Raw genomic sequence first — 118,683 nt, 5'->3', positions numbered from 1 at the left:
TCAAAATTACTCGCGGAAAGTTCACCAAGTGCTCAGCGTGATCAGTGAATTAAGAATGCACGTTATTTAGTCTGGGATCTTAGGCTACTGAATCCGTTTACGGCAGCGTGGAGCTCTGCCAGTACCAATCGCTTTCACAAATTATTTTTTTTCTTTTCTTGACAGAATGATACTTTTTCTCTCTTCTTTGGGCCTGTTTTTTTCTTCTTTTTTTTCCTTTTTTTTACCAGAATTTCTTCCGCTTTTGATTTTTCCAGGAGCAACGATTTTTCCACAAGCAAAGAGCTTCCACGTGTGAATTTTACGAAGCGCGCGATGCAAACAAAACATGTGAACAACTTTTGAAAAGAGCCCCAAGATGAGCGGTTGTCGCGAAAATTCCCCCAGCAGAAAACCTCCTTTAAAAAAAATCGCGATTTTTTTAAATACAAGTCTATGTGCGGCTGGCTGATACGTTTAAAGATATCAACTACATGCCTATTGGACAACAATTTCACCGTAAGATAAAGATGTTCCTCTAACGTTAACATGTTTATTCATTTTATTACAAATTATTTGTTCGCAGTAATTTTAATAATACTTTGTGGTTAAAAAAAAATTTAATAGAAAAGTCAATAAAGTCGCCAGAGAGTAAAGACGATATTATCTGCAAATTTCACAACTACATGCTGTCTCACAGACAGTAAACGATGCATTTAGACCGGTTTGGAATCGTAGGTTGGTTTTTCACTTTCTTCGGTCTGTTGGGAAACAGCTGGGTTATTTTCATCATCGCGAGAAGAAGAAGGTTACAGACAACAACAAAGTGGTTCATCGGTGGCCGATCTGGGTGGTACTTGCGTGAATCTTCCGCGGTATCCATGATCTGCGATGTGTTTGTGAATACATGCAACAAACGCGTTCGTCTAATATCCGCTGACTTCTTCATAGAAGCTTCTATCATTTTCTTGACTGCTATGATTGCTGAACGCTATATCACTATCGTTCATTCGTTCAAATATGTCCGTTTCCTGACGTCCTCCAGGACAGTCGTTATTATTGGAGCTGTTGGACAATTCCATTTCTTTTCGCCATTTGCCAAACTATCATCCATCTTGGCAGCAGCGAGCATTTCGTCGCAGACTTGTATAAATTCGGTGTAATTTATAAAATGCTCTTCGTATTGTTATCAATAATATTTCTTTTCGTAGCGCATCATCATATTCTATTAATTGCTTGCAAACTCTCTCGCGAGATGAAATCACTTTTAAAACAGGTCAGATTTAACGTAGGAGCAAATTCAGTGAGAATAATGGAAGTTAGAAACGTTGGATTAAAAACTTCCACAGTGAAGTTGGTAACTAAACTTGTTATCATATTCATTTCATGTTACGGACTAGGAATCCACAACATAATCTGCGTCTACTTTAATCTTTGTGTTCCGTCTAAACATGAAATACTGGCATTTCGTTTGTTAAATTTGGCCAATTCTACGCTAAATCCTCTTGTGCACGCGTTCCTTAAAGATGATATCAAGAGAGATTCAAAACCTTTGCTCTGCCGTAGGAGGAAACTAAAACTAGGTCCCTTCCAAAGTCATCCAGAGTAACCACCAGTGTGAAGAATGCTATCTAACAATGAAGACCACAAAATGGGTAATGAACGAAACACGGCTAATGAAGTTAATCAAAGTGATTTAATTCTAACCCCAATTGTAGTAAGAAAATAAGTCAGGAAGTAAAACGCTAGGCTACGGAAGGATTTCAAAAGTATGCTTTGTCTTAAATTCACTGGGATGCACGCTGATCAAAGATGTAGAGGGGGAATCAAGAGGCTTGCTCATTTTACAGGAAAATGCATTCAAAATTACAGTATCCCAGGTCACAAGACGCAAGAAGACAACTGCAAAAAGACCAGCACTTTAGTTCAGAGAAAATAAGAGCTGGTCAGGGTGGTGAGATTTCTGTATGACTTACGACGGCATTTCAAGTTTCTTTGCCGTTTCGCATCACCGTAATCTGATCCATTACCCCACTGTACATGCAGATTCTGCAGTGCCAGGAAAGGTAGATCGTTACTGAAGTTACTGATTTTCCTCAATAAAATTTGGTGGACAAGTCTCTCTGTCTTAAGCACGCTCTCTGCCTACTTCATGACACATGAAGTCAATTTTATTTTGGAAAAGCTCTAAAGTTTCAAAGCTATTGTAATAACGAGATTGAGGTTTCCACTGAACCTAGCCAGCAGATTAGGCCGCATTCATCAAGCTAATTGCGTAGTTGCTCGCCGCGTTTCTGATTGTACGTGACTGTTTAACTTTTCCCTGAATAAAAATCATTATTAAACATTTTTGAGTTTTGGTTTCTGCACGATGTGAAAGCAACTCCCCTCTGCCAACAGCTAAACACATTTGATGGGTCTGAAACATTTTTCGTAAGCTGACATAAATTGACCATTCAGCGTTTGGGACTCTTAAGTGAAGGGAACGCTTCTCGATAGAAAATAAAAGCTCATTTTTCCTACTTCTGATATCAGCTCGCGAGAGCAGATGCCTTTTCAGCTTTTGGGTCTAAAATAACAAGCTAAAAGTTGACTAAGTGCTCAAGGTGATGGATGAATTAAGAATGGGCATTCCTTAGTCTCAGATCTTACGCTACTGCATCCGTTTATGTTTAACACCTAATAATATACATGGAAAAATTACTCAGTTCTGATTGGCTAAGATAAATGCAGTTTTCAGGTAATTCAATGCAGAAGAATCCAACGCCGAAATTAAAAACAAACATGGTTAAACCTCGGAAACGACGATTCCATTTCATCAAAAGTGATTCGGACACAGACTGAACAATTCCTTGAATTTTTTTGCACTTTAAAGATGCGAAGATATCATTGCATATTATTGTTTTGATCGTACGCGGTTGTTTTGACCGAACGCACGGTTTGAATAAATTATTTATTGCACTTGATGCGCGCGCTTTACTCATGTTTAATTATGATAGACCATCTCGTATTTTTCCATGTATATTATTAACAGGTAATCACATGATTTTTCTCGTGCAATTTGGAATAAACATGCACTTGTTAATTTTTTCAAAGACCACAAATTGCACTCGCCCTACGGGCTCGTGCAATTTTGTTAGTCTTTGAAAAAATTTACTCGTGCTTATTTATTCCAAATTGCACTCGAAATCATGTGATTACCTATACAAATATAACAATACAAGAAGCTGTCTTCCTCTGCAATCTTGTAATCAAAAAAACTTTTTCTAGCCCTATATGTCCATTAAATGTAGAGAACGTTTTAATTAGGCAAAGAGAAAGTTGTCTAATTTCACTTACTCTCTAGCTACGTAACTGACATTTCTACTGTTGTCACTCAGCAGAGTGGTAAATCATTTAGTTTTCAACACAGGCTACGAATTAAGTTTAATCAACTAACACTTTGATTCGCCCCATATTCCTTGTCACCAAAGCAATTTTTTTATTTTCACAGTACAGCACGATATTATGCAAACCTTGACCTAAGGCAATGGATCGTCCTCAGACAATCCATCAACTGAAGAAAGTAGCAGATGGATTCTTGTTCCAATGTATCGATCTAATTTTGAACAACAAAGTGTTGGTAAAATGACTCCAGAACTAATTCCACGCTATGCTCTGTCTGAAATTTGCGTTTCTGCGCGCTTACTGAAGACGTAAAAGGGGATTCAAAAGTCTCCCTTTACCGACTATACCGCAAAACCCATTCAAAGCTAAAGTCTCCCTGGTCACAAGACGTTTGAAGACCAGCAATGATGGTTAGAAAAAAAAGAAATAATACTTAACCAATGATCCGAGGCCTTGAAATATAGAGTTATACATTAATAGTTTAATTTATACAGTTTTTTAAGAGGAATTAAAGTAGTAATGCACAATTCTTTCGGTTGAGGTAGTAAGTCTTCCATTTCAGTCCATTCATTGCAGGTGTGTCGATTATGATAATAAAATAAGTCTTACTGATTGGCTAGGGGTTGGAAAATTGCAAATGGATCAAAAATTATAGCGAACTTTAATTGCACAGTAAACGATATTTGAAATATGTTTATTCTTGATGGAGGCAAGACACACTACGCGGATCTACCACGTCAAGAGCACATAAAAAAGGAAACATATCCACCATGCAACACCCAGTGAGGACAGATTTATTTACCACTATTTCTTACATGGCTTTTAATAACCATGTTTTTACTACGTCCTACTTTTTTGAAGAAAACGCTTTTTACATTTAGGCTTATTCAAGATCAGCCTTCGAGCAGGCTTTCGAGTTACGTCACGACCAGCTCGTGTCTCATAGTTTCGCAGCCGCTTCTGCCGCAGCCATCGCAGTGAAGCGCCTATCGAGGAGTGTTCGCAGGCTTGAGAGTAATGAAGCAAAAACCTTAGCCGGTGCAGTAATCCATCTCACAATTGTAACTCATTCATTGGGTATAACAAAGGTTATTCTACATTGTCGTGAATTAAGCTTATGTAATTACCCTCTAGGTGGTTGACTCAAGTCTCACGAGCGAACAATAACATATACTTTCCGAAAAAGAAGTTGGGCGGCTGTCACCCTTCTGGTTTGCGCTTTGTTGCAACCTCTCAGCCTAAATTACACTTAACAGAGGGTGTGTTGCGTTGTATCAATGATACTGCCATTGCACGAAGAAGGTACATTTAGTGAGGCTGAGAAGTTGCAACACCTGGATCGCTTTGCTGATTAATATATTTGAATATAAGGCAATGGTATGGAACGGGTATGCTCTATTAGTTTGCAAGCTCATAATTGTCCATGTTGACAAAAATGTCCATAAATGCCAAAATTGTGCAAAAATAAAATAAAACTTAGTAAGAATAAGTGACGTTACCCATCATCGTTAGTAGGCACGCCATCAGGAGCTTTTAGCAAATGAAGAAAGACTTTTGAAATTTGTTGTCCAATTACCATTAACTGATATCTTTAAGCTCTTTAGGCAGCCGTGTGCAGAGTTGTATCAAAGAGGTCTCCTCCGACTCGCATCTGAAGACTCGTTCTACTGACTGATATCAGCTTTCTTCAACGCTCTAAGTCGACAACAAATTTACGTTATCAGAGAAGATTCAGTGAGACAACCAGCAAAAAATGGATTTTATCCTGGTAGTTATTCTGTTTTTCATCTTCTTAAGTTTGGTGGGAAACAGCTGGGTTATTTTCATCATCGCAAGAAAGAGAAGATTACAGACAACAGCCAACTGGTTCATTCTTTCCTTGGCGGCGGCTGATCTGGGTGTTACTTGTGTACTTGCGCCCTACACGATCTGCGACGTGATTTTGGATACGTGTAAGGAAGAAGTTGTTGAGATTTTCGCCTTTTTCTTCGTGAACGTCTCCGCCATCGGGTTGATCGCCACGGTCGCAGAACGCTATGTTGCAATCGTGCATTCGCTGAAATACGTCCGCATCTTCAGGACCACCAGAAGAACATTTATTATTATTGGGACCTGTTGGGGATTTCCATTTCTATTCACCGTTTTGAGACGCGCCATGAATCTTGCCGACGGCAGACATTCGGTTGTTAAAACCCGTATAGTCGAAGTTATTCACATTTTTCTTTTTTTAGTGGTACCAACAGTGCTTCTCTTGACAGCACATTTTCATATCCTACTAATTGCTCGCAAACTTTCTCTGCAAATGAGAACTCTCATGAAACAAGTTAGATTTAACATAACCGCAAACTCTTTGAAAACAAAGGAAATTAGAAACGTGGGACTAAAAGCATCCACAGTGAGGTTGGTTTCTGTACTAGTTGCTATTTTTACCACTTGTTATGGAATAGGTTTTTACGTCTTGCTCTGCTACACCTTCAACATCTGTTCTGTGTCTGAACCGATACAAGTGATTAGTAGGTTGCTTCTATTGGCCAATTCTACGTTGAATCCTCTTGTGTACGCGTTCCTCAAAGAAGATATCAAGAGAGAAACAAAAGCTTTTCTTCGCCGCAAGAGGCACGTAAAAATACGTCCCTTCCAGGTTCATCCAGAGTGACAAGTTAGAAGAAGACTTCCATTCAGCAATTCTGACACAACAAAGTATGAAATGATGCAAAATGGTCCGTGAACATTGTAAATACATTTGAATTTAGTACGAGTTGTAGTGCTGTCGATTCGATGTGAATGTTTTTATAGTATTTTAACAAGTCGGTAGTTAGTTTCACCACTCAATCTGTCACCTCAAAATTATCTTTTGCTGCCAAAGACAGGCTAGGCCCTGCTTAGTTCAGTGATGTTTGGGCCATAACTGTCTTGTTTTCCCATCGTTTAGATTAGTCCTAATTCTGTGTGCATGAGTTCATGGATCTTCTATTGCCACCACTGTCGGCAAAAAAACCTAAAGAAGGCTGAAATTGTGTTAATGTAAACTGAACACGTGTAGATGAATAAATATTCAGGATTGATGCTTACGAAACTGATGCACACAGCTAAAAAAACAATTTTCTCTACTACCAATTTCTAGCTATCATCTTTTAGGGAACAGATATGGAAATGCAGGAACTGTTCAACTTCGAGGGTAGACTGACAAAATGAAGAGAAACGAACGAACGAAGAAAGAAAAAAAATACTATTTCAGTCCTCAGGAGCAACGCAATATTTATCATAAGGGCGCCTTGACCAAGTCATTAGCTTCATAAGGGAACAAAACAGTAAGACAAATATACATGCTTTCCCTTTGTGGAGAGCCGCTATTATTAACTTCTCGCAGGAGCGAAGTGAATGTTTCCAATATGCTTAGGGACAGAGACACTGCAAGGGTGCATTTTTTAAGCTACGTGTCGCATGATTGTGCGTTCTTTTACCAAGCAGTTGTTTTACTCTCTATTGAATGAAAAAAAATTGTCAAAAATCTCTGAAATTTGGTTCTCGTACAATATAAAAACCAATCTTTCTGCCAACAGCTGCGTACATTTGAAGGGTCAAAAAAACATGTTTCCATAAGCTGTCGTGAATTTTCCATCGAATGTTTGGAACGCCTTTAGAAAGCAAGTATAAACCTCTTTTTTCGCCGTTGCATATTTATATAAGCTTTCAAGAGCAGATGCCTTTTCAGCTTTTGACTTAAAAATAACAAGATCAACATGATCAGAAAATTAAGAGTGCTTATTCCTTGGCCGGGATCGTAAGCTGCTGTAACCGTCTTTGTCTTCGTCTGGCACCCTCTATAACAATCCAAGAGGCAGTCCTCTCATGCATTTTTATGAACGAACAGCCTGTTTCAAGCCTCATATGCCCGGAAATGTAAGAGATGTTTCAATTAAGTAAAGTGAAACTTGTCTCATAACTTGCACAATAAACAAAATATCACTCCGAGGCCAACACTCTGGCGACTCGAGTGACATTTATACTGCTACCACTTAAGAGAATGTTGGATGATTTTGGTATTTCAGGTATGTCACTATTGCAGTTTGATCAATTTATCTACTCTTCTTCCTTATATATTTTTCCATAGCATTTAAAAGGAAAGCAAAAGCTCTCCTTCACCGACTATACGGCAAAACCCATTCAAAACTAACGTCTTCCGGGTCATAAGACGTTTGAATACCAGCAATAATGGTTTGGAAAAAAAGGAATAATACTCACCCAACGATCCGAGGTCTTGAAAATTAAGCTTTAGTGCAGCGTAAATAAGGAAGTGTCATTTCAAGGTTATCGCACGAAAACGATTAATTGTTTCCAAGGTAGCCAAAAGATAAATACCCATGGAGAGCGCATTCATCGAGCCTAGAGCCGCTTAGCTGTGTCTCTCCATTCTAATTGTTTATAGAGATCTTCACTGAATAAAAATCATCTTAAAAGATTACTAGGGTTTGTTTTCTGTCAGTTTTGAAAGCTACCTTTCTGTCAATAGCTGCGTACATTTGATGGGTAGATAAAACATGCTTTTACTGTCTGTCATAAATTTCCCAAAAGTGTTTGGAATTTTCAATTGAAGGAACGCTTCTCGACAACTGATAAAAAGCTCAACTTTTCGCCGGTGCATATTCATATAAGCTTGCGGGAACAGTTTCTACGTTTCAAAATTACGCGTGGAAAGTTTAGAAACTGCTCAAAGTGATTGGTAAATTAAAAATGGCAATATGCTAGTTTAGGGGTTTAGGCTGCTTCATCCGTCTATGTTCAGCACCACCTATATCAATTCAAGAAACTATCCTCTGTGATCGAACGAGCTATTGCCATCTTAAATGCTCCAAAATGCAAGAGATATCCAATAAAAGCTTTCATTATAGACTGCGAATAAAAGTTGATCTAGTAATCCACATGTCGTCTCTGCATATACCTTGACACCACAGGAGTGTCTGCTTTTCAATGAAGAGAATGATTATACAAACTTTCAACCATAAGGCAGGAGATCACCTTAAGGCAATGCATCAAAAAAACGTAACCTGTGGATTGGTGTTCTGAAAACAATATTCTAATTTTTAATGGGCTAAGAATAAGCACAACGAACGTGAACAAATGATTTGAGAAAAAGCTAATTCAAATGCCACTAGTAGAGGAACATGTTTATTTTATCGTGGGTGTCACGGAGAAAATAAGGAAAAGTCCATGAAATGTCAGGAGGTTTCCACATAAGTAAACGGACAACTCTTTTCGTTTTAACTTTTAATGAACTTTTAAGTAAGTCTTGAATTATTATCTTGGACATACTTGAATATTTTAGTTTTGCAATGTAAAATTATACATTAGTAGTTTAATTTACACAGTTTTTTAGAGAAATTAAAGTGGTGATGCACAATTCTTTTAGTTGAGGTAGGAAGTCTTTGTTCCATTTCAGTCCATTCATAGCAGGTGTGTCGATAATGATAATAAAATAAGTCTTACTGATTAGCTAAGGGTTGGCAAATTGCAAATGGGTTAAAAATTATGGCGAACTTTAATTGTACAGTAAAGGATATTTGAAATATGTTTATTCTTGATGGAGGCAAGACACACTACGCAGATCTACCACGTCAAGTACACATAAAAAAGAAAACATATACACAATGCAACATCCAGTGAGAACAGAGTTATTTACCCCTATTTCTTATATGGCTCTTCATAACCATGTTTTCACTACGTCTTAGATTTTTGGAGAAAACACTTTTTACATTTAGGCTTATCCATGAGAAGCAAAAGAGCAGGCTTTGAAGTTACGTCACGACCAGCTCGTGTCCCGTGGCTTCGCCGCTTCTGCCGCAGCCCTCCTAATGAAGCGCCTGACGAGGAATGTTCGCAGGCTTGAGAGTCATGAAGCAAAGATCCCAGCCGGTGCAGTGATCCATCTCACAAGTGTAACTCATTCATTTGGAATAACAAAGGTTATTCTGCATTGTCGTGAATTAAGTATATGTAATTATCCCATAGGTGGTTGACTCAAGTCTCACAAGCGAACAATATCATATATTTTCCAAAAAGGTTGAGCGGCTGTCACCCTTCTGGTTTGCCCTTTGTTGCAACTTCTAAGCCTAAATTACGCTTAATAGAAGATGTGTGGCGTTACATCAATGATGCCGCCATTGCGCGAAGAAAGTGTATCTAGCGAGGCTAAGAAAAAATATGTGAGAAAGTATCACTGACACAAGTCACTATGTTTGGTGATCATCAATAGGTTATTAGCTGTCGAAATCAAACGTTACTCTTGATCGCTCTGCTGACAAAAAGGTCCATAAATGCCAAAATTGTGCAAAAATAAAATAAAACTTAGTAAAAATGAGTGACGTTACCTATCATCGTTAGTAGGAACGTTATCAGGAGTTATTAGCTAATGAAGAAAGACTTCTTTTGATTGAAATTTGTTGTCCAATTACCATTAACTGATATCTTTAAGCTCTTTAGGCAGCCGCACCTGGAGTTGTATCAAAGAGGTCTCCTCCGACTCGCATCTGAAAACTCGTTCTACTGACTGATATCTGCTTTCTTCAACGTTCCAAGTCGACAACAAACTTACGTTATCAGAGAAGATTCAGTGAGACAACTAGTAAAAGATGGATTTTATCCTGGTAGTTATTCTGTTTTTCATCTTCTTAAGATTGGTGGGAAACAGCTGGGTTATTTTCATCATCGCAAGAAGGAGAAGATTACAGACAACATCCAACTGGTTCATTCTTTCCTTGGCGGCGGCTGATCTGGGTGTTACTTGTGTACTTGCGCCCTACACGATCTGCGACGTGATTTTGGATACGTGCAAGGAAGAATTCGAAGTTGTTAAGATTTTCGCCTTATTCTTCGTGAACGTCTCCGCCATCGGGTTAATCGCCACGGTTGCAGAACGCTATGTTGCAATCGTGCATTCGCTGAAATACGTCCGCGTCTTCACGATCACCAGAAGAACATTTATTATTATTGGTACCTGTTGGGGATTTCCATTTCTATTCACTGTTTTGAGACGCGCCATGCATCTTGCCGACGGCAGACATTCGGTTAAAAGCCGTATAGTCGAAGTTATTTACATTTTTCTTTTTGTAGTGGTACCGACAGTGCTTCTCTTGACAGCACATTTTCATATCCTACTAATTGCTCGCAAACTTTCTCTGCAAATGAGAACTCTCATGAAACAAGTTAGATTTAACATGACCGCAAACTCTTTGAAAACAAAGGAAATTAAAAACGTGGGACTAAAAGCATCCACAGTGAGGTTGGTTTCTGTACTAGTTGCTATTTTTACCGCTTGTTATGGAATACGTTTTTACTTCCTGTTCTGCAAGACCTTCAAAATTTGTTCTGTGTCTGAACCTATAAGAGTGATGAATAAGTTGCTTCTATTGGCCAATTCGACGTTGAATCCTCTTATGTACGCGTTCCTCAAAGAAGATATCAAGAGAGAAACAAACGCTTTTCTTCGCCGCAAGAGGCATTTAAAAACACGTCCCTTCCAGGTTCATCCAGAGTGACAAGTTAGGAGAAGATTTCCTTTCAGCAATGCTGACACAACAAAGTATGACATGATGCAGAATGGCCTGTGAACATTGTAAATACATTTGGATTAAGTTCTACTTGTAGTGCTGTCGATTCATGGAAATAAAGCGAAAGGCTATTGAGCGATGTGAATGTTTTAATAGAATTTCAATAGGAAGGTAGTTAATTTCACCCCTCAATAAAACGTGTTTCCAAAAGCTGTCAAGAATTTTCCACCGTGTTTTTGGAACGCCTCTAGTGAGCAAATAAAAACCTCTTTTTTCGTCGTTGCATATTTATATTAGCGTGTGAGAGCAGATACCTTCTCAGTTTTTTACTTCAAAATAACACGCCGAAAGTTTACTAAGTGTTCAAAGTGATCCGAAAACTAAGAATGCTTATTCCCTGATCTGAGATCGTAAGTACTGAGCTGTATCCGTCTTCGTTTTCGTCTGGCACCCTCTATAACAATCCAAGAGGCAGTCTTCTCGTGCATTTTTATGAACGAACATTTTGTTTTAAGCATTATGTACCCGGAGAAGTAGGATATATACATACTTTCGCTCTTCAGCCAACACTCCGATGACTCGAGTGACATTTACACTGTTGCCATTCAGCAGAATATTGGATGAATTTGGTATTTCATATATGTTAATATTGCAGTTTAATCAATTAATCCACTCTTCTTCCTTCCATGTTATCCCGTCTTTATAGCAATTTTCTTCTTTTCAAGGCACAAAGTGATTTTATAAAAATATTGATATATGGCACAGAAAGAAAGTGGGAAAACTCTCCCATATCACAAGACATTTGAAGATCTATCGTGAGGTTAATAACTGTACTTGTTATCATATTCATTTTATGTTGCGGACTAGTAATCAATAACATAATCTGCGTCTCCTTAAATCTTCGTGTTCCTTCTAAACATGAAATACTGGCATTCCGTTTGTTAAATTTGGCCAATTCTACGCTAAATCCTCTTGTGTACGCGTTCCTTAAAGATGATATCAAGAGAGAATCAAAAGCTTTGCTTTGCCACAAGAGGAAACTAAAACTACGTCCCTTCCAAGTTCATCCAGAGTGACAAACTGCGTGAAGAATTCCATCTAACAATGAAGACCATAAAATAGGTAATGAACGAAACACGACCAATGAAGTTTGTCAAATTGGTTTAATTCTAACCCTAATTATGGTATAAAAAATAATTCAGGAAAAAAAACGTTAGGCTACGGAAGGATTTCAATTCAAACAATTCAAGAAGCTATCTTCTTCAGCAATCTTGTGAGCAAAGAGCCTTTTTCTAGCGCTATATGCCCATTAAATGTAGAGAATATTTTAATTAGGCTAAGAGAAAGTTGTCCTATTTCTCTTACTCTCTAGCGACGTAACTGATATTTCTGCTGTTGTCACTAAGCAGAGTGGTAAATCATTTATTTTCAGTATAGGCTACGAATTCAGTTCGATCGACTTGTACACTTTTCTTCCCTTCATATTCCTTGTCACCGAAGAAATTTTTTCTTTTCATAGTACAGCATGATATTATGCAAACCTTGACCTAAGGCAGAGGATGGCCTCTGGCAATTCATCAACTGAAGAAAAGTAGCAAATGGATTCTTATTCCGGAAATATTAATTTAATTTTGAAATATTAGGTGACAACTATAAATATACGAAAATAATGCATGTTAACTGCAGTTTAAGAAATGAATCGGAAAGTGATCTTCGCGGTAATGAACACTACTTAAGCGGTAGTGAAAATAAGGCCTGAAAAAAATCCAGACAAGTCATAGTGGCACTATGTTTGGTGATTGGCTGTCGAAATCAAACGTTACTCTTCATCGCTTTGCTGATTAATGTATTTGAATAAAAGGCAATGGCGTAAAACGGGTATGCTCTATTAGTGTGCAAGCTTTTTGTTGTCCATGTTGACAAAAAGGTACATAAATGCCAAAACTGTGAGGAGAAAAAACTTAAAAAATGAATGACGTTACCTATTATTTTCAATTGGAGCGTTGTCAGAAACTTCTTTTGATTGAAATTTGTTGTCCAGTTGCCATTAACTGATATCTTTAAGCTCTTTAAGCAGCCGCATGCAGAGTTGTATCAAAGAGGTCTCCTCCGACTCGCACCTGAAAACTCGTTCTACCACCTGATATCTGCTTTCTTCAACGCTACAAGTCGACAACTAATTTACCGTATCAGAGCAGATTCAGTGAGACAAACAGTAAAGGATGAATTTTATCTGGTTGGTTTTTCTGTTTTTCACCTTCTTAAGTTTGGTTGGAAACAGCTGGGTTATTTTCATCATCGCAAAAAGGAGAAGATTACGGACAACAGCCAACTGGTTCATTCTTTCCTTGGCGGCGGCTGATCTGGGTGTTACTTGTGCATTTTCGCCCTGCATGATCTGCGAAGTGATTTTGGATACGTGCAAGGAAAGAATACGCGTTTTCGCCTTTTCCTTCGTGAACGTCTCCGCCACGGGGTTGATCGCTATGGTTGCGGAACGCTATGTAGCAATCGTGCATTCGCTGAAATACGTCCGTGTCTTCACGACCGTCAGAAGAACATTTCTTATTATTGGGGCATGTTGGGGATCTCCATTTCTATTTACCGTTTTGAAACACGCCTTGCGTCTTGCCGAACGCAGACATTCGGTTGTAAAAACTCATATATTCGATATTATTTACATTTTGCTTTTTGTAGTGTTACCAACAGTGCTTCTCTTGACAGCACATTTTCATATCCTATTAATTGCTCGCAAACTATCTCTGCAAATGAGAGCTCTCATGAAACAAGTTAGATTTAAAATAACTGCAAACTCTTTGAAAATAAAGGAAATTAGAAACGTGGGACTAAAAGCATCCACAGTGAGGTTGGTTTCTGTACTTGTTACAATTTTTACTGCTTGTTGTGGAATACGATTATACGTCTTGCTTTGCCGCACCTTCAAAATTTGTTTTGTGTCCAAACATACACTAGTGATATATAGTTTGCTTCTATTGGTCAATTCTACGATGAATCCTCTTGTGTACGCGCTCCTCAAAGAAGATATCAAGAGAGAATCAAAAGCTTTTCTTTGCCGTAAGAGGCGCGTAAAAATACGTCCCTTCCAGGTTCATCCAGAGTGACAGGTTAGGACTGAGAAGATTTCCTTTTAGCAATGCTGATGCGACAAAGCATGAAATGATGTGAAATGGCCCGTAAACATTGTGACTACATTTGAATGTAATACTAGTTGTAGTTCTGTCTATTCATCGAAATAAAGCGAAAGGCTAGTGAGCGATTTCAGTGTTTTAATAGTATTTCAACAGGTCACCCCTCAATTTGTCACCTTCTCAATTCATCTTTTTGTGCCGAAGACAAGTTAGGTCCCGTTTGGTTCAGTGTACATAAGTTCATGGATCCTCTGTTGCCACCACTGTCAGCAGAAAAACCTAATAAAGAATGTTGCGATTGTGTCAATATGAGCTGAACAAGTGCAGATGAATAAATCTTCAGGATTGATATTTACAAAAACTGATGCAAACAGCTTACAAAAATAGTTTTTTTCTATACTGCAAATTTCTAGCTATTATCTTTTAGGGGACAGATAGGGAAAGGAACCGTGCCTATTCAGGAACTGTAGCTTTTCTAAAGTAGACTGACAAAGTGAAGAGAAACGAACGAACGAAGAAAGAAAAAAATACTATTTCAGTCCTCTGGAGCTACGCAACATTTATTATAAGGGCGCCTTGATCAAGTCATTAGCTTCATAAGGGAACAAAACAGTAAGACAAATATACATGCTTTCCCTTTGTGGTGAGCCGCTACTATTAAGTTCTCGCAGGGCGAAGTGAATGTTTCCAAGATGCTTAGGGACAGGGACACTTCAAAGGTGCATCTGTTAAGCTATGTGTCGCATGATTGTGCGTTCTTTTACCATGCAGTTGTTTTACTCTCTGTTTAATGAGAAATAATTGTCAAAAATCTCAAATTTGGTTCCCGTACGATATAAAAACCAACTTTTCTGCCAAACGCTGCATACATTTGAAGGGTCAATAAAACATGTTTCCAAAAGCTGTCATGAATTTTTCCATCGAGTGTATGGAATGCCTCTAGAGAGCAAATAAAAACCTCTTTTTTCGCCGTTGCATATTTATATTAGCTTGCGAGAGCAGATGCCCTTTTAGCTTTTGACTTCAAAATAACACGCGAAAAGTTAACTAAGTGCTCGAAGTGATCAGAAAATTAAGAATGCTTATTCCTTGGTCCGGGATTGTAAGGTTCTGTATCTGTCTTCATCTTCGTCTAGCACCCGCTATAACAATCTAAATGGTAGTCCTTTCAAGCATTCTTATGAACGAACAGCCTGTTTCAAGCATTATATGCCCGGAAATGTAAGAGATATTTCAATGAAGTAAAGCGAAACTTGTCTCATGACTTGCACAATAAACAAAATATCGCTCCTCAGCCAACACTCTGGCGACTCGAGTGACATTTATACTGTTCAGTGCCATTTAGCAGAATGTTGGATGATTTTGGTATTTCATATATGTTATTATTGCAGTTTAATCATTTGATCCACTTTTTTTTCTTCCATATTATTCCTTGTCTTTACAGCAATTTTCTTATTTTCAAGGCACAAAGTGATTTTATAAAAACTTTGATATATGGTAGAGGAAGAAATTGGGGAAGCTCTCCCGGTCACGAGACATTTGAAGATTCACTGTGAGGTTGGTAACTATACTTGCTGTCATATTTATTTCATGTTGCGGACTAGCAATCCATAACATGATCTGCGTCTCCCTAAATCTTCGTTTTCCTTCTTAATATGAAATATTGGCATTTCGTTTGTTTAATTTGGCCAATTCTACGCTAAATCCTCTTGTGTACGCGTTCCTTAAAGATGATATCAAGAGAGAATCAAAAGCTTTGCTTTGCCGCAAGAGGAAGCTAAAACTACGTCCCTTCCAAGTACATCCAGAGTAACAAACAGCGTGAAGAATTCCAGCTAATAATGAAGACCACAAAATAGGTATTGAACGAAACACGACCGATTAAGTTTGTCAAAGTGGTTTAATTCTAACTTCAATTATAGTACGAAAAATAAGTCAGAAAAAAAAACGCAAGGCTACGGAAGGATTCAATTCAAGCAATTTAAGAGAGTGTCTCTGTAAGAGCGGTCCGGTCGATTTTGCTTGAGACACGGATTTCGCTCGTTTCTCGTGTGTTGTAAGACATTCATGTACCTATACTAAAACCACAATCAGTTTGATCGGATCTCTTTATTTTTCAGAGTTTTACGGAAATTAAATTTCACTCGAGCGAAGGCTTGTCGTGACACATTTCAAGACTTTAATTTCATACAACTTTGGAGGACAATTTACAAAAAACTACGGAACTCAGAAAAAAACAAATACCACAGCCATGTATATTAACTCTATCTTATCTATCGAGGCGACTTTCGTAAACATCACGTGTCAATCAAGGAAACAGGAAGACTTGAATGACACCTTATCGGTTCGCCTAAATCAAACACGCCAAAACCGATCAAATTCAAGGTTAATTTTTGAAAAAGTGAGGCGTTCTTTACTGATCCAACTAACATAGCTAGGAAGTAGGTGCCATAGAAAAGATAACTACAGAAAAAAACTTTGCGGCCCGACCTTTACGAGAACTTTATAACTCCGTGAACTTACCTAATTTTCGGCAATCTTCAAGTTTGGCCGCCATTTTGAGGGACTTGTCAACATGAAGCGTAACCGATATAAATCAAGCAGGTAAATCTAAAACCGTCAGAAATATATAAGAAAGCAATTCAAATGAACTTTACTTTCAATTCAAGCGGCAAAATTTGAAATTGTTTGTTAAACTTACCATCCCCATGCGACCATTTATTCCAACAATACAAACACTACAACTTTCTGAATTCCCCTCGTCGATTCCACCGCAAGAAATAACCTGTGCCACCCAAGCTTCGACTCGAATGTGAAGTACGAATCAAATAACATAACTGCTTCATCTTTACGGCAATATCACGCTGGTATTTTGATTTTCCGATCGACAAGAACGGTGATCAAGAATCGATCGGTTTGTTTACCTCGTAAACGTGACCGCTGGCCAGCTGCTGAGTGAAAACAGTACGGTTCAGTGGCGAGGGGCGGGGTGAGGGGTGGATGCGGGCAGATTATCAGAAGGTTTTTGGGAACATTCTATAAACATTAGGATTCTCAGTCTTAATGCGAAGGCATACTTCGTGTTGCAGACAACTTTTGTTTTACTTAGTATTCTTTTTTATTTCAAATACATTTCGTTCCAAATAGGACTAGCATCAGTTCATAGATTTAAAAACAAATCTTTACCACGTAAATAAATGTGTCTAGATAATCGAGATAACCATTGAACCTCTTGTATCGCACCGGAAATAACGTGTCTTGTTTTTGCCCAACTCTGAGAGCGTGGAGCGGCGAAGAGGCGAGATACGAGTCTCGCGTCTCGCGGATTCACCATGCTCACAGGATACGCGTGACCTCACTATCTTTAAGAAAAATAAGAGACTACTCGAAGTCTGTATTCCGTTCAACCATTTCATAAGAGTGACGCGAGTCTTTCAATTGAGTGAGAAAGTCATAAACCCATTCTTTACCTCACGAGCGTAACCACTGACCACTCACGAATTACAGTAGGCTTCTCCTTTGACGCGGGAATTGAAATCGTATCGAATATACAAAGTTATAATGAGTTCCTTTAGATCTCCCGAACTTGTATCGCGTTGGAAACAATTACAAGTACAGGAAGAAGTCGTTCACAAGCGAGACGTTCATTATGTCTCAGGACTGCTTTTTGAATAGCAAAGATGGAAAAAACTTTGGTTCATCGTGTGGCTTAAGTGGTTTGGTACGACTGTCTGAATACAATGACGAAGTAAAACATCATTTGATAAGCTGCCACCTGTCTAAAGAGGTTTTTAAGTGAAAATGAGCTAATCTTGGCAAGGATTGGCCTATTTCACCTCGCTCAGGAGGATAAACAAAAAAATGTGGATTTGCTATAGGCATCGCTACACTCTGGGGAAGTTTTGGAGAAGTGCAAAGGTAACACGTCAGTATCCTGATCATGATTGTGTCAGGAAGCGTATCCAAGGCAGAGATGTAATTACCTTGCATATGTCTCAGGACGTTCAAAAGCTGTTTGGAGTTAATATTCCAGTTGAATCAGGTGGTCTTCAGTAACATTTTCTGTTATCTATTTTTGTCACGTGACATATCTGCTCGAAAAGAGAAGAAATTCTTTATTAGATGAAGGGTACTTAAGTACACATCACGTTGAAAAAAAATAGATCTATGTGTAAGTGCTTTTCATCACAGATGGAAATATTTACAAAGTTGCTCGGTTGATAATCAATAATGTTTTTGTAGAAGATCAAATCACCTGACAACGCAATCTGCTTACTCATGCGTACGGTTCACAATTATTTCCGTCAGTTTTCCTCAGTTTGTATGATTCTCATTAACCGATATGATTAAATTTGCAGACTAAAACACCCCTTATTTGATTAAGAATAATAAAAGTAAACAGTGCATGTCGGTTTTTAATTCTTGATGGATGCTACTGGGCTTTACTTTAACTGAGAAATTTGCAATCGCTTACCTCAGTTAACTGTGTCCCATGCCGTAAGAAGCACAAGAAAAAAGTTGATGATAGTGAGTCTTGGCTGAGACAAGAAGAATCAGAGAAGAATCTACGGTTCCCAGAAACGCCACTTTTAAACACGAGACAACTAAGGTAAATTGAATGAATTATTATTTGTTTTATTTAAAACTATCGTTCAGATTACAAGATACGCGAAAAACTCTCCCCACCGATTTTTTCCTACATTCTGTTAATAAAAAGTTTCAATAATTATAAAGGCTTTCTTGTTGATCGTCTTAATAGTAACAGTTTCCAGGATCCAAGGGGAGCAAAAGAGAGAACAATTTTCTGTGTAGCTAGGTAAGGCGACATGCCGGCTTTATACTTCTTCCGGCGTGATAACGATAATGAAGACAACAATGGGCAAAAAGCACCGTCCGCTAATGATGACGATTATCATAGTTATTAACAAATCTCAGTTATAGTCCTGAAAAAAATCTCAAGGGGTCCTTTGAACCATCCTCTTAATCTCGCCAGAAGTCAAAGTTGCCTAAACTCATTCTAAGGTTCGTGCGATTTTACGACGAATTTTCAATTCCGGTGTGTTGCACGCGCGACTTTTGATAGAAAAAACCTGCACGCGCCATAACTTAAAAGAACGTGTCAGCGGAATGAATCAAATCTCTATCACTTTGCATACATTCTTGGAAACAGAAAAAATTACTTAGAGCAAACATTCTAAGTATAGTGTTCCTTCCGTGCAATGGGGCATAAATAAAAGGTTCTGTTGGAAAAGACATTTTATTTTATACCACTGATGACAAGCAAAAAGGTTATATGGGTACCCGGTTAAAAATATATTGATAACGCTATTAATTAATACCAGTTCTAATTTAAAGGAGAAAGTTATGAGAATAAAATAAAAATTGTCTTTACCTCGAAGCATGCCTTCACTGTTTAGACTGATAGTCCTAAAGCTTTTTGAGCATGCATTCGAATATCTTATGACGATAAGCCCGCCAACCACCCCACCCCGCGCTATGCTGTTTTCACTTAGCGGCTGGTCAGCGGTCACGTTTACGAGGTAAACAAACCGATCGATTCCTGATCACCATTCTTGACGATCGGAAAATCAAAATACCAGCGTGATATTGCCGCGAAGATGAAGTAGTTATGTTACTTGATTCGTACTTCATATTCGAGTCGAAGCTTGGGTGGCACAGGTTATTTCTTGCGGTGGAATCGACGAGGGGAATTCGAACACTAGTTGTAGTGTTTGAATTGTTGAAAGAAATGGTCGCATGAGGATTGTAAGTTTAACGAACAATTTCAAATTTTGCCGCTTGAATTGAAAGTAAAGTTCATTTGAATTGCTTTCTTATATATTTCTGACGGTTTTAGATTTACCTGCTTGATTTATATCGGTTACGCTTCATGTTGACAAGTCCCTCAAAATGGCGGCCAAACTTGGAGATTGCCGAAAATTAGGTAAGTTCACGGAGTTATAAAGTTCTCGTAAAGGTCGGGCCGCAAAGTTTTTTTCTGTAGTTATCTTTTCTATGGCACCTACTTCCTAGCTATGTTAGTTGGATCAGTAAAGAACGCCTCACTTTTTCAAAAATTAACCTTGAATTTGATCGGTTTTGGCGTGTTTGATTTAGGCGAACCGATAAGGTGTCATTCAAGTCTTCCTGTTTCCTTGATTGACACGTGATGTTTACGAAAGTCGCCTCGATAGATAAGATAGAGTTAATATACATGGCTGTGGTATTTGTTTTTTGCTGAGTTCCGTAGTTTTTTGTAAATTGTCCTCCAAAGTTGTATGAAATTAAAGTCTTGAAAAGTGTCACGACAAGCCTTCGCTCGAGTGAAATTTAATTTCCGTAAAACTCTGAAAAATAAAGAGATCCGATCAAACTGATTGTGGTTTTAGTATAGGTACATGAATGTCTTACAACACACGAGAAACGAGCGAAATCCGTGTCTCAAGCAAAATCGACCGGACCGCTCTTACAGAGACACTCTCTTAAACACGGAGCGAACCTATAAATTGAGGCTGAGCGGCTCAGCCCGTCAATCACAAATTGGAATACTCTGCTTTGATTGGCTTATTCACCCAGGCGTGTCGTACTCCCGCGAAATTCGCACGAAGTAATTTTTCAGGCGACCGCACAAGGGAAGGTCTTTTCGCTTGTTTGCTTCTCGGCTTTGTGGAAAGGTAAGCGAAAACAACAAGAATGGCATCTACAGAAGAAGAATTTAGACAGGTATCGTACTTCATATACATGCATTTTAACACCTTTTTTGTTGTTTCACTTGTGAAAGCATATCGATTGTTTTGGAGTTTGTTACTCAACGTAAATGCCATCTTTTAGGTTGTACTTCTAATGCCAGTGAGTGAAATGGAATCTCTGCGTTCTTTTGTGGCCTTCAGCGGCGGGGAGGTTGTCTCTGAAACCAAAGCCAGCCGAAGGAAAAGAGCAAAAATAACACGAGATAGCAATGTCCGTGAAGAGGAAGATGCTGGTAAATTTATAAATGTAGCTTGATTTACATGTCGCGTAATTTCAGCCGAGCTTGACAGATTTTGTTCAGATTTTGACAGATTTTTTCTTCATTTGCTTAAAAAGAAATGTAATTCTTTATAGCTGCCCACGTTCAAACTACAATCAATCGTGAAAATTATTCTTTATAGATGCCCACGTTCAAACTACAATCAATCGTGAAAATTATCAATGAATGTGTATTTGCATTGTTTCAGTGCATGTTTATAGCGAAATTTGCTTGAATAAAGCTTGAATTGTATTCAACACAACTCGAACACAGGGTAAATATTTGTAGTTCGCTTTCTGTTAGTGTATATAAGCTTCCATTAGTGTAGAGGTGCATTTTATCACGAGCAAAGATTTTTAGTATTCCGCTGGACTATAAAAAGTAGCTTGAGGTTTAATTCAGAAATCCATTTATACTGTTTGTAATAACAATTAATTGCCTCGATCAGTTCATTTACAATGTACCGGTATACTAGCACACACTATGCTTCACATCTGATCTTTCATGTACCGCATGCACATCAAAAGGAAAAAATTCGGTTATTTCTGCCCACAAAAATGTGGAATGCGCTTCCAAAGTTGAAAAATTAATTTCCCAATGTAATAAATAATAAGCTATGTAGAAAAGCTGAATAAATTATGTTGTACATATATTGTAGTCTTCTTTTCTCGTTTGGTTTGTGCCAAAAAAAAACATAGTTGTAAGTTACTGGCTGGAAGTATTGTATTCTTCCTCAGACAGGGAAATCCCACATTACATTTGTCTCCTCTTCGATTACTGACTGCATACTATCAGAGTCCACAAAGTGTGCAGTTTCTAAACCATTTGCCTCGGTTTTGGCATTATGTACAAGCCAGTTGTCTACTAAAATTTCCATAAAACGAGCGTTTGCTGCAGGTACGAGTTTGTTATCCAAATGCAGCTCTTTTTTGATGGATGCAATTTTCATCTTCAGCGACTCCAGGCGGCCTTCTTCTTCTTTGTTTAACTCTATTTTGAAGTCGTACCTGACCTTTTTAGCCTTTAAAGACTCTTTCTTTTCTTTGTAGTACTCAGAATTTCGGATTTTTTTGTTCTGAATAGAACAGTTTGGAGGTGCATTTGCACTATGGCGGCCTAGCATGGTCGCAAAACGTATACATACGAACACATAACTTCTGTTTGTTTTGTTGTTTTACTTTCCCGCCGCCAAAACTCAAAGTACAAGCCTCACTATCGCACAGAACCTACAGGCATGCTCAAGTTATAGAAATAGATTATCTGTATGATTGCAGGCCCATTTTCTCAACGGAGGACATGAGTTCATCGATCTTGAGCGCCCGCGAAATTTGAATTTTCTCCGAACGGGAAGGAAGTTTTCGCTCTTTTCTTGAGTTTTTTGTCTAAGAACGACATTTAAGACACTCTTGAAAAGGTAAGCAAATGGTGGGGGTTGTAAATAAATAATTTAATGTATCGTTTCTTGAAAGCAGACAACAAGAGATTTAGCAGAAGATTTATAACGATAGTGACCGTTGCAGAAGGGAGTTACTACATCACGGGCGACGAGCGGGGATAGAAAAAACGACCCAAATACGAGTGGTCAGCGGTGAAACAACTTTCATACTTCATATATAGACAGATCATTTGTAGTATCAGGAAACAATCGTGTTGTAAAGCCGAAGTGTAAACAGTTTACTTCGCTAAATAAAATGTTAAGCAATTCAAAAGTGTTGATTGTACATATATCTTTTACTGCTTTAATAAACAATGAAGGCATCGGTGGCATCCGAAAGGTACCAAGAAGAATTAAATGTACGTTTTGTAGTTGCAGAAAACAATCATGTTGTAAAGCCGAAATGTTACTAAGTTACACTTCGCTACTTAAAAAGTTGAGCAATTTTCCTCAAGCTTTAACTGGAACAATACTTCTTATGCTCTATTGACCAACGGAGGCATCGGGAAAGGCATTGCTGACACCGGGAAAGGCATCAAGAAGAATGATATTCACGTTATGTAACTTGCTGTGTGACGAAAAAAACGTATCTTGACTTGTTCAAAGCATTTATCACAGTTGGCTTCCTTTTCACTTGAATTTTGTATCCACAGCTTAAGATGAGAAATTTAAAATTTCTATCAGCTGACGTTCTTTTACTGCATACTATATCTATTCAATCGCCCCCAATTCACGTGGAAAAAAGGCAAGTAGGAAAACACTGATTTTGGAGAAACAGCCATGTTAAGGCTAATGTATTTACCATTCCTTAAATATTTACAATCAAGACCACTCGTTTAGGAGACCGAGATCAAAAGATCCACACGTGCAAATAATGCTGTTTTCCGTTCGAAATGTTTTTCTTCCTATTCAATTGAACAACTGACTTAGCGTTTAAGCCGAGAAAAAAATCACAATTATTGAAAAGTCATAGCATAGTTAGTAGTAACTACTAACTATGGTTAAGACAGGCCTACACAGACTCCCCTGTGTGGTTTTACGTTTGCGACGCAAAAGCCTTTAATTAAAGCTTCGCTCTGACGATGATGGGTAACCACGTGCTTCAAGTCGTGTTTTGAAGTTACACATGGCCTCCTGGAAATTTCTTTCCGAGGAGTTTGTTCTTTGAAGTCTGATAGCTTCTCCTTTAATAAAGCCTTTCTTAACACTTGGCGGGTGGCAAGATGAATAGTGTGTATATTGAAAGGTCTCGGTCGGTTTGTAGACTGATTTTTCAGAGATGACACTGTTGTACTTTTCAACATGTTTATTATCACTCTGAAAGCGTGTACATATAAGATCTTTCAGCTCTGAAAAAAAAAGCCTAATTGAAAAAACGTTATCTGAGGTCTCGTTTGCCGAAAGGCAGTCGACACTTAAAAAACAAACCAAAAAAACTACAGGCAAAATATTGCCTTTTGTGACAGCATACCACCCAGGGGTTAAAAAATTTAAAACAAATACTGATGGAAGAATGGAACCTCATCCAAAATCAGCCACTGCTGAAAACAATTTACAAAACGCCTCCGATTATATCATACAAAAGAGGTAAATCGCCCAAAGACATACTCGTTAGAGCGAAGCTTTAATTAAAGGCTTTTGCGTCGCAAACGTAAAACAATTTACAAAACGCCTCCGATTATATCATACAAAAGAGGTAAATCGCTCAAAGACATACTCGTTAGAGCGAAGCTTTAATTAAAGGCTTTTGCGTCGCAAACGTAAAACCACACAGGGGAGTCTGTGTAGGCCTGTCTATGACCTTTTCAATAAACATTTCGGCTTTACAACATGATTGTCTCTGGAAAAACAAATTATATGTCTCTATATGAAGTATAAAAGCTGTTTCACCGCTGACCGCTCATATTTGGGTCGTTTTTTCTATCCCCGCTCGTCGCCCGTGATGTAGTAACTCCCGTTGCAGAAAGCCGCCATTATCGGTGCGAAGGAAGCCAACAAAGTGCAAACCGCTGACCTTTTATAGGATCGCTCCGTGTTTAAGAAGCTATCTTCTTCTGCAATCTTGTGATCAAAAAGCCTTTTTCTAGCGCTATATGCCCATTAAATGTAAGGGGTATTTTAATAAGGCAAAGTGAAAGTTGTCTAATTTCTCTTACTCCCGATGACGGGCGACGTAACTGACATTTCTACTGTTGTCACTCAGCAGAGTAATAAATCATTTAGTTTGCAATATGGGCTGCGAATGCGAATTCGATCAACTAGTACACTTTTCTTCCCTTCATATTCCTTGTCACCTAAGATGTTTTTGGTTTCACCGTAAGGCCTGATATTATGCAGACTTTGACCTAAGGCCGTGGATCGTCCTTGGGCAATCCATCAACTAAAGAAAAGTAGCGGATGGATTCTTGTTCCAGCAATATTAATTTAATTTTGAAATACTAAGTGACGACAGTAAATATATGAAAATCATATATGATCTTCGCAGTAATGAACACTACATAAGCGGTAGTGAAAATAAAGCCTGGAAAAAATCCAGGCCCGTGCGGGATTTGAATCCCATGACATGTGCGGTACCGGTACAATGCTCTACCAACTGAGCTCACAGTTGGGAGTTGCTCATTACGTTGGTTCGTAATAAACCCGTGAAGTGACGACTGTAAATAAATGTGAACTGCGGTTTAACAAATAAATTTGAAAGCAATCTTCGCAGCAATTTTCAGGACCTATTTTTACTATAGCTTAAGTAGTGTTCATTACTGCAAAGAACTACAAAACGTTGGTAAAATGACTTCAAATAAATAATTCACGAGAAATTTAATACATGAATAAAAAGCTACTCAACGCTTTCGTGCACGCCTATTAAAGACGTAAAAGGGAATCAAAAGCTTCCCTTTACCAACTATACCACAAAACCAATTCAAAACTAACGTCTCCCAGGTCACAAGATGTGTGAAGATCAAAGGAGTGAGAAAAAAAAGGAATAATACTCAACAAACGATTCGAGGCCTTGAAAAATAAACTCAAGTGCAGGGCAAATGAGGAAGCGTCTCTTTAAAGTTATCGTACGAACAAGATTGATTGTTTCCAAGGTAGCCAACGGATGAAGACTGGTGGAGAGTGCATTCATCAAACCTTAAGTCGCTTAGCTGTGTATTTCCATTCTTATTGTTCATTGAGTTTTTTCATTGAATTAAAAATCATTTAAAAAAATTACAAAGGTTTGTTTTCTGTAAGTTTTGAAAGCTTCCTTTCTGTCAATAGCTGCATACATTTGATGGGTAAAGACATCATGCTTTCATTAGCTGTCATAAATTTCTCAAAAAGTGATTAGAATTTTCAATGAAAGAGAAAGCTTCTCGAAAACTGATGAAAAGCTCAATTTTTCGCCGGTACATATTCATATAAGCTTGCACAACAGTTTCTGTATTTCAAAATTGCTCGTGGAAGTTTAGTAAATGCTCAAAGTGATCGGTAAATTAAAAATGGCAGTTTGCTGGTCTGGGATTTAGGCTGCTGCATCCGTCTATGTTTAGCACCACCTATAACAATTCAAGAAACTATCCTCTGTGATCGAACTCGAGCTGTTGCCATGTTAAATGATCCAAGATGCTAGGGACATACAATAAAAGCTTGCAATATAGACTGCGAATGAAAGTTGATCTATTAATCTACCTGTCGTCTGTGCATATGCTTTGTCACCATAGGACTGTCTGCTTTTCAACGTACAGAATGATTATACAAACTTTCAACCATAAGGCATGAGATCACCTTTAGGCAATCCATCAACAAAAAGTAACCTGTGGATCAGTGTTCCGAAAACAATATTCTGATTTTTAATAAGCTAAGAATAAGCATAACGAACTTGGGCAAATAATTTGAGAGAAAGCTATTTCAAATGCCCCTGGTAGAGTACATATTTATTTTATCGTGGGTGTCATGGAGAAAACAAGGAAAAGTCCATCAAATGTCAGCAGGTTTCCATATCAGTGAACGGCCACTTTATTTTCGATGAGCAATTTTCTGATTTTTATTAACACTCCTTCCTTTCGTTTTAACTTTTAATGAACTTTTAAGTAAATACGTCTTGATTTATTATCTTAGATATAAATGAATATTTAGTTTTGCAATGTAAAACTATACATTAATAGTTAAATTTAACAGTTTTTTAGAGGAATTAGAGTGGTTGTGCACAATTCTTTTAGTTGAGGTAGGAAGCCTTTGTTCCATTTCAGTTTATTCATAGCACCGGGGTGTGTCGATAATGTAATTTAAAAAGTCTTACTGATTGGCTATGGGTTGGCAAATTGTAAATGGGTTCAAAATTATAGCGAACTTTCATTGCACGGTAAACGATATTTGAAATATGTTTATTCTTGATGGAGGCAAGACACACCACGCAGATCTACCACGCCAAGTGCGCATAAAAAGGGAAAACATATACACCATGCAACACCCAATGAGGACAGATTTATTTCCGCCTATTTCTTACGTGGTTTTTCATAACCATGTTTTTACTACGTCCTACTTTTTTGACGAAAACGCTTTTTACATCTAGGCTCATCAATGAGTAGCCCACGAGCTGGCTTTGATGCTACGCTACGACCAGCTCGTGTCTCATGGCTTCGCCGCTTCTGCCGCAGCCCTCGCAATGAAGCGCTTATCGAGGAATGTTCGTAGGCTTGAAAGTAATGAAGCAAAGATCCCAGCTGGTGCAGTGATCCATCTCACAAGTGTACCTCATTCATTGGGTATAATAAAGGTTATTCTGCATTGCCATGAGTTAAGCTTACGTAATTACCCCATAGGTGGTTAAGTTAAGTCGTACGACCGAACCCAAACAAATATTTTCCAAAAATAAAACCCTTCTGGTTTGCGCTTTGTTGCAACTTCTCAGTCTAAATTACGCTTACCAGAAGATTTGTTGCGTTGTATCAATGATGCTGCCATTTTACTAAGAAGGTATATCCAACGAGGCTGAGAAAAAATGTGTCACAAGTCACTATGTTTGGTGATGATGAACAGGTAATTGACTGTGGAAATCAAACGTTACTCTTGATCACTTTGCTGATTAATATATTTGAATAAAAGACAATGCCATGAAACGGGTATGCTCAATTAGTTCGCAAGCTTTTAGTTATCAATGTCGACAGACATGTTCATAAATGCTAAAACGTCACCTATTATTATTAGTAGGAACGCTATCAGAGAGGTCTAAGCTAATGAAGAAAGACTTCTTTTGTTTGAAATTTGTTGTCCAATTACCATTAACTGATATCTCTAAGCTCTTTAGGCAGTTGCATGCGGAGTTGAATTAAAAAGATCTCCCACTCGCATACTGTTCCATATCTCCTTTCATCAACGCTTCAAGTCGACGACAAATTTACGCGGTTATCAGATCAGATTCAGTAACACATCAAGAAAGGATGGATTTTATTCGGGTGGTTTTTTGGTTTTTCATCTTCTTAAGTTTGGTTGGAAACTGTTGGGTTATTTTCGTCATCACAAGAAGAAGACAATTACGGACAACAGCCAACTGGTTCATTCTTTCCTTGGCGGCGGCTGATCTGGGTGTTACTTGTGTATATTTCTCGACCTACGTGATTTGCGAAGTGATTTTGGATACGTGCAATGAAAAAGTTGCTGGGATATTCACCTTTTTCTTCGCGAACGTCTCCGCCATCGGGTTGATCGCCATGGTTGCGGAACGCTATGTTGCAATTGTGCATTCGCTGAAATACGTCCGTGTTTTCACGACCGCCAGAAGAACATTTATTATAATAGGGGCCTGTTGGGGATTTCCATTTCTATTCACCGTTTTGAGACGCGCCATGTATCTTGCCGACGGCAGACATTCGGTTGTTAAAACCCGTATAGTCGATGTTATTTACATTTTGCTTTTTGTATTGTCACCAACAGTGCTTCTCTTGACAGCACATTTTCATATCCTATTAATTGCTCGCAAACTCTCTCTGCAAATGAGAGCTCTCATGAAACAAGTTAGATTTAACATAACTGCAAACTCTTTAAAAATAAAGGAAATTAGAAACGTGGGAATAAAAGCATCCACAGTGAGGTTGGTTTCTGTACTAGTTGCTATTTTTACCACTTGTTATGGAATAGGTTTTTACGTCGTGATCTGCAACACCTTGGAAACTTGTCACGTGTCCGAATATATACGAGTGATAAATAGATTGCTTCTATTAGCCAATTCTACGTTGAATCCTCTAGTGTACGCGTTCCTCAAAGAAGATATCAAGAGAGAATCAAAAGCTTTTCTTTGCTTCAAGAGGCACTTAAAAAAACTTCCCTTTTAGATTCATCAAGAGTGACAAGTTCGGAGAATTCCTTTCAGCAATGCTGACACGACAAAGTATGAAATCTGATCATGCAAAATGGCCCGCGAACATTGTGAATACATTTGAATTTAGAACTAGGTGTGGTCCTGTTGATTCATGGAAATAAAGCGAAAGATTATTGAGCGATTTGAATGTTTTTATAGAATTTTAACAGGTCGGTAGTTAATATCACCCCTCAATCTGTCACCTTCTCAATTTATCTTTTTGTGCCAAAGAAAGGTTAGGCCCTGTTTGGTTCAGTGATGTTTAGGCCATAACTGTTTTTTTTCCCATCGTATAGAATAGTCCTAATTCAGTGTCCATGAGTTCATGGATCTTCTGTTACCACCACTGTCAGCAGAAAAACCTAGTTAATATAAGCTGAACACGTGCAAATGAATAGATCCTCAGTATTGATACTTACGAAAACTAATGCATACCGCTTACAAAAATAACTTTCTTCTCTACAGCCAATTTTTAGCTATCATCTTTTAGGGGACAGATATGGAAACGCAAAATCGAAGGTAGACTGACAAAATGAAGAGAAACGAACGAAAGAAGAAAGGGAAAAAAATGCTATTTCCGTCCCCAGGAACTACGCAGTATTTATCATTGGGGCGCCTTGAAAAAGTCATTAGCTTCATAGGGGAACAAAACAGTAAGACAACTATACATGCTTTCCCTTTGTGGAGAGCCACTATTATTAATTATAAGTCCTCGCAGGAGCGAAGTGAATGTTTCCAACATGCTAAGGGACACAGACACTTCAAAGGTGCATTTGTTACGCTACGTGTCGCATGATTGTGCGTTCTTTTACCAAGCAGTTGTTTTACTCTTTGTTGAATAAAAAATAACTGTCAAAAATCCCTGAAATTTGGTTCCCGAACAATATAAAAACCAACCTTTCTGCCAGCAGCTGCAAACATTTGAAGGGTCAATAAAACATGTTTCCATAAGCTGTCATAAATTTTTCCATTGAGTGTTTGGAACGCCTTTAGAATGCAAATATAAACCTCTTTTTTCGCCGTTGCATATTTATATTCGCTTTTGACTTCAAAATGACACGCCAAAAGTTTAAGTGCTCAAAGTGATCAGAAAATTAAGAATGCTTATTCCATGGTCCGGGATCATAAGCCGCTGCTGTATCCGTCTTTGTCTTCGTTGAGCATCCGTTACAACAATCCAAGAGGCAGTCCTCTCATGCATTTTTATGAACGAACAGCCTGTTTCAAGCCTTATATGTCCGGGAATGTAAGAGATATTTTAATTAAGTAAAGTGTGACTTGCACAATAAACAAAATATCGCTCCTCCGCCAACACTCTGGCGACTCGAGTGACATTTATACTGTTACCACTCAGCAGAATGTTCGATGATTTTGGTATTTCATATATGTTACTATTGCAGATTGATCAATTGATTCACTTTTCTTCCTTCCATATTATTCCTTGTCTTCACAGCAATTTTCTTCTTTTCAAGGCGCATCTTGATTTTCTAGAAACTTAGATATGAGACAGAGGAAAGCCTGAACTTCTGATAAACATGTCGTGGGAAAAATTGGGAAAAGTAAAGAGCTTATTTTCCCCATTGCTTATATCAGCTTGCGAGAGCAGATGCCCTTTCGGCTTTTAGGTCCAAACTAACAAGCGGAAAGTTGACTAAGTACTCAAAGTGATGGGTGAATTAAGAAAGGCCCTTTCCTAGTCTGGGATCTTAGGTTAGCTAATGCATCCATTTATGTTTAACAACAGATATAACAACACAAGAAGCTGTCTTCTTCTGCAGTCTTGCGATCAAAAAGCCCTTATCTAGCCTTACGTGCCCATTAAATGTAGGGGATATTTTAATTAGGCGAAGTGAAAGTTGTCTAATTTGTCTTACTCTCTGGCAACGTAACTGACATTTCTATTGTTGTCACTCAGAAGAGTGATAAATTAATCACTTAGTTTTCAATATAGCCTGAGAATTCAGTTTAATCAACTAACACTCTGCTTCGCTCCCTCGAGGCCTTGAAAAATAAGCTTAACTGCTGGGCAAATAAGGAAGTCATTTCAAAGCTATCGTACGAACGAGATTGATTGTTTCCAAGGTAGCTCACGGATGAAGACCCATGGAGAGCGCATTCATCAAGCCTAGAGTCGCTTAGCTGTGTCTTCCCATTCTAACTGTTTATTGAGTTCTTCATTGAATAAAAATCATCTTTAAAAAATTATTATGGTTTGTTTTCTGTCAGTTGTGAAAGCTACTTTTCTGTCAATAGCTGCATACATTTAATGGGTAAATAAAACATGCTTTCATTAGCTCTCAAAAAGTGATTGGAATTTTGAATTGAAGAGAACGCTTCTCGACAACTGATTAAAAGCTCAATTTTTTGCCGGTGCATATTCTTATAAGCTTGCGAGAACAATTTCTGTGTTCAAAATTGCTGGTGGAAAGTTTAGTAAGTGCTCAAAGTGATGGTGAATTAAAATGGCAATTTGGTAATCTGTGATTTAGGTTCAAGAAACTATCCTCTGTGATCGAACGGACTGTTGTCATGTTAAATACTCCAAAAATTGTTATTTTTAATGGGCTAAGAATAAGCATAACGAACGTGAACAAATAATTCCAAAGAAAGTTAATTCAAATGTCACTGGTAGAGGAATAAGCATGTTTATTTTATCGTGGGTGTCATGGAGAAAACAAGGAAAAGTCTATCAAATGTCAGCAGGTTTCCAAAATAGTGAACGGACAACTTATCTTCGATTAATAATTTTCTGATTTTTATTAGCACCCCTCTTTTCGTTTTAACTTTTAATGAACTTTTAAGAAAGTAAGTCTTGAGTTATTATCTTAGACATATATGAATATTTAGTTTTGCAGTGTAAAATTATACATTAATAGTTTAATTAATACAGTTTTTTAGAGGAATTAAAGTGGTGATGCATAATTCTTTTAGCTGATGTTGGAAGTCTTGGTTCCATTTCAGTTCATTCATAGCATGTGTTTCGATTATGATTATAAAAATATGTGAGAAGGTATCACCGACACAAGACACTGTTTGGTGATGATCAATAAGTTATTGGCTGTCGACATCAAACGTTACTCTCGATCGCTTTGCTGACTGAATAAAAGGCAATGACATGGAACGGGTATGCTCTATTAGTTTGCAAGCTCGTAATTGTCCATGTTGACAAAAAGGTCCATAAATGCCAAAACTGTGCAAAAAAAATTACACTTAATAAAAATAAGTGACGTTACCTATTGTTGTTAGTAGGAACGCTATCAGAGAGTTATTAGCTGATGAAGAAGGACTTCTTTTGATTGAAATTTGTTGTCCAATTACCATCAACTGATATCTTTGAGCTCTTTAAGCAGCCGCATGCAGAGTTGTATCAAAGAGGTCTTCTCCGACTCGGATCTGAAAACTCGTTCTACTACCTGATATCTGCTTTCTTCAACGCTACAAGTCGACAGCAAATTTACCTTACAGGAGCAGATTCAGTGAGACAATCCGTAAAGGATGGATTTTATCCTGGTGGCTTTTCTGTTTTTCACCTTCTTAAGTTTGGTTGGTAACAGCTGGGTTATTTTCATCATCGCAAGAAGGAGAAGATTACGGACAACAGCCAACTGGTTCATTCTTTCCTTGGCGGCGGCTGATCTGGGTGTTACTTGTGCATTTTCGCCCTACATGATCTGCGAAGTGATTTTGGATACGTGCAAGGAAGGAATAGGCGTGATTTTCGCCTTTTCCTTCGTGAACGTCTCCGCCATGGGGTTGATCGCCATGCTTGCGGAACGCTATGTTGCCATCGTGCATTCGCTGAAATACGTCCGTGTCTTCACTACCACCAGACGAACATTCTTTATTATTGGGGCCTGTTGGGGATTTCCATTTCTATTCCCCGTTTTGCAACTCGCCATGTATCTTGCCGGCGGGGTAAGACATTCGGTTTTAAATTTCCCTTTATTAGGAGTTATTTACATTTTTCTTTTTGTAGTGTTACCAACAGTACTTCTCTTGACAGCTCATTTTCATATCCTCTTAATTGGTCGCAAACTTTCTCTGCAAACGAGAGCTCTCATGAAACAAGTTAGATTCAACATGACCGCAAACTCTTTAAAAATAAAAGAAATTAGAAACGTGGGACTAAAAGCATCCACAGTGCGGTTGATTACTGTACTTGTTGCTATTTTTACCGCTTGTAATGGAGTAAATTTTCACATCCTGATCTGCCACGCTCTCAAAATTTGTCATGTGTCCCAACATACACTAGTGATAAATAGGTTGCTTCTATTAGCCAATTCTACGTTGAATCCTCTTATGTACGCGTTCCTCAAAGAAGATATCAAGAGAGAATCAAAAGCTTTTCTTTGCCGCAAGAGGCACTGAAAAATACGTCCCTTCCAGGTTCTCCAGAGTGACAAGTTAGGAGAAGATTTCCATTCAGCAATGCTAACACGACAAAGTATGAAGCGATGCAAAATGGCCCGTGAACATTGCAAATACATTTGGATTTAGTACTAGTTATAGTGCTGTCGATTCATGGAATTAAAAGCGAAAGGCTATTGAGCGATTTGAATGTTTTTATACTATTTCAACAGTTCGGTAGTTAATTTCACCCCTCAATAAAACATGTTTCCATAAGCTGTCAAAAATTTTCTATCGAATTTTTGGAACGCCTCTAGAGAGCAAATAAAAACCTCTTTTTTCGCCGTTGCATATTTACATTAGCCTAAAAGAGCAGATGCATTTTTCAGCTTTTAATTTCCAAATAACACGCGGAAAGTTCACAAAGTGTTCAAAGTGATCGGAAAATTAAGAATGCTTATTCCCTGGTCTGGAATCGTAAGCTGCTCTCAGGAGTCCGTCTTTGTCTTTGTCTAGCGCCCGCTATAACAATCCAAGAAATAGTCCCCTCGTACATTTTTATGAACGAACAGCCAGTTTCAAGCCTTACATGCCCGGAAGTGTAAGAGATATTTCAATTAAGAAAAGTGAAAGCTGTCTCATAACTTGCACAATAAACAAAATATCGCTCCTCAACCAACACTCTAGCGACTCGCATGACATTTATACTGTTACCACTTGGTAGAACGTTCGATGATTTTGGTATTTTATATATGTTACTATAGTTGCAGTTTGATCAGTTGGTCCACTTTTCTTCTTCCCATATTATTCCTTGTCTTCAAAGCAATTGCAGTGCATTCATCCATTGTAAAGGTATACTTCATTACTTGGAGATAACAAGAGTAATTCTGCGTCCTCATGATTTTAAGCGTGCGACTACTTCTCCTGACCCTTCTAGTTTGCGCTTTGTTGTCGATTCACAGGCTACATTGTACTGATAAAAAATTGTAGTGTTCTATAAATGACTTTTTTTGAAGCTACTCCTGGATTAGATTGTATGAAATATGTACGTTTGGTCAGGTTAGAAGTAATTAAGGTTATTATCTACACAATCCACTTTTGTTTGGTGACTACCACTAGGTGATTAGCTGAAAAGACCAAGGGCAACTCTGTTTGTTGATTGATTAATTTGAATAACAAAAGTGATAGCATACAAAGGAAATTTTCTTTCTCATTTTCCAACTTTCTAGTTCAGAGCAAATAATAGCTGGTCAGTTGAGTGCAATATCTTCTTTATCGACTTTTGACATTAAAACGTATCTTTATATGCCTTCTTTTGTCACCTTCACCCATTCCTGGTTTGGACCCCGTACGATTAGAAGCAAAACTTCTGTCAACAGCTGCATCCATTTGATGGGTCTTGCTCGAAACATGCATGATCTTTTAATTGAAGTGAACGCTTCTCGACAACAAACAATTTCTTTTCGCCAATGCACATTCATATTAGGTTATTAAGTGTTAACAGCTGAGTTGAAAACGTAAATTGGCCACCGTAAAGAGTAAAAAAGCTGACGTTTCGAGCGTAAGCCCGAAGAGAGTGATATGTTAGGATGACGAAGGGCTAATACTCGAAACGTCAGCTTTTTTATTCGTTACGGTGGCCAATTTACGTTTTCAACTCAACTGTTAACACTTAATTACCTGCTACACTCTCCCACCGACGCAGCACCGCAGTTTCTTTTGAAACTTACCCCGTTTATTCATATTCATATTAACGTGCGAGAGCAGATGTCTTTTCAGCTTCTGCTTTCAAAACTATACGTGGAGGTTTAGTAATAACTTAAAGTGATCGGTAAAATGGTTATATGATGCACATTTTTCTAATTGAACGAAGATCTCTTTATAGTCCATTTGAGTCCATTAATATTTATGGAAGATGTTTCGAGAACAAGAATTAGTCTCACTAGATGGCTTAGAAATGGCAAATTGCACAGGAGTTAAAAGTTAATGTGAACTTTAATTACGAGGTAAATGATATTGAAGTGTGTTCCTTTTTTTCTTCGAAAGCGTAGAAGGAAGAAGAGGAGTTATTTTTTAATTTAATAGTTAAATGGAAGATGCTTAAAAACACACGGTGTATCATCCAACTGTTGGAGCCCAAAAGCGAGATGAACTAAGCTTTACGGAATAATTCCTGACATCAGAACTCAAATATTCCTTCCGAGTAAGATGACGAGCTCTTGGCAGGTTATTCAGTCCTAGATGACCACTTCTTACCTGAAAACTGTGGCGAAAAAGCCATGTTTTTTAAGTAAAAAAAAATTAGTTGTCCTGTTGCGATGACCAACCAATCAACTCGAAATCAATTTCATATTGTAAGTGCAAAACCCATTGACTGCCTTTCTGGTAATTTTTCCGTCGATGTTGTTTTCGTCATGGCGGTGTCTACCTTTAAATGTTGTGGATATTTTACTTTCAAATAAATAATGAATTGAAGAATAAAATTACCAACTAGCAAAATACCTCTTCTCGTAACGTATTCCATCGCTTTTACATCTCCAAATCTACCCTCAACTGTGATAACTTCCCTCGCTTAAAATCAACTCGAGATTCGAGATGTAACATCGGTCATAGATTGTAAAAGAGGTTTATGAGTAAGGAGCTTTTTAACTTGTCTTTGTTTATTTCCTCGCACCCTAATACATACAGCTAGCAGTGTTCGCAGCAGCGCGCCAAGAAATCCCGGCAGGAAAAAAGCTTCTAAAACTCCATTTCTTTAGTTAATGATCGCTTTAAACTAAATTGCTTTCTTAGCAATTAGCCAATTATGTACTGCCGGCGAAGGATGCGGTACACTTCGTTATATATTTCTTTACGGGTCAATGTTCTAGAAAAAACTTGAGCGTTCTGCTGTGCTGTGTGATCCGTGAGCGTTTTCATCGTGGTTTGAACTTGCTGTTGTTTGCGGTTTTATTCCCCGGAGTGGACATACCGTTACTATGTTTTTTTTAGCGTTTAAAATCGAAAAATACATGGTTTTGGTGAGAACCCTTATCTTTTTCAACTCCCACGACTGTCTTGTTGTGTGTATCAATAGAATAGGTCAGCAAATTTGCAATTAATGTTTCGCGAGGGGCTAGAGAAAATGGTTGACTCCACGAGAGTGAAGCCAACGCTTTTAATAAGGTCGTTTGTTAACCGATTTATTTGAATAAAAAAAGTGATGCCTTAGACAAGGGTGTATTGTTTATTGTTTGGCAAACTTTTAAACATCTATTTCAGCAATAATGCAGATACTGTCCAGAAATATGTCAGTGACGATACTTATAATTATTGCCAGCAATTGGCTGGTGATGAAAGGACTTTTGTGATTAAAATTTGATGACAGATAAGCATGTAAATGACATCTTTAAACTCTCCAGCCAGCCAGCCATAGAGTTGTATTGAAAGAACTCGCCTCCGAGTGGCATTCTGAAAACCCTTTAATTAAACGCCCTTGCTTCTATCAATGCTCCAATATAAATTTTCATCATCCATCCAGATCCATATACAGTTACGAAATCAAAAAAAGGATGGGTATTGACTGGATTGTAGGTTGGTTTTTCACTTTCTTTGGTCTGTTAGGAAACACCTGGATTATTTTCATCATCGCTAAAAGAAGAAGGCTACAAACGACCACAAACTGGTTCATCCTTTCCTTGGCGGTGGCCGATCTGGGTGTTACTTGCGGATATTTTCCAGCGTCCATGATCTGCAATGTGCTTGTGGATACATGCAACAACGGTCTTCGCCTCATATTCGCGAACTTTTTCAGTGAAGTTTCTGTCACTTGCTTGATCGCTATGATTGGTGAACGCTATATCGCTATCGTACATTCGTTGAGATACATCCATTACCTGACCACTTCTAGGGCAGTAACCGTTATCACGATCTGCTGGGCATTTCCTTTTCTTTGGGCCATTTTCCGGCTTATGGTCTATCTTGGCAGCGGTGAGGATTTAATCGCAGAAACGCCTGTACTCGCTTTCATTCACATCATGTTTTTTCTATTCCTGCCAACAATATTTCTTTTCGCAGCACATCTCCATATCCTATTAATTGCTCGCAAACTCTCTCGTGAGATGAAAGTTCTTTTGAAACAGGTGAGATTTAACGTAGCAGCAAACTCGGTAAAAATAATGGAGGTTAGAAATGTAGGATTAAAAGCATCCACAGTCAGGCTGGTAACTGTGCTTGTTATCATATGTATGGCGTTTTACGGAATAGAGATCCATCTGTCGATATGCTTTTATTTTAATCTCTGCGATGAGTCCTATTATGAAACAGTGGCAGCTGAAATGCTCCTCTTGACCAATTCTACGTTGAACCCTCTTGTGTACGCTTTTCTCAAAGAAGATATCAAAGCAGAATCAAAAGCTTTCCTTTGCTGCAGAAGGAAACTGAACCGATGTCCCTCTCGGCTTCATCCAGAGTAACAAGCCGCGATATAAATTCATACCTCGGTGACTATGAAAATGGGTAAAAACTGACACACGACTGAAAATATCTGTGCTCAAGAGAGTCTTTGTTGCGTGCTCTCCCCAAATATGCACGATAAATGACTTTTTTGCATAGGTCTTTCATCGCCATCATTGTCCGAATAAAGGCCTGAAAAACAATGTAACTGCAAGTGATCATAAGATGCTTCACGAAAACCTAAAGATTCCTCTGGATTGAAACCAATTAAAAGCAAAGAACTTGTAAACAACTGTACTTTCTCTATCGCAAGCCTTGAGCCATCTGTTACAGCGATGAAAACTGAACACTGAGAATTTGTGTATAATTACAAGAATGTAGAGAGACGAAATTAAACAAATAATAATGTCCATGAGAGAGGAGGAGGGTATGTGTACGCAGATTACGTAGGTTCAAGGACTAGTGGCTCCCGTCTTTGTGTTTTGTTGTCGCTTCACAGCTTAAATACGTGTCATTCAACGACTTTTATAAACTGCAGCTCTGTAGGATCGCATGAGATATGTATATACGGCGGGTTAAAATGAATCAATACCGACATAAAAAATTTTGTCTGAGTGATTGGCTGACATGAAAGGAAGTAACTGTGTTTGTTGATTTATTTAAATAACAAAAGTGACAAAAAAACCCAAATATGCAGAAGCCGAGCAAATATAATTTACTGACCACACTTAACGATGTTAATAGGGCACAAGTCAGAGACCAATTGGCTCTCCAGAAAGTCGCACTCAAACGTGTGTTAAAAGAACTCACCCTCGTGTTACAATCCGAAAAACCCGTCAATTTAATACCTTTGCATCCATCAACGCTCCAAACTCGTCGGCAAATTCTCATTATCAATTCCAAATTCAGCCTCACAGCGAGCAGAAGATGGATATTGACTGGATTGCCGGTTGGTTTTTTACTTTCTTTGGCCTGTTGGGAAACAGCTGGATTATTTTCATCATCGCTAGAAGAAGAGGATTACAGACAACAACCAACTGGTTCATCCTTTCCTTGGCGGTGGCCGATCTGGGTGTTACATGCGGATATTTTCCAGCGTCCATGATCTGCAATGTGCTTGTGGATACATGCAACAACGGCCTTCGCCTCATATTCGCGAACATTTTCAGTGAAGTTTCTGTCACTTGCTTGATCGCTATGATTGGTGAACACTATATCGCTATCGTACATTCGTTGAGATACATCCATTACCTGACCACTTCTAGGGCAGTCACCGTTATCGCGATCTGCTGGGCATTTCCTTTTCTTTTAGCCATTTCCCGGCTTATGGTCTATCTTGGCAGCGGTGAGGATTTAATCGCAGAAACGCCTGTACTCGCTTTCATTCATATCATGCTTTTCCTATTCCTGCCAACAATATTTCTTTTCGCAGCACATCTCCATATCCTATTAATTGCTCGCAAACTCTCTCGTGAGATGAAAGTTCTTTTGAAACAGGTGAGATTTAACGTAGCAGCAAACTCGGTAAAAATAATGGAGGTTAGAAATGTAGGATTAAAAGCATCCACAGTCAGGCTGGTAACTGTGCTTGTTATCATATGTATGGCGTTTTACGGAATAGAGATCCATCTGTCGATATGCTTTTATTTTAATCTCTGCGATGAGTCCTATTATGAAACAGTGGCAGCTGAAATGCTCCTCTTGACCAATTCTACGTTGAACCCTCTTGTGTACGCTTTTCTCAAAGAAGATATCAAAGCAGAATCAAAAGCTTTCCTTTGCTGCAGAAGGAAACTGAACCGATGTCCCTCTCAGCTTCATCTAGAGTAACAAGCCGCGAGATAAATTCATACCTCGGTGACTATGAAAATGGGTAAAAACTGACACACGACTGAAAATATCTGTGCTCAAGAGAGTCTTTGTTGCGTGCTCTCCCCAAATATGCACGATAGATGACTTTTTTGCATAGGTCTTTCATCGCCATCATTGTCCGAATAAAGGCCTGAAAAACAATGTAACTGCAAGTGATCATAAGATGCTTCGCGAAAACCTAAAGATTCCCCTGGATTGAAACCGATTAAAAGCAAAGAACTTGTAAACAACTGTACTTTCTCTATTGTAAGCCTTGAGCCATCTGTTACAGCGATGAGAACTGAACACTGAGAATTTGTGTATAATTACAAGAATGTAGAGAGACGAAATTAAACAAATAATAATGTCCATGAGAGAGGAGGAGGGTATGTGTACGCAGATTACGTAGTTTCAAGGACTAGTGGCTCCCGTCTTTGTGTTTTGTTGTCGCTTCACAGCTTAAATATGCGCATAAAAATATGTTGCGTTATGTCATTCAACGACTTTTATAAACTGCAGCTCTGTAGGATCGCATGAGATATGTATATACGGCGGGTTAAAATGAATCAATACCGACATAATACATTTTGTCTGAGTGATTGGCTGACATGAAAGGAAGTAACTGTGTTTGTTGATTTATTTAAATAACAAAAGTGACAAAAAACCCAAATATGCAGAAGCCGAGCAAATATAATTTGCTGACCACACTTAACGATGTTAATAGGGCACAAGTCAGAGACCAATTGGCTCTCCAGAAAGTCGCACTCAAACGTGTGTTAAAAGAACTCACCCTCGTGTTACAATCTAAAAACCCGTCAATTTAATACCTTTGCATCCATCAACGCTCCAAACTCGTCGACAAATTTTCATAATCAATTCCAAATTCAGCCTCACAGCGAGCAGAATATGGATATTGACTGGATTGCCGGTTGGTTTTTTACTTTCTTCGGCCTGTTGGGAAACAGCTGGATTATTTTCATCATCGCTAGAAGAAGAAGATTACAGACAACAACCAACTGGTTCATCCTTTCCTTGGCGGTGGCCGATCTGGGTGTTACTTGCGGATATTTTCCAGCGTCCATGATCTGCAATGTGCTTGTGGATACATGCAACAACGGCCTCCGCCTCATATTCGCGAACTTTTTCAGTGAAGTTTCTATCACTTGCTTGATCGCTATGATTGGTGAACGCTATATCGCTATCGTACATTCGTTGAGATACATCCATTACCTGACCACTTCTAGGGCAGTCACCGTTATCGCGATCTGCTGGGCATTTCCTTTTCTTTTAGCCATTTTCCGGCTTATGGTCTATCTTGGCAGCGGTGAGGATTTAATCGCAGAAACGCCTGTATTCGCTTTCATTCACATCATGCTTTTCCTATTCCTACCAACAATATTTCTTTTCGCAGCACATCTCCATATCCTATTAATTGCTCGCAAACTCTCTCGTGAGATGAAAGTTCTTTTGAAACAGGTGAGATTTAACGTAGCAGCAAACTCGGTAAAAATAATGGAGGTTAGAAATGTAGGATTAAAAGCATCCACAGTCAGGCTGGTAACTGTGCTTGTTATCATATGTATGGCGTTTTACGGAATAGAGATCCATCTGTCGATATGCTTTTATTTTAATCTCTGCGATGAGTCCTATTATGAAACAGTGGCAGCTGAAATGCTCCTCTTGATCAATTCTACGTTGAACCCTCTTGTGTACGCTTTTCTCAAAGAAGATATCAAAGCAGAATCAAAAGCTTTCCTTTGCTGCAGAAGGAAACTGAAACGATGTCCCTCCCAGGTTCATCCAGAGTAACGAGCCGCGAGATAGCAGAGATAGCATAGGTCGTTCATCACCATCATTGTCCGAATAAAGGCCTGAAAACACCGTAACTGCAAATGATCATAAAATGCTTCACGAAAACCTAAAGATTAAAAACATTTCTCAAGACTGAAACCAACGATATGCAAAGAACTTGTAAACAACTGTACTTCCTCTATCGTAAGCCTTGAGCCATCTGCTGCAGCGATTAGATCTGAACGCTGAACGTCTTTGTGTTTTGTTGTCGCTTCACAGCTTAAATATGCGCGTAAAAATATGTTGCGTTATGTCATTTAACGACTTTTATAAACTGCAGCTCTGTAGGATCGCATGAGATATGTATATACGGCGGGTTAAAATGACCCTCTTGTGCATGCTTTTTTCAAAGAAGATATCAAAAGCAGAATCAAAAGCTTTCCTTTGCTGCAGAAGGAAACTGAAACGATGTTCTCCCAGGTTCATCCAGAGTAACGAGCCGCGAGATAGCAGAGATAGCATAGGTCGTTCATCACCATCATTGTCCGAATAAAGGCCTGAAAACACCGTAACTGCAAATGATCATAAAATGCTTCACGAAAACCTAAAGATTAAAAACATTTCTCAAGACTGAAACCAACGATATGCAAAGAACTTGTAAACAACTGTACTTTCTCTATCGTAAGCCTTGAGCCATCTGCTGCAGCGATTAGATCTGAACGCTGAGAATTTGTGTATATTACAAGAACGTAGAGAGACGAAATTAAACAAATAATAATTTCTGCAAGTCCATAGTCCTAATAGAATATACAGCGATATAGTATACAACCATGTGACTGTAGAAATTTAATACTACATTTCTCAATTGCATCAACCCCGCTGATAATGGTTCGACTCATTTTAAATCAATACAGTGATTATTTGTATTTCTGTGTTAACAAACCATGCGCTTTGTATGAGATGAGGGCTGCGCACAAGTTTCGTGGTTCAAAGAAAAAAATAGTATGAAAGAACATTGTGGGGTAAGTATTTGACTATGGAGCCAACAGACCAGAAAACAAACCTTTAAGAAAACAAACCTTCATAGGGCGTCTTTAGTAATCAAAAGCTCGATTATGAAAGAGTTTCCCTTCGACACAGTTGTTTTAAAGCTGTACAACAAAAACATGTCGATTTCTTTTTTGAATTTCGGGATGGATGACAGCGAAGAACTGCCTATTATTGCTATTGCAGCGATAGATCTGTGTGTTACATGCGTCTTCATACCCGTAGTATGTACATATTCAGTACTCTTCTATGTCCGTATCTTGCTTCGTTACTCATATAAAAACAAGCAAGAGAAAAATACCTTGGGTAAAAAGGGGAAGAGTTTGAATAGCTGTCGTAAACTGGCCAATTAACACTGTCCATGAAAGAGGAGAGGAGGGTATATGAACGCACATTATGTAAGTTGAATGATCTGTATAGAGATTGGAATTCAAATTTAATAATTGGCTGACTCAAGAGGCTTGCGAGTTTTACAAACTAAAGACCTAAAAAAGGATACACTGGTTTTATATATTGAAAGTTCATAGGGTATACAGTGTCGGATCTAGGAGAGGGGCCCCGGGGACCCCAGCCCCACCCCGTCCGCCCCTTCTACTTTGGTTTTAAAAAAAGAATCGCAAAAGGAAGAAAAGCCGGTATGGCAAGCTACAAAAAAAGCGCCCCCACCCCCCCAGCTGAACGTCTTGAGCTCCGGGGACCCCGGCCCGACCCCTTCCACCCCTTTTATTTTGGTTTAAAAAAAAGAATCGCAAAAGGAAGAAAAGCCGGCAGGGCAAGCGACAAAAAAAAAAAGCGCCCCCCGCCCCCCTCCCTCTTAGCTCAACGTCGTACGTGGACAGAAAAGAACGGGCTTTGTCCATAGAAGGATGTGTAACTCCCACCCCAAACCCCTCCGATATGTGATTTGAGCTTCGTTGTGGCTTCTCAGGGTAAAATACGCCACTAATACAGAGATTATCACATGAAAAGTGCGCACGAACGCAATATTTTATTCACGAGTTGTGATGCATAAAAAAAAAAAAAAAAAACGAACGAGTGAGTTTTTTGATGCATTACCAGAAATGAATAAAAATCGTTCGTGCGTGCTTTCCAAGGTATGATATTTTTATTTCATACATGCTGAGATTTACTCTGTGAAGTACGACGCGAACGACTGTGAAAATACATCGTTCGTCCAATCAGAGTCAAGAAAGATAATATTTTACAGTATAAATCTCAGTATGTATGAAATAAGATCTGATGTGTTGTGGTATGATGTGTTTTTATAGTGTTGTGCAAGATTAATTAAAAAATGTAAATATAGTTAAGTTTCAAGGAAATATGGAAATTTTCTTGGCTACACAATCCTTTCTAACTTATTGCTGTTACAAGGGAAGCTGTTGGAGAGAAATTTACTGATGGGATAGATTCCTCTTGTTTGAATTATCTTCCAAAGAGTATGTAAATTACAACTTTTAACTCTGTATCCAGCCGCACGAAGAGTTGCATTAAAAGTGACCGTCTCAGACTCGCTATGTGAAAACCCTATTATCAACATCGCAGTGATTTACTTTTCACTCTGCCTATTTTATTACACATGAAGTCAATTTTATTTTAAAAAGGTCACTTTTCGCCGATGAGTATTTATATTAGCAGCAAGAGCAGAAGCCTTTTCAGCTTCAGCGTTTAAAAAGTACGAGTGGAAAGTTTAGTAAGAGCTCCTTTGTCTTATCAAGGCTGTACTAAATTACCAGCTTCGCGCCTTCGTTTCCTTTTAAGTATAAATGAACTTTGGGCTCCAGTGAAGTTTGATATGAATTGATCTTTTATAATAAGGATTCATCTTAGTCACAAATGCATATTTTGTTTTGCAAAAGGAGGGATTAAAGCGGAGGTAAATTATTTTCAGTTAAGGTAGGAAGTCTGTGGTCAACAGGAGTCCATTCATAGCAGGTGTATCCCTAAAAGTATAAAATCAGTCTCACTGATTGGCTAAGCGTTTGAAGAGTAAAATACATCAAATCATGTTTATTCTTTAGGGCGCCAGGGCATGCTAAGTAGATCTAACACGCCACCTGCGCGTAAAAAAGGAAAAGAAAAACATCCTCAGTACGCAATACCTAATAAGGGCACTAACATTGTCCCCTTGCTTTTTAACATAGCCTTTCATATCCATGCTTTCACTGAGACCTATTAGTTTGAAGATATCGCTTTTAACATTAATTTAAGCTTAACAATAAGAAGTCTGCAAGCACGTTCTAACGTTAGGCCGCGACTGGATGGTATCTCGTCAGTGGCTTCGTTGCTTCTGCTGTGGCCCTCATGTCTAAGCACTTATCAGGGGCTGTTTCCAGACTGAAGGGTACTGAAGCAAAAAAATCCTGGCTAGTACAGTCATCCATAGCACCAGCATACTTCATTACTTGGGGAAAACAAGGGTTGTTCTCTATCGCCATGAACTCATCCCCCCCCCCCCCCCTCCGCTTCCCCTTCTTTGGTAGTTAACTTAAGTCTTGCGGCCGTAAAAAAAAAGGATTATTCTCCATTAAAGGTCTAACGGCTCCCGTCTTTGCGTTTTGTTGTCGCTTTACAGCTTAAATATGCGCATAAAATATGTTGTGTTATATCATTCAATGACTTTTAGAAGGTGCAGCTCTGTAGGATCGCATGAGATATGTATATATGGCAGGTTAAAATGAATTATTATCGACATAACCCATTTTGTCTGAGTGATAAGCTGACATGACAAGGAGTAACTGTGGTTGTTGATTTATTTAAATAACAAGAGTGACGAAAACACCCGAATATGCAGAAACTGAGCATAAATAAATTACTGAGCACACTTAACGACGCTAACAGGGCACAAGTCAGTAATTGGCCGGTGACTGCCATTTGTTTTCCGGTAAGGATTAAGATGATTTATCTAAACTCTCCAACAAGTCGCACTCGTGTATTAAACAACTCACCCTTAAGTTACTAACTGAAAAATCCGTCAATTTAATACCTATGCATCCATCAACGCTCCAAGTCGTCCATAAATTGTCAATATCTAATCCAAACTCAGCCTCACAACGAGTAGAAGATGGATATTGACTGGATTGTCGGTTGGTTTTTTACTTTCTTTGGTCTGTTGGGAAACAGCTGGATTATTATCATCGTCGCTAAAAGAAGAAGATTACAGACGACAACCAACTGGTTCATCCTTTCCTTGGCGTGGGCCGATCTGGGTGTTACATGCGGACATTTTCCGGCGTCCATGATCTGCAATGTGCTTGTGGATACATGTAACGACGACGTTCGCATAATAACCGCTTTCTTCTTCTTAGAAGTTTCCGCCCTTTGCTTGACAGCCATGATTGGAGAACGCTATATCGCTATCGTGTATTCGTTGAAATACGTCCGTTTAATGACGACCAAAAACACAATTATTATCATCGCGACCTGTTGGACAATTCCATTTCTTTTACTCGTTCATGAACTCATCATCTATCTTACCAGCATCGATTATTACGCTATAGGAACACCTATATTCTTTGCTATTTACACAGCACTCCTCCTAGTTTTACCAACAATACTCTGTTTCGTGGCACATCTTCAAATTCTAGTAATTACTCACAAACGCTCTAGAGAGATGAGAGTTCTTTTCAAACAGGTTAGATTTAACGTAGAGGCAAACTCGGTGAAAATAATGGGAGTTAGAAATGTTGGAATAAAAACGTCCACCGTAAGGTTGGTGACTGCACTTGTTATTATATTTATAGCATGTTACGGACTAGAAATCCGTGCGTCAATTTGCACTTACTTCAATCTTTGTAATGTATCTGATCATGAACTAGCGGCAACAAATTTGCTCCTATTGGCCAATTCTATATTAAATCCTCTTGTGTACGCGTTCCTTAAAGAAGATATCAAGAGAGAAACAAAAGCTTTGCTTTGCCGCAGGAGGGAACCAAAACTACGTCCCTTCCAGGTTCATCCATAGTAGCAACGAGCTGGAAGAATTCCTTCCAGCAATGCCGACTAAAAAATAGGAAAAAACTGGAACACGACAGGAGAATTATTGCAAATAGTCTTAATTCAGTGAAGCAAATAAAGGTTGTTTAATTTGCAAGCAATATCGCTCTTCAGGTAACTTTATTGACGGGTGGTCTGTTGTCATTTATATATTTCATTTATTTTTCATGGCGTCAGGACATGCTACTCAGATCTATTACGCCAACTGCGCATAAAAAACGAAAATATATTCACCCATGCTATACCTAATTAGAACAGCATTATTTCCCCCTGCTTTTTCGCAGCTTTTCATTTTATGTTTTTAGGAAGACCTGAATACATTTTTGAAGAACACGCCTCTTACACCTGGGCATAACTGTAATACTCTATGAACAGGTTCTGACCGACGTTCAAGCTCGACTAGTTTTTATTTCATAGCTTCACTGCTTCTGCCGTAGCCCCCGTGTCGATGCACCTATCAGAGGCTGTTTGCAAGTGTAGATTACTGACACAAAAACTACAGCCAGTCCAGTCATCTATCACGTAAACGTACTACATTATTTGTGGACAACAGGGACATATTTTGCATTGCCATTAATTAAGCCTACTTTTTCTGAAGTAGAGCTACATTTTGCGACCGGAAACAATCGATTATTTTCCATTAAAGGTTGAGCTGCTCCCAACTTTAACATTCTGGTTTGTGCTTTGTTGCAGCTTCTCAGGCTGAATAACACCAGTAGAAAATGTGTTGTGTACTAGCAGTGATGCTTTGTTATGACGTTACTTACTCTGTTGCATAACAAAAAGGACATGTTATAGCGTTCTTTATATTTTGCAAATTTTTGCCATCAGTTTCCTCACTTATTGTTCTGAAAGGGCGGCTGTGGTGATATGCTTTTATTTTAAAATTTGTATCTAGCTACACACAAAAAAGTAGCATTTCATTTGCTTGTTCTGGCCAATTCTACGCTAAATCCTCTTGTCTACGCGTTCCTCAAAGCAAATATCAAGAGAGAGTCAAAAACTTTCATCCTCTGGAGGACTCTAAAACAACATCCCCTTCAAGTTCACTCAAAGTAACAAGCTAAGCTTAGTGAAGTGTTCATTCAAGCAATGCTGATTAGAAATTAGATAATGACTGAACAAAAACTAGTAGCCTTTGTAAAATAGATTTGAATTTAATCCTAATTGTAGTAAAGCGAAAAGCCACAAAACAATTTCTGTTGTCATTCAGTTGGATAGAGCCTTTTCAAAGTTATCGTAGGCACGGGATCGATGTTCCGATGTAGCCAACGGATAAAGAACCACAGAGCAGCCACAGAATATTGCTTGGTGATGCGTTTCTATTCTACGCGTTTGCTGAGCATTTTGCTGAGTAAAAGTTTTGATCAAAGTCTTTGGGATGTGGTCCTTGTACGATGAGAGAGCATCATTTTTGCTAAAAGCTGCACGCATTTGTTGGAATTCCCCATGTTCTAAACGAGTTGGGGATTGGGTCCGAATTGGGACCGCAAAGCATCTATGGATTGTTTGAAGGGACAGATTTTCCAAATCAATATGGCTGAAAGCGAGAGCAAAGCCAAATTAACTGTTAAACTAACTCAGGAAGATATTCCTGGGGCAAAACTTTCAAGGGATTCTGTTGAAAAATGTAGCGTTGTCCAGTTGAAGAGGTGGCTGCTTTGCAGAGGTGCAAAAACGACGGGAACAAAGAAAGCTTTAGTGTCGAGGTTCGTATCGAAGCTGGCAACTTTTAAACTAAGAACCTTTACACGCAATAAGTTATTTTTATTTATAACAACTTTATTTGTAATTATATGCCTTTTCAGAATTATTATTAAAATTTCCTAAGAGTAAAAATTTAATATAATCGAAATTTTCGAATTTAATAAAGTCCTCTCGTACTTATGAGTGCTCTAATTTTGACTTATAGAGTACACGACTACATCAAGCATGGATTTGATGTTAAATACTTGCGTGATCCGGATGGCGGCGTCAATTTGTTACGGAAAAAAGCTCAACTTGGCGTACTTGAGAATCAAGAGCCTGAAGTAAAGGATTCATTCCCAAAAGAAGGATTCCAACCAGATATAAAGGCACTACCAAAAATATCATTTGGAACTGTGTGGAGATTTATGATCGAAGGTGTAGAATGTAAAAAGCAGCTCTCCACTGCTAAGCCACTTGTTAAAGGATTCAACTTTTTTAAATCTGGTCATGTCCTGTACATAGGCCACCTACAACAAAATGGCAAGCACTACATCAAAAGCCAAGTCCTCCCATCTATGAAAAAGGACAAAGTTTATACATGCTACTTAGTTATTAGTTCACTTGGAAAGATGCTAAGAGCCCACTGCAAATGCCCTGCTGGCATAGATGGGAGATGTAACCATGTTGCATCAACACTTTTTGCTTTAGAAAACTATTGTAAAGTAAGGGAAAAACTGGATGAGTCTGATGAGTCATGCACCTCCAAACCATGCAAGTGGAATGTGCCACGAAAGAGAAAAGGTGCAATACAGCCCATAAATGAGATGACTTTTGTGAAGCACGACTACACGAAAGAGAAGAAGATACGTAAGCTTCATCACTCTCCAGTAAATGCAAACCAAAATGCTTGTCGCGATGAAAACAAGTCAAGGTTTTTTGAAATGATGAAGGAGTACCAGAGGGTATCAGGAAACACTGTAGCTTGGACACATATACTGCCTCAGGAAGTAAAGAAACTTCAGGATGTAAAGGATTCTCTGCTTTCACCAGTCAAATGTCATTCCGTGTCAGCAAAAGAGCTAAAAGAAAAGTTTGAAAAAGCAAAGAGAAATCTTATGGTTGATGATTTACAAAGGCAAGATATTGAGGAACAAACTAGAGGTCAATCAAACACTGAATTATGGCATCGCCACAGACAACCAAGGATTACTGCCACAAAATGTTACCGTGTAGCTGTACAGAGAGAAAGTACGTCCCCTACTAAGATAATTAAAGATATACTTGGTTACAACAAGGCCTATCAAAGTAAGTCAATGGAGGAAGGACTGAAAATGGAAGACCAGATTATCAATGATTACAAGCTTCTCAAGCAAAGTCAAGGAGATGAAGGCATAACAGTCTCAAAATGTGGGTTTTTTGTTTCAAAAGAACATGGTTACCTTGGTGCTAGCCCCGATGGCCTTGTACATGATCCATCAGCCTCTGATTCAGAGGGACTTATAGAAGTTAAGTATGTCCAGACATCAAAGGATGAAACACTAGAAAAGGCATTGTTACGCAAGAGCATTTGCAAAAAGAACAGTAATGCATTGAGATTAAATGACAAACACAAATACTTCTACCAAGTCCATCAGCAAATGTTTGTTACTGGAAGAAAGTGGACAGATTTTGTTGTAAAGGGTTCAGGCTGTGATTCACTGTTTTGTGAAAGAGTACATTTTTCAATAGACCGCTGGAAGTCTATTTTGCCCAAGCTAGAATCCTTTTTTAATGACTGGATTGTTCCAGAACTTGGGTATCCTAGAGTCAAGTATGGAATTCCTAAATTGAATGCTCGTTCAGTTTAAAACAGTCAAAATCAATGTGTTCATTTCAGTAAAAGTGTGTAATTTAAGAAAACTATACAATGAAATAGGCAAATCAAAATTTAATGGGAATTAGTGGTTTGCCCAAATTATGTTGCACACTTTTTAGTACTATCAGAGTGTAAACAATATATTTGTGAAGGTAGAATGGTTTTCAAAAGCCTGTGAAACACGTACTAAGTTTTGTACATGTTTAGTGCTTTTCTGCTTAAATGCTTTTGTTTCTATTGTTTAATACTGGCACTATTAGAAAGTAAATAGTATTAATTGTTTCACAGGTTTTTTAAAAACCATCCTATAGGTATTTGCTATAGCTAAGATTAGATAAACTTTGTCTTGAAAGAAACAGCGATCTGTTTTGTCTATACACATTAACTCAGTATTTTTATACATTGTACACAGTTATGTTCATATTTGACTGAGTAAAATATTTACTAACTACATGTGTAGTGTGCTTGGATTATTGTAATGACTTATAACCAGTCTGGTTACAGTCCAGTGGTATGATGGCAATATCATAATACATTATCAAACACTAGTTTATCAATGCTATTTTAATGCAAGGCAATAAAACATAAATCCATACCATTGTTAAGTATTAAAATGTTGCTTTATATTCGCATAAATTTTAATTAATCAAAGGAGGGTAAAAATTAGAAAGTCCAGCCACTACAAATAACATATCAGATGCTATGGGGGCAAGAGTAATTGGAATTCGGTGGTCAAAGATGTGCCAATTCTTTATTCTCTCCATCAATCGCTCAACATGTACTCTCAAACTGGCAACAATCTTGTTGTGGTTGGTTTCTTCTTTTGAGAATTGTGTATCTTTAACCAAAAATGCTGGTCTAATCAGTTCTGCTCCCACAGAAGCAAGCTCATCAGTGCAGTTGAACCCTTTGTCTGCCATAACTTGATCATAAGGTTGTAACTTGTCCAACAGTCCACTTTGAGCTGTTATTTCCTTGTCAGAAGTTGAACCAGGAAATAGCTCACTGACAAAACATAAAGCACCACTGGGTGTTATACCAAGCAAGGCTTTCATCGTCGTTCTAGACTTGTATGACGAGTAGCAAGCAGATTGAGAATTAAGTGCTGAAGGTTTCTCCATCTCAAACTCTGTACAGTCCACAATAATGACACAGTCTGGATAGAAGGATTTGAAAATGTCAGGCATGTAAAGTTTGAGAACTTCCCTGGGTGGAATAGTAATAAGTGGCTCAAACTGTCCCCTCAGAAATCTCGTCCAGGCCCTTGAAACTTTGGATACAAGGGGTCTTGAGACACTAAACCGATGAGCAAGGTCCTTTTCCAGCAATCCAAGCCTTAATCTCACTAGTGTCAAAGTAAACTCTTGGAACTTGGTTAAACATCGAGGTCTGCCACACTGAATTCCTGGGTGCGTTCGTTCATGTTCATATTCAATATGCTCTGCTGCATCTTTAACCATGTCGAAACATATCAGCAGTGCATTATAGTCTGGTAAACCAGTATAAAAGGCAATGTCTTCAGCATTGTCTTTATATTTCTCAATATCGAAACGAAAGTTTTCAAGAGAGTGTCTTAGTCTTTTTGTTTCTTGCTCGAGTTTTAAGTTTGCCTCGAGTAGGTTTGCATTTTCTTCACTCAACTTGGCATTTTTCTCCAGCAGCTGATTCTTTTCATTTGTCAATTCACTGATGTCCTTTTTAAGCTTTTGCAACTCCTTTAACATTGTTTCGATTTCCAATCCTGTGAGAGATGTTTGTGTCTCACGATTGTTCTCATGTTCGACTGTCACTGATGCTTGTGCCATGTCTTTCTTTTCCTCCCTCTTCTTCTTTTTTGCTTCCTGAATTGCCAGATTTTCTTCGAAGCTGATGACTCTTTTTAGCTGTCGTCTAGTGCTTTCTGCCTTTTTCCAAGGAAATATAGTCGGCAGATGAGCTCGACTGAGTTTCTCGCCACCTTCGAAATGGTCTGAGCAAATTCGAGTATTTGTGGAGTCCAATTTTAGCGAATCATTCTTCAAAATGACTTTGTATTGCTTTCTGGTAAACTCATCTTTCGGTAATCTGTAGAAATGCAGATGTGAAGCGTTCCTAAAGCTGTTTGTACAGCCAGGAACGCAACAATTATAGTGAGGCATTTCAGAATTACTTTGTAAATATGACTCGTCTGTCCCTTCAATCAATCCATAGATGCTTTGCGGTCCCAACTCGAACCCAATCCCTGACTCGTTTAGAACATGGGGAATAATGAAACGCGCTTCCATTTGCCGTCATGAATTATTCACTGAGTGTCTCCAACTTTAATTGAAGAGAAAGCTTCTCGACAAAAAACAAAAAGCCCATTTTTCGACGTGCATATTCATATTAGACAGCACTGACAGATGCCTTTCTAACTTCTCCGTTCAAAATTCTACCCTAAAAGTTTAGTAACTGCTCAGAATGATCGACAAATTGTCCTAGAATCGAATTTTGGGCTGCATTATAAGTCTTCGTCCAGCACCGGCTAACAATTCCCATTGAGCAAACTTGTGATCTATCAACCTATTTCTGGTCTCATATGCCGGAAAATGCGAGGAAAATTTCAATTAAGTAAAGTATAGGGTTGTCTAATTTGCAAACAATATCGCTATCCTGTAAACACTTTAGCGACTCCCTGACAATTGCGTTCTTGGCATCTAGTAGAGTGATAAATCATTTTAGTCTTCAATATAGACTTCAAAAGCAGTTTTATCAACTTACACACTTTTCCTTCCTTGCCGCCATAGCACTGTTCTTCTTTTTAAAAAAATGGCGTGATATTATACAAAGTTAAGCATTAAGGCAGGGGATCAACTTTTGACTCACAATCCATTAAGAAAAACCAGCAGGTGCATTCTTATTCCTAAAACAATTTTCTAATTTTATTGTACTAAGAATAAACATGATAAGCACGGACAAATGATTCATGAGAAATTTAAAGCAAATGTCATTGGTAAAGGAACATTTTTATTTTACTGTGTGAGTCAAGGACAGAAAATTGAAAAACTCCCTCAAATGTCCGTAAGTTTGGCATCTCAGTGAACAGCCAGTCTTTTTCAACAATTAATTTTTGAGTCTTTTGAACCCAAAAAACCTAGTTATTTCCTTTTTTTGACCAATGCTTAACAAAAAATTCTAACTTCGGTTCGTCTCTTAATTTCGTTCTGAACATTGATCAAATTTTGATTACAGCGAAATTTGATTCTGAATAATTTTCTATATCTAGGCACCAACCTTAGATGACATCAATATACTTCAAGTTTTGCAGTAGAAAGTTATACCTATGTACCTAAAGATATAGATATAGGTGTTTTAAGAGAAATGTTGCACTCTTTTTTTTAAGCTGTAGTAGCATATATATTGTCTATTTGAGTCCATTCATTACAGGTGAGTCGATTACTAATAAAAAAGGTTCATTGATTAGCTTAGCGTTGGCAAACTGCGTATAGGAGTAAAACGTTAATGCGAACTTTTATTTACAAAGTAGATGATATTGAAGGTGGTTATTCCTTACAGCTCAGGACATGCTACGCAGATATACCGCGCCAACTGCTTCATAAAAAAGGAAAACACACTCATTATGACAACACCTAATGAAGACAGCATTAATTTTTCCCCTTTTCATTGATACTGATTTCTATATCTATGTTTTCACTAAGTACTTTAGTGAAGGAAACGCTTCTTACGCTTACGCTAAAAAATATGTAGCTTATGCATGAATAGATCTTGTTGTTACGGCACGACTACCCCGTATTAATGTGTCTTAGCGGCTCATGTCACAACCTCCATGCCGAAACACCTATCAGGGCCGGTTTACAAGCCATAGGGCACAAGAAAAGAGATAACAATGATTTTTTTCTGCATAGCCATGACATAACCATCATTGGTTTAGTAGATTTCTGTGACAAAGAAAACCACCGAGGTGGAGTGACTATTAATGGGTAAGTTAATTATCATTTTGCAAGCTAATAGCATCCGTTTCTATACGAGAAGATCTCAAATTGCAGAAACTGTTCAAAAATATATCAGTGATGTCACCAAATGTTATGAACGGCCCTCAGGGAGTGATTGGTTAGCAACAGAAAGATCTCTTTTGTTAAATTGTTTCTGGCTGTTATAAACTGTCAATTTGCAAAGTGAAAATCCTTCAATTAATTACTCCTCATATTGACATGCTTCCGTTGACGTTCCTAGTTACAAATTAATTTTCAGTGTCAGATCCAGATTGAGTCACACAGCCAGTGAAAGATGGTTATTGACTGGTTCTGGATCGTAGAGTGGTTTTTCGTCTTCTTCGGTCTGGTTGGAAACATCTGGGTCATTTCAATCATTAACAAAAGGAGAAGATTACAGACAACCACAAATTTGTTCATTCTTTCTTTGGTGGTGGCCGATCTGTGTGTATATCTGTGTGGCGGATAAATGCGATTACGGCGTTCGTATAACATTCGCCTTTTTCTTCAGAGACGTTTCCTCCATGGGCTTAATTGCTATAGTAGCAGAGCGTTACATCGCTATTGCGCATTCGTTGAAATACGTCCGTGTGTTTACCACCACCAGGAGAACATTCATGATCATTGCAATCTGTTGGGTAATTCCATTTCTCTTTAATGCATTTTTTCTCAGCAAAGCTTCGATTGAGAAACGTCTGCATTTTTTTGTCATTTACACAGTGCTCTTTGAACTGTTACCAGCTCTTTAACTATCAGCTGCACATCTGCATATCGTGGTAATTGCTCGCAAACTCTCCCTCGAAATGAAAGCTCTTTTGAAACAAGTTAAATTCAACATAGCAATAAACTCCATGCAAGTAACTGAAGTTAGAAACGTGGGCCTAAAACTTTCCACAGTGAGGTTGGTAACTAATCTCGTTATCATTTTTATAGCACATCATGGATCTCCACATCTGGATCTGTAATACCCTTAATCTTTGTAAGGTTTCTGAACGTGAGGTGACGGCAACTAGTTTGCTCTTGTTGGCCAATTCTACGTTAAATCCTTTTGTATACGCGTTCCTCAAAGAAGATGTCAGGAGAGAATCAAAAGCTTTTCTTTGCTGCAAGGGGCACGTAAAACTACGTGTCTTAAAGGTTTATCCAGAATAGAAAGATATGGGCCGATTTCCTTCCAGCAATGCTGACTAAAAAAGACTACCGAACTTGTTAGATGTGTTTTAATTTAGCACATTCTTAGGTTGATCAGTGGAGACAGCTATTTGCCGCCGTTATGTGTTGTGAACAAGTTTCGTTTTCTTTGGTGTACACTCTGCCTGGAGCACAATTCAGGACGTTTTCTTGTGAGTCTCTTCGTTATCCTACCTGGGAATTGTTTTGATGCTAAAGCGAAAAAGTCATGCTGAAGTTTGACCCATTGTTTACCTGACGCAGTTTAGTTATCTTCACCGTTCTGTAACGTCAGTTTACCGTCCACACTCTCTTTCGAATCGTGTTGAGTCATCAGAGTAATGTTTAAGTCTAATTTGGATAGGTTGGCAAAAATAAATGATAATCTTTTATTTTTTCGTAGGCCTGGCTTCCAAGTTTTCTTGTATTCTCTTTGGCCTAAATTTCTCAAACAATCTTTCCACTGACTGCTCAGCGATTAATTCCAGTCAGTAAGAGGCTATCATAAACTGGCTACTTAGCGCTGATTCAGTATTAGTCTTTCCAGGAGTGGAGGGTGAATGTAAAATGTTTGTGTAGGATGTGCTATACTTCTTTATGCAGATTGGAATTTAAATGACGGCTTCAACCAGCTGACTACAAGAGGCTTCACTTCACAAAGTGCGTAAACTGACAGAGAAGTGTAACACATGCGCCGGCGCATATTCAGACGAGGATGGTATTTCACTGGTTTTTGGATCGTAGATTGGTGCGGAAAACTCATTATTTTCATTATTGCGAAGAGGAGAACACAAAAAATAAACAACCTAGTATAGAATAAAAAAAAAAAATAAGATAATAAAAAATAATAGAAAATGGGTTTGTTCTTTCTCTGACGGAGTCCGATGTCAGCATCATGAGCGGATGCTTTCCACGAAGCTTCTGTGATTTTTCACATTTACGTTCTGTCCTACAAAAACGCTTTTGTCCTGTATTTCCTAAATACATATCTTTGCGTTGACTGCCACGGTTTTTGCCAACATTCATTCGCTTAATTAACTCCGTGTTATTGAGACAAAGTCAACAATAATCATCATCTCTACGGCTTCTTGGGGGAGAATTCTAAGAATTTTCACTGCGCTTCGTCTTACGTGCAAACAAACCTTCATGGTCAGCCGAAAAAGACTGCAGATATTCTCCGTAGCGGGATTTGCAACCACACCAATCGCAGCTACTCTAAAAAATTTGCTCGTTTCCCGTAAATTTGCAATAGAAATGACAAACTCTTGCGCGTTGTCATTTATCCGACACAGGCCAGGAGGAGAAAAACAATTGCAGTAATTCAACCCAAACTTCCAAAAACAAAATCTGAGACACTGGCAGAGCCGACTCCATCAATTAACTCCGCGAGAATGGTAACTTTATCCGCTTTTGGAACAAAGATGAGGGAGAGGACGTCTTAAAAGATAGTCGCTGCGAAAGGCCTCCTCACCGTTAGTCTTTGAAAGCAACTAGGTTTTTGGTACTTTGAGTGATTAAGGAAAGGATGTTGAACTTACTAAGTTGAGCAAGAGGCATCCTGCGTGTGCACTACAAAGTTTTTTTTTCTTGAACTGAGCGAGCTGGTCGTGCTCATCCAATTCAGAGAAATAAATGAAGAAACAACGAGCAACTTAGTCTGACTCAAAGTTGGCGGTTATCGTCAATTTAACATAAGCACTCAGGCCTATGCTGCTATGGCATATAAATGTGAAATTAAGGTGCAAGGCTCTAAAAGCAGACCTTTTGGAATAAGCCTGATGATCGTGGACACGCGTAGTTTTCGTACGCCGCCAATATTGTGTTACAGGTGTGTTGGAAATGAAAAGCAAAGCTAAAAGTCAACCCAAATAATTTAAAGGACAAAAGATGCTGATTTGTGATAACATAAATTATAGCCCTGCCGGTATTAGAAGATAAGACTAGAAGAAATATTATGGCAGATATTTTGACGGTCACACGAGTAACTACAACACTGAAATTTAGCCAACATTCTATTATTCACGAAAACATTGCCACGAAGTGTCATTTTTTTTAAGTTTACCACACCGGCATGAAGCTGTTAAGTTGTATTTTTTTAAAAGAAGACAGACATAAGTGGAATCTGAATATTTCTGAAAGATGGTTTTCCCTTTATTGTTTGTCTTTGGCTCTGAAAAAAAAACAAACCATGCAAGATTATCAGTTAGTTGAGTCTCCTTCGAACAGGTTAATTTCACTTCATTAATAAAAATTTTATCAGGAATAAAATCATCCCTGATAGTAGATCTAGGAAAATTGATTAATTTTAGGTCATTAGGCGCTAAATTTGGCATGACTCATACAGAAATAGACTGAAATAAAGGATAGCCACTACAATGGCGAAATACACGGCGCGATTTCGAAGGTTCAAAGACAGATTTTTATTGAAGTTTTGAATCTCCAAGAATAGCTTATTTTCCTATCTCAAGAGCCAATAAAAGACACAATCAATTACTGAGGTGCTATTATCTCCTACGCTGTCCTTATGATAAAACATATGTCATAAATATATCGGAAATTAGGTAGACGCACATACACGACCTGGTACAAATATATAAGTTTATTTTGGAACCAAATACGTTCAGTCTCTTTTCGGTCCGGTTTTTAAGATTATGTATGCAACTTCACGGTTTTAATTGTCATCACTCCATGTTTTTTCATTATGGCACAGGTAGTGCATGCACGACGTAGAGTTTACTTAGGTGGTATGAATAATATATCGCTCCATGCTAATTCGCGCTTGATTTATAATAATAATTACCATACATCTTTGCCATAAGATTTCCAAGTGAAAATTTCTTTTACGGCTTGTCGTACTGTAAACCTGTAAGATTAGTGCTATTGAGATTTACTTCTCAAATGGTATTTTTGCTTCCTTCAGAGGAAATGCATATGAGTCATGTTTGCGTAAAATGGAAGACCAAGTCACCTGTCTTGCCTAATAAGCTTTTATTAGCGCAAATGTTTCTTGGCAACTGTGACAGCTAAGCTGAAAAATAAAACACAACCGACCGTGTGATCGGCTTTGCAAGGATCAGCTTGAATAATTCGTTTAAAGCAAGCCTAAATCTCGAAGATTATGCACTAGAAGAAAATCATCCACTTGTTTCGAATTATTTCTACACAGTGCCGAGCGTCTTCGTTTCTCCCTCAACGAAGTATACGGAACATCCATAGAAGCTTTTGGAAGTTCCTCTCTTGCGTTTTCAAGCGAGTCGATTAAAATTTGAATTTGTGGCATTCCTTGCAGAGAGTATGCAGTTTCTTCGCTTTGGTCTCGCTTCTCGTTTGAAGCGGTTTTTTCCTTAGATTCATAAATACTTATTGATGGCGGCGAATTTGATCGCTGCTCATTCAAAACATGTGTATCTTGCTCAAATGACACAGATGAATTGACATTCAAGTCTATTTCGCATCGACTTACAGGTCGTCTGCCATTTGCAAGTGTTGCAACAGATAAACCTATTCTTTCTGATTGTCTTGTGGCTGTAGTAGAGCCTTTCCTTCTTTCGGATTGAATTCTGTTATTATTCTTTTCGTAGGCATGATGTTCGCTTTGTAAATGTAAGCTGTTTGAATTAAATCTCTTTTGAATTTTACCCGAAAATTCCTCACTTCTGATACACGTGTGTTGTACGACGTCAGCTCTTGATTGCGAGTCAATAGGATATTGCCCACCTTCTGTTTTTGAACGCTGCCTTATTAGAAGTGCATTGCAGCCTTTACAACTGGATTTGTAACTATCAGATCCCACAGGGCTACTGAAAGATCGTTGAGGGATTCGCGGTTTAGATCGAAGCTGATCTTTCCGCAGAGTTTCGCGTTTTTCAGCTAAGCAAGGCCTACCAACCACTTGTAAATGCTTATCATATTCACCGCTCGAGTCCTTTCTTTGCTGAGCTACGAAACTGGAGAAGTCTACGTTTTTATGCGATTTCCCCTCACTGCTTTTCCTGCTTGTATCGTGACTAGCAGCTGACCCGTTCGACGACGCAAATGAAAATCTACGCGCGTTGCTCAATCTTCTCCCGCGTCGTGCGTTATCCTGTATCGGTGGTAAAACAGAAAAACGCGTGAAAGTACCCATATTGTAGTTGAGATTTAACAGAGGAATTTTCTCCTCAGTTTCAGATTCACCATTGCTCTTTTCTAGCTCGTCATCGGAAGAAACGGTCTTCATGTTTGGGTTTTCGTCGCCTAACGGCCTGTCTTCTGTAAGCTTTGCATATTCAATTTTCGGTAAAAACAGTTTGTTTCCTTTGGGTATTTGCGACCTGGTGTTCATGGCGATAAAACTGTGGTCTTTTTGAATCTGTAAGTTCAATACTATTTGAGTTTCATGACGAACCACAAAAGGATTTTTGCCACTTTCCTTCCAACCTCATTTTACGTGTTTATAATTCCCCCGATGCACCATCTGTTTTGTAACATTATGTTGATCAAGTAGATCACGTGGCACTCTTTTAATGAGCAGTTGTGAACAAGACGCCACAAACATAAATGAATTCGGCATTCGCATAAAGGTTAAGTACACATAAAGGGAGCTTCTTCCCTATTCGTCAAAATAATCTATAACAAATATTTCAGTTCACTGTTCAAGTTTGCACGCAAACTCTCGTCTTAAATTGAAACGAGAGTGAAGTTGCATCTCGTTTTGATCGAAGTTTCCCCGAGACGTTTTTGAATAATTTTTACACAATTCTAGTGTGTTTCGTCCCATTCGTCAAAATTAAATTTAAACGAGGATTACTTACCGAAAACCCGATTAATTAATTCATTTTAAAATTTTAATAGTATGAATAAGCATTGGCTGACCATTCGAGTTTGGATTTTGGAATACACATCAAACGATCATATGAACCAAAATCAGTGATAAGTGATTAAAATAGGAATTTTTTTAGTATTGAAAAATTTTTGGGAGATGCATGACATTGTTTTTAAAGTAATGGTGAAGTCAAATATGGTATTCTGAAGCTTAAAGTAATTATAAGTTGTGCTAAATGTATTTATACGTGGATCGAAAGCTCTGCCTTTTGTCAGTAAACTGCTGAACCACGTTTTTGTAACTGATGATTTTGACTGTCTATATTGACCGGTAATTATTTAGTTAATGAAGTGCGCTAAATCAAGTATTTTATCATTATCATTATGCCGCTTTTTTTTCTTTGAAAAAAAAAATCGTATCATCCCCTGAAGCTATTATCTACAAGATAATATCTTATATTACCAGCGGCGGGTCCAGAAGTTGAGCTGAGGGGGTCCCCGGTTTTTTTTTTCGCTTTCCCTGCCGGCTTTTGTTCCTTTTCTTCCTTGATGTATTCAATAGTGCTTCCATGTTCAAAGATGATTTTTCTTCTCAGATTAGTTACGGCTAATGGTTGTCATGCAATTAATATATTGAGAAACGATAACAAAAAAATCACTTTATAAGGTTAATTTCACCTTCATAAATCTAAGCGTTTCTTTTTTAAAGCAGCATTTAAAACTGTCATTCCGTTCACCACGGGGCCAAAGAAGCTAAGAACATCCCCATTATGTTGGGACACCTCACACAATACGAAGTATGCTGTCAAGCGGGTCTCAATGGGGTGATGGTTTTTACGGCTAACAGTTAACACTATTCCATTGTTGTCACCAGAAACTTCCCTTACGGTTAACTTCTTTTACGACCGTCGGTTAAAATTTGTCAATTTGTACGCCTAGAGGCTAAATTTTTTTGTTCGTTTTACAGCTATCGGTTTACCCCATTAAGACCCCCTGTTAGGCCTAAAATTAAACCATTCTATAGTGTATGATACTGATTTTTTACGTGTTTACGAATATCTCTCAATGTTTTCCACTGAAAAGTAACAGGAAAGTCAAAAACTGTCCATAATTTATAATCCATTTCTTAGCCAAAAATATTACAAGTAAGTGTAAATAAAATTTGCCAAATTGGTTTTGCTCTACCTTAAAGGTAATATAAAATTTAATCTAAATATATATATATATATATATATATATATATTCTCTTTAATCCACGTTCTGATTATGCAAATCAAACTCATTTATTAGTTGTTATGATAGTTCATAAAAGACTAACGATTTAACAACAACAGTAATAATTTATTACTCTTTTAATGAAAGCTCTCCCGCTGACTAGGAAAAGAGTTTGATTGACGATAGTCGATATTGAAAAAGATTTCGTGATATTTAATTTTTTTTTGGATTTCAAAAAAAAAAAAGCTTGCGGGTGAACTTAACATATTTGTTAAAAATTAAATTGTTCTGCCATTAAAGCTAAAAAAAATCCAAAATAATTCCTGTTGTTGTTGCTTTTTTTTTGTTTGCTTATTTCAATTTCGCCATCTCTTCGGTCACATGAAAGTATGGACCGCCTTTTAACTTGGAAGAAGAAAATAGCAGACAATAAAAGGTATGACAAATGAAATTTTCCACCCTTTTAATGCGAGACAAACCCAAAATAATTCGTGTTTTTTTTCTTTTTTGGTTTCAATTTTGCTATCACTTTGGTCGCATGAAAGCATGGATCATTTTTCAACTTGGAAGCAAAATATGGCAGGTGGCCACTTAACCCTAAATTGAAGGCGTGTTCGCTTCCTGTAATTGAATTCTTGCCAGTTTAGATAAATAATTTCATTCAAGCGGTTCTTTTTAAAATAGGAATGCATCATGAAAAAAGCAGGATCGATTAGACTGTCGAAAACATAAATGTTCAGTCTGCAAAGTGCATCATTCGATTACAAATAGGATTGTATCAGAATATTCCTTCATTAGACATACAAACAGGTGCAATAAGTTTATTCAGTAACCTCACCCAAAGTCTCCTGTAATGGTCTATAATGAAATACAACCGTGGGGTATTTTGCGTCGCTTGCAAGCGTGAGAAAAATTAACTAAAAATTGTAGTCGAGAAAGGTCACTTTAAACCGCATATTAATTGATAAAGCTGGGTCAAAAATGGAATCAAAATAGAGCATACAGAACTCACATGGATTGGGTAGGAAAGGAAATGTACCTCTAAAGCCATTTCGTAAAGACCAATTTTCACTTCAACTGTCTAATACCGTAGTAAATATGCAGGAGATATCATCCTTCCGCCTAATCAAATTAAAAATACCTCTCCAGCTGATAAGCGCGAGTGATTAAATAGCCAAACCATCCACAAATCTTGTGTAAATGATAAGAGATAATATTAATGGTAAATGAGCTGAAAACGCCGCAGGTTTGAAATACGATTGATAATCCGTTTTAGGCCATTAATGCATTGATATACACTTTGCTTCGGGAAAATTTTAAGTGTGAATTGTTAAGTAAATAAATAAATCCTTAGTTTCTGGAGGCAAGCTTGGAAGTTTTTTAGACGCTTTTTGAACGCCGTAACGTCTTCACCTGTCACGTGTTCAAACATGGGCATCATCTTAACCCAATGGAAATTACAAAGTGGCCATGGAAACTTTGTAATTTTATTTTGCGCCAAAATTAAAGAGTAATTGCCAACAATGATATCACGAGAAAGAGTGAAGAAGAGTGAAATCGCTCATGATGTGATTACTGAGTAGAATTCGCTCCTAGCAGTTCTCAGAGATCCTGAATGTGATCTGCTATCCTTTCTGAAACGAAACACGGCTCTTGTCTCGTTCTTGATATCCTGTTTTAGGAATGCGTATACAATCGGATTAAGAACTGAGTTAACCATAATTAGCAGAGAAAAGAATGTTTGGACATCGTCAGGGACTGCACAAAGGTTATACGGGGCTTGACAGAATGTGACGTAGATTTCTGTCCCGTAGCATACTACGAATATAGCAACAACTGCGACCACTAATTTTACCGTTGACGATTTCAACCCAATTTTAACTGGTGCGTTCAGTATTCTTGCAGAGTTTGCCGCCACGTTAAATCTAACCTGAGTCAACAGAACTGACATCTGCTTCGAAACTCTTCGGGCGATGAACAAGATATGCGAGGTTGTTACGATAAGGATTATCGTTGGCACAATTTCAAACAACAGCGTATACATGGTGATTATTACGAACTCTGCCTGGGCAGAAATCTCATTGTAATACAGTTCGTATGCCCATCTAGCGAAGATGAGAACACTCGGAACTCCCCAAGATGCCACAATGATAGTGATTGTTTTTGCAGTGGTCATAACGTATACGTATCTTAATGAATAAACGATGGCGATATAACGTTCCACAATCATCGCAATCATCGAGAAGGTGGAGGCTTCGATGAAAAAGCTGTAGAAATTAAAGCGAATGCTGTTGTTACATGAGTGAACGAGTATGTTGCAAACAAAAGATGCTGGGAAATATCCACAAGTGACGCCCAGATCGGCGATTGCCAAAGAAAGAACAAACCAGTTGGCTGTTGTCTGTAATCTTCTTCTTTTCACGATGATGAAAATAATCCAGGTGTTTCCCAGGGAACCGAAAAGAGTTATAAACCAACCAACAACCCAAAACCAGTGAAGAGCCATCCTTATTTTGACATCAAAGGTTTGATTCCTGAGACGATTTTATCACAATGCCTCAGAAATGAATAAATACCTACGTTTTCCCTTAAAATTATTACACCTCTGGGTAAAAATTGTCATAAAATGTGAAGATCGTATTTTTCTTTCTCCGTTTCTAAACGGTAGCTTATCACGACGTTATTACCTAAGAAAGTTTCTTTCAATTTCACTGAGAAACCTGCTGAAAGCTTACAAATAATTATGATCAAATTGAGCATAAATTTTTAATTGTTAATTCCCGCCTTTTCAATGAACCATACCTCCCCGCATTTCACGAAGGCTGGAACAGTTGTTCAGCTGAAAACAATTGAAAAGGAAATGATTTTCCTCAAATAATCTCCTCCTTTGCGTGGATGTGAAAAGTGTTATTTGACAAATGACACTATTTGTTAAATAAAAATGCACAAGTCAAATCTCGTTTCATCGCGAAACATTTGTTAGACCCTAACAGAACGTTGCTGGACAACAGGGAATTCATTTTGCATGATATTTTGAGAAGAAGCAGCATACAGGGAGATTTTTTTCTCTTTACACACACAAAAAAAACCCTTGCTTCTAAGTGGCATGAAACAATTAACTGTGCTAAGGTCCGAAATTTGCATTAACTTAGGATAATCAAACAAACCTACAGGTAGAACAAAGGTAGACAACTACAAAAGACGAAAATTATTTACACAAAAATATAAAAAAAAAAAGCGTTGAAGCGGTTATACATGCCATTTGAAACGCTAGTTAGTTAAAAATAGTTACAACGATTGCAAAACTATGATAACAAAACTGTACAACATTCTAGTAATAAATGAACTGACTTAAATTAAATCTTTTCTGTTATTATAATTTTTAAGTTACCAGAAATTACATTGGAAAGTTATTATACAGGACTACATAAGGCAGCTTTATCTTCTATCTTTCGAAAAAAAACAACAACGAGAGGAAAAAAAAAAGGAGATCTCTATCCTTGACCACTTGGAGGTCATATCCATTGTAACGAGAATTTTTCAGCCAATTTCAGCCATGAGCGATACTCATTTGCATTTAGCTATAATATGATATTGAAAGACGCTGACACCCTACACACCCGCGCAGTTTATCAGAGAGTTGAAACAAGCGTGAAGAACAGATATATTCATTTAGTTCGTCTTGGTCGTAAAAGATGTCAATTTTCGCTATTTAACCCCACACTCAAAACGGCAATACCTCAGCCGGTAGCCTCGAGGTAAATGAAGAAATTTACTTTTGAATTTTTATCTTCTCATTAGAATGAATAGAGCTGATATCTTGAAGACGGGGAGTTGGCGTGTAATCGATAGGATACGCAGATTCGCTCCGACAAGCAAGTTTTAAAGGATCGATGTGCAAGCGATGAAAGTTTAGAAATGGTGTGGAGAAAAGAGGAAAACATCTTAAGCCACAATGACAAATGACGAATCAAAACCCAGCCGAGCAATTACCGACCGCATACTCTACTGCTAAACTAAAGCGAAGTCCTCGGCGAGCGACGAGGCTATATTATGCTTAGTTCTCGAGGGTCCTAACGTGTACTAAGATCGACATTCAGTGCTTCCAATCTCGATAGGAGTCAGCTCCATAAAAAAGAATAAACTTTGTCAAAAAAAGAAAGCTATTAAATCCTTTTCGAGGAAGAGTGTGCACTCTCCCCCTATTGAAGCATTTTACTGTAATTTTCTACCGCACACTGAGAAGAAACTGTAGGGTTTAGGTCAAACTCCACCTCCTGTGTTCTGAGGGTGAAAAGTCAACAGAAAGGAGAGAATTGGAGAAGAGGCCTGGAACTAGAGTAATCCAATATGGCGGAGTACTTTGGCTATCACCTGTGAAATTCAGGTTCATAGTTCCAGATTATTCTAGGAATAGAAAATATGACTGATATACACAATCAAGAAATTACTGGAAAAGAGACGGATTCAACGACAACATGGATTTTGCTGCAGATAGCTGATTCAGGTATGAGTATATCAGCGAGTACGTAACTTGTAAATTATTGGAAAGCTGATGTAAATTACGTGCAGGCTTAAAAGCGGTGTAATTTGTTTAACGAAAAAAAAAACATTATTAGTATTATTCATTACAAGTTATTTTCAGAAAAATAGTGAAACAATACTCTTTTCAAAGCGAGAATTCAATGATATTTTCAAGATTATGTCGGTAAACAGCTGAATAGACGTCAAGTGTTCCACGTTGAAGGCTATAAAAAGTAACATTTTAAAGCTAAGATGAACATATTACCTTGCCTCAATACCTTTCTTTGATGATGAGGTGAAATTTTTGACGGGATATGAAATGTTTGACGTTTTTTCAAATGATTTTCGACTAATTTTTAGACAAAGCAGGTTAGTAACAAGTACACCATGTTCACGGGTTTTGTTGCAGCAGCAGCAGCGGCAACCGCGTTTTCTGGCGCGTAATTTAGGCGGGAATTTTCAGGCAGATGTGAACCAACTAGATTCAATTATTTCAGTATACAGTACTTTAAAACCAGCTTATGGTCTCGCAAATTCCAGAACAGCAGAGGAAATTTAAAACAAAAACTTATGAAACATTGTAATCAAGCAGACAAGTAAGAAGAATAAAGAAAAATATCAGTTAGGGGATTGTAAGTTGATTCAACACCAAATTCTCCAAACTAACATCACAAGAACTGTATGGTAGACATTAAGGAGAATTACTTATGAGATCTTGGGAGTTAGATGGTTAATGAAAGACTGAAACTAATTGCCTTACAGTCTTACAGTTTTAGAGCATTAACACATTTCTTTGAGGCAATTATGTTTGAAAGAAGACAATTGTAAAATTGATAATAATCATTATAAAAACATCTCTAAAGAAGGTTAAAAATATCCAACTTTATTCAAATGATGACTGGTTGACATATGGCTGAAGTAACAGTTACAGTAACAGTAAAAGTAACAGTAACACAAAACTTCTGGTGAGCAGAAAATATATATCAAAACTATCTTCTCTAGAATTATATCAGTTTCATCTTTTGATTGGCAGCATTTCCTACTGGAGGATTCTCACATAGTTTTGGATTTGAATCTGCAACAAAACATGGCTTTGTAACAGAGTATAGTAAGTATGAAACAGAATGCAGTGTTCAGTAAATTATAATATTGGAGTACACAATGTAAATATACGTTAGCAACTTCAAGATTTATGTTTGGTAGTAAAGAGTAGGTTTTTGTCGCTGTTGCCATGTTAATTTTTTTGTTCTTTCTTTTTAGGTGCATTCAAAGCTTTTTTGTTCTCTTGCCTTCAAAACACAGGTAATACTCGGTGAAAGCTACCATTAATGAATCAAAGGGAATAATTCAATCATTTTATCATTTAAAAAAGGAAACAGTTCTTTGCACTTACACATATTACCTATTTTGGCAAGTTGTCTTAAATGAAACATTAATCCAAAATTTCTATAAAATGTTTTCATGCGCTGTCTACTGGTGATGCAATGTTATAGTATGGGCTGTGATCACATACCTCCTCCCTTGTTTGGGAGAGCACATTTTTTTTTTTGTGACCACTTAAATCCTATGGAAATTCAGGTTGTCAGTTCACTATTTCTGATTTTTATTCAGTTAAACCTAGTTTAGCTATAAATATTTTGCTGGTGTGAATAGGTAGGTATCAGACCAATAGAAGAAGTTTTATGGTTAATACTCATTTTCATTCTTTTCAGCTGTGCTTTTAACTACTTGTAAGGCAGAGGCCATGTAAAGCAAACACTCCTTTCTCTCTCCTCACCACAAAAAGCCATTGATTTGCCTTTTCTCACAGCCCCAATGTTTTGTCCTCTACATGTAAAGCTATAGTTGATCTATAGAGCTAACTGGAGTCCTTCATTTCAAATCTTTTAGCATCATTCAGTCTCTCTTTTGTCAATGAATCGCACAAGAATTGCCATAATGTTGAGCGGATCAAAGAGTTGGATGGAATGGTTCAAGCTTACCTCAGTAACCATGTAGCAAACAGAGCAAGCATCAGGCAGGTCAGTTATACATTATCTATAATAAATCTATTATACATTATTGATCAACAATAAAGCTCGCTACATATCTTTATTTTGAGGTGAATAAGTTGTTGATTCTGTATAATTTTTCTTTATTTTATCAACTAAAAAAACTGGCATTTGAATAGTAAAACTTGTTTAGCATAAGAACATGCATTTGTACCCCCAGTACTTATCTGCATATGTGTAGTTAACCATTTCTTCCCAGTGGTGATTAACCTGTCACTTCTCCCAATAATATCCATACATTATCCAGCAAACAGGTAATGAGAATACTCAAACTTATCAGGTAGTTTTTATCTTGATTTAACTCCGAATTCTCATGAATAATTTACAAGAAAATGTGTAGCTGCTAGAGGGAAGAGTTAGCAATAGATCTTAGGGGTCAAAGGGTTACTAGTGTTTAGGAGAATTAAGCTATCCATCAAGCATCTCCCACTCCTCTCACTTAAGGCATACTTTTCAGACCACAAACCCATATAAGAAAATTTGAGAACTTGAGTTATCTTAAAGTAATATGTGGCTTACAAGTCTCAACTGCTTGTTTATAAGATTTTTTTTAATAATTTTCTTTTATTAGAAAAGTTTTTACTGGTCATTAAAAGTCCCAAATTATTAGGCCATTTTAAGTCTCTCAGATTGAAACTTCAAAAAGGACATGATCAATTGTGATGTGTCACCACATTACAAGTATCTAAAGCTTTTGCGGTACCATTGTTTATCAGGGAAACTCCTTACTTGACACAGCTTGCAAAACATTTGGAAAACAAGAAATGAAAAACTTACAGGTATGTTCTAAATTACAAATGTTTGTAGTTATAAAAATACAACTTACATTTCTGCGTGGCACTGAGGTAGTATGTGTCTCTGGCAATTTTTTTTCCTTTCTTGAGCCCATTATTTATGTTTTAAAAGAGAAAGAAAAGTAACAAGGTAAAGAACATGATAGCACCTCTCTATTCCGCCTTGAAAGACAACATCCCTACTTAACAGGAATTTTATGAAGACAAGTTATCAACTTTTCACGTGTCTGCAACAAGGATGAAAATCACGAAGAGTTTTTTCCTTCAAACTGTAGGAGAACGTTGTAAGATAATCAAGAGGTGAAAGTGCCCTGTCAGTAGTACTGATAGTCGACAGTAAACATCTGTAGTTTTGGGGAAAATTTCTGGTTTAAATTTCAATGATAAAATTTCCGTCTCATTCCACGGTTCATGAAAGGTGGAATCCTACTTCCTAACCCTCTCCCTCTAGTCCACTCCTCCTCGTAACTTCCGTCCGACCCTCTTCAGCGCTCGGAAGCACCGAGATAAGCTGCGGCTAGGTGGTCCAATACGCTGCAGAACAGGCCTTACCTATAACTGCTTTATTTCAGGTCCAACTCGAGAACAAATGCCTCTTTGGTCACTTTGCCGTTGTGTTTGGCTTCACGTGCGGCATGTTAAACCTCTCTGTGGTCCAAACACAACAACTTTTCCTTTTCTCGACTCTCCGAACGGTAATTGCCAGTGCTGTGAGACTTGGTAATATTGGACCGTTACAGGTACTTGTAGAACGTCAGGTTTTGGGCAGCTACGAATAACAATACAAGATAAATATATGACAATAGGTGATATCTACATTTGTCGCGCTCGTTCTTTTCATCCCACTTTCATATAGTCGTCCTTTACAACCGCTTTTCCCTTTTTTTGCACGGGGAGGATGTCAATCATGATTTTCCCTTTTCGTTAGTGGAGGGGTGGGAATCGTTGTGCGAAATCACCCCCCCCCCTTCCAAAAAAAGAAAAAGTTTCGACAAAGACTTCACATTGGAGAAAACCTGCGCTGTTAAGGACAAAGTCAATCTGAGACGGATTCTGGAAAATCCTAGGTGTGCTGAAATCTGGATGCAGAAGTTACACATGAATATGGCTTTGCATAGTCTGTGTTGGCGTCTTATCATACGTTCTGAATCCCAGGGGTGTTAACAGAAAGGATGCCACGACTACGGCTTATCTTAGTTATGGGAAGGAATGTCCAAGGAATACGTAACGTGTCTTACAATTACATGTTTTGAATTCTGACGAGAAGGCTATAGACAACCGGCTGTTTCATGACTCCTCAATGATAATCCCTTGAGGATTCAAACACTGGCACGGAATGCCCGTTTAAGAAGTGAGCATAAAAACTCAAGGTCTCTTGTGTACGGTTATTGTTGTAGTTGCAGCTCCGCTAATTAATGCGGTACTATATTTTGATTCATGAACTTTAGGCTCAATCCATCCAATTTGAAATGCAGAAGACAGCAGAAGAAATAAGGAAAAAGTGAGTATCGTGAGCGGAATACTGGTCTGAACACCAAACTGGTGGACGCAACACAGCCTTTGTTTTACTTAGGTTTTTGGACTTATGTTTGTGAAGGGATTTTCGACTTAAGAGTTACCTTTATTTGGATTTTTACTGTGTTTGACGCCTTTCGCAGCAGTGTCTATTGTTGTAGAACGAGATCAACTACCACAACAGGTGTTCAAACCAGACGAAAACCAGGTCTTCTGACCATTAGCCCACTTATTTACCTAAACTGTTGTTTTTAAACATTCCTAGGTTCGAAATGACCACCGTGGAGGAAGCGACAACAACAGCCCCCGTTGCTGACTTTCTTCAGGGTGCTCACGACAACCTGTTTTCAAAACTTTTCTACTCGTGAAAAGAGGCATGGAAATGTCGTTAATTCCGAATGACTGGTCGTCAATGTAGCGCCTCTAAATGAAACAGGGCGAGGTAAAAGAACTGCAAGTTATGTGAAGTTTTCGTGGTGAATAACCAGAGATCTCTACACGTTTTGTAGGGGCTGTGATCGAAGCAATAAGGTGTCTCGAGTGCCGGAAAGCTATAGCACGCGAGGGCTACAATGCGGTCAACAAGGCAGTGATCCATTTGGGTAGTCCACATAAATGTAATAAAAACATGGAAAACTGTGTATGACTTGCATCAAATACCAAACTTGACTCTAATGACCCTGATGGTGACTTTCGCTCAGGTTGATGAAGCGTCAGTGACTAATATCGACAGCAGTCAGAATACACGATTATGCCGAACTTTATTAAATCTCAACTCTGGAAATTAATCTTTACAAAAATTTACAAATATTTAAATCCGATTGCGCGAAAAAGCTATTCGTTAAACTATGTTCATAAGTCTTACTCCATCTTCTATAATTTTTTTTTATATCACAAAGTGCTCAAAGTTTTCGTTTGTGAAGTCGCTTTCGTCAAAAGACAATGAAGACATGGAATAAGTCAGAAGTGGCCTTCCCGAGTTATCTGACGCTGCCCTTTTTCGGAGACCCGGAGAGGCTTCGTTTCTGTAATACGTCTCCGAAGACTTTTCGGGAATCCGATAAAATGGACTGATTGGTGAACTCGGAGAGGTGTCGGGAAGACTGATCTTTCGATCGATTGGAGACACTGGAGGCGGGCAATTCCTGATTGAGTTGAGAACACCTCGGAGTTGTACAAACTGCTTCATAAGGTTCTGGTCTTGCTGCTTGAGAAATTTCTGTTGGATGAAAAATTAAGTTAGAGAAAAGTGGATGCTTGCTTTCTTGACAGTTGAAATTTGAACATGTGTATTCCTAGAAGTTACGAGAAATTTTTTATATCTTAGCTCAAACGAATGAGATGTTAGAGATAGAAGCGTTGATGGAGCTAAGATTCTCAGAGCAGAAATTAGAGAAAAATGCATATAAGTTGTTTCCCGTTGCCTACAAGCAGACGCTGCAGGACACGCGTTTCTCCACCCGCGGAAGGACTCGAGACGAGTCGAGAGAGTTCTACTCTTTGCAGCGCATAGCTTAAGGCTCGTACTTTCCGTCGGGCGAAGGCACACTCGTGCTGAAGCGGTTCCTGATCCTCTTCGCGGGCTGTGTTTTCTAGAACAGATACAAGACATATCTTTCTCCCCATGGGTTTTGTTAATTTGTCTAAATCATTTTTTTTTCTCAGTGGGCAATCACCCCGCCCGCAACAATTCAATCGTCACCGCCATCACAGTTTGTCAAGAATTTCAAGGAGCGTAGCATTTTTTAACGTTCAAGTACATAACACTTCCAAGCTACTATCCACTGAAATTGAAGATGGACAACAAGGTAACCCCTTACTTCAAATTCATCTATTTCCTCAATATCCTGCTGTGCGAAGATCTAATGTTTAGTTTTCAAAATCTTGGAAATACAAAAGCTTGTCTGATATTTTCAAGAGATTAGAGAAACGTTTCTGCTCCGCCCAAGTGACACGCGCAATCATAGACTTCGGTAACACAAACACCACAGGAATTTTTCGAGCAGAATCGATTGATGCAGGGTTTATTCCTAAACGCACGTGTTTCCATTGAAAGGTCATTTATTTGGGGCACGGTGGCGGGGAATAATTTAGGCTATTATTATTGTGGACAGATAACATCAGTGGAAAAATATTGTTCCTGTGAATGAAAACAATTACAGTCGGGAGGAAAGTTATCAAAGCTTAATTGCATGTATATGAATCATGGGTAGAAAAACATTTGCGCCTTAGTAACCAAGATGTCTTTTACGATATTACGTGTAAATCCCAATACCGAAGGGGCGTTAATCTCAAGTACAGCTAAATGAATTTAATATATTGAGAGACCTTAATTTATAATCTCCGCGATTAGCCATAATTTTTCTTTATAGCACGTATCCAGATTATCTTCGAGTATGACATTAGAATTAAATAACTTGTTAAGCGCTTACGATTTCTTTCACAATCCACTTGATTGCCGCGTCTAGGTCTGTTTTGCGTTCGTGAAACGTCTTCAACTTTCGCTGTTCTTCATTCAAACAAAATGCGGGTCTTTCCGACTCCATAATCTCATCAACGGAGCTGATCATAACGCTCGGCTGAGTTTCTGAGTCCTCCTCCTCGCTCGTACTCTCCGTAGATTGCTGTTCTATCATGAGGAAAGACATAATTTTGTACGTTTAGGATTAGAGGTAAGCCCTGGTGCAACATACACCGAGCTATGAAAATTCCTGTGTTGACTGGATCGCACTAAGTGATAATTACCGAAGCGGTAAGTCTGTCCTTTCTAATTCTTTGTGCAAATAAATGATGAGTTTGTCAAATGATGACCCCAGGGTTCTAATCAAAATGACATATCCAGTGTTGACTGAAGAAGTACTCTTGCCTATGAGTCAGCTTAGTGTTTCGACGTAATTGCTCTCTTGTTACAAGTTATGACGATTTTTATTATTGTGTCAAAACTTTTCTGCAAAGTAACCGGATTTAGCTGACGTTTATTCTGGGTACATTAATTCAAATTTGACGTAATTTAGGTACATCAGGCGTGACAGCGAGATCCGGCAATAGACACAAGCAATGTTTGTATTGACAAAAAACGGCATAGGGTATTTTACCCTATGCCACAAAAAACTACAATGATGTTTCAAATTGTGTTGTGTATCAAACCTTGTCCCTCCGACTGATCGCCGTAATCTGACCACAGCCAGTAAAAATAGATCGATAACTTTACGTTCCTCTATCTCCACGATTTGATCAATATGCAGCCACTCCTTACAATTCCAACATATCTTGAAATAAGCAGTTGATAAGAAAAAACGAACCTATCAGGCTATAAACACTATCTTTACGACCAAAATTTCATCGTAGATTTACAATCCAACGTATCACAGCTTCAAGAGAGAAATAATACAATAGTTTTTAGAGTTAATCGGCTAAGATTCTGTAGCGTTATTCAAGTCGTGTGCTTTGTCATAGCTACGTGGTCTATTCTTAGTCCCCCCCGGACCTCACATCGTTTTTTCGGAACAGTGTTAAGCACTGGTCGTAGTAGCCAGGGGGGGGGAAGGTCCTGAATACCCCCTGCCTTGCTGGTGAGAATAATTTTTAATAAAAAAACGAACAAACCTTGAAATTCAGGAGGCGAAAACACGCGTGAACCGAGGAATCAACACGCATGCATAGCAGAGGGATCCCATCACTAACAACTCATTTATTCTTATTCTTCAAAATCTTGCTAGGGGTAAAACACAGCGTTAATGTCGCGAAGACAGTCGAAAAGGTACCCTTGATAAATCCCAGTGCGACTCTCAACCCCCTTTTTTCAAAAAATCCTTGCTACTTCCCTGGACATCTCTTTAAAAAGCCCTACTTTGAATTGAGAGAGAAGTCGTTCTCGGATTTCATCCTGAACTTATTCTTCTTACAAGCAACTATTCAACTTGCCCTCCAGTTCTGAAAAGAAAGGACGTAACGCTGTCATCACCTTAATTACATACCCAGCCAAAAGACTGAAAGCACGCAGAAAACATAACAAGCAATTAAGAAAAAAAATACTTTGTAATCATTTCACCGGATGACCACCCAGACTTGGAAATACAAGAATGAGGGACTTGCCTCCCACACGTGGCCGCAAAGGTTTCGTACACAAAGTGACCTTGTTGAGCTGGAGCTTAGGCCGCTTGTGGTTAAGAAAGGAAATCGTTGTTGATACATGAGAAATACAACCTACCGACATATCGCCCTTGAGTCAAATGTAAAGGTCATGGGAAAAATGGAAATGATCACAAATTTAGTAAGCTTTTGATAGTCAAACAAATACTCCTTGTCAGTACCGTGGGGAATATAGAAAGAACAGTATGGATAATGAAGGGCATGGGCAGACAAACGTGTGGGTTTCAAGTTTTACGTCTGTGTAGAGGAAGGGAACTAACCCTTCCTAAACAGCCAAGAAATCACTTGAGTCAGCATACAGAAGCAAAATTTAAATTGACTTCAGCCACTGGAAAATTTTTTTTAGGGCGGAATTTGAGGATCAAATGTTACGTATAAAGCATATCCCGCAATCACTTGAAACGCTGCAAATTACAGCAAATGTAAGAAATCAATTACCGTGTCTGATTGTTGACGTCAATCTCATAAGGTTGTGAGCTCGCGAATCTTCTACAGAAGAAATGCGGCTCAAAGGAAAACAAAATGAAATCGTTTATTCCCATTATTCGTCGTGTAAAGTTATGTCTCAAACGGGCCTTTGTTATCTGTATTCAGCGACTTCGCTCGAACAGACGGTTAGCGCACGATTCGGCTAGTCAACTTATCAAGACAGTGTATAGTTTATCTGATTAACTTCACTTGATTCAACGACCAAACCCCCTCCCCCCCCATCCCCCATTCTCCCCCTCTCCCACCTCAATCTCCAATGAAGCAAAAGGAAGTTACGCGGGAAAGTGAGGTCGGAAAACAAAATGGAGATTAGGCTTTACATGGTCAGTTTTAGCCGCCTTGTTTATTGTATAATGGCTGTCGTTTAAAGAAAATAAAACTTTCATTTGCATTACAATTGGCCTTACCATGAAAAGGCCATTGTCTGAAACAGGTCTTTGTTGTCTGCCTTCAAAGGGCTGATGCTCGAAACTTCGACTACGCAAAATTCGCCAGGGCGATCAGTGTCTCCCTCGATCAAGCTCGAGTAAAGAGTATGCTAAGTAAGTCTTCTAGAGAATCAGTGCCCCCCCTCTCCCATAAGGAGAAACTAGAGTGGCGAGTGGGGACTGAAAGCAAGATGAATATTAGGTCCCTGCAGGAGCCCATTATCCCTGACGTGAAGGTAAACATTACACATAAGTGAAGATTACTTTAAATTAGTGGTATCCTGCTGTGAAGAAACGCTCTTGCTGAAGTAATAATAACATATTATCGGAACATTGAAGATAGGAGATTTTTAGCATGATCGTGGAGTAAAAGTAGATTAAAAATAACGGTAAAAAATTCTTCTAACGAGCCCCTCATCGAACCCCACACCTTCAGACTCACGCCGGATGCTCCACCACAGAGTTACAGCTACATTGCTACGATCAACAACGTCAAGAGACGAAATTGTGTGGGTAAATAGAAAAGGAGAAATGGTAAATGCTGGTATATCTGAACCTGCTCTAACATCGTAAGTGACCTCATTCATCTCGCAGAAGCCCCAGCAAGAACAGGTCTCAAAACGAACATAGATGGCTGGGCACCTCCCATTTTCGAGGCTCTTTGAGAGCCTGGGTCCTTCCAGTTATCGAAGGTAAAAACCGTTTATTATTTACCACCCAAGGGGGGAGGGGGGGTTTGAATGATTTTGGCTATGTCGCAATGAAAACTACCTTATCCCACCATAAGGCTCTCTAATATTCTTGTGATCTCACTCATTGGCATGCCCCTTTTATACCCTGTCGGCGACCAGGCCTTTTCCGATTGTGCTCGGCAACTTTCGAGCAACTTTTGGCGTTTGGAGCAACTTTTAGCAGTTCTAGGAACCTCGAGTAATTTTACATTTTTGAACAATTTTTGAGGAAAATGTAGATTTAGAGCATATATCAAGCTCGAAAGACTACTTAATGATACATTAACATACTTCAATAGGCCATTTTATAGTTGTGTACTTACAGTTGCCAAGCCTTTGATTTGGAGTGAGGCTGAAGTTGACCATGTTGTGATACATATGAGACCAGTATTTAGTTAGCATGATAACAAAGTCATTTATATTTGAAAAGCAGCAAGGTTTGTATCATAACAAAGTCACCCTTAGCCTCACTCCTGTTCGAAGGCTTGGCAACCAAGCACGCAACTGTCAAATGAACTATTTATGTAAATTTCTTGCATGTTTATCAACCTTTTGAACACAAATGAACCATGTGTTTTGTTCCGTTAGACCTAAGTGTATCCCTAAATTTCGCCCATATTTGCACATCAGTCTTAAACGTTTCAAGCTATTTTTATAGACCGATGAGAGAAATTATAAGAGGAAAGAAAAATAAAGCTTTAATTAACATTTCTTTAAATACATCCAAAAAATTAGTCAGCAATTTGTGAAATTTAGATGGCGACTTTTTGGATTTTTCGCAATTTTTTATAGCCTACTTGTAGCCGTACCCTCCCCCTGCCAAGATGAAACGGAGGCGAGGTTCTGTTTCACCTTGAAGGGAGGGGAGGGTACGGCTACTCATTGGCTAAATCTTTTAGCGCGACTTTGCCATTCCAGCAAGCATCTTTTCGGCATTTTACGAGCACAATCGGGAGACTTCTACTGGCGACGATTGATCCTCGGTTCCCCGCTGAAAACTATGTGATTCTCAAAATCCTCTAAGCCCCTCTCACTTCCTCAGGCAATAAACAAATAATGCCCCCCCCCCCCCCCCACTATTCCTAACTGTCATTTATGGCTGAAAGATGAAGTAAAATACCAAGAAATCTGAGTGAATTGTTTCGACCCTTGTTACTTTCGCAACCATCGGCCTATTCTTCTTACCGATTTATGGGGGGTCGTCGATTTTCCGAACGCTCTATCATCGACACAAACAAATTTACTCAATTTTTTTTTCTCTCACAAATGGGCATATCGAAAAATAAAAAGGAGAAATACGTATATGTTCCATTGTTATTGCTGAAAAGAAATAAACTGCTTGTGTCACAAGTGTCGCCACGTGTGCGCTCTTACTTTACATTGGATTAGTTGAAAGTGTCACGCCATCATAGAGCAAATATCTCCGTTTTCTACCGTTTTCGCGCGACAAAGAAGAGATATCATTTAGTTGAGAGTGAACTCAATACAAGACCCCTTCTTACCAGGGCTTTTTTCCCCAGCAGGACGGCGAACAGCAATTTGATGTCACTGAAAGCCCACACAGACCCACTTTTAGCATTCTAACCTCAGCAGGCGAGTATAGTTACCACCTTTTACAAAGATATATCAGTTTTCAATACAGCGGTGTGATTATCCATTCATCAATCAAAACTCGGTATCAGTTATCAAGCGTGGTTTCACAAGGGTAGCTTAAAAAGGAAATGTATAAATTGTCGTCACAAAGCTATTGACGCAGCTACTCCCTGTCACGCGTATGAACACGGAAAAAATACAAGTACCTATGGACAAATAGATGTTACTTTAAAACATTTTTATTGCCACGAAGACAGGTATCAACACCAAAAACCTACAAAAAAAAAAGAAAAACTGTAACGGCTCGTAATAACAGCGAATCATTTGAAAAATGCCTAAAATCGTGACATTATCAGATACAAACTCACTCGAGCTCATTAACGTTTAACGTTTCATTAAACACATGAGAGGTGAAACCCTATTAGTATACATAAGGAATACATGGCTCGCTCTTTAACAGAATATAACGCTTTGTTTGGCGATGCTTTTGGGATTTCAAGCACTTAAGAATCATTATCGTCAGTAAAACTACCAAAAATAACAAGAGTTATAGGCGTTACGAAGAGATGTGTTACAATGCTTAGATATCTTACGCCAATGGAGTCACTACTTGGACTGTATCTTGATCTTGAAGCCTTTAAAAACAAATTCAGTTACTGAGATAGTTGGTTGAGAATACCTTTATGGGCAACATTTTTTTTACGCCGCACATCGATCAAGACCGAGCGATGGACATGGCTCCAGGACTGCCTTTTACCTCTTGGGCTGATTGCACCAGCATGCAAAGAGGACAACAGCAAGTCGCCAGAATATCATTCAGGAACGTGCCATCGATGCCTTTCTGTTCCCGGATCTTAGAACGGATCTGCGCCATGAAGAAGATGTTTGCCAGCGGAACAAAAGTGGCCAGTCCACAGAGCAGGCAACTGTCTCCGACCGCCTCGGCGTTCTTGCCAGCCGTGTAGCAATGACAGAAGTGGGTAACGAGACACGTGCCACAATCATCAAAACAACCGAACAATCCGTGAGACCACTGTCTTGCCATGGCGAATCCAACTAAATCAAGTTCAGCGAAAAAAGATCGTTAAGATACAGGAGTTGAACAGATGAATAAACAGAGCTGTGATCAGCTTGCCACGCCGTAAATTGGAGACAGCGCCTATCGCACCGGAAGTCATACCTGCTTTCTCAGAATGGCAGCACCAGCCTATTGATTGGCATATGCCACAATGAAAGCCAATCGCTGTTTCGACGACGTCATAGTAAAGTTTGCCACGGATTCTTGTAACAGGGGAGATTATATAGTTAAGGCGGTGAAAATTATTTATTCAGCTTTAAACGGAAGCCAAATTAGCATAGAATATAAGGAAAAAAAAATACTCGGCAGGGTGCTTAGCAAATGTAATGTTTAAACAGCTTACAGGGTTCTTAATCAAATTTATCGTTCGAGCGAATTTGTTTGCAATCGTTTAAATTAAAAAAGGAGATTTTTAGGTGTGAAAGTAATAATTTGAAAAGAGCAGAGTCGTCATAACCGACCGTTGAAAGAACACAAGTTTTGCGCTTTGCATCTTAAGATCGTGACCTGTTTCGATTAGTATCCCTAAAGGTGTGGGAGGGGAGACTCTCTCACAAACTGACGAGATCATTTAACATCAGGAGAAAAATTTGGTTGTATATTCGCTCTGAACTGTCTTTACGGTGATATCCTAAAACCGTAAACATTTTTTCTTTTTCAAAAAAGAAACAAAGGTGAGAAATAGCTTAACGGTGATGTTTCTACCTCCCTCCCACCCCTCCCCCCCCGATCGATCCACCCCAGTCATCATGATGATCGATCCTCGAAGCGAGCAGAGTTGATTAACCACAAACAATACCCCTCGATTTATCATGATTTAGAAAATATCCGTGTGCGTCTTTGAAAGGTCACTCAAGGTAGGCTACCCGCGACGAAAACCCTAAGACTTGACGCGATCTTAAATAAAGTTGTCAGAATTTAATATGACGGGAACTTTTGGGAATTCCAAACTGAGAGATAAGTTAAAATGCAGAAAAGCATCTCAGGCTTGTATTGCACCCGAAGGAAATCGTCTGAATAACAATTAGCTTGTTTTATTCTGTCCGGAAGCACTACTGAACCCTGCTCTCAGTTGAGAAGGCGTCGTTCTGTTTCGTTCATGTAAAGCTTGTTGCTTTGTTTCGGCAACCTTAAAAATATCGCCGAGTTTAAGTGCGACTTTCATGTCAGGCTTTTTTTTCGGACAGGCCGTTTGATAATTTATTAGCGTCTTTTGTTCTTTCGAAACAGGAAGATCTGAGATCCTTTCAAGAACAGGAAGAAGCCACTTAACGTTTGTCAAATTCAAGCGATTGGTATAAGTTTTAGCTCGGTCTACGTGCTCTCTGCAACAGTAGGCGTTCAAGGCAGGTGACAGATGTTTCCGTTTCGGAGTTTCAAATGGTCACTCTCATATGAAGGGACCCCGTTGCACAAAAGAGAGAATATATCTCGTGAGCCTGCTTCTTTTGGAGTTCAGCACACAGGGGCGTTTTACTCCAATTAGGCAGAGATATTGCATGCAACTATCACACGCACCTTACAAATAAGAACAATTTAAAGTTGAAGCAATATTTCCGCTTGACGTTTCGTCGTTACTTTTTCAGCGACGGGTGTAAATTAATTTACTAGCACAATGATAAATCTCTTCAGCAACTTTTCTGAACGTATTTATAATATTATTCTCTCATTTCAAATTAAATTTCCGCCTTTATTTTTTCATACAGCAAAGGACACAACGGGGGTAAAACCACCCTAAAAAAAACACATAAAACTCATTACTTCCCACGATACAACCGATCATAAATGCTTTCCACCAAAGAAAGCAGAGACGGAGAAGGAAAATCATTAGTACCATGAAAGTATTACGCAGGGACAAAGAATATCGTTCATATATCAAAGTACTTAAATCTTTCAACCAAATATTTCCCTATAATGAAAAAATAGTCGCACCTCTTAGTTTACCATTTTGAGCGAAAATACCGTAAAGTACCCTCCCCATGAAATAATCTATAAATATCATATAAAACAAATTTGCTGAAATCGGACATTACTGACGATGAGAACGAAGAGATTAAGGCCTCTCTCTCGAAATTTTTAATTTTTTTTTTTGAGGAAATAGCTTTTCGTGACAAGCTCAAAAGGTCAACTTCATGAACAAATCCAAAAAATGTAATAAATAAAGATTGATCACATCACAGCCCTCTTTTCAAAACCATAATTTACGATGTTTCAAATGATTAGTTTTTCCCAATTTTCATGTAAAGATTTCAAGTCGCTGTCAGTATCTGAGCAACAACGTACCTACACCCCAACCCCCCCCCTCTCCTCCCCCCCAACAACAGTAAACTGACAACTGGTTAGAATTGAAGTTGGGTTAGGGAAGGGGTAGGTGCACAATTGCTCAGATGAGATAAGTGATCCAATATTTGTGTAGCTTTAATATTTAAAACTAATTTTCAAGAAAACACCTCTCTAAAAGCGTAAATTGTACATCCTTCCCCTAAGCTAGAAGTGAACTCGTTGTCTGTCTATCATCGTATGAACCCAAAAGCACCGATGATAGGCAAATTGACAACTGACGTTTGAACGAGAAAAGATTGGGTCGCGAAACAGCCTCTCTAGCCGATCTGGCCCAGCTTGTTTTAAGGCTGGATAAAACCATTCAGCGGTTAAGCGTTTACAAAACAAAGCATGCTATCCGCTGGATGGTACTTTAACCAGTAGATAGCGTTATATCCACCGTTTGAACAACTAAGGCCTGGTGTCCAATCTTTCCTCGACTTAGTCTCTCGCTCCATTCATCAAGAGAAAAGCAGATTCCTAGCAGTCTACAGGCGAGGAAATGGAAAAGCTTTGACTGTCAGAAGCAGAGCAAAATATGCAGAGCACTCTGTGGAGAGATATCGAGACTTTCGAAAACTCTCTGCATCAGCGAGATATTTGCTTTAATAGAGACAACCCCTTTTGAGACAAGTTCATAGTTTACGCATCTTGAAATATTTGCCCTGAAATTTTCAAGTTCATAATCTTCAATCCGTCTAAATCTTCTCCATCCTAAACAATCCTTATTCCCCCGTTTTTTATTCTTGCCTCTTCTGTACTTTTCTATCTCACCAAACTAATATTTCGTAATATCTTTCCAGTTTCAGGAAATTTTTCCACACCGCAAAAAGACATCTCAATATCCTGGCATAACTCCCTTGCGCCATGATAAATAGAACTTCTCATCTCATATCAAACGTTTTCCATAAAAGGAGTTCCCTTTTGTCTTCGTAAGAACAACTTTAAATACTGCGATCCATTTTGAGCAAGCCATGCGTTGATTCGTGTTTCATTTTTACTATAAACATTCAGAAAAATCCCAAGAAGAACTATGAAACCAGACCAAACGTAGCTGCAAAGACAGACAAGGTAACTACCGTTAGAGGAATTACAACGACCAATCACAATAAGAGGAAAAAAAGCAACGAATAAGGATTAAAAGTCAGTACACGTGACCGTCGAAAAGCGCGGGAAAACGCGTCTGATCCGTGTCAAGCGATAGAATCGCATGTGACAAGGTGCGTTTGGCTTGACACACGAAGTTATTCATGAAAAATTGAAAAACCGTGTTTGTCAAGAAATCATAGAGCTCAGTTAAGGTTTCCTGCCAGCACACTTACTGAATCGTGAATGGTTTTGCGAAGAATATGAAAGATAATACCATCGTCACAGCTTTCCGGCCAGTCGTCACTGAAAAAGAACGAATTACTTTGTAAGGATTTATCTCGCAAGAGAATTAATTCGGTATTAAATATCCTTAGGTTGTTTTAAAAGATGAATAGCAAGCTCTTCATTTGATGTTTACCTGTAACAGCGAGAAGAGCACCGAACGCTTTTATAAGAGTTAAGACAAATGTTATTCCTAGATATCCAGAGATTGAGAAGAGGAATGATAATCCGTAGGCTTGGAACGGATTCTACAAAATAAATAAATAAATAAAAATATAAAACTCAACAATTGAGTTTTCGTCATTCAACTACCGATACACAACCCTGAAAAATCTTTTTTTTTTGGTTAATCATTTTGCAAATCGTGCACTACCACACGCACCATCGAACCAATCAAAATGTAGCGTACAGAACAGGCATCAAATTTTTTTGCGTTTGACAGTTGAGAGGATGAACACGCGAGGCGAGAAATGCACGAGATGAGGAGCGCGAAAACGAAATGCGTTTTTTTTTTTCGCGTTTCTCATCTCGTGCGTGTCTCGTTTCTCGCGTTTGCCTCCGTCCCTCTGAAAAACGCAGAAAGAGGACGAACGTCCTCCTAACTGAACATGTAGGCCCACCACATCTCCAGATTTTCCATAAAATACAGAGTCTAAAATCAGTAATTGAATATGTGAGACCAAAAGCCACGTTAACAATTCATTACTTACTTTCCTCTCACCTGTGCACAAAATTTGAATGCTGGTCCAAGCCCGCCAGAAAATATCAAACCAACGAAAATATAAACAAATCCAATACTGTAAGAATACAATACCTAAAATAAAAACAAACGAACCGAGCACTTAAGGGTGAAGTCCTAAGTATGGAGATTGATCACCACAACCAACTCACACTTAGCTTTATGAACCTTACCCCTTCACTTCCCAGAAGTGATTACCACGTAACTTCTCCCTATAATATCCATATATTATCTACCAAAAGGTAACGAGAATACACAAACTTATCAGGTAGAAATTGTAATCTTCATCAAACAACCAAATTATCTTGAAAAATGGGTCTTTGCAAATAAATGTGTACACTTACCACTTCTGTGTTTGAGCTCTTGTGTGCCTTCATGGCCTTCTCTTGTACATTTCCAATAACAGCGTCAGCACACAGGGCCATTGAGATCAAAACTACCCCTAAGAAAAATAAACTGTTCAAAGCAGACATCCTCTTTATTTCACTATGTATAACCCAGATCACGAATTGCCTTATAGATAAAGATTGTTAGAAAATAATAATAATAATAATAATAATAATAATAATAATAATAATTATTATTATTATTATTATTATTATTATTTATTTTTGGTTGATGACATGGGAAGTGGTGCCCAATCTTCTGAGCAAATGAGATATGGAAGCTACAGCTTACCAGTATGGTTGAACTCCGGTTGGACAGTGCTGTCTGCTAAGGTGAAGAGTATTAAGCCAATGCTCATACTCAGGCAAGCCAGAAAATCAAGGAGTCTGTAGGATTTTCCTACAGACAAAGAAAAAGGACAACTTTCCAAGAAGTCTTCTTCGAATTAAAGCATTGCAATTCATTCTGAAATGGAGCCTAATTACATCATAACTACTGAAAATATTTTTCAGAAAAGTCTTTGTAAAATGATGGTTAAAGCAACTGTCTTATAGTTATATCTCAATTCCAGGCAACATTTTATCAATCACAATTCATTATTACCTTGTATAATAATGCCTCCAACCATCACTGGAATTAACTTACAACATTTAAAAATGACCTGAAATCAATGAAAATTATCAGGGGCAAATTTAGAAAACTTTGAGTCAATAGTTTCTCAATTTAATAAATTAGAGTTACTTAATCTAGCCCTTTACACCCTAACATCAGTATGCATATTCTCCATACTGTTCTCTAGAAATTTCCTAAGCTTCTGACAAGGAGAATTTGTTTTAATCAACAATTAAGAGCTTCCTTAGTTGGTGATCATTTCCTTTATTCTTGTAACCTTAATGTGTGATTTGGTGGTGTTATTGTAAGGAGAAATCAGATGCTTATCACCCTTAGAGGACAAAGGGTTACTCTGCACTGTTTCAATAATTCCTGAAATTAGTGGTTTCATCACAGAGAAATTGGAAATTATCTTGCTTAATGATTCTCAATTTGAAGTGAATTATGTTAACCTTTAACTCCCAAGATCCGATTATTAATTCTCCTCACTACCTTCCACACATTTCCTTGTAAATTGGTTATGAGAATTTGGTATTTGATCAAGATAATATCCTGTGCCTGATAAGTTTGAGTATTCTCAATGCTTGTTTGCTGTATAATGTAAGGATACTCTGGGGAGAAGTGACAGGTTGATCACTTCTGGGAGTTAAAGGGTTAAGGAGTTAATAAAATATAGCGATAATGAAACTTAAATTATTTTTATTTTAAAATTCATTATGATTCCTGTACCTGTGTAGGATAATTTAAATAGCTAAGAGATGTATTAGAGAGTCCCATTGTGGCCACAGTCAAGAATGCTAAAAGTGAATATGTCTTCAGAGGAATTCTGCCAACAAGAAGAGGACAAGGATAAATATTATGGATCAATATCAGTATCTGGGTAACTGCCCACCTACCCCTCCCCTAACTCAACAACAGTCAATTGATAATAAGTTAGGGTTAATTTTGGGTTAGGGGAGGGGTAGATGGGCAGTTGCCCAGATACTGATATTGATCCAATATTATCGTACATTTAAGACTCACTATGAAAAATTTGTTGGTTGAGAGCATTCAATCAAATATACAAATTTAGCATCAGAAGTTGAACTGATATGTGGAATAAGTCAAGTTCAAAGGCTGCCCAGTTTCCAAGCCCTTTGACCATGTAGAGTCCTCAACCTTTCACAAACTCAGAAAGAGGTGTTGTTTTTAAAAAAATGTATAATAAAACAAGTTTTGAATTTGGTTTTTTTGCACAATATCAGGAATTATCAAACCTTGTGTCCGAGTTGTCTAACCCAGCCTTTGCTTCAACAGATAACCTTGGACCTCAGTTTTGCTAATTCATGAAATCAAGCAAAACTGAATTCAATAACTGCTAAATGTTCAGATACCTTCATTTAGTCAAGGCTAAAGGGTAATAACTCCTTATACTTACTTTCTTGTTTTGTCTTTTTTAAAGCTGGTTTCAAATATTCCAAATATTGAATACCAAGCAAACTGGACAAGAGTGAGATACCAACCAAATGGTTTCATTCCTGTTCTAAAGATCCATTCCTGTTTAAGAAATAAGAAAACAGTTGGTCTCTAAATTCTAAAGGATCAGAACTCAAGACTGTCAATAAGTTTCAAAATTGAAGGAAAGTAGTGGAAGGTCAGTTTGCTGTGGACACCATGCTGTTTGTAACATTACAAACAACATGGTATTATACTGATATGTCTCAACCATTCCACAAAGTGTGCATGAACCTTCCAACAATTCTGAAAATGTAGTCAATTCACACATCTAAACCTGTTACTAATCAACTATGCATTCCATTCTTTTAATCTTTTAAATAGTGCTGCTGTGCAAATTTCCTAGATGGTATTTCAATAATTATTGTTTTCATCCTCATTATCTATTTCACTTCATTATATACTGTATAATGAGGTGAAATATGGCAGACTAACTGGTAGTTTTTACCATGACCATGTCCCAGTCTGGGGGGGGGGAGGGGGGGGAGGGGGGGAGGGAGAGGGAGGGAACTATGCTCTCATACACAAAATGTGGTCATTTATCTCCTGATGAGAGCACAGTGGCTCACCTTCATGGTTTTGTGATAAATAAATATTTTTAGAAGTTATAAGGGGCTTATTAGAGAATGAGGCATTTTAGTGAGGGAGAGGGGGGGGGGGAATTGTAAAAAAAGGAAAAGAGGGGTGACAAAGAGGTGACTTGGTAGCAAGAGGCAAGACGTATCACAAAGTCATAGTTGGTGGGGGGGGGGGGGGACTCACTCATTTCCAAATTAGAACTAGATAATATCAAAAGAATAAAAGAGATGGCAAGTTTTGAGCTCGGTAAGAAAATAGAGAAAGATGTTTTTTCGTCTTGTCACGAGCGTAAGAGAGAGAAAATATTCTGAGTCCCCATGAGGAATCGAACCTCAGACCTTCGGATTCCGCGTTTCGATGCTGTAACACTTTGTCCCACGCTCGTGATAAGTAGAAAAAAAATCATCTCTCTCTACATAAGTTTAGCACCTAATGTCATTCCTCGGGAAGATTTCACTAAAACCCTATCGTGTTTTAAACAAAGCATTCGTCCCAGAGGTGAACTATTGTTTACTGCTCTGTTTTCTTCATTAAAAAATAAATAAATAAATAAATAAATAAAAATAAAAAAAACTGTATGCATAATAAAATATGGGGTTATACAGACATATTGTCTCATTACTTACCTGAACATATCCATATATCAGATAAAATACGAAAACTCCACCACAACAAACAAAGAACTGGGCTGACTTCGGAAGTGAATCTAGAGCGATTCCCAGGACAACAAGCTCTTTGCGGCCGTCTGAATTTCCTCCGCTCCCACCATTAGAAATCGATATTATGGAGTGATTGAGCTTCAACTTCTGAGAGTCAGCCATCAGACTTCTCAAGGTTGGATTATTTCTCGCAAATTTCAACGTCTTAGGACGAAAGTCGTTTCTCGACATCTAGTTTAGCTCAGTGTAAAGATCACCGGTAACATCTTTCTGTGCTTAGTACCGATGACAAATTAATTGAAATATATTCTACTGACATTAATCGTAGAAAATCAGACGTTCACGTGTCATTTTTATATTAATGCAAGCCTATAGAAATAAAAAGTTTCTCTCCCCGTTGATACATCCGCCATATTGAAAAACCGCAAATTCCTGGGAACAACTTACAACAATTTCGAACCCAGGGCTTCACGCTCAGCAAACTTTGAGAGATGATAAAGAGTGAAAAGTTAGGGTGATTTAGTTCACTTTCTTTCAATGACGTAAATCTGCATCTATCCCATATCACCTCGTGATCTCCATAGTGCATAGATGGTCAACTGAGCTATGAATAGATTGCACTGTGCGCGCAGAATCTATTTTTCCCTTACCTCCTCCCATGACACCCCGCTCACCTCAGTCCATCCTAGTGTCCAGTCATCTCTTCCCAAAAAACACTTATAGCGCGACTAGGTACGAGTCTGCTTTGCGCGTGCCATTAACGGTCAGCGCGCGCTTATGCTACGTAACAATATAACAACTTACTAAAAAACGAAAACTAAAAACAAAGCAGTGATCGAAAGGTTACCGCGCTTTCTTTGACAAATTGCTCCAGTATCACAAATGATATGATTACACAAGAGCCAAACTGGGGGCCCTAACGAAAGGATTTAAATTAAATTTTAAAGTTGCGGTGTATATATCTCAAGAGTCAGTCAGGAAAGGAAGCAGTATTAAAGTTGCGGTGTATATATCTCAATGGTCAGTAAAGAAGGAAGCAGTGTTAAAGTTGCGGTGTATATATCTCAATAGTCAGTAAAGAAGGAAGCAGTGTTAAAGTTGCGGTGTATATATCTCAATGGTCAGTAAAGAAGGAAGCAGTGTTAAGGTTGTGGTGTATATATCTCAAGAGTCAGTAAGGAAGGAAGCAGTGTTAAAGTTGCGGTGTATATATCTCAAGAGTCAGTAAGAAAAGGAAGCAGTGTTAAAGTTGCGGTGTATATATCTCAATGGTCAGTAGGGAAGAAGGCAGTTTTAAAGTTGCGGTGTATATATCTCAATGGTAAGTAAGGAAGAAAGCAGTGCTAAAGTTGCGGTGTATATATCTCAAGAGTCAGTAAGAAAAGGAAGCAGTGTTAAAGTTGCGGTGTATATATCTCAATGGTCAGTAAGGAAGGAGGCAGTTTTAAAGTTGCGGTGTATATATCTCAATGGTAAGTAAGGAAGAAAGCAGTGCTAAAGTTACGGTGTATATATCTCAAGAGTCAGTAAGGAAAGGAAGCAGTGTTAAAGTTGCGGTGTATATATCTCAATGGTAAGCAAGAAAGAAAGCAGTGCTAAAGTTGCGGTGTATTTATCACAAGAGGCAGTAAGGAAATGAAGCAGTGTTAAAGTTGCGGTGTATATATCTCAAGAGTCAGTAAGAAAAGGAAGCAGTGTTAAAGTTGCGGTGTATATATTTTAAGAGTCAGTAAGGAAAGGAAGCAGTGTTAAAGTTGCGGTGTGTATATCTCAATGGTCAGTAAGGAAGGAAGCAGTGTTAAAGTTGTGGTGTATATATCTCAAGAGTCAGTAGGGAAGGAAGCAGTGTTAAAGTTGCGGTGTGTATATCTCAATGGTCAGTAAGGAATTGAGCAGTGTTAAAGTTGCAGTGTATATATCTCAAGAGTCAGTAAGGAATGGAAGCAGTATTAAAGTTGCGGTGTATATATCTCAAGAGTCAGTAAGGAAAGGAAGCAGTGTTAAAGTTGCGGTGTGTATATCTCAAGAGTTAGTAGGGAAAGGAAGCAGTGTTAAAGTTGCGGTGTTTATATCTCAAGAGTCAGTAAGGAAAGGAAGCAGTGTTAAAGTTGCGGTGTGTATATCTCAATGGTCAGTAAGGAAGGAAGCAGTGTTAAAGTTGCGGTGTGTATATCTCAATGGTCAGTAAGGAAGGAAGCAGTGTTAAAGTTGCGGTGTATATATCTCAAGAGTCAGTAAGGAAAGGAAGCAGTGTTAAAGTTGTGGTGTATATATCTCAAGAGTCAGTAAGGAATGGAAGCAGTGTTAAAGTTGCGGTGTATATATCTCAAGAGTCAGTAAGGAAAGGAAGCAGTGTTAAAGTTGCGGTGTATATATCTCAAGAGTCAGTAGGTAATGGAAGCAGTGTTAAAGTTGCGGGGTATATATCTCAAGAGTCAGTAGGTAATGGATGCAGTGTTAAAGTTGCAGTGTATATGTCTCAAGAGTCAGTAGGTAATGGGAGCAGTGTTAAAGATGCGGTGTTTATATCTCAAGAGTCAGTAAGGAAAGGAAGCAGTGTTAAAGTTGCGGTGTATATATCTTAAGAGTCAGTAGGGAGAGGAAGTAGTGTTAAAGATACGGTGTTTATATCTCAAGAGTCAGTAAGGAATGGAAGCAGTGTTAAAGTTGCGGTGTATATATCTCAAGAGTCAGTAGGTAATGGAAGCAGTGTTAAAGTTGCGGTGTATATATCTCGAGTCAGTAAGGAATGGAAGCAGAGTGAAAGTTGCGGTGTATATATCTCAAGAGTCAGTAAGGAAAGGAAGCAGTGTTAAAGTTGCGGTGTATATATCTCAAGAGTCAGCAAGGAAAGGAAGCAGTGTTAAAGTTGCAGTGTATATATCTCAAGAGTCAGTAGGGAAAGGAAGTAGTGTTAAAGTTGCGGTGTATATATCTCAAGAGGCAGCAAGGAAAGGAAGCAGTGTTAAAGTTGTGGTGTATATATCTCAAGAGTCAGTAAGGAATGGAAGCAGTGTTAAAATTGCGGTGTATATATCTCAAGAGGCAGCAAGGAAAGGAAGCAGTGTTAAAGTTGCGGTGTATATATCTCAAGAGTCAGTAGGGAAAGGAAGCAGTGTTAAAGTTGCGGTGTATATATCTCAAGAGTCAGTAAGGAGAGGAAGCAGTGTTAAAGTTGCGGTGTATATATCTCAACAGTCAGTAAGGAGAGGAAGCAGTGTTAAAGTTGTGGTGTATATATCTCAAGAGTCAGTAAGGAGAGGAAGCAGTGTTAAAGTTGCGGTGTATATATCTCAACAGTCAGTAAGGAGAGGAAGCAGTGTTAAAGTTGCGGTGTATATATCTCAGGAGTCAGTAAGGAAAGGAAGCAGTGTTAAAGTTGCGGTGTATATATCTCAGGAGTCAGTAAGGAAAGGAAGCAGTGTTAAAGTTGCGGTGTATATATCTCAAGAGTTAGTAAGGAAAGGAAGCAGTGTTAAAGTTGCAATTTCTTTATCTCAAGAGTCAATAAGGAAAGAAAGCAGCGTTAAAGTTGCAGTGTAAATGTTTGAAGAGTCAGTAAGGAAAGGAAGCAGTGTTAAAGTTGTGGTGTAGATATCTGATGAGTTAATAATGAAAGAAAGCAGTGTTAAAGTTGCGGGGTATGTATCTTAAGGGTCAGTAATGAAGGAACCAGTGTTAAAGTTGCGGTGTTTATATCCCAAGAGTCAGTAAGGAAAGAAAGTAGTGTTAAAGTTGCGGTGTATATATCTCAAATGTCAGTGAGGAAAGGAAGCAGTGTTGAAGTTGCAGTGTGTATATCTCAAGAGTCATTTAGGAAAGGAAGGAGTGTTAAAGTTGCGGTGTATATATCTAAAGAGTCGGTAAGGATGGAAGAAAGTTAAAAAGTTAAAGAATCTGTTAAAAAATTATTGTTAAGTGCCATGAAACAAGGAAAGCGCCGACCACATCGGTAATATTATCTGTAGAACATTTTATTAGGGATTAGTGCTTTCCCTTACTCTTTGTCTATGTACAAATTTATTTAAAAAGAGCTTAAGGCTTGTTCCCTAACTTGATACACGTCTCATTCTTGGAGCATTTTATATTTCATAACTTCCTCTTCTCGAAGAAGAAGGAAGAAAGTCGTGCGAAGTTGCATTTTGGTGTTTAGTGAGATTAGAAACAACAACGACCAAAGCCAAAGACAAAAGAGCGTCGCTGTCTACTTTTCTACCAATGGAATCAAACTAGAGAGACACGTGTCCGTTGAACGACAAATGTCTGTCGGAGTTGGCTCAGAGTTTCAAAGTTGTCGAGGAACCTGTGATCCCGTTGTAGATATATGTATTATCGAAGGGTACAAACTGACGGGTCACAAGTTTGACAATTTCTTGAGCTGCTGCACCTGATGAAGAAAAAGGAAACGTACAGATACTTAATGACTACTCCTCATTACGATCGATCAAATAGTTTCGCCCGCGCGCGATTGGTCTAAATGCAGCAACGTGATCGAATACCCCCAGTTAAAACTAAGTGATATCCGAGTATATTACCCAAGCGATATTCACCGAACATTTTTTCACGCGCCTTGCAAAATATTTGAACATTAATAGACACAATAGCCTCTATTTTGCGCGAAAATATGAACGGATATTTGTCCTTGAACATTAACTTTAGCATCCTGGAACAGAAAATGTTCGCGGACGACTCCCATACGGGCGGGACACAAAATTCAAATCAAAATCCAGAAGGAATTGAACCAACACCAACTGAAACTTATGATAATCCTCATTGGCATAAATTAATATCTTGCCGGTACGCATCAGAGGACTGAAGGCGGTGTGAGGTGCAGGGAGAGTTATGAGATCGTATTTTTTACTTTGAGGCCGTTGGCAGGGCGAGGAATTCTGCGGTCAGCCTTCGCCGTGTAGAGTTGTTAGGTTTCGTTTCAATCTTTTTATTTATTTTATTTATTTTACTCATTATTTAATTTTTTCCCTGAAATATTGCCACGTTCACATCAGGTTTTACTAGGAGCTGTACTCGTATACTTCTTTATCTATCTGTTATCTACTTGTGAATGAATGAATGTTGTGCCGCGTAGCACTGGGAACACAAATGGTGAAACAGAGAATTAACTCTGAAGTGTAAATTAAAGTGCTATCTGGGTTATTCGTGGGTTTAAATAGCACTTTAATTTACACTTCAGAGTTAATTCTCTGTTTCACCATTTGTTATCTACTTGTGTTTATCATGTTATTCGTAAGATCATAGAATGCCCTAAAACCGCGAGGGTGGCACCACTGCCTTAGTTGGAGGTACACATTCCCCGTTTTTTTCCACCTGTTGGTTTTCAGGGGTTTTCGTGTCCGGCTTTAGTACATTTAGTGTTTCTAACAATCATAAGATACTTTCAAAAGCATATCGCAGTTGGTGTTAAATAAACGATACGGTGGCTTGGCTGACCAACGCGCCCAGATATCATCACTTGGATCACTTGGTATGCCCAGTTGAGTAGTAGAGGCAAAATATTGGCCTTACCTCCTATGAAAGCGGCGACAGAGTGCAATTCGCTGGCTCCGTATCGACACCTGAAACAAGGCGAAAAGGTTACTTCAAGGCACCATCTTACAACGTATGTTCTCAGGTTTCTGAGTGCTGCTGAACCATCTGCGCTCAATTTTGGGTCGATTGTTGATTCTAGCATCAACGGTTTTCAACTCAACGTTTTTAACGACTGTAATTTGTAGAAGACAAATACCGACAACAAACTTTATTAGCCGATCGACGGTTAGTTCGCACACTAATCGTGAGTCCGAAATTCAACAAACGCGAGTCTTCGCTTCAAGCAACGTGACGTCACGCAATGCAAAATAAGGCCTTACCACCGAACTTAAAACAATAATAAAAAACTAACCGAGAAGAGTTTTGTTCGTCAAACGGGAATGAGAAGAGAAACATTCCCAAACGGCTCTTTTAATACAAAAAAATACTGCGAAGTTTTGCTCAAATAAGGTCAACTCCTTGTACTCACATTTCGTGAACGTATTCCTCCTTTACGTCCGCGTTCACCGACCATTCTTGGAGCAGAGAGCCAAGACAACACTGGATATAACAGAATTCATTAGAAATGAATCAGTTTAACTGCGCTGGCATCAATAGAAGAAGAAAGTACTTTTCTAATTGCAATACACATACTCATTCATGTGATATTGACACAATTTAGATAGCTGTAATTTTCACTGAAGAAATATATGTAGATTGATATACTGTCCGAATATTCAGAAAATACTCGTCAACGAAGTTCAGATGACACGTGTCCTGCACACTGCTAGGATCAGCAATGTCGATAGCGTAATGTTTGTAGATAGAAATAAGAGAGATGGTAAGTTTTTGAGCTCGGTAAAGAAATAGAGAAAGGTGTTTTTTTTTTTTCAGATCTTCGGATCCCGCCGTAGGCTGATAAAATAGCCAGTCGAATCAGATTTTCAGGCTACGAACTGAATCAACTCCTACCAAACCAACATACCTTTAACTTCACAACATCTGCCTCGACTTGATCTTCAAAATTACCTGAAGAAAAGTTGCCACAAAGTTATTTAATTAGCTCGCTAGCAAACCTGATACCATTTTTCTTTAAATTCCTCGCTAAAAGTGAGATACAAGCCAAATAAAAATAAGCAATAAAATTGAAAACAGATAATTCAAATTCGGAAAACTGAAATTTGTCTGTTTACCTGGATACCTATGATACTGCGAGTAAAACCTATCCACTGCTTTTAATAAGATATAGAACACAACGTCGCTGTCCGGATCTTCAAGGTAACCGGCTGAAAAGGAGGAAAAAAACAATTTAACAGAGAATAATTACACGTATAGTGTATGAATACGGCGATAGAAAGTAGTCCACTCCAATGAAGGGCGCTCGACTGAGTGTTTTAAGGGAGTTAAGTTTCTAAAGAAACCGTGGCGCTGCATCGGTAGGAGAGTATAGCAGGTAATTTAGTGTTAACAACTGAGTTGAAAACGTAAATTGGCCACCGTAAAGGGTAAAAAAGCTAACGTTTCGCGCCTTAGCCCTTCATCAGAGTGAGTGTTTTAAGACCAAAACCAGAGAAATCACAGCCAATCAGAAGAAAGGAAAATATCACATGGAGCCGATGAGATAACAAAGAAAAAAGACGCAAACTGCTTAAAGCGCGGGAAAATGTGCGAGTCACAGGGTTGCGATTAGTTTTGGATCTGATTGGTTGAAAGGATGGCGCGAGTTTTCTGGACCAATCATAGAGCGGAGTGGAGCAAAGCGAAAACAATCTCAGATTATTTTTCGATACTCGATGTAAACGTAGGGGTCCTACATTTGAATAGAGAGGGAAGTACACAAACCTAATTCATTCGCCTTGGCCAATGAAGGTTCACTCTCCTCAGCCAAGGATCTACCCCGAATTAATCTCAAAAATGCGGCATTTTTACCTGAAGGAGAAAACTGTGTATTAGACTTAAACAGAAAATCATAAATATCACAAAAACCACTTAAAGTCAAATATCAAATCTTGGGAGAGAGAGAATGTTCACGTTAAATTGAAGATAGATATTACACATCCTTTCTGTTAAAAAATCCATCGTTGGTTGATTTCTTTTGCACAGATCTACACTAGCCCAGTTGTTCAAAGGACTGATAGCACTATTCAGAGGATAAATCGCTACCGAGCAGATAGGTGCTAAAAAAACTTCCAAATCTTTCAATGATTTTCACTTCAGTTTTCTGGGCTTGAGGGTATCTGGATTGAAGATTTAAGATAACATTACAAATTACTTCTACTTACAGAAAAGCCTAATTTCCGAATCTGAAATGCTATCTGTTGACTGAAAAATAATCAAGGGGTCAAGTACATAAGCAAACAACAACAACAACAAAAAAAACAAACAAACGTGCAATTGTTCTCAGAAGTGCCCAGACTAACAGATCAAAAATCCACAAGTACACATAAAGATCTTGCCCTCCATGTAAAGCTAAAACCTTCCCACACAATTCAAGTTTCATTAAAAAAAAGGAACCTGCTCATGACAAATAAAATCCTCCATGAACATTTAATAAAAGTAGGAAAGGAAAAAAAATACAAATGAGGGTTAATCCACAAGCATCTCACCTTTCCTACGTCGAGTAATATTCTATGCACCCTTTGAGTTACTACAGCAATATCTTTTCTTGCCTGTTCTTGATATCTTGAAAAATGCAATCATACACAGACCATAATCAACTTCTAATCAAACGCTTGTTTTGGCTGCCTTGAAAATTAATACACGGTTCATGCACTACAGAATTACTGTTAGATGTATCACTTCTCAAATTAATTAGAGTGAGCACTAAGAAAGAAAAAAAAATTGTCATTAATGAGTTGAAATGTTAAAGTAATCTGTTTTGTTTTATGTTAGCCTGGATTTATATAAGCTTTTCTCCCTTTCCCAGTGTATCTGCAGCAAGCAAGGAAAACATCAAAGAGTAAGAGAAATTTTTCCTGATAAAACCAAGACTTTGATAAGCAAAGCATCACACTGGGAAAGAAGGACTGCTCAAACAATGATATTTTGTTCCAGTCCAAGAGGACACATATATATAACATGTGTCTGTATCTTTACCTGATCAAAGGTTACAATAACACTTACATATTCTGAAGCTCAATGTATCTTTTAGAATCTGCCGTCATATCTGGGATGGATCCTCTTAATGGAAGAGCACCTTGAGGGAAACATATGTCATTCATCCTTGTTATGTAGTGTTCACAATAAGAAATAGCAAAGATGGCTAAATGTAATGAAATGATTGTTTTTTTCATCCAGGCTTCTTCAAGAAGTGAAGGTAACAACATCTGTTTGAGTGAACAACTGGATGAAATGCCAAAAAAGAGACCAAAGAAAAAAGAGAATAAAACCCAAACAATTGAAGAAAGAAAAAATAAATGAAGGAAAAAATAAACAAATGCACAGAAGAACCTTAACAAACAGGTGAAGGAGCAATCTATGCCAAAAGAACCGAGGAAGGAATCAAAATGAATAAACAAATATAAGTTGGTATTATAAAACAAAAACAAACTAATAAATAATGAAATGAAGTATCTGAGGTCTGGAAAAAAGAGCAAGCAAAAAAAATATACATGGTGTAGATAGAGCAACAGTTTTCAAAGCATTTTGAGCAACCAAAAATTACCTGTGCCCTCATTTTCTACAAATTCTTTAACAGCTTTGGCCAAGATCCAAAACGAACTATGCTAAAGGTAGAGGAAATTATCATTTTAGAATACAGGCTAACAATGGGGGCATTCTGTAGATGTACCAAGCTAGTTTTATTCTATGCTTTATCATTCATGTATACTTACAGATTCAGTAAAGTTACAACAAGAATCATCTGCAAATATTTGCAAAACTTCACTAGGTATCTGCAAGAAAAGTGACCGGAAATTTGTAAATGACACAAAGATATGAGCAAAGCTTAAGACTTGGAAACTTCACAACAAAGTGAAACTATGATCACTTACAATGATCTTCCTTACCCTGGTTGGAACAAGAGCTGTGTTCACAGCCTTTATTGCCTCATCAAAGTTTTCCTCTTCTTCTGGGATGCCATCTTTGTTGACCAAAATTCCTGATGGGAGAAGTAAATTAATAAGGCACTCTTTCTTTGTTAGAACTATACAAATTCAATACATTAGAGAGGGACATTGTCAGGCCTACAGTGTCATTCTAGGAATCCCTTCAATGCTCCAAGAAGAAAGTCTGCCTCCAATGCAGATGTCCAAAATTTGTCCTTGCCAAACAAGGAGCACCAATAATCAGTAGCTCTTCCACAAAAAGACAGTTTGAATGGTCACAGACTGATTACAATCTTCAAAGAAAGCATCAATAAAAGGTTGGTGCCCCACCTTGAAAGAGAGGGAATTTAAGCTTTAATATAATTTACCAAGCATCAACTAACTAACCTCCCCTAATTGTTTGTTTGAACATGTCTTTTTCTTTGTAATTTTGTGGAACTCTGCCTTCATGCTGTAGAGAAAATGTTCAAGACAGATATAATTGTAAGTTTAGTGCATAAGTAAGGCAGCAGTTGTACCATAACTTACTTCTTTTCCGAAAACTTTGATAAAGAAAGATGGACTGAGGAATCATTCTGTGATGAACCCATGTCCACCTTCACACAATTTGAATAAGCTTTCTAAATGCTTCAAGTGAGTTCCAGATAACATGTGGGCTTCATGTCGCTGTGCTTCTCTCTCTTAGTAGTTGTAGATGACGTAAAAAAATGGTAAAAAAAATGTGGTATAGGAATTTCATAAGAGAAAGGACTCCACTGAATGGATGGTGTTGGTATTAACAAAGAGGTTTTTTTTTTTAAGAACAAGAATAAAGAGAATTGTCATGATGATGTTATCTATAATTATATCCTGGGACATATCACATAAGGAATTTTATTGATCAAACTGTGCCTTGCTGTCAGAATTATATTTACACTTAAAGCTTACATTGATGTAGATTTATCATAAGGAATTTTATTGATCAAACTGTGCCTTGCTGTCAGAATTATATTTACACTTAAAGCTTACATTGATGTAGATTTATCACCTTAGGAATTTTAAGGATCAAACTGTGCCGAGAGATCAGAATTATCTTAATTCCATGCATAAAGCTTACATTGATAGAGATTTATAACTCTAATATTGCTAACATTTTAAAAAGTTCATTCCTGAAGGACTCACCTCTGCTTTCCATTTGTTTAAGTACTTTAACAACAGTACTACATATGGAGTGTGGCCATGCTCCTATGACAAATGTGAACAAAGAACTAGTTATTGATCAGGCAACAGTTGTTTGAATGTTGGATAGCACCATTTACTGGATAGCACTCTATCCAGTTGATAATACTATACATTTTGCTATCACTTATCCCCTGGACAGCAATTTGTCCGTTGGATTTGTCCGTTATCTGCTACCCTTTACACAACTGGGCCCAGAACAAAATGATTCCCTAAGTTTATAAAAAGCATTACTGAACAGCTTGATGAAGTAATTTAAGTTGTTGCTTTATAATATTTCAGTGAAAATAATATTATTCCCCCTTTCCCCCTCCAGTATTGCCAAGCTTTCCTGACAGAACCCTGGTACCCATATATACTCCTGGGTATAGAGACATGCACTGTGAGAGCAGAGTCCAAAAACACAACACAATGACTCAGCCTGGTCTTCAACCTGCACCTCTCAACGCAGAATCCAACATGCCAACTGTTAAGCCAGCAAATCTCCTGGTCAGGGGTTACACCTGGACTTTCTGATCCAGAGTCCAGTGTGAATACCATTTTCTAACACTGTGTCTCCTTACGCATACAATATTTACCTGTTTTGTCATGGTGTTAAGATCTAAAGCATCCACATACTGTACAAGGCCAGGAAAAGGCCTGTCTAATCTTAAGTCTGGATGAGTGCTATCAGGGTGTGATTCCACAACTGCATAAGTAAGAAAAATCGTTGTCAAGAAAAGAAACTTCTCACATGTTACAGATTTGTTACCATACATACCAGGAAAAGTCAAGCTACAAAAGTAACCATCATTTGCTATCTCTTTTCTATTGCAGGCCAAAAGTTTACCAGCACTGGTTGCTTACAGTGTACTCCAACAAGTTTTGGTGGCTTAGGGCCAAGTATACAGAAATACAGAATGTGGGTTAGAAGCAAACTCCATACTCCCATCTCAGGGCTGCTCTAAGCATATGAACCCAGAGTTTTAAGCTGTTGCAGTGTGACCACTCACACAGCAACAGACTGATGAAGGCTGGCAATTCTGCCAAAATATTTTCAAAAAAATTAATCCTTTCTAGTCAAAAACTTTTACACAGAATGCAAGCTAATCTCACGAATAAAGATGCAACATTATTCCACACAAAAATATATTGTGATTCTTACCACAGTGCTCTTGCAGCACAATTCTCATGCAACCAATAAAGCCATATGAACGACAAACTAGCAGTGGAATATTTCTGGACCACAGTAGGGAACCAAGTTTTAGTAGAGTTCTGAAAATAAAAATGAACTTTAAATACCCTTTTTCATTGGAACAGTTGTAAAGTTTGAAGGTGGTAGAGATTCAAACCAAAAAATTGAATAATTCAAAGGATGGGATGCAAATAAGTATCTTCTTAAACAACAAGTTATATTCTCAATGACTGTAAATATATAAAAATCATATATGTGAACTGCCGTTGCAGAAACGAAAATGGAAGTAATCCTCGCAATTATGAACACTACTTAAATAGTAGTGAAAATAAGGCCTGAAGAAAAGTCAGAACTGGTATTGTAGAGGTCATGGGTTCAAATCCTGTACTGGCCTGAATTTTTTTCAGGCCTTATTTTCACTACTACTTAAGAAGTGTTCATAACTGTGAGGATTGCTTCCATAACTTATCTTTCAGGTTCCACTTACTCCTCAGGAAGCTGAGTAGCTATGACCACAGTAAATGACTTGAAATAGTCACTGTTCTCCCGCAACAAGCAGTCTGTAGTCTAATTGAAACAATGAAAACACAAGGCTTAAATGACAAGCAAAAGCTGCTGAGTATTTAAATACTCTTTCACTTAAACTTATGACCATTTACCAAAAGCATTATACAATGAAACTCAAATTAGAGATTAACCCAGTGCTATATGTACAGCTGTACATGTTTAATATTTAAATTGTTTCCTCGCAAAGTTTGCAAATTTCATGAGAGGATGCCTCTCATGAGGGTCTTACATGTATGTCTCATTGCCCATGTTTAGTTAAAGTGGAAGTCAGTTAGACATGGATGGAAAAAAATGTGACAAATACAGGAAATAAATATATTAGACAACAATTTAATGCAAACTATATCTCCCTTGGAAAAACAAGACTATGACACCACCATGGGCAATTTGATTTAGGGAAAAGAAATACATTCTTGCTTGTTTCTGTCACAACAAAACTGTAGTTTAATTAAATGATCAATACATGGAAAATAACCAACTATATGAGATGGCCTGAACACTAAACTTGAGAACACTGATGATTCCTTTGAGGATCAATTTTTAAAAATATAAGATTGATCAGTGCTTACTTCTTCAATGAAATCTCCTGACACATCTGAATTAAGTTCAAGCAGAAGTTCAGTGGTGCACTCTGCCCGAGACTAATCAAAGAGAAACATGACCGACATGATCAACTGATTAAATTAATAAGTCTACTCCCTTTCGATAAATGGAGATTTACTTTGTTTTGTTATCTCACTGATGTTTCTTTAAAGCTGTAATTAATTAATTAATTTCAGATCTGTACGTGTACATGCCAAATGTTCTACTTCACTTCAAAAACATTGACCCTTTAACTCCCAGATCAAATTTGTAATTCTCCTTACTGTCAACCATACAGTTCTTATAATGCTTGTTCAGAGAATTTAGTACTGGATCAACTAATTATCTCCAAATTGATCTTTTTCTTTCTTCTCATCGCTTATCTGGTTGTTATTGTATAGATGCTGTAAGAAGAAATTCTGTCTTGGTCACTTATGGGTGTTAAAGGTTAAGGCACTGTTACCATCTTAATGCACTTGTTTAGTGTTACTTGTACTTAAATTATTTTCCATACCTTTCCAATACAATCTTTATCTAAAAAGAAGCTGTGAAAAATCAAAAGGCAAAATAAACTTAATTAAATCAAGTTATCAATAACACAAAGATTTATATCAACAAGAGAATGAATAATCTACAGAGTAATTAAAAATGTTTTTCCTCTTCTAGTCATATTCATGCATAAAAAGAGTATAACAATCTACGAATGATTAATTTGTAACATCGAGCAACAATGTTTGCTTCCTATGTACTTACTTGTTGCCTATATCTTCACCAGTAACTTTCTCACCATCCACAATAGTAAAAGATCCTATGCCTAATGAAAATAAACCACATTCAGTGTATTACAATTTGAAAATTAAGACATGTGTTACTGGTGATCTGAGAATTCTTGGCTTCAAGGCAGGATTATTTAGCAAAATTCTCATGACTTGAACTTTTTGTTATCTTAATGTAAAGGAAAATTTTCCTACTGCCTCACTTTATTTTCCTGCAACAACATTTCTTAACAAGAAGCCTGTAAACTGCTTGCCAGGTGCATATGACAATCACAAGAACTGAATGTTAAAATGTCACCACAATTTAAATTATAAATTTTACCTGGAAGAATGAGATTCTTTAGAATTTCAGTTCCAGTAGCTGATGCATTTATTAAGCAAATCTTGGCTCCTTCAAGAGCTTCTTGTCCATGATCTCCCCACAATCTAAACAACCACAACAAAAAATAACACATGTTTTATCTAGTAACTAGATAAAATAACGAGTTAAAAAATCACCTTTTGACTATGTAACAAAAGTGAATTCAATTTTTTTTTCAGGATCTTTCATACAGTCCTGAAGACAATGCTATAAGAGCTTAATGGTCTAATGGTAAAATGACCCTTCATTCCCGATATGGAGTTCTATGTTTGAATCCTAGCCAGTAATTGAGTTCACAGGATTTTGCGGTCTGGTTGTATAGGTGAAATAGCATTGATAAGAACTGTTGCTATCACTAGTACTGACTGATGTTGTGACAACATTCATGTAGTCTTTGAGGATGACTTACACTGAGGTCATCAAAATGTTGGTCTCTACAACAAACAGCAGTATTTTCCAGGACTTCTCTTACCTGGACAATTCCTTTACATGTATATAATCAACTGTAAATCATATTTAGCAAATAAAAGGTGTCACATACACAGAGGAAAATAAACCTGGAAGCCAGACAGTTTTCTCTGACACACTTATTAAAGGAAAATATGTAACATATAGCCCTGAGAATTGCTTGACAGATTTTGGGAGTTAAAGGTTGCTGGAAACTGTCAAAGTCACTCGGCTGTCCTTGGTCGAGCCCTCAGGATCAATGATCAGTATCTTAACTATGTAACTCTGTCTAAGACATTATCACAATGAGAAAGATAAAAAAACTGCCCGAAAAAAGGACGATAAATGAAACTGGAAACCCGAGCGTTCTAAACATAATATTTCTACGTAATGTAGAAGCATGGATGGACAGCCACGGAGGACTGAGGTACTGACTTAATCTGATTTTTTTTCCACTTTGCTAATCATTACTTTCTAGCAGGTGGATCTATCACGATCCTTACAAACGTTTAATCCATAATCTTTTCTTTTCTGATATCCAAAGATCTCTTAGACGCGGTTGACGACGCGGTTAACAAAAACCACTGATAACGAACCATCCAGCTCACACGCGTATCTGCGCATTCTGAAATCCCTCGCGTTTCTTTCTTAGTGCTATTTTTTCGCATCACAATGCACATTCATTTCTCTTACCTTAACTGACGATCATATTTTTTGTTTTTATCAAGAGCTACCTTGGACATTTTCTGTTTCCTTGAAGAGCCCGGTGAATTCACCGCTTTCCTTTTCATTGCGCATGGGTACTGCACCAATTGAACCACAGTTTTTCTGCACAGCAGTGACGCACCATCGTCGGTAAATTTCGTTTACTTTCGTAAAGCCCCGACATTGGACGGACGTAGCTTGAACGAAAAGGCACTGGTACTTGCGACGTGGCATGCGCATGAATACAGAATATAGTTTAATACGAGGCAATCATGGCGGATGCAAGGTCTTGTGGAAGATCCGTCACAAAGGTGTGTTTTTCTGATAATTTTTTCTCTAGATGTGATAGCTTTAGCCTCAAAAACGGTGCAGTACTTAGTAATAGCCATTCCATACGAAGTTAATCTCTGTTTGTTTAACCGTTGATACACTAGAAAACGTCTATGTGGCTACTGTCATGTTTGATCTTTTGGCTCAATATTTCGCCCACCTGGCCCTTTTATTTGCCTGGAATTGCTCCGATTGACTACGAAAAAGGCGAAAAACTAGAAGTCAAGGTACGGTCTTTTAAACCTCAAATATTATGATCTAATATTATGTGGGCATCCTTGGTAAATCGTCAGATTTTGATGCTTTTACAGTAAACTTGTTTTTGTTTTTACTTGTTCGATTCAAAATTGATAATAGCTGTATGGTGGAATTTTTTGTCTTTTTTTTCCAATTTTTATTTCCGATCATCAAAGACAATTGTATCTTTTTAATACAAACCTCAAGATGCATCTCTGTAGATTTTTTGCCTCATTAACACGGTTGCTATGACTTCACCTACTACTTCAAAGCTTGAAAAAAATCTAGATTAGTGCTGTAAGGTGGTAATAGCTGTCATGTTTGATTTGGATGGTCTTTGGAATTTACAGGCTGTAAAAATGACAAGTATCAAGACACAGCTTCCCTTTGAGTACTACTCTATTCCCATCTGTAAGCCTGACAATTTACAGTACAAGCCAGAAAACCTTGGTAGGGCTGATTTCTTGCATTTTTTTATTTTGTATTTAGATCATAGTGCAAACTTTTGTTATGTTCAATTAAAAAAACTAATTTTCATGATACACTACATTGTTTATTTATTTGATGGGAAGCATGGAAAAAAGGTCATTTGGAATTCACATCTTATTTGAAACATTGTAAATCATTATTTTGCGGGAACTTTGAGGCTAATGAGAATAAATTCTGAAATCAGAGGTAAAACACTGCTTCTGGTAGTTGATTTATGTCTTTTATCTTTATTTTTCTTTCTTTCTTGTAAGAAAATTTACTCATTTGCCATTTAGAGTATTGTCTTAAAAACAATGTGCTTTGTCTGTAGGGGAAGTACTTCGCGGTGACAGGATTGTAAATACTTTATATGAGGTTTGTATCCTTCTTCTTTAACACTGTAGCACACAAACACACTATAATGATATAGTTGTAGGAGGTGAAACTGTACTTCTTCCTGTATCAAGATATAAGAGACATTTACCCCTGAATTCTTTTTAGTTTGCCATTTGAAACCATTTTTATCTTCTCTATCTTTTTTTGCACTTCTCCCTTGATAGTTTTTTGGTCATTGTTTGTGTTTTATGCTGCCCTCATTAAACATAAGTTATTTTGGCAAGTAATATACAGCTGTTTCAAGAAAGTTTGCAAATTGTATAGTGTAAGAATGCATGCAACAACCCTGAAAGGTATTGTGGGTATATTTTACAGTTGTAGGTCATGATTCATTGACTGAGGATTCAGGGAAATCTGTAAAAATTTCACTTAAAGTACAAGGCATCTTGTTCTTGATGAGTTTTTTATTTATTTGCCAGCACTTTTGGCTTTTTTTCCAACAACCTTTCTTGAAACAACTGTATCTAAATAGTGTAGATTAAAAGGAATTTTTTGAGGGAATTCTTTAGTCTTTATCAATTGTTAATCTAATTTTTTCTCTACCGAGTCACTAACTTGCATTCTCAAGCAACCTTCTGCCCTCTTCTGACCATTTGCTGGTACTACTGAGCTTTTTTGTTGCTTTGTAGATAAGAATGGCACAGAACAAAGGTTGCACTTTACTCTGCAAGCAAACAACTGTGAATGCAGAGCAATCTACGAAACTTTCCAAGCTGATATCAGATGAATACCATGTTCACATGTGTGTAGTTTCTTATTTTAGTTTCTTTTCCTATTTTGTTTTAATCCTTTTATCCTTTGTCATTTTGTCTTCTTTATTTTTTTTACTTCCTAATGAGTGTCATCATTTTGTCATCTCCTAATTTTTACATGCTTTTGTTAATTAAATGGTTTTGGTAACTTTTTCAATAAGTGGCTGCTACTGATGTAATGGACTGCTGTGCCTTGAAAATGGCTGCAAGGCCCCATTCTCCTAGGGGGGTCTTGGCTCCCCCTGACCTCACGAAAATCTGGAATCTAGAAGCTTGGAAATATAATTTCTCTTCTCTGAATTCCTTCTAGCCATTCTCTTGTGTTGTATTCACTTATTTTCTCCTTTCATCTCTTAGTGACTGGAGCATGTTTTAACTTCTCACAAAACTGCTTTATGAACAATTTCAGGGTTATTGATAATCTACCTGTGGCAACAAAATTTGTTCTTGAGACTGGCCAGGTAAGGACCATGATGGCAAAAAATTTTTATGTGATTCTGTTTTACCCAAATAATACTCTTTTCAGAACAATTTTGAAATTTCTCTTTTTCCACCTTAATATAATGTATGAAAAATTGCTAAATTTAATTATTCAGTATGCGTGGCAGTTATCGGACACAATCAGAATCTACATTGTACCAGCATGTTTGGGTTTGTTCATGATTTTGTATCTTTTTCCTTAATTAGGTGCAGTATGATCATGGATTTAAACTTGGATTTACCAGAGAGAAGGTTAGTAACATGAAAATAAATGCACTGTCTTGATATACAGTCACTCTCTCTCTCTCTTAGTACTGCCAGTCTTGTTATCAATGCTAGTTTTTAATTTGGTTTTATTATTGATGAAAAACCTCTAAAATGAAAAAATATATAATCAGAATAATTTTAAAAATTCTTTCACTCTCTCAGTAAAGGCTCATTAATTTCATAATTTTGTTCTTTTTGTGATGAGGTGATTATTTTGATTGATATTCAAATTCTCATCAGAATTAAATGGTGGATTGTCCTTTTTTTTCAGGAGACTTACCTTAATAATCATTTGATGATGGTCCTCAAATATCATACTTATGACAAGTAAGCAAACTTTTTCCTTGAATTTCTTTTTCAGCAGTGAGTTTCGTCTCTCTTTGCAAGAAAATTTAAGTTTCTGATTCTCTTTCTGTAGCGCCACATTCCGTGTTGTTGGATTTGAAGTACATACAAAAAGGTGAGAAAGTTATTGCATGGAAACTAAAATCAATGAACATAAATCAAGCCGTGATGTCAGGTGCTCTCCCCTGCCTTGGGAGCTTGGAACCTGCCTAATCTCTATTAGCTTCTTTGGCCACATGGCTCTGAGAACCAATAATGTGATGTAACTAATTGTTACAATTTCGTAGGATTGATTCGAATTTCTCTTTTCAATTTTTGGTAGTGTGGCAACAGATGCTATAGCTGTGGAAGCAAACAGTAATAAATGCTCATTTTTGAGTGAGAAGCCATCTAATCTGCAGATTACTCCTAACCGTAAGTTTGATTTTCATTAATGTTGTACAAAGTGACAGATGAAGCTAAAATGTGATTAAAACCAAAAAATAGGCATGCAAGGCACAGCCAAGTGAAAATGAAAAAAAAAAAATCAAGGATTTTTAGAAGATTGTATTAAAGAAATACCTCAACTAAATGATTGCTTGATATGCATTTTTTTTTTTGAGACCAATGTTTTGGTTTTTATGCCATTGAAAAAGTTTTAAAAAAGTTCATCCCAACTGGAGGAGTTTTTAATATCCAAAGAGCTTGAACCCTGAAGAGGTCCATTGTCACTTTGAGATGAATAGTAAACAACTACAATCACTTTTTTTTGTTGATCATGTGCCAATGAGACGTTAGAGATGTTGGATCAATATCAGTATCTGGGCAACTGCTCACCTGCCCCTCCCCTAATTCAACAACAGTCAATTGACAACAAGTTAAGGTTAATGTTGGGTTTGGGGAGGGGTAGGTGGGCAGTTTCCCAGATACTGATATTGATCTGAGATGTTGATAGGGATTGAAATCTAAATCAGAATGATGATAGAGATATGAATTTCATTAGAAGCTGTCTATATGCAGCTGAATTTGATGGTTCAAGTGTCATAATGGTTCATGCTTAATACCATTTTGTTGTTGATTTTATATTGATAGAGGAGAATGCTGTGGTGTTGACGTATTCTGTAACTTGGGAGGTAGGTCAAGATGTGATAATTATCATTGCAAATTTTAAATTTCTTTAAATTCTATTTGATTGATATAGTATGTGAAGGAAACTGAAGATTTATTTGATTAGCTTTAAGAGAGGAGTAATTTCCAAAAATGTAAAGTAAACAAGCAAAAAAAAAAACTATTTAATGAATGTTTCTCTTATGGTGTAACAGGAAAACCCTTTCCAAAAAAACTTGTTACTTTTTGGGAGTTCTTACCATGAAACTTGGAAAACTATGCTTAATGGAAATAATTCTATGACTGGATTACAGTGTATGTCTAGAAAATTTACTCAATGAAGCATAATGTATCTAACCGTAATATTGTAGAACAGATTACTGCAGGGCACTATTTTGTAGAAAGGGGTTTCTTTTCTTTCTTGTCCTTAACTCCCATTTCATCAGTCACATTAAATATTCTGAGAAAATTCTTAAGTGTTCATACTTTTGGGTTTTATGGTTAAAAGGTCAAAGAAATAAGGGGATGCTATTGTGTAGAGCTTTGTAATCATCACTATGTGATATTGTATTTCTCTTTATTACTTTCGTACAGGCCAGTGAGATTGTCTGGGCTTCACGATGGGACACATATTTAGCTATGAGTGATGTTCAGATCCACTGGTTTGCTATAGTCAACTCTGTAGTGATTGTCCTGTTTTTGTCTGGTGAGTCACCAATTACATGTACCTTAATTTTTAGCACTAAACTTGTTAAAGAAGGAAATATGTTCCTTTCAATGGTATTTTGTGATTGTGCTGAGACTCTTCAGTAAAGTAGAGAGGTGGAGGGCAATGTATAGTTTGGAGGGGGGAGGAGGGAGGGGGGAGACTGAAAGGAAGAAGTCTTAGGGAGAAAGTCCCCCTTTGACTCCTGCTTTAGGGAGAAATCTGGTCGCAGATATCCATGTAATGGAGAGAGAAATATTTACTTACACCTAGCATGTATTCAATATTTCATGTATTGCATATTTAGTAAAGTTAGATTGCACATGTTAACTGTTATATCTTCCTCACAGGTATTGTCTCCATGATAATGATAAGGACATTACGACGTGACATTGCTCGTTATAACAAGGAAGAGGAAATGGTTAGTTATTTCAAAGGCTCATCATTGATGAAAGCATTTTTTATCATAACAGTGAACTTGTGAAACACTGAATAATTTTGATTGTTGCCTTTGCTGCGCTGTTTGACCTTTTTGTTGTTATAGAATTAGGGTAACTTTATCAACCACCACCAAACTCCCAGATTATGTCAAGGCTTTTTCAGTCAAATTTAGTTTGATGGTTAGAAATTTGAATTTGAATAGCTTTTTAATTTTGAAAGTATGATATAAAGTTGAGTGACACATTGAGGAATAATCAAATGAATAATGTCAAAATGTTTTGGTCAGAAGGAAAAAAGTGATTTTATTGTTTGCAGGAAGATACCATGGAAGAGACAGGGTGGAAATTAGTTCATGGTGATGTGTTCAGACCTCCCAAAAGAGCATGGCTACTAACTGCATTTGTTGGCTCAGGGGTTCAGATCTTTTTTATGGTCCTTATCACTCTGGGTAAGATCATATTAAAAGAATTTATGAAATGATAAATGATGTTTTTATGAGAAATTGTAGTAAAGTTAAAGAGTGCTGGGAGCCACAGGTGGCATAGGGTTAATTTTCATTGTGTTGTATCTGGTTGAAGTGTTTGCCATGCTTGGAATGTTGTCACCTGCCAGCAGAGGAAGCCTGATGACAGCAATCATATTTCTTTATGTCTTCATGGGGTGAGTGTTTCAATTAAATCATGTTGAGTTGTGATAAAAATTTTTATACTAGTCTGAAAATACTAGATCATTTTATGGTATTTTTACAAAATTGACTACCTACTTCTCAAGGAGATATTTAAATTTTGTAAAGCAAGCAGTCCAACTTGTTGAAGATGTAATTGTATTTTACTGGAATTGGTAATAATGATGGCCATGATGATAAAGATAGTAATGATGATGATGATGATAATAATAATAATAATATAATAATAGGACCTAGTATTGTGATAAGGATAATGATGATAATGATACTACTACTACTACTACTACTACTACTACTAATAGTAATAATAATAATTATGATGATGATGATGATGAGATGATGACAATAAAATTAATGGTAATGGTAATAATGATGATGAAAAAAACTTACAATAATCCAGAATTAAATTTTCATCCTCACAATAAAGTGTTTTTGCTGGATATTTTGCTGCTCGACTCTACAAGACATGCAAGGGCCAGAACTGGAAGAAATCTGCAGTACTGGTAAGATTCTTAATTCTTTAGAAGGACACGTTTTTTTTTTTTCTTCTTTTTTTTTTATTTATTGAACAATACTAATATTACTCACAATACTCACAGTACAACTACTTACAATCTACTTATTCTACTTACGATTACATACAATACTAGCATTACTAAGAAAACTCACATAACTTACTGTACTAACTCTTCTAACAAAGCTTACTCTACTTACTATTACTTACACTATTTACACTTTTAAAACTTGACAGTTACAAATTAATCAAGAGTAACTTTGGGGTCAGAGGTGTGGTATGACCTAAAACCTCTAGAAACTGGCCAAGATCATTCTAAACTTTTTTTTTTTATTTCAGACGGCTGCTTTGTATCCTGGAGTTGTTTCTGCAGTCTGTTTCATTCTAAACTTCTTTATCTGGGGACAGCATTCTTCCGGAGCAGTAAGGGATAAATTTGGTTGTATTTGTGCTCTGAATTTTCTTTATATTTTTTGTTTAATGGTACTTAATCTAATTTTGCTTGCATTTATCTCTTTTCAGGTTCCCTTTACAACCATGCTTGCTCTTCTCTGTCTGTGGCTGGGAATTTCAGTTCCTCTTGTTTTCATTGGATACTACTTTGGATACAGAAAACATGTGAGTATCACCTTTGTCTTAACCCTTTAACTTCAGTGAGTGACCAAGACAGAATTTCTCCTTACTATATCTATACAATATCATGTAGACAAGTGATGAGAATCAAGGAAAATATCAATTATGGGACTACTAATTGATCTGGTGCCAAATTCTCCAAACAAACATAATGATAATTGTTTGGCAGGCAGTAAGGAGAATTACTAGTGAGATCTTGGGAGTTAAAGGGTTAATCTCATAATAAGATTTTTTTGTATTTAGTGGGATGTAGAAAATTCTGTTTCCCAATACTATGTAGGTATCTGTTGTTTTATTGACCTAAACTAGCAGCTGTAGGTTTTATATTTGACAGGAAATTAAATATTCAATTTTGCTATGCATTACTCAGCCATATGAACACCCTGTGAGAACAAACCAAATTCCTAGGCAAGTTCCTGATCAGGCCTGGTACATGAGTCCCTTGCCAAGGTAAGGTTGTTACTTTTTCCATGAGTGCAACTGAACATCATCATAAACTGTATTGCATTGATGAAAATGAGTTACTACTCAAAAGAGACAACTTTTGGAAATGCCAAAAGTTGGCATTAGGACCACAAAGTTACCTCTGGACAGACCTACCAGTATTTATTGGCATCTGATTCAAATAGAGCAGAGCTCTACTTGAAGCATATGCATATGCCAAAGAACGCAGGAGTATATATGTTTTTTTTTTCTCATGACTTAAGTGCCAGTCCCTTTATTGGAAAGGAGTATGCGTGTATTTTTTGGTGTGCCATTGTGTAATCTTTGTCATTATATTACTCATTTTTAGAAACATCTTTGTCTGGTACACTAAGAAAGAGCCATGTTTCCTTGTGCAGGAGTTGGAAATGTGTGAAAATTTTCTTAGCAATGTATTATCCTTGAAATCTGTTATTCGAGTAATTAATGCTGACTTCCTCTTTCAGCAACCTGATGGCTGGAATTCTCCCCTTTGGTGCTGTTTTTATTGAGCTCTTCTTTATTTTATCTGTAAGTAATCAAAATGAAGCATCATTCTGCCCAGAAGTTACTTCTCGTTATAGGAACTCATCTCTTATTATCACCTCTAATCCTTTCACTCTCTTAAGTGACCAAGGAGGAATTTCTCTCTACAGCATCAATACATTTTCAAGAAGTAGGGTGATGAGAAAAAAAAAAATGTATTTATATCAGGAATAGGACATTGTTTGATTTAGTACTAAATTCTCAAAATAAAAATGATAAGAAATGGATGAGAGACAGTGCAGAGAATGTACATTTTGATCTTGGGAGTGGAAGGATTGAAGAATTATTGTCGCATAACAGTTCCAGCAGAATAGTTTTTTTAAAGTTACAGTTAAACTGTTTTATCACATAGCTAGGAAATTTGTCTAGTCAAATTCAGTTGTGCTAGCATGCTTCATTTTCCTATTGTGCACGCTCATGACAGCAGCAAACAAATCTCTCTCGAGAAAAAAATTTCCATCAGGTTGAAAATGTTATTAAAACAATTGTTTCATACATCAGCTGTGCGTTTATTGAGATATGAAGCACTTGGGAAGTTTGGAGGGCACTGAAGAAGCTAGAGTTGCTCTTGGCTATGCCTCGAGCAACTCTTACGTGTCTTTTGTGCTCTCCAAACTTCCCAAGTGCTTCATATCTTGATGAATGCACGCTAATGTATGAACCAATTGTTAAGTATTATATAATTGTTTTCTCTGAATTTTTAGGCAATCTGGGAAAATCAGTTCTACTATCTGTTTGGTTTCTTGTTTCTGGTGTTCCTGATCCTTGCCAGCTGTGTGTCACAGATATCTATAGTGATGATTTACTTCCAGTTATGTGCTGAGGTAGGAGAAGGTCTTTGCATTTTGGAGGTTAGACCCAATAATCCTGTGAAAACAACTGGGGGTGATCCAATTGTACGGGTTTCCATTTTCTCAAGTCCTGTGCTTGATCTTCCTGAGAGGGGAGGTGCTTCTTCTGAAGTAAGGTGGGCCTATTTCTGTATCAGCAGCTGGTTATCAAGTCTAACTTTACCATTCCATGGTTAAGTTGTGGGAATATTCATTACATTAATTGAAGCCTTAAAATACAAACTTCATGTCTGCATTGAATTCCACTGCTGAGGAAACACTGAAAGTTAAAGAGTTGCAGGAGAGATTGACCAAAGGCAATATTCAATTGCTCTATCTGGGTTGGGACATTTTTTGAAATATTTTGGTTTTTCTGTGTCGCCCCTCTTTTTTACACTTTGCTAAAAACTGTACTATCAGCCTTTATTCTTCAGAAAATTAATCTGCAGTTTATGTATAGGTTCATGAGAGAAAATTACAACTGAACAAAAATGGTACACTTTGTTAGACAGACTAATGCTTGCCACACAACCTAACAAAGGAAAGTAGAAGAAAGACATCAAAATGCTTAAAGTGATAACCACCATTTTTATTTTTCTTGCAGGACTACCACTGGTGGTGGAGATCATTCTTCATGTCTGGTTCATGCTCCATCTATGTGTTCTTTTATGCAGTTTTCTATTTTATTACAAAAGTGAGTTTCACTAGATAGTTACTGTTTCTTTGCAGCTGTTACTGGTCTATATACGGATGTTATTTCCTTCAACTTTTAATTTTTCATACTATCTGTACTGTCTATAAATCCATACTGCAAGTTTAAGAAACTAGTTTTTTTTTTTCTTTTTTTCTGTTCAGATTTATGGCCTGTGCACTCTTTGCTGGGTTATACACTGTAAATCTGAGCTGAAAAAGACTCTTTAAAGTCCCAGTACCATGATGGCCACAAAACCGCATTTTAAAATCAAAATTTAAACAATAGAGAAGCAGTTTCTGGCACCCTAACCTGTCTATTTTGTTTCTTTAGCTGAGAGTTTTATTTTATAATTTTCAAAACTAAACCCTTCTCTTGAATGAAAACAGAACAGCTTTATGGGTGCAATAAGATACGGGAACCTTTGAGAAATGGGCATCTGGTCTGTATCTCACAGTACAGACCTTGAAGTTGGTTAGTAAGATGTATAGATTTGTTAAATTACAAAACTTACTGTGGAATTCTTCTCTTCTCTTTGTTGTAGCTTGACATACAAGATTTTGTCCCAGGTCTTTTGTACTTTGGCTACACATTTATCATGGTGTTGTCCTTCTGGTTGCTGACAGGAACAGTTGGATTTTATGCCACATACCTGTTCATCAGGCACATTTACGCAGCTGTGAAAATTGATTGAGGTGGAGCACCATGCAAAGAACCAATTTATAGTAACACTTAAAACAGCAACTGGGGGAGAGAATTGGTAGTAATGGACTAGTTTTAGTCCTATGTACATGCATACAGTGACACCATGCTTTTAAGATATCAACTGTCTCTTTTGGTAATGAACAATTTTGCTGAATTTGAATGTTCAACATTCTTCATTGGAAATTTGTTTTGTCTAAATGTGCTGGTGGAATAATTTACTGTACACCATTTATTTTGTTGATTTCAATTAGAACATTTACCTTGTGTTTAACGATGAGAAAATGATTTTTTAACAGAACATTCCTTTTATGTAAGTTTTCAGGCAGGATTTGCTTGAAGTAATTCTTAACAACTTATCATTCATCCTTTAAACCCTGTTACCCTTTCACTCCTAGCAGGGACCAAGACATACTTTCTCCTTACATTATCAATACAATATCAAGCAGACAAGTGATGAGAATATTGAAAAATATCAATTGGGGGATCATCACATGATCCAATAGTAAATTCTCAGAACTAGAAGTATAAGCAATGTATGGCAGATAGTATGGAGAATGACTAAAGAGATCTTGGTGGTAAAGGGTTGAGTGACCAGCATCTAATTTTTCCTTACAGTATCACTTCTCAATCTAACAGTAAGGTCATGAAAAAAAAGGAAATGGTTATCAACTATGGAAGCCCTTGATTGATAAACAAATTCTCTATGTTAGTAATGTAAGAAGTGTATAGTGAACAGTATAGAGAAGATGGATATTGATGTCTTGTCAGTACCATGAGAAAAGAGAACAGTATGGAGAATATGCATATTGATGCCAGGGTGTAAAGGGTCATGAATCATTAAAAAAGTAATTGTTATTTATCTTTGGAATGGTTTGTATCACTTAATTAGGTTGCAATAACAAAATATTGAGCCAGATGTAAATTAAAGCTGTGTGATATGTACCAACTGTCCTTGTAACTGACCCACAGCATTTTTGACATCCATGCTCTGAAAATTTTCCAGCATCCACTAAATTTCCTCCCCCACCAGAACCATTTCACTGAACTGCAATTCCTCCTGGAGAGTTGAGAGGTTAAATAAACCAACCATCTGTTTTTTTCTTTTTTACATTTTTGGAATCATTATTTTTTAGAGACAGGATTACAGGAAAGGAATCTAGAGTAATTTTAACCAACAGCCTTAATGAATCCTTGAAACTGTTTTGGAGTTTATCATTTACAACTCAAATGCCACTAAAAATGTAATTTACACCACATGTTAAAATTTTGTCATAAAACCTTTATTTACAATACTTTCACTCTTGTTAAACTCATAATTTTCATAAAATTATTTGATTTGAATATTAAGTTAGACCCACACTATAAGACCATGTTACAGTTCAACCCTCTTAATTTCTTCCAAGAAACAATTTGGTGACAAGATCCCTGAAATGTATGTGTTCTACATTATTGATTTGAGTATAAATTTAAGGTATAGTTAGTTACTGAGAAAAAATGACCAAAGACTTTCAAAATTAACATTGACTGAGGCCAGCATAGCTAGCTTTGCAGTAAATTCCATTTCCTGTTCCTAAGAATGTATGATGAAGTTGTCATCACAGAAAGTCTAAATATCTACACTTGAAGCTAAGTCATCCAAAAGAGGGAAGGGTTTTTGGTCAGGAAAGTGCTACTTTCCAATATATTAACACATTTTTAAGTACACTTTGTTTCAAATGAAATATCTTGCAGCAAGTCAGTACAATCTCTCCCTTGAAAAAGCAAGGATAACATCTGTATAATATATTATACCAATTATCACTCCACAATAAAAAAATGTCCTAATAAATTATAAAACTAAGATGTATTGTATAGTTAGAGCCTCTAACTGGAGACAGTTTGCTCATTATAATTTTTTTGTCGTTGTTCAAAGTCATCTAAAGCTTGTTTAACTTGTCTTTCTCTTGAAATCATAGCTTGTGCTTTCTCTTTCATGTGCTGTTTGTTCTCCTGAAACCGAAAAAAAAAGACAGTTATTAAAAATGGTTGCAACCATCCATTTCTGATTTGATTGTTCCTTACATAATTGATTTTATCCTCGTGTAAGGGGTTAACTTTTCTCTTAAAAGTGAACATTAGAACTGCTAAAATTAAATAAAAAATGAGACCTCGTTATTTTTATCCAAAATAATGGGAAATGATTAAGTCTGTAACATTGCTTATGGACTTACTTAAATTACTATTAGCTATGGTTTGTTTTTGTGCAATAGATTATGTAATTTACAATGCTTCAAAACATCTGCTAATCCTACTGAATTAACTTTTGAGAGAAAAATGAAGGATATTTTTTCAGTTATACTAACTAACAGAGATCCCTTTAGACAAGTCAGGGTGAGCAATTTGCTATGCTAAGTGATAATTGGAGAAATCTATTTTGCCTAGTTCTTATTATCTTAACATCAAGTAACAATTTCATCGTTGTTTTTATGACCCAACCGTTTTAAAATATTGTTAAAATAAAACGCACTCTTACCCTTCTTCTTTCCTCAGCATGTTTAAGCTTTTCTTCTATTTCTTCTTTGGTTCTCCGAGCTCCTTTCTTCTTCCGTCTTTCCAATGATCTCAGATGTTGAGGCCTTCTTTTCACGTTACCAGTTTCAGGAACCAACATGATATCAAACGCCATTCCTCCCCTGCTCTGAGGTCTTTCTGTCACTCCGCCAAGAGGCGATAAAGCATTTATTCTATTCCTAACTTCTTCCTGTTTTTCTGAAAAGGAAACTCGTTTCTCTTTGAAACTCTTCCTTCTCGTAACTTGAGTACCTTCGATGCAGAGCTCTAGAAAAAAATTAAAAATGAAGTTTACAATGTATACTCTTAACAAAACTCAGTGTAGGAATCACTCAAGAGTAACGAAGAATTAATTTAACCGGCAGTCGTCAAAATAAATAAAGACTATTAATTAAATGCATATTAACCCGAACGTGACACTGTTTTGCTTCGCTTGGACGCTTGGAAACAAAGCGAGCAACCCTTGCGCAAGCTTTGATCCACCTTCATGCGACTCAGTTCAAGTTCTTTTACGGGACGCGCGGCACGCTCACGAAAAAATCACAGCTGCTCTATGAATTGAATTTTGAAAAACAACATCTTGTATTTTCGTTTGAGAATTCAAATGTACACCAACCTGGTGTCGGAGGCCTATCGTCTATCAGTGCTCTCTTCTGTTTGTCCAGTGTGGATTTTTCTGTCACAATATTTTCGTCGTCTTCTAGTTCACCTAAACCACTGTCCATAGTTCTTGTAGATTTTGCCGAGCTTTCCCGATTTGATCTTTCAGAATCAGAGTTGGAATTCAAACTACTTTGGCTTCCATTTAAACTGTCGACATTGGACTGTTTCACTTGAATTGTTGTCGAAGTTTTTCTTTCTGTCGTAGCTGTATTTTCTTGTCTATCTTCTTCGGGTGATGATTTTAAGTTTTCTTTCAGTTCTGTTGGCATTGGGACCACAACTTTGGACGTTTTTGAAGCAGAGCATCCCATATTTGATCAAGCACTGCAATGCAACAAGAGGTTCCGTGTCAAATATACCCTTGAAGAAATCTTTCCGTGTTCACTTGTGAGTGAAATTGCGAACAGGCACGAAATGTGAAACGTAGTAATCGTATAACGAAAAAGTAGAGTTCTCTTTACCTGTTTAAGATGCAGAAGAAGGACAGAGAATTGAAGAATCAAATAACAAGGAGGAACCACCGATGAGCTACAGTATTCACAGAGAGGATGGTTGTGTTAATTGGATTTGCGTTACAGTATCTCGATTTATGCACGAAGCTGGTTGCTAGAGGAAAATAAGGTATCGTCATGGAAACGTTTACAAGTTTTCTTGTTGCTATGGAACTTTGTGCTGCTGAGTTATAATCGTGGGCTCAACCATTTCGGGTCTTTCTAATAATGACGTCATCGATACTTTAAGAAACCGCTGACAGTTAGCTAGGCTGAGTTATTTCGAGAAATCCGCTAGTCATATGCGAGGTGATCCAATACGAAAAGTGAGCAAATTTGAGAACTTTTAGGTGAGAAATCCGACTTTGATTAGTACAACAACAACATGAGTTATCTTGCTTTCCTTGGTTGGTAATTTAGTGGGTTTACATGGTATATTTTGCATCTCTTGTCCTTAAGATTTGTTGGTTCAGTTCGCGAACGGCCTTGCGTTAGTTGAAAGCGCAATTGATTTCGGCTGAAGCAATTTGCATTTTTAGGCTGAACTTTATACAATTTATAATATATCAATAACTTATTGAAAAACTGAGAAAAGTTACATTTGGCGTTGAAAGCATATTTATGATAAATAGATTACGCCAGAAACATCTCTAAAGGTTGTCGTGTCGACAAATAAGACTTAAATCAGACTAATTAAGAAAGAGCAGAAGACTTTCATTATCCGTTTGAAGAAGTTTTTACACAGATTTAACAAAGTGAATTATATATGTTCTTGAAATTAAAATGTAGAGTTGAAAGTAGCTGTTAACTTAGGAAGTTTTCTTATGGCGTCTTAAAACTTGAACGCGTTCATATTTGCTGAGCTGTTTTGTACTGAATGATATGTTTGGACGTGGAAAATTTATTTTGTTAAATTGAGAAATTAACTTACATTTTATGGTATTCTAATCCTTTATAATGACACATCCATTAACCTTAAGGTTTTCAGTCCTGACTTTGGGTTTTAATTTCTCATTTCTATTATTGTAGCCTCGTTGCAAAGGGAAATAAGCACCATGTCCTTCGGTGAATATACTTCAAACTCCAGCACAGGTGATCAGGATTAGAACTGCTTGTCTGCTTTACCTTCAGCCTGTATTTTAATCCCAGATTGATTTCTGATTGTTGCATACTATTCTGTACTCAGAGCCTAGTACACCTAAGTAGTGATTATGGATGATTTTTTACTAAGTACAATATTAAATGACTTTTGAATGCAGAACTTTCTTTTGAATCTTGTCGTTGTACATATGTTACAGGGATTATGTCACACTTGATTCTGGAGGGGTGTAGAATGCTCTCCTTTTGAAATTTATAATTAGAAACAATTTATTTGGTGTGATCTTAATTGGATTTTTGGAAAATTTATGATATTATGTATGATTTCAGTTGTATATTTTGTTTGAAGGATCAAAGGGTGGCTCCACAGAGTATAACAGACTCTGTAGCTGCGTTAGTAATAATATTCAAGCAATCAACAAAAATGGTATGTTAACCCTTTAACTCCCAAGATTCGATTGTCAATTCTCCCCTTCAGCTACTACACATTTTCTTGTAAATTGATAACGAGAATTAGGTTTTCAATCAAGGTAATAAATTGTACCTGGTGACTTTGAGTATTCTCACTTCCTGTTTGCTGTGTAATATATGAATACTTTAAAGAGAAGTTACATGGTAATCACCTCTGGGGGGTTAACCCTTAAACTCCCATGAGTGACCAAGACAGAATTTCTCCTTACAATATCACTATAATATCAACCAGATAAGTGTTGAGAAAAAGAAATATATCAATTTTGGGATGATTAGTTGATCCAATACTAAATCCTCTGAATTAACATTGTAAAAACTGTTTGGTTGATAGTAAGGAGAATTACAAATTTGGTCTGGAGGGTTAAGTTGAAATTGTGGTAATATAATAAGTAGACTTGTTGAAGGATCCACTTGAGTCTGGCCTTCAAGTGTGTTACAAACTTTCTTATAAATATCAAATTTAACTGAATGGAAAAAATACAATTCCTGATGGAGTCTAAGGATTAAGCAAAAAAACAGAATTGAATTAGACATTGATGTTACATAGCTTCATTTCTTTATACCAGTTAGAGAAGCACATGGTAAGATTGTAACACCTTCATGCTTGATTACTAATGCACTTTGCCTGTTGTTAAGACAAACTCAGTTTATGTTCTGTGTTGTCATCTAAAAACTTATCCAAATTCACAACCAATGTTACATCCATATATCTAAAAAATAATCAAAATGTTGCATATGTCGACATATGTTTTAGAGAATTCTGTGACCTCACATACAGCAGTGAAACATAGACACACATTTACCACTGTGTGTCTTGAAGTCAAGGAATTTATAGCTTGTATGGTTTTCAAAGGTGTATCAGAATCCATGATAAGGGTAAATCAATCAGATTAGGTGTAAAATC

The 118,683-nt window shown here is 37.6% G+C and overlaps 16 protein-coding genes and 1 long non-coding RNA gene across 21 annotated transcripts in view; 9 read left to right on the top strand and 8 right to left on the bottom strand.

The window, feature by feature from the left end:
- The first annotated feature begins 8,768 nt into the window (after positions 1–8,768).
- Positions 8,769–11,018, top strand: LOC149036798 (adenosine receptor A3-like). Its single transcript, XM_089188649.1, has one exon. The coding sequence runs from the start codon at positions 9,996–9,998 to the stop codon at positions 10,899–10,901; it is 906 nt and encodes a 301-aa protein (XP_089044775.1). The 5' UTR covers positions 8,769–9,995; the 3' UTR covers positions 10,902–11,018.
- Positions 11,019–20,559: 9,541 nt separating this feature from the next.
- Positions 20,560–21,096, top strand: LOC149036797 (uncharacterized). The gene is made up of 2 exons (XR_016181508.1): positions 20,560–20,785; positions 20,894–21,096. It is a non-coding gene; the product is annotated as an uncharacterized LOC149036797 (long non-coding RNA).
- Positions 21,097–36,744: 15,648 nt separating this feature from the next.
- LOC149036796 (adenosine receptor A2a-like) lies at positions 36,745–37,647 on the top strand. The gene has a single exon (XM_089188624.1). It carries the CDS (start codon positions 36,745–36,747, stop codon positions 37,645–37,647), a length of 903 nt encoding a protein of 300 aa, XP_089044750.1.
- A 907-nt stretch (positions 37,648–38,554) lies between these two features.
- On the top strand, positions 38,555–39,457 carry LOC113673726 (adenosine receptor A2a-like). The gene has a single exon (XM_027190153.2). The coding sequence runs from the start codon at positions 38,555–38,557 to the stop codon at positions 39,455–39,457; it is 903 nt and encodes a 300-aa protein (XP_027045954.2).
- Positions 39,458–40,384: 927 nt separating this feature from the next.
- Positions 40,385–41,287, top strand: LOC149036795 (adenosine receptor A2a-like). The gene has a single exon (XM_089188623.1). The coding sequence runs from the start codon at positions 40,385–40,387 to the stop codon at positions 41,285–41,287; it is 903 nt and encodes a 300-aa protein (XP_089044749.1).
- A 6,522-nt stretch (positions 41,288–47,809) lies between these two features.
- On the top strand, positions 47,810–50,404 carry LOC149036794 (uncharacterized). Its single transcript, XM_089188932.1, has 2 exons — positions 47,810–48,018; positions 48,222–50,404. Exons 1-2 carry the CDS (start codon positions 47,810–47,812, stop codon positions 49,843–49,845), a joined length of 1,833 nt encoding a protein of 610 aa, XP_089045058.1. The 3' UTR covers positions 49,846–50,404.
- LOC149036793 (uncharacterized) lies at positions 49,906–52,073 on the bottom strand. The gene has a single exon (XM_089188933.1). It carries the CDS (start codon positions 51,989–51,991, stop codon positions 50,492–50,494), a length of 1,500 nt encoding a protein of 499 aa, XP_089045059.1. The 5' UTR covers positions 51,992–52,073; the 3' UTR covers positions 49,906–50,491.
- Positions 52,074–57,404: 5,331 nt separating this feature from the next.
- LOC113673694 (uncharacterized) lies at positions 57,405–59,473 on the bottom strand. Its single transcript, XM_027190115.2, has one exon. The coding sequence runs from the start codon at positions 59,316–59,318 to the stop codon at positions 58,086–58,088; it is 1,233 nt and encodes a 410-aa protein (XP_027045916.2). The 5' UTR covers positions 59,319–59,473; the 3' UTR covers positions 57,405–58,085.
- Positions 59,474–61,535: 2,062 nt separating this feature from the next.
- Positions 61,536–64,674, bottom strand: LOC113673727 (QRFP-like peptide receptor). Its single transcript, XM_027190154.2, has one exon. The coding sequence runs from the start codon at positions 63,516–63,518 to the stop codon at positions 62,574–62,576; it is 945 nt and encodes a 314-aa protein (XP_027045955.2). The 5' UTR covers positions 63,519–64,674; the 3' UTR covers positions 61,536–62,573.
- Positions 64,675–65,338: 664 nt separating this feature from the next.
- Positions 65,339–70,535, top strand: LOC113673702 (uncharacterized). The gene is made up of 8 exons (XM_027190124.2): positions 65,339–65,519; positions 66,570–66,644; positions 66,797–66,838; positions 67,427–67,557; positions 68,304–68,366; positions 68,954–69,121; positions 69,830–69,882; positions 70,162–70,535. Exons 1-8 carry the CDS (start codon positions 65,435–65,437, stop codon positions 70,262–70,264), a joined length of 720 nt encoding a protein of 239 aa, XP_027045925.2. The 5' UTR covers positions 65,339–65,434; the 3' UTR covers positions 70,265–70,535.
- Positions 70,536–70,640: 105 nt separating this feature from the next.
- Positions 70,641–73,369, bottom strand: LOC113673703 (uncharacterized). 4 transcript variants are annotated; one of them, XM_089188929.1, is made up of 3 exons: positions 73,044–73,369; positions 72,329–72,525; positions 70,641–71,115 (listed from the first exon to the last, which is right to left on the bottom strand). In XM_089188929.1, the coding sequence occupies exons 2-3, from the start codon at positions 72,464–72,466 to the stop codon at positions 70,783–70,785; spliced, it is 471 nt and encodes a 156-aa protein (XP_089045055.1). In that variant the 5' UTR covers positions 72,467–72,525; positions 73,044–73,369; the 3' UTR covers positions 70,641–70,782. The 4 variants fall into 4 exon arrangements, with proteins under 4 accessions (XP_089045055.1, XP_089045056.1, XP_027045927.2 ...); XM_089188930.1 differs by having other exon boundaries at positions 73,199–73,367; XM_027190126.2 differs by lacking the exon at positions 73,044–73,369 and adding an exon at positions 72,642–72,866.
- A 4,419-nt stretch (positions 73,370–77,788) lies between these two features.
- Positions 77,789–78,417, bottom strand: LOC149036792 (uncharacterized). The gene has a single exon (XM_089188931.1). The coding sequence runs from the start codon at positions 78,332–78,334 to the stop codon at positions 78,005–78,007; it is 330 nt and encodes a 109-aa protein (XP_089045057.1). The 5' UTR covers positions 78,335–78,417; the 3' UTR covers positions 77,789–78,004.
- A 1,586-nt stretch (positions 78,418–80,003) lies between these two features.
- Positions 80,004–86,970, bottom strand: LOC113673719 (adenosine 3'-phospho 5'-phosphosulfate transporter 2). Its single transcript, XM_027190147.2, has 10 exons — positions 86,498–86,970; positions 85,216–85,334; positions 84,528–84,624; positions 83,790–83,847; positions 83,478–83,585; positions 83,144–83,241; positions 82,782–82,874; positions 82,197–82,308; positions 82,012–82,081; positions 80,004–81,743 (listed from the first exon to the last, which is right to left on the bottom strand). The coding sequence occupies exons 1-10, from the start codon at positions 86,759–86,761 to the stop codon at positions 81,584–81,586; spliced, it is 1,179 nt and encodes a 392-aa protein (XP_027045948.2). The 5' UTR covers positions 86,762–86,970; the 3' UTR covers positions 80,004–81,583.
- Positions 86,971–90,483: 3,513 nt separating this feature from the next.
- Positions 90,484–102,147, bottom strand: LOC113673718 (NEDD8-activating enzyme E1 regulatory subunit). The gene is made up of 22 exons (XM_027190146.2): positions 101,921–102,147; positions 100,742–100,845; positions 100,397–100,457; positions 100,158–100,188; positions 99,631–99,702; positions 98,982–99,061; positions 98,465–98,574; positions 97,899–98,008; positions 97,264–97,326; positions 96,490–96,553; positions 96,064–96,155; positions 95,890–95,949; positions 95,721–95,781; positions 95,180–95,252; positions 94,663–94,738; positions 94,339–94,378; positions 93,899–93,985; positions 93,250–93,342; positions 93,042–93,085; positions 92,547–92,617; positions 92,054–92,103; positions 90,484–90,917 (listed from the first exon to the last, which is right to left on the bottom strand). The coding sequence occupies exons 1-22, from the start codon at positions 102,016–102,018 to the stop codon at positions 90,808–90,810; spliced, it is 1,650 nt and encodes a 549-aa protein (XP_027045947.2). The 5' UTR covers positions 102,019–102,147; the 3' UTR covers positions 90,484–90,807.
- On the top strand, positions 102,093–113,448 carry LOC113673728 (transmembrane 9 superfamily member 4). The gene is made up of 23 exons (XM_089188927.1): positions 102,093–102,243; positions 102,367–102,489; positions 102,850–102,949; positions 103,299–103,342; positions 103,993–104,105; positions 104,525–104,576; positions 104,803–104,847; positions 105,134–105,189; positions 105,281–105,322; positions 105,530–105,621; positions 106,279–106,319; positions 106,888–106,999; positions 107,350–107,420; positions 107,756–107,888; positions 108,019–108,100; positions 108,553–108,628; positions 108,979–109,062; positions 109,162–109,257; positions 109,643–109,722; positions 110,202–110,265; positions 110,985–111,104; positions 111,715–111,804; positions 112,346–113,448. Exons 1-23 carry the CDS (start codon positions 102,205–102,207, stop codon positions 112,493–112,495), a joined length of 1,905 nt encoding a protein of 634 aa, XP_089045053.1. The 5' UTR covers positions 102,093–102,204; the 3' UTR covers positions 112,496–113,448.
- Positions 113,449–113,694: 246 nt separating this feature from the next.
- LOC113673738 (uncharacterized) lies at positions 113,695–116,030 on the bottom strand. The gene is made up of 3 exons (XM_027190166.2): positions 115,673–116,030; positions 115,019–115,323; positions 113,695–114,495 (listed from the first exon to the last, which is right to left on the bottom strand). Exons 1-3 carry the CDS (start codon positions 116,028–116,030, stop codon positions 114,370–114,372), a joined length of 789 nt encoding a protein of 262 aa, XP_027045967.2. The 3' UTR covers positions 113,695–114,369.
- A 168-nt stretch (positions 116,031–116,198) lies between these two features.
- The window catches only part of LOC113673737 (syntaxin-7), a 7,790-nt gene continuing 5,305 nt past the window's right edge, over positions 116,199–118,683 (top strand). The window contains exons 1-3 of one of the 2 annotated variants that reach the window (XM_027190165.2): positions 116,199–116,340; positions 117,240–117,302; positions 117,658–117,735. In XM_027190165.2, the coding sequence (XP_027045966.2) occupies positions 117,266–117,302; positions 117,658–117,735 (115 nt within the window). In that variant the 5' untranslated portion in view covers positions 116,199–116,340; positions 117,240–117,265. Of the gene's footprint in view, positions 116,561–117,239; positions 117,303–117,657; positions 117,736–118,683 lie in introns of both variants that reach the window. The other variant, XM_027190164.2, reaches the window with a different exon arrangement.

This window comes from Pocillopora damicornis, chromosome 12, assembly GCF_964200805.1.
Source record: "Pocillopora damicornis chromosome 12, jaPocDami1.2, whole genome shotgun sequence".
Taxonomy (NCBI): domain Eukaryota; kingdom Metazoa; phylum Cnidaria; class Anthozoa; order Scleractinia; family Pocilloporidae; genus Pocillopora; species Pocillopora damicornis.
This window is presented reverse-complemented; position numbering and strand designations above follow the sequence as displayed.

What these genes read in the sequence shown, in the direction of transcription:
- LOC149036794 (XM_089188932.1), top strand. Translation starts at nt 47,810, where the DNA reads ATGGATTGTTTGAAGGGACAGATTTTCCAAATCAATATGGCTGAAAGC. An exon ending in AAGAAAGCTTTAGTGTCGAG is followed by an intron (nt 48,019 to 48,221) that starts GTTCGTATCGAA and finishes TTTGACTTATAG; the next exon opens with AGTACACGACTACATCAAGC.
- LOC149036793 (XM_089188933.1), bottom strand. Translation starts at nt 51,991, where the DNA reads ATGCCTCACTATAATTGTTGCGTTCCTGGCTGTACAAACAGCTTTAGG.
- LOC113673727 (XM_027190154.2), bottom strand. Translation starts at nt 63,518, where the DNA reads ATGGCTCTTCACTGGTTTTGGGTTGTTGGTTGGTTTATAACTCTTTTC.
- LOC149036795 (XM_089188623.1), top strand. Translation starts at nt 40,385, where the DNA reads ATGGATATTGACTGGATTGCCGGTTGGTTTTTTACTTTCTTCGGCCTG.
- LOC113673726 (XM_027190153.2), top strand. Translation starts at nt 38,555, where the DNA reads ATGGATATTGACTGGATTGCCGGTTGGTTTTTTACTTTCTTTGGCCTG.
- LOC113673719 (XM_027190147.2), bottom strand. Translation starts at nt 86,761, where the DNA reads ATGTCGAGAAACGACTTTCGTCCTAAGACGTTGAAATTTGCGAGAAAT. An exon ending in ATTTAAATTATCCTACACAG is followed by an intron (nt 83,848 to 84,527) that starts GTACAGGAATCA and finishes CATTGATTTCAG; the next exon opens with GTCATTTTTAAATGTTGTAA. An exon ending in GCAAAACCATTCACGATTCA is followed by an intron (nt 81,744 to 82,011) that starts GTAAGTGTGCTG and finishes CTGTCTTTGCAG; the next exon opens with CTACGTTTGGTCTGGTTTCA.
- LOC113673694 (XM_027190115.2), bottom strand. Translation starts at nt 59,318, where the DNA reads ATGAACACCAGGTCGCAAATACCCAAAGGAAACAAACTGTTTTTACCG.
- LOC113673728 (XM_089188927.1), top strand. Translation starts at nt 102,205, where the DNA reads ATGGCGGATGCAAGGTCTTGTGGAAGATCCGTCACAAAG. An exon ending in TTTGAAGTACATACAAAAAG is followed by an intron (nt 105,323 to 105,529) that starts GTGAGAAAGTTA and finishes AATTTTTGGTAG; the next exon opens with TGTGGCAACAGATGCTATAG. An exon ending in TACATGAGTCCCTTGCCAAG is followed by an intron (nt 109,723 to 110,201) that starts GTAAGGTTGTTA and finishes TTCCTCTTTCAG; the next exon opens with CAACCTGATGGCTGGAATTC.
- LOC113673703 (XM_027190125.2), bottom strand. Translation starts at nt 72,544, where the DNA reads ATGTCTTTCCTCATGATAGAACAGCAATCTACGGAGAGTACGAGCGAG. An exon ending in AGTGGATTGTGAAAGAAATC is followed by an intron (nt 71,116 to 72,328) that starts GTAAGCGCTTAA and finishes TTCATCCAACAG; the next exon opens with AAATTTCTCAAGCAGCAAGA.
- LOC113673738 (XM_027190166.2), bottom strand. Translation starts at nt 116,030, where the DNA reads ATGGGATGCTCTGCTTCAAAAACGTCCAAAGTTGTGGTCCCAATGCCA. An exon ending in CGATAGGCCTCCGACACCAG is followed by an intron (nt 115,324 to 115,672) that starts GTTGGTGTACAT and finishes ATTTTTTTCTAG; the next exon opens with AGCTCTGCATCGAAGGTACT. An exon ending in ATGCTGAGGAAAGAAGAAGG is followed by an intron (nt 114,496 to 115,018) that starts GTAAGAGTGCGT and finishes TTTCGGTTTCAG; the next exon opens with GAGAACAAACAGCACATGAA.
- LOC113673702 (XM_027190124.2), top strand. Translation starts at nt 65,435, where the DNA reads ATGACTGATATACACAATCAAGAAATTACTGGAAAAGAGACGGATTCA. An exon ending in TGGCTTTGTAACAGAGTATA is followed by an intron (nt 66,645 to 66,796) that starts GTAAGTATGAAA and finishes CTTTCTTTTTAG; the next exon opens with GTGCATTCAAAGCTTTTTTG. An exon ending in ACAGAGCAAGCATCAGGCAG is followed by an intron (nt 67,558 to 68,303) that starts GTCAGTTATACA and finishes ATTGTTTATCAG; the next exon opens with GGAAACTCCTTACTTGACAC.
- LOC149036792 (XM_089188931.1), bottom strand. Translation starts at nt 78,334, where the DNA reads ATGGCAAGACAGTGGTCTCACGGATTGTTCGGTTGTTTTGATGATTGT.
- LOC113673718 (XM_027190146.2), bottom strand. Translation starts at nt 102,018, where the DNA reads ATGAAAAGGAAAGCGGTGAATTCACCGGGCTCTTCAAGGAAACAGAAA. An exon ending in TTCGGAAATTAGGCTTTTCT is followed by an intron (nt 93,986 to 94,338) that starts GTAAGTAGAAGT and finishes TTTCTCCTTCAG; the next exon opens with GTAAAAATGCCGCATTTTTG. An exon ending in GGCCAAGGCGAATGAATTAG is followed by an intron (nt 93,343 to 93,898) that starts GTTTGTGTACTT and finishes CCTCCTTTTCAG; the next exon opens with CCGGTTACCTTGAAGATCCG.
- LOC149036796 (XM_089188624.1), top strand. Translation starts at nt 36,745, where the DNA reads ATGGGTATTGACTGGATTGTAGGTTGGTTTTTCACTTTCTTTGGTCTG.
- LOC149036798 (XM_089188649.1), top strand. Translation starts at nt 9,996, where the DNA reads ATGGATTTTATCCTGGTAGTTATTCTGTTTTTCATCTTCTTAAGATTG.